Raw genomic sequence first — 144,179 nt, 5'->3', positions numbered from 1 at the left:
GCTGATGCTAGAACTTCCAGCACTATGTTAAACAACAGCGGCGAGAGTGGGCATCCCTGTCGTGTTCCTGATCTCAGGGAAAAAGCTCTCAGTTTTTCCCGGTTGAGGATGATGTTAGCTGTGGGCTTTTCATAAATGGCTTTTATGATCTTTAAGTATGTTCCTTCTATCCCGACTTTCTCAAGGGTTTTTATTAAGAAAGGGTGCTGGATTTTGTCAAAGGCCTTTTCTGCATCGATTGACAGGATCATATGGTTCTTCTCTTTTTTTTTGTTAATGTGATGTATCACGTTGATTGATTTGCGAATGTTGAACCAGCCCTGCATCCCAGGAATGAATCCCACTTGATCATGGTGAATCATTCTTTTTATATGCCGTTGAATTCGAATTTCTAGTATCTTATAGAGAATTTTTGCATCCATATTCATCAGGGATATTGGCCTGTAGTTCTCTTTTTTTACTGGGTCTCTGTCTGGTTTAGGAATCAAAGTAATACTGGCTTCATAGAATGAGTCTGGAAGTTTTCCTTCCCTTTCTATTTCTTGGAATAGCTTGAGAAGGATAGGTATTATCTCTGCTTTAAACGTCTGGTAGAACTCCCCTGGGAAGCCATCTGGTCCTGGACTCTTATTTGTTGGGAGATTTTTGATAACCGATTCAATTTCTTCGCTGGTTATGGGTCTGTTCAAGCTTTCTATTTCCTCCTGATTGAGTTTTGGAAGAGTGTGGATGTTCAGGAATTTGTCCATTTCTTCCAGGTTGTCCAATTTGTTGGCATATAATTTTTCATAGTATTCCCTGATAATTGTTTGTATCTCTGAGGGATTGGTTGTAATAATTCCATTTTCATTCATGATTTTGTCTATTTGGGTCATCTCCCTTTTCTTTTTGAGAAGCCTGGCTAGAGGTTTGTCAATTTTGTTTATTTTTTCAAAAAACCAACTCTTGGTTTCATTGATCTGCTCTACAGTGTTTTTAGACTCTATATTGTTTATTTCTGCTCTGATCTTTATTATTTCTCTTCTTCTGCTGGGTTTGGGGTGTCTTTGCTGTTCTGCTTCTATTTCCTTTAGGTGTGCTGTTAGATTTTGTATTTGGGATTTTTCTTGTTTCTTGAGATAGGCCTGGTTTGCAATGTATTTTCCCTTCAGGACTGCCTTTGCTGCGTCCCAAAGCATTTGGATTGTTGTATTTCCATTTTCGTTTGTTTCCATATATTTTTTAATTTCTTCTCTAATTGCCTGGTTGACCCACTCATTCGTTAGTAGGGTGTTCTTTAACCTCCATGCTTTTGGAGGTTTTCCAGACTTTTTTCTGTGGTTGATTTCAAGCTTCATAGCATTGTGGTATGAAAGTATGCATGGTATAATTTCAATTCTGGTAAACTTATGAAGGGCTGTTCTGTGACCCAGTATATGATCTATCTTGGAGAATGTTCCATGTGCACTCGAGAAGAAAGTATATTCTGTTGCTTTGGGATGCAGAGTTCTAAATATATCTGTCAAGTCCATCTGATCCAATGTCTCATTCAGGGCCCTTGTTTCTTTACTGACCGTGTGTCTAGATGATCTATCCATTTCTGTAAGTGGGGTGTTAAAGTCCCCTGCAATTACCACATTCTTATCAATAAGGTTGCTTATGTTTATGAGTAGTTGTTTTATATATTTGGGGGCTCCGGTATTCGGCGCATAGACATTTATAATTGTTAGCTCTTCCTGATGAATAGAGCCTGTAACTATTATATAATGTCCTTCTTCATCTCTTGTTACAGCCTTTAATTTAAAGTCTAGTTTGTCTGATATAAGTATGGCTACTCCAGCTTTCTTTTGGCTTCCAGTAGCATGATAAATAGTTCTCCATCCCCTCACTCTCAATCTAAAGGTGTCCTCAGGTCTAAAATGACTCTCTTGTAGACAGCAAATAGATGGGTCTTGTTTTTTTATCCATTCTGATACCCTATGCCTTTTGGTTGGCGCATTTAATCCATTTACATTCAGTGTTATTATAGAAAGATACGGGTTTAGAGTCATTGTGATGTCTGTATGTTTTATGCTTGTAGTGTTGTCTCTGGTACTTTGTCTCACAGGGTCCCCCTTAGGATCTCTTGTAGGGCTGGTTTAGTGGTGACAAATTCCTTCAGTTTTTGTTTGTTTGGGAAGACCTTTATCTCTCCTTCTATTCTAAATGACAGACTTGCTGGATAAAGGATTCTCGGCTGCATATTTTTTCTGTCTAGCACACTGAAAATCTCGTGCCAATTCTTTCTGGCCTGCCAAGTTTCAAAAGAGAGATCAGTCACGAGTCTTATAGGTCTCCCTTTATATGTGAGGGCACGTTTACCCCTTGCTGCTTTCAGAATTTTCTCTTTATCCTTGTATTTTGCCAGTTTCACTATGATATGTCGTGCAGAAGATCGATTCAAGTTACGTCTGACGGGAGTTCTCTGTGCCTCTTGGATTTCAATGCCTTTTTCCTTCCCCAGTTCAGGGAAGTTCTCAGCTATTATTTCTTCAAGTACCCCTTCAGCACCTTTCCCTCTCTCTTCCTCCTCTGGGATACCAATTATGCGTATATTATTTCTTTTTAGCGTATCACTTAGTTCTCTAATTTTCCCCTCATACTCCTGGATTTTTTTATCTCTCTTTCTCTCAGCTTCCTCTTTTTCCATAACTTTATCTTCTAGTTCACCTATTCTCTCCTCTGCCTCTTCAATCCGAGCCGTGGTGGTTTCCATTTTGTTTTGCATTTCATTTAAAGCGTTTTTCAGCTCCTCTTGACTGTTCCTTAGTCCCTTGATCTCTGTAGCAAGAGATTCTCTGCTGTCCTCTATACTGTTTTCAAGCCCAGCGATTAATTTTATGACTATTATTCTAAATTCACTTTCTGTTATATTATTTAAATCCTTTTTGATCAGCTCATTAGCTGTTGTTATTTCCTGGAGATTCTTCTGAGGGGAATTCTTCCGCTTGGTCATTTTGGATATTCCCTGGTGTGGTGAGGACCTGCAGGGCACTTCCCCTGTGCTGTGGTGTATAACTGGAGTTGGTGGGCGGAGTCGCAGTCCGACCTGATGTCTGCCCCCGGCCCACCGCTGGGGCCACAGTCAGACTGGTGTGTGCCTTCTCTTCCCCTCTCCTAGAGGCGGGATTCACTGTGGGGTGGCGTGGCCCGTCTGGGCTACTTGCACACTGCCAGGCTTGTGATGCTGGGGATCTGGCGTATTAGCTGGGGTGGGTAGGCAAGGTGCACAGGGGCAGGAGGGGCAGGCTTAGCTCGCTTCTCCTTAGGTGATCCACTTCAGGAGGGGCCCTGTGGCAGCGGGAGGGAATCAGATCCGCTGCCGGCGGTTTGGCTCCGCAGAAGCACAGAGTTGGGTGTTTGCACGGAGGGAGGAAGTTCCCTGGCAGGAACTGGTTCTCTTTGGGATTTTGGCTGGGGGATGGGCGGGGGAGATGGCGCTGGCGAGTGCCTTTGTTCCCCACCAAACTGAGCTCTGTCGTCCGGGGGCTCAGCAGCTCTCCCTCCCTTTTTCCTCCAGCCTTCCCGCTTTCCGAGCAGAGCTGTTAACTTATGACCTCCCAGACGCTAAGTCGCGCTTGCTGTTGGAACACAGTCCGTCAGGCCCCTCCGCTTTTGCCCGCCAGACTCGGGGGTTCTGCTTGGCCGGCGAGCCGCCCCTCCGCCCAGGCTCCCTCCCACCAGTCCGTGGAGTGCGCACCGCCTTGCCGCCCTTCCTACCCTCTTCCGTGGGCCTCTCGTCTGCGCTTGGCTCCGGCGACTCCGTTCTGCTAATCCTCTGGCGGTTTTCTGGGTTATTTAGGCAGGTGTAGGTGGAATCTAAGTGATCAGCAGGACGCGGGGTGAGCCCAGCGTTCTCCTACGCCGCCATCTTCCCTCCTTCTAAATGAAAATTATTTAGCACATGGAATCAACCATGCATCATGTACATTTTATCCACCTGTGTTTTAGTGTTATTTTGTATTAGAAAATGAAAAAAAATACTGATATGAAATATGTGCCTGGGAATTATGTTTCCCGAATTTTTAAGTGATGTTTAGTTTTAAAGTTTTCAAATTGAAAAATATTAATGTACTAAAATGAATATTTTAAATTTTATTGTGAGAACATTTAATATGAAATCTACTTTCCCAATAAACGTTTAAGTGTAAAATACAATATTTTTATTTATAGGCACAGTGTAATTCAGCAGATCTCTAGAATTTATTCATCTTGTATAACTGGAATTTCATATCCTATTTTTTAGCAATCCTCCATAACCCTCTTCCCATAGCCCTGGCAACCATGATTTTAATCTCTGCTTCTTTGAGTTTGATTATTTTAGATACTTCTACAAATTGAATTATATAGTGTTTTTCCTTCTGTGACTGGTTTAGTTTGTTTAACATAATGTCATCAAGGCTTATCCATGTTGTTGCAGATTGCAGGATTTCATTTTTTAAGGCTACATAATATTCCATTATATATACATACATGCACATATGTATACACATACATATATATGCATATATATGTATGTATACATACATACATATATATGCATATATATGTATGTGTGTGTATATATTACATATATATACACACACATACATATATGTATACACACACACACACACACACACACACACATACATACGACATTGTAAAAATCCATTCATCTGTCAATGGATATTTACTTTGTTTCCATGTCATGGATATTTCAAATACTGCCAAAATACACAAATCTACATGTCAGTTCTATGGATTTTTATATTTGCAAACATTTGGGCACACAACAGAAAGAGCACCCAAAAGCATGCTCTTGCCTCCTCCTGGTCAATTCCCTTCCCAATAAACAACTGCCATTACTCGGATTAGTCTGCTAATGATCTTCCTATAAATGGAATCATGAATATGTATTCTCATATTTATTGTTTCTTTTCTTTAAAGTCACTCAATTCATCCATACTTTTAATGTTATAGGCTTATGATTTTTTTATTAAATAAAACTATGATAAATATTTTTTTTCACATATTTTTGCTATAAATCTGATTTTGAATAGTTTCATTGGAGGATAATGTATAGGTCAAAGGATATAAAATTTTTTAATGATAAAAAAGTTTTCAGAATGACTATTTCAATTTACACTCCACTAATAATGTATTTTGTGACAGTATATATTTTTATTAGAGTCCTTAAGATATTTCCAGTCCAAGATATTTGAGGTTGTACAGTATGTACAGTACTCATAAACAGAAACTCCCCAAAGTTTGTAATTATATCTTACTTTCTTTTATACTTTCCTATTTCATGTTCTAAAATATTCAGTAGTGCTTAGTATTGAATTAGCACATTGAATATGTTTTTGAATGTCTAAAGAAATAAATAATGGAATACAGTACGATTTTTTTTTTTTAAATGACTTTAAGGTTTTTACATTTTCAACGTTTATTTATTTTTGGGACAGAGAGAGACAGAGAGTGAACAGCGGAGGGGCAGAGAGAGAGGGAGACACAGAATCAGAAACAGGCTCCAGGCTCTGAGCCATCAGCCCAGAGCCGGACGCGGGGCTCGAACTCACGGACCGCGAGATCGTGACCTGGCTGAAGTCGGACGTCTAACCGACTGCGCCACCCAGGTGCCCCTACAGTACGATTTTTAAGGTTGAGTGCACCTTTAAAAATGAGAGCTGAAATAAGAAGAGTGGATATAACTAAGCTCCACTAAAAAGGATGACTGAAGCACATTGTTTAATGGCTTCATATGTTTTTATCATTTGTGACTCCAGGTTTCTCTCTACAGGCAATATTATCTTGTGTGTTTAAATTGTTTCATTATTATGGAGAAATGATTAAAAATTCTGCTGAGCTGTGAAGCAGTTATCTGGGGATAGAAAAAGCAAGAGATTAGAAAATATTACTGAGGGATTATAAATATCTAATAATACTAAACTGGTCTATAATTACCTCTATGGGAGATAATTTTACAGAATAAAATGATAGTATTAGAATAAACAAAAAACTGCACTACATCAACATGTTCTTTTTAAATATAATTATTTCCTAAGGACAAATCCAAGTCATCTTTTTTTCATTATGACATTTCTGTTTGCAATACATTTGACTATGATATGCCTTCTTGATGGTTGGTTTTTGTTGAATCTGATGGGAGTCCTCTGTGCTTCCTGGATTTGGATGTCTCTGTCTTTCCCCAGGTTAGGAAAGTTTTCCGCAATGATTTGTTCACAAAACCCTTCTACCCCCTTTTCTCTCTCTTCATCTTCTGGGACCCCTATGATTCTGATGTTATTTTTTAATGAGTCACCAATTTCTCTAATTCTTAAATCGTGCTCTTTTGCCTTAGTCCCCCTCTTTTATCTGCTTCATTATTCTCTGTAAGTTTGTCCTCTATATCGCCAATTTGCTGCTCTGCCTTATCCATCATTGCTGCTGTGGGAATCATTCAAGACTGCAGCTCAGTTTTAGCATTTTTTATTTCATCCTGACTAGCTTTTACTTCTTTTATCTCCACAGAAAGGGATGCTAATCTATTTTCAACCCAGGCTAGTATTCTTATTATCATGATTCTAAATTCTGGTTCAGACCTCTTGCTTTTATCTTTGTTGATTAAGTCTCTGGCTATTGTTTCTTCCTGCTCTTTCTTTTGGGATGAATTCATTGATTTTGTCGTTTTGAATAAAGAAAAGGAATTAATAAGGTTAAAAAAATTAAAATTAAAAAATTAAAAACAATACACACACACACACCAAAATCAAATGAAGGATGCTAGATCCTGGGTGTGTTTTGGTCTGGTTGTTTAAAGGAGGTTGATAGATTAGAGATAAAAGGGGGAACAAAAAAAAATAAAAAGAAGAAAAAAAGGAAAGCATTTGAAAATTTGAAAAATTAATACAATGAAATAGAATAAAATGAAATGATGAAAGTAAAATCAAATTTGAAAAATTTACAAAAAAGTAATAAATATTGTAGAAAAAATTAAAAATATTTTTAATAAAAATTGAAAATAAAAGTAATTTTTTTCTTTCTGTTTTCAAGAAAAAGAAAAGACACAAAACAGAAAAAAAAATTGAATAGGTGGATGACCAGCAAAAAGACTGAAATACAATTGAAATTACATCGTTTTCCCCTAGCAGTTAAACTATGAAGCACTTTATAGTCGATAAACTAAGCAGACACAGAGATTTGTGGTGTTCCTGAAGAGCGAGGTTGGCCCATTTGGTCAGGGATTAGTGTAATGGATCCATTCTCCACTAGATGGCTCTGCATAGCTTACTGGGCTGGATTGTTGTGGTGCTTGTAGGTGTGTATGTGCATGTGCAGGAGGGGTGAAAATGGCATCACCCAGCTATCCAGTCTCTAGTATGGGAACTCTGTTCTGCCCGATCAGCAATCGTGTGCCCGTCTTTTGTCTCCGGCTTCCTTCTACTCCCTACCTTTACACTGTCTGTGACCAAGCCATCAGGTTGCCAGGCAGCACCTCCCTCCTGAGTTTTAAATCAGATGCAGCTGTGTTTCCCTACCCCTCACTTCTGGGGGGCTGCAGGTTTGACCTGTTTTGACCCTCTGTGGGATGGTCTTACCGAGCAATGGCCAGGTGCTGGCTGCACCTAGGGACATTCGTGGGACTGGCACCAGGCTTCATTCTGGCAACATTCTGGCACCAGTCTTCACCCTAATGACCTTGTTCCAGCACCAGCAAGTATGGTTGTTCTCTGGGGTTTGCCTGTGGGGGGCTGTACAGCCTCTGCTAAATGTCCTCCCAGCAGGGGAACTGCCTCTCCCCATGTGGCCTGAAGACCCCCAGACATCACTCTGCTCCTGGGGGTTTGCTCTTCCCACTGGAACACCACCAGGTATTGAGCTGTGGAGTTTTAGACTCTGTGCTCCCCCTGTTTATAGAGTCTTAATGGAATTTAAACCCTCCCCTTTCTCCTTTCTCCCTTTTTAGTTCAGTCCTTGTGGTGGTTTCCACTTTTTCACTTTGTTTCCAGCTGCTTTTGGGGGGGTGCTTTTATACTACTCTCCCCCATATGTCCTTGCCCCACAAACAAAAACAGCTCCCTGCCCTCCATGGCTTCTCTTTCTCCCAGTTCACCTCTCCACACTGTGTACCTACTGAGTTCTGTGGTTCAGGTTGTGCAGATTGTTGTGTTAATCCTCAGATCAGTTTTCTAGGTGTGCAGGATGGTTTAGCGTTGATCTGGCTGTATTTCATGGGTGCGAGATGCAAAAAAAACTTCCATGCTGTTCCACCATCTTGGCTTCTCCTCCTCACTTGTTGAATGATTCATCTATGGTTGAATTCATCTATGGTTCAATTAACTAGCATCGTCTTGGAACCTAATGAATTATAGGACCATTCTATATATTGATAAATTTGATTTAACCTTTTTATGTTGATGTTCTTCAGGTTCATTTGTCCCATATTTACAATTAGTTTAGTAAGCCGATTTAATGTTGTACAATTTTGATAATTTAATTTTCAAGTGGTCAAAAAATAAATGATCAAGTATATTATTATAAGATTGCTCATTCATAATAAATTCTCTGAAGTGAATAAATTATACAAGATGAGGATTAAGAATAGATGAGAATTGGGGTGCCTGGGTGGCTCAGTTGGTTAAGCATCTGCCCCTCCTTTGCTCTTGCTCTCTCTCACAAATAAGCTTAAAAAAAAAGAATTCACGAGAATTTAGAATGAATAATAAAGCAGTTAAATTTATGTCAATATGAATATTTAAGGTATATGTTGATCATGGTTAACGTTCTACCTTATATTTTGTATAGACTAGTTAAATTATGTATTTTATAGATAGAAATATATCTTGTATGAGATTAAAATTGGTAATAATTAATTTGGTTTTGTATTATTACCATTAATTTCCTTATGCCCTTTTATTTTGTATCAGCTGAATTAAATTGAGATGTCAGTTTGAGAGTGCTTAATCTAGTATTGTGTCTCCCATTTACTTACTATAGTTCTTTTTACATGGTAATTTTACCTCAGATTAATATTTCTTTTAACTATTTATTGATAGTCTTTAGCACAGACAGTTAAAATATAGCAGTTAAGTGTTTTGAGTATTTGAAAAGCAAATTGTAGATATAGGCTGTCATAGACTCAGGATCTAAAGTTCTCTACTGTCTAGCAAAAGAGCGGGATGCAGAATTGAAAGTGAGAGATGCCTAATGTCCGGAAAAAGACAAGAGCCCCAAATAAGGGTCCTTGCCCTGTTTTTATTAGGATCAGAAGGCTTACAAACTGGCGGTGGACATGCACAAAGGGACAATGAATCTGTGATCATTAACTTGTGACATGAGGGAAAGGGGGTCTTGAGGATATTTGTGGTTAGGGGTTTGGGTTAATACCAAACAAAATCCGGGAGTTGGGCAGTCACCTCCCTATCCTCGAGGTGCCTTTGGATCCCCCTATTCTTGGGGTGCCAATCTGGTTTACCCAAACTTGGGTGTGAGTGTTTTATGACTTTGTATTTCTTTATGCCTTGTTAACCCATTGGTGTAAACTCAGGGGATTCCTAAGCTTATGCCCCATAATAGGCTAACTGTAGAATGCTCCCAATGTAAAAAATGGACTCAAAAATGTATATTCCAAATTATTCCAAATTGAAAATTTAGCCTTAGGATAGTCCTGAATATTCAAACATGGTGGATTCGTTAAAAAAAATGAAATGCCCTACCTTTATACCTAGAGCCAAACATTTGATAAGGTCGAAAGCATATAGCTCTACTTAATTTCTTATGTTTTATAAGCATTTTGCTTTGGGGCTTCTATTCAGGAGTGGGTAAAAAAAAGTCTAGATAGATCAGAATGCATTCTTAATGCATTTTTCCATTTGACTACAAGCAGAAGTACATTTTAAAAATTAAATTAAAATAGTACCCAGAAGCATATTCCATCAAGGTTCTCCTCTCAACTTATAAGGTTATGTGGGTTTGTGTTGTATAGAAATTACTGTTTTGCTTTTTACTACACTGTGAAAGAGAAAATCTGATAATTAATTTGGCAGAAAATTAAATTTAAAAAGATAAATATATGAAAAGATACTTTATCTATGACCAATATGCCATTTCTTTCAAATCTGGTGAAACAAATCCTGAACTTTACTTAAATATATTTTAGGTATTATACAACATAAATGAATGTTATGTAGTTTGATACATTGCCCTCCATTGCCTGATAGTGATGATGAGCAATCATTTTTCATTGTAAAATGATTCAAAATAATTTGGACAGGCAAAGCCATTAGATTTTTCTAGGTGGTAAGATTGACGCAAATGATTAGGTGGAGCTAAAAGTATTGCTTTTCCATAATCTTGCTTTCAGATATACAATAGCAATTTTCTGACCAAATTTTGTAACACAAGGAAATCTTTTTTGTGTCTGTGTGGGCAGGTTTGGTCATATGACCTACTGTTACTGGTAAGATTTCATCAAGTCCCAGCTCTCTGTTGCTTTGGGTTTTCTGATTAAAATTTGCATGAATGTCTAATTATTAGAATTAAAACAGAAAACAAAAAATCAAAATAAACAAGTTACTTGGTCCACTGGATCCTCATACTCTCTCATGCAAAGATAAAGGAAATTTTTACTTTACGTAATTCATAGTTTTGAATGTCATTAAGTCCACTCATAAAGAATTCTTGATGCTGAATAACAAGCTACTCATTTCACCAGTGATATTTTTGTTGTCATATTTAACAAACAAAAGTATGGACATCCTATATCATACACCTGAAACTATTATTACATTGTATGTTAACTAACTGGAACTTGGATAAATTATTAAAAAAATAAATAATAATCAGATAGTACAAATAATACAAAACTATAAAAAAAACAAAAATGAAAATATAAATGTGCCCTATGCAATAATTGGGGCATATTTACCCTAAAAATTCATTCTCTGTTTCAGCAGAAATTTGAAGTTAATTGATGCCCTCTATTTTATCTGGTAACTCTATACCCATTTCTAACACTTATTATGACATTAGCAAAGCCTATGTTGTGGATCATTTATTCTTGCAATAAAAATAAAGCATGTACTATGGGTAAAGCTTTGTTATAGGCTTTGGATATATAGTTATGAATATAAGAGAAAAAATTCTTTGCTCAAAAAAAGTATGTTCTATTGGGGAAGACTAACATCAAACACTAAATGCCTATATTAAATAGCAGATTAAAGAGCTATGAAGAACAAAACACAATAAATGGGAATTGGAAAGTACAGTGAAATTATTAAAATGAGGAAGATTGTTATGGGAGAATCTTTGCATTTATTCCTCTTGGGCATATATCAAGTAATAAACTTGTTAGGTTGAAGTGAATGTTTAAGTTTAAAAATTTTAGAGCATATCACACCATTCTCTAAATGTACTATATTATAAGCTGAAAATTAATGTGTAAACATTTATTTGTAATGCATCCTTGTCAACATTTGATTTTATAATTCTTTTTAATTTTGCAATTCTAATATACAAGAAGTTTATAATTTGTAATGATTTTGATAAAATATTTCTTCTATGAAACGCTTGTTGAGGTCTTAGGCACACTTTTTACTTATTTTTTGTTTTATTTTACGGCATTTAAAAATATATATTTTACTGATATGGTTGGCCTTAGGTCTACTATTATGTAATTGGTTTTCTCTGATATTTTCTTCCTTGCTTGTTTTTTGTTAGTTTGTTTCTCTTTCATTCTCCTCTTAAATGAATCAATTAAGTTCTCTTTTGGTAGTTTAGAATTGCTTTTGCTTCTAAATTATGAACTCTACAATATATTGCTATCTCGTGTTTTCAGTAGGCAGTATTTTCTACAATGTATTTTCAAATACTCTTTAATTTGGTCCACACCTTTACTCTCTTTAGTTCCCCTTTTCTCTTTATAGAATTGTAAATTCATACTTCAACCTGATATTATTTTCTTTTAACCTGAAAAACTTTTATCATTCCTTGTGGTACAAGTCTGCAGGTTCTAAACAAGAACAAAGAAAATGCCTGTGTTATCATTTAGTTTTACTTTTAAGAGTTATTATAATATAAGTTATTATATTTTTATCTAGGTGATTATATTTTTCTTGGGCCTTTTTTCTTTTCCAAACTTTAAAGGTGATCTTCCATTATTTGTGGTTTTCACTGTTTCTAATAAAATGTAGGATGATGATGATGATGATGGTATCTCTGTAATTTGTTATTTTTGTTTCTAGCTTTTTAAAAGACATTTTGATTATCTTTGATTTTCAGCAGCTTTTAGTATGTTTTTCCTTTTTTTCCTCTTGATCTTGAATCTGTGGGTAAATATCATTAATTAATTTTGGAAAATCCTGAGACATTATAGCTTTTAAAACTTTTTCTCCCATTCTTTCTTTCTTTTTCTATAAACCCAGTGCCATGTAGATTGGAATCTTGACATCTTTTCATGTTTGTTTGCATCTCCATTTTTCTTTCTTTGTTTTTTCTTTAATTTGTTTATTAAATTAGCTGGATTCTATCAATCTGCATACAAGTCACTTATATTTTCTTTGCCTTACCTACTAATATGCCCAAATGATTTTTAATATGAAATATTATAGGTTTTCTAAAAGTTTCATTTGGTTATTTAAAACTTCTCTTTCTATGCTGAAATTCCCTATGTATTTTTTTTTTAATTTTTTTTTTCAACGTTTATTTATTTTTGGGACAGAGAGAGACAGAGCATGAACGGGGGAGGGGCAGAGAGAGAGGGAGACACAGAATCGGAAACAGGCTCCAGGCTCTGAGCCATCAGCCCAGAGCCTGACGCGGGGCTCGAACTCATGGACCGCGAGATCGTGACCTGGCTGAAGTCGGACGCTTAACCGACTGCGCCACCCAGGCGCCCCTCCCTATGTATTTTTTGATTCACTATGTTATTTATTCATTTTTTTAATTTCCACCATTTCCTGGGTAATCCTGCATGTCATCTTTTACTGTCAGGTTTTATTTTTCTTTGAATATCATTCACATTTACCTTCTAGTTCACACCCACCAGACATTTGGCATGATATAATAGCAGAGAAGAAAATATTTTCTTTTGATAGGGTTTTACACTTTTCTTCAAGATTTCTGGAGGCAGAATTTCTTCCACTTAATAAAATAAAAATTGAACTGAGTCACAGCTGCACTGTAAATTTAGTGTCTGTTCTGTACTGAGTTTCTACATCATGGGTGGAATGAGGACTTCTTCTAGCTGGACTTGGGATCACAGCACCTTAAAACTAAAAGATTTCTCTGAATTGTCCTTTTCTGTACCAATTCACACATAATAGCAAAATCTCATAGGGGAAGCTTGAAATTTGAGACATTAGCCTTTTCTCAAGGACACTGGCTCTAATGGAAGTTCATCTCTTCCTTGCCTTTACAAAGTATCTTCTTATCATTCTTGTACCTTCTTTCCTATGGTAAGTTTGTTTTTCTGTCCACTAGTGTCTTCAGCAATAAAAGGAGGCTCTGCTCTACTCACCTAGAAGGAGCTCAATCCCTTATGTCTGTAAGCTCTGTTTGTATTCAGTTCTTTAATTTTTAAAATTCTGATTACGTAAATTACATGGTATTTTCCTACTGTAATGGTAGAATTGTTGGTTTACATAAATATTTGCCTTCTAGCTGGAAACAATTGAGCTTTTTTTTTTCCTTCTGGAATGTACGTATACATGTATGCATGTATATAAGGGCAGTATGACATAAGGATGGAAAAAAAGAGCTGGAAACCACATAGTGGGGACTTTAAAAATTTGGTAAGGTTTCCAGTTCCCTAGATTTTATTTAATAGACAACAGAAATAATCCAAATATTTTTAGGCAACTCTAATAGAAATATACATTGAGATAAAATGATAAGACCAGATAGAGAAATAATTAAATGAAAGGATAATGAAGATGAGAAAGTTTTTCAAGACAATGATTAAAATATGAATATATATATATTTATTTATTTATTTATTAAATAAGACCAGATAGAGAAATAATTAAATGAAAGGATAATGAAGATGAGAAAGCTTTTCAAGACAATGATTAAAATGTGAATATATATATATGTATATATATATATTTAGTTATTTATTTATTAAATAATATTAATATATATTATTTATTTCTTGTAGGTAAATTCTAGACTTGATTTAATCTATGTTCAACATGAACACATTCATACTCACTACCTTAGTTGCCCTATAGATATTTTACAAATAGTTTAACATATATCTTGTTTTACATATAACTATATAATAGTAAAGATGAGGCCTAGAGGCTAGGAAAGAGCAAAAATTACTTTTGATATATATATTTTTTATTTTGTTCTGCATAAAAGGAATATTTTCTGAACTAGTTCCCAAGTGTTAATAATTGAAGATAAATTATTTTATGGTAATTCACAATTCTTGCTACTTTTTCTGGTTCAATATTTTTAGTAATTTATTTATCAATATATGGGGAAAAGTTTGGAAGTAACTGGAAACCAAAAATCAGTAACTTTTTTATAACTTCCCCAAGCTCACATATTACCTTTTCTTCCATTTCAGAAACCTTACTGTCTTGTTTTCTATGTTTGGTTAACTTACACAATGAAAAAAGTGTAGTCCTCAGAAAAAGGTTAATATCAGCCATTGACACCAATTTGAATATTTAAGTTCATGTATGGTTTTTGGAATGTTTACATTTTGTGCTTATCTGAAGCAAGAGTTCAAAGTTATTGCTTTCTTTTAAAACAAAATCACCAGACAATATAATGGTTCAGTTCTCCAAACTATCCATGGGATGCATGGACTAGTGTGTAAATCAGGCCATTGTCCTCACACATTTTCTATGCAGTTTATATGAGGTTAAAATGAATCCCAATGAAAATCTATATAAATAATAGTGAAAGTGCTGTGTTTTCACTCATGGCAAAAAATTAGGAATCATATTATTTTTCTTAAATATGTGTGTGGAACTATATATTTTGCAGCAGTTAACACTGATGTTCAAGAAATATATAATTTTGTTTTCAAAAGGTTAGTGGGAAATGTACATTCAGCTCTTGGTATTTTCTTCATTTTGCCTATCACCTGAGGTGAAAGGAAGGTTGCATGCAGAGTTCTGAACAAAAAATAAAAATAAAAATAAAAAAAAAGCAAACTTTTGGGACTAGGGCTATGGTATACAAACAACACTGATACATTAGTCCTCATTTTCTAAGTTTGTCTCTTTAAGACACCCTTAAAGAGAGTGTCTTTGTTCCTTTCAAATCAAACTTGAGTGCAGATTTTTTTGAAATGTATTAACCCCAGTGTTCAGGTTTCCTTTGTCTGGATGTTCCAGCCACCCATCTTGCTCTAAAGCTCTTTCTCTATGTAATAGAACCTTAAGGCTTGCTTTTTAATTTTTTTAATTGAGTATTTTTATTAATAAAGTTTTAAATGTATGCTGGAATACAGTTTTTATTTACTCCTACTTCTGTGTTTCGTATTTTTGTGCTCTGCCTAAAATATCTTGACCTACTAACAAGTTGCAAAAATAGTGTTCTTTATTTTCTTCTGAAAGCTTCAACTTACAGATTTTACATTTGGGTTTGTTATCATCCACAGATTAAGTTTTTATATATTGAATGAAGTCACTGGTCATTTATTCCATATGGAAACTCAGATTTCCTGTTTGCCCTTAAATTTAATTCAGTCTTTCTAAAAAATTATATTGACTCTATGTGTAGTTCCTTTTCTGTATCCTATTCTTTTCCATTTATCTATTTGCTTGTTTTGTAGTCATATTATGCTGCCTTAATAATTTTTATTTTAAAAATAAGTTTTGAAACCAGGTAGTGTAAGTCCTCTAATTTTGTGCTTAAAAAAGTTTTTTTTACAATTTGATTTTATATTATTTTATTTTTCCAATATTTTTATTTTTATTTATTTATTTTTAATTTACATCCAAATTAGTTAGCATATAGTGCAGCAATTATTGCAGGAGTAGATTCCTTAATGCCCCTTACCCATTTAGCCCATCCTCCCTCCCACAACCCTTCCAGGAACCCTCTGATTGTTCTCCATAATTATCAGTCTGTTATGCTTTGTCCCCCTCCCTGTTTTTATATTATTTTTGTTTCCCTTCCCTTGTTCATCTGTTTTGTCTCTTAAAGTCCTTGTATGAGTCAAGTCATATGATATTTGTCTTTCTATGACTGACTAATTTCACTTACCATAGTACCCTCCAGTTCCACCCACGTAGTTGCAAATGGCAAGATTTCATTCTTTTTGATTGCTGAGTAATACTCCATTGTGTAAACATACACCACATCTTTATCCATTCTTCCATCGATGGACATTTGGGCTCTTTCCATACTTTGGCTATAGTTGATAATGCTGCTATTAACATTGGCATGCATGTGTCCCTTCAAAACAGGACACCAACATCCCGTGGATAAATACCTAGTAGTGCTGGAAGCCGAGCTATCCAACCAGCCTGATGGCAGGGCCCGGGTGGTGGACGGATAGGGACTGCAGGGCGGCCCACCAACAGTGAAGCTTCTTGTACTCCTGCTTTCAAGTAATTTGGCCTTAATAAAAGTACCTGGGGAATTGTCTGTTGGGGAAATTGCCCTCGACAGGCCCCCTGGGAAAAGAACCATTGGGGAAAGAAAATAAGGTTCTCCAAGGAAATTGTGCAACCCTACATCTAGCCCTTGCCACCCCCTATAAAGACTCTTCTACCTAAAGGAAAGATAGCCCCATATATTTCCCAAGCAAGGAGCAGACAAATGGGCTTGAAAGCCCCACCCCAGCAACTAAGGAGTGGATCTATCAGCACAAGTTACTCCAACCCCTAGGCCCACTTGGCCCCCAGGAGGCATTCCAGATGATGATTGAATCTAGTCGGTTAAAGTACAGAATGGTTCATTAGTTCCTAGGTGCGTTGTCTCTCTGAGAATGCACAAGGCATGGGTTCCTAAGGCCCTCTTGGCCCCCTCTTGGCCCCTTGGACCCAGGCGAACACTTTTGTTCCTCAAACCACAAATGGTTTGGGAAAACAACTAAGAGGTCCTGTCCCTGTAACTGGTCCACTTGAGGTGTTGAGAGATAGATGACCTTTCATGAAAACAAGACAGCAAATGCTCTATAGATTATAGATAAAAGTAGATACGTGAAGAAAATAATGTAAGAAATTAATCAATAAGCAAAGGGCAGGAAGGAACATTATGAGAAAATAACCATGTTATTCCTTAAAGGGTGATAACACATAGGAATATTTTTAGAATTAACTAATGCCAGAAAACATAGGTGACACACGCTACAAGGAAATTTATAACAAATATAGTGCCACATTTGCCACAATAAAGTGGACAGTCCAACACAGTGCTGTTGTCTGTGTCCATTTTTATTTCTGTTTTATTTTAATTTCACTTTTTCGTTGACGCTGTTCATTCTTCAGGAACCCCTGGACCTGGTGGAGCTACACTCCGGCTTAGTAGTGCAATTGCTGGATCCTAGGGTAGTTCTATTTTTAGTTTTCTGAGGAACCTCCATACTGTTTTTCCAGAGTGGCTGCACCAGCTTGCATTCCCACCAACAATGCGAAAGATCCTCTCTCTCCACATCCTCGCCAACATCTGTTGTACTATGAGTTGTTAATGTTAGCCATTCTGACAGGTGTAAGGTGGTATCTCATTGTGGTTTTGATTTGCATTTCCCTGATGATGGGTGATATGGAGCATTTTTTCATGTGTCGGTTGGCCATCTGGATGTCTTCTTTGGGGAAGTGTCTATTCGTGTCTTTTCCCCATTTCTTCAATGGATTATTTGTTTTTTGGGTGTAGAATTTGATAAGTTCTTTCTAGATTTTGGATACTAACCCTTCATCTGATATGTCATTTGCAAATACCTTCTCCAATTATGTTGGTTGCCTTTTAGTTTTGCTGATTGTTTCCTTTGCTGTGCAGAAGCTTTTTATTTTGATGAGGTCCCAGTAGTTCATTTTTGCTTTTGTTTCCCTTGTGTCTGGAGACGTGTTGGGTAAGAAGTTGCTGCGGGCAAGATCAAAGAGGTTTTTGCTTGCTTTCTCCTCGAGGATTTTGATGGCTTCCTGTCTTATATTGAGGTCTTTCATCCATTTTGAGTTTATTTTTGTGTTTGGTATAAGAAAGTGGTCCAGATTCATTCTTCTGCATATCGCTGTACAGTTGTCCCAGTACCATATGCTGAAGAGACTGTCTTTATTCTACTGGATATTGTTTCCTGCTTTGTCAAAGATTAGTTGGCCATACATTTGTGGGTCCATTTCTGGGTTCTCTACTCTGTTCTATTGATCTGACTGTCTGTTCTTGTGCCAGTACCATACTGTCTTGATGATTACAGCTTTGTAGTATAGCTTGAATCCTGTTTTGGTTTTCTGTTTCAAGCCTGCTTTGGCTATTAGGGGTCTTTTCTTGTTCCACACAAATTTTAGGATTATTTGTTTTAGCTCTGTGAAGAATGCTGGTGTTATTTTGATTTTGATAGGGATTGCATTGAATATGTAGATTGCTTTGGGTAGTATCAACATTTTAACAATATTTGTTCTTCCTATCCAGGAGCATGGAATCTTTTTCCGTTTTTGTTTTTTTTTTTGGGGGTGTGTGTGTGTGTGTGTGTCTTCTTCAATTTCTTTCATAAGCTCTCTATAGGTTTCAGTATATATATCATTCACCTCTTTGGTTAGATTTATTCCTAGGTATTTTATGGTTTTGTTGTAAATGGGATCGATTCCTTGATTTCTCTTTCTGTTGCTTCATTGTTGGTGTATAGGAATAGAACTGATTTCTGCGTGTTGATTTTATATCCTGCAGCTTTGCTGAATTCATGAATCATTTCTAGCCGTTTTTTGGTGGAATCTTTAGGGTTTTCCATATAGAGTATCATGTCATCTGTGAAGAGTGAAAGATTGACCTCCACCTGGCCAATTTGGATGACTTGTATTTCTTTGTATTGTCTGATTGCAGAGGCTAAGTCTTCCAATACTATGTTGAGTAACAGTGATGAGAGTGGACATCCCTGTCTTGTTCCTGACCTTAGGGGAAAGGCTCTTAGTTTTTTCACATTGAGGATGATATTAGCGTTGTGCTGTTCATATATGGCTTTTATGATCTCGAGACATGATCCTTCTATCCCTACATTCTTGAGGGTTTTTATCAAGAAAGGATGCTGCATTTTGTTAAAAGCTTTCTTTGCATCTATTGAGAGGATCATATGGTTCTTGTCCTTTACTTTATTGATGTGATGAATCACGTTAATTGTTTTGCGGATATTGAACCAGCCCTGCATCCCAGGTATAAATCCCACTTAGTCATGGTTCTTCCAATCTTTGAGCATGATATATTTTCACATTTATGTGTATCATCTTTAATTTCCTTCATCATTGTCTTATAATTTTTAGACTACAGATTTTTCACTTCCTTGATTAAATTTATACCTAAGTATTTTGATTCAATTATAAATAGGATTGTCTATTAGTTTCTCTTTTTAATAGCTGATTGTTATGTATAGAAACCCCAAATAACTAAAGCAATCTTGAGAAAGAAGAACAAAGCTTAAGGTATCATGCTCCCTGAGTTCAAAGTGTACTACAAAGCTCTAGTAATGAAAACATTAGGGTACTGGCAAGGAAACAGGCACAAAGATCAATGGAATAGCTTAGAGATATAAACCCACACATATATAGTGGTTTAATCTATGACAAAGGAGGCAAGAATACACAATGGGGAAAGAGTCTCTTCAACAAATAGTATTTGCAAAACTGGATAGTTACATGTAAAAGAATGAAACTGGATCACTATACAAAAATAATTCAAAATGGATAAAGATTTGAATGTAAGACCTGATACCATAAAGCTCCGAGAAAAAAGCATAGGCAGTAGGGTTTATTTATAATTGTGAAAGTTGGAAACAATCAAAATGTCCTTCAGTAGATGAATAGATAAACTCTGGTATATCCAGACAATGGAATACTATTCTGAAATAAAAAGAAATGAGCTGTAAAACCATACAAAGACATGGAGGAAATTTAAATATGATATTACTAGGTTAAAGAAGACCATCTGAAGGGGCTACATGCTCTATTAACTATATGATATTTTGGAAAAGGCAAAACTGTGGAGACTGTAGAATGATCAGTGGTTGTCAGAAGTTGGGGGAAAGGGACAAATATCTGAAGCACAGACGATTTGTAGAGCAGTGGAAATACTCCGTATGATACTACAATAATATATATATATATATAATTTTATATATATAATTAATATATATAATTTTATATATAGTATATATATCATTTATATATATATAATTTTGTTAGTCTGTAATTTTTCTTTTTGTATCTTAAGCCAATTTTTTTCTTTGCATTTTTTGTAATGATTTGTAGGATTTCCTGTTATTTTTTGGACAGTATTCTTTCTTGTATATGTGTACTTCAAATATCATCCTATGTTTATGTTTGTATTTCCTCGTTTTTTAAGTTAAATTTACTGATGATGATAATTCTTTTAATGCAGCTGAATTAGTCAATCTTTCCCTTATTTCCTGTTTAAGAACTCCTTCCCTATCTTGAAGTTTAATATACTTTTTAAGCAGTAAAGAGAGCACAATAAAGCACACATTCACACCTTTTCCTTATCCCTTGATAGACAATAATTAATGCATGTTGGGCTAGGATGTAATCACTAGGCTCAACACACTGCTTTCATTGATTTTCCAATAAGGCTTAAATCTATGAAGAAGAAACTTCTTTCTTTTTCTTCCAGTGGTTAATTTAATTTTCTCCCCTACTGAACCAAATTATTTATTTGCTAGCACAGTCTTTATTTATCATCTCTTCATGTTTCCCATCTATTGCCAATGCAATCACAGCTCATAATAATTAACAGCTGTTTCTTAGTATTTCTAGTTATTACTGTTTCTGCCTAGTAGCAATTTTTTTAATTTCAAAAATAATGTGTTCTTCTTTTTTAGTAAAGTCTTTCCTTATAGTATATATCATTATCATATATATCATTATGTATATATATTATAGTATATATCATATATCATTCCTAAAAAGACCTGAAAATTGAGACAAATTCATTTTAAATTATAATACATGTATACACTTTAATCAATATTAAATATTTCAGAATATTTTATAACTTAAAATGTAAATATGTATTTTTATTTGTTGCTGTGTCTTTAGTATTGACCCAGATTTCTGAAATTCCACTGCAAAAATAGGTTTTTTTTTGTTTGTTATGTTATTCTTAGCTATTGGCTACCTTCATTAACATTTACTCTTATGTTTCCTTGTCTGCATTAAGTTCTTTGTTGATTAATAATCTTCCTTAGCCTGACTTTCTGAGATGATGTTCAGGTCTTGACCTAGGAAAAAAATATCTACCTTAATGCTCTCACAGAAAATATAAACAAATAAAATTTCCCTTACACATTAAGTGAAAACTACTTAGCCTGTAAGAGAAGGGAATCTTGAAAATGTACACAGAAGTGCAATTCCGTACCTTCTTAATTTCTTTTATATTTAACTTCTTGAGGTCATATAGCTTATCACTGATCAAAACAGGAATTTATTTCCTAAAATAAAGGCAGCTTAATAAAACTCCTAATGGAATATCAGTGTAATTTTAGAATATGTTAAGTTTCATTCTTCCAATGTAACTGATTAATATCTATCAGACATAATTCTGTTCAGTTAAGGCCCATCTCTTTATGATTAGTGCTATATATGACTGCATGTATAGAATTCGATTACTATAGTGAGTAAAGCTATTATGTTTTGTGAAGGTACTACGTAAGATTTAAAATATCTTCCAAATGGTTTTTAATATTCATCATAGCCTAAAAATACTTGGATTATGTGGCAAAAATGTGTACAGTGTGGGTGTATACCCTACTGTAGATTCAGAGTTATGTAGAACAAAGAAAAAAAGTACCATGTGTGATTATTTTGTAGCTTTAAAAGACACTGAAGATAAATATGGACATCATTTTTAAGAAAAGAGAACAAAGAAATATGATTGTTTTTCTGGCCTCTGCTCCCTTATTTGCCATCCACTCAACATTTATTGAACAGCATAGGTTAAAGGCCAAAATAAATATGCATATATTCATGACAGATATTAGTATCCATTTGGAGTGAGTCATATTGGATCAACCAAATAAATGTCATTGCTGACAGAATGTTAATTGGTCATTCAAAGGGTGGAACATAATGTATTAACCCAGTTTAGTTTGCATCATCACCTATGCCATTGTTGACTGTAAGGATTATGAAAATGGAGGAATTTATTATTCTTGGATTATTGGCTAAATCAGTCAATGGTGGATGATAAGCCATTAATGAGACAGAGAATGCTATAAATGTAAAAAAATTGGGTCATTGAATCCAGTTCTTAAAAATGTGTGTGTGTGTATAAATAAGACATTAAAGACTTACCAAGTCTTCAAAAGAGAACACTCTGAGGTGTATATATACACTAAGAGGGCCATTTACATATTAATAATAAAGCCACATTAAATTAGTTAGCAGAGAATAGTAGTAAAGAGAGGTGACTTGGGAGTACTCCAGCATTTTAACCTAAGAGGATGAGGACCCAGACAAAGAGACAGAGCAAGAGCTTAGTTCAATCGTAGAAACCAGCACGGAAGCATATTTCCAAAAGGAGAAATTATTCTGAGGTTAAACTGGGAATGGAGAAGTGAAAATGGATTTTTCAAATAGTAAATTTTGGGAGACATCGACAGGTGCATTTTCAATGGAATAGTGCAGATTTATGCCAGACTTCTGTAGGCTGAAGACTTAATAAGGGTGACAATAACAAATGAAGACAAATTTTATCAAAAAAGGGGAGTAGAGAAATAGAAATGAGAATTTTTTTAAGATGAAGAAAAGGGATTGGTAAAAACCAATGAAAAGCCTAGTTATATATAAATTATTTAAGTATAAATAATTAAGCATACAGAAAGGTACGCATAACATGACCATGCAGATAGATCAGTGGATTTTACCAACAGAATACAACTATGTAACCAACATTTAGATCAATAGTGAGAACATTCAAGCATGCCAGAGCCATCTTCATTTTTTCACTAAATCCATTAATTACTTTTACCTGAATTAACTGGTATTCTGATGTACAGTGGTGCAGTTTACTTATTTTTTATTATGCTCTATAGTATTGCATCTTGTGAATATAATATGATTTATACCTATTCACCTGTTGGTATGACTTTGTTAGCATCCTTTTTGCAGTTATTTTCAATAGTATAGTCATGTAGCTAAAATATATAATTTCTAAAATTAAAAAATAAATCATTTACAATAGCAACAGATATAAAGCTGAGCCAAATATAGCAAAACATATGCAAATCTTCCAGAAAACTGTAAAACATTGTTTAGAAAATTTACAGGATGAAAGTCTTAATAACCTGAACCAAAATTAAGAGTTGGCACTGAATTGACTGAGTCACCCAGGTACCCCTAAAATTTTATTTTTAAAGGCAAAGAATCAAGAATACTCAAAATAGCTTTGAATGAGATGTTTTCTGAATTCAGAAATCTCAAGAGCAATCAAGTCAATAGTTGCATACGTATTTCCCCATGTCTTCCACTACTTAACTCTTCTATTAAAGACACACCTGGGGCGCCTGGGTGGCGCAGTCGGTTAAGCGTCTGACTTTAGCCAGGTCATGATCTCGAGGTCCGTGAGTTCGAGCCCCGCATCAGGCTCTGGGCTGATGGCTCAGAGCCTGGAGCCTGTTTCCGATTCTGTGTCTCCCTCTCTCTCTGCCCCTCCCCCGTTCATGCTCTGTCTCTCTCTGTCCCAAAAATAAAAATATACGTTGAAAAAAAAATAAAGACACACCTATATCTATGTTTGTTCCAATTCTGTGTCTCCCTCTCTCTCTGCCCCTCCCCCGTTCATGCTCTGTCTCTCTCTGTCCCAAAAATAAAAATAAACGTTGAAAAAAAAAAAAAGACACACCTATATCTATGTTTGTGAGAATTCACTATGAATTTTGTTTGTGGTTACTTGCTTTTAGGATATGAGAAAATAGAGCACCATTGATTAGTTTGTGAGTTACAAATACTATAATAAACGAGAAGAAATGCTTTTATGTTTTTCAGAAAGACTTGGGTACAGGGGTATTTCATTTCCTCATTTTAGTTAAGATTTTATTTTCTTTCAGTTTGGGAATTTCTATGTTTTAAATGGTAGTCTGACTCCCAAGTAAGTCAGATGTTAAATGTCAGTGATCATTATATTCTACTTCGGATGCACTAATCTTGGAGAAAACACAACAATGCATAAGGCTTGATTCTAAAGCAATAAGAAGACATAGTCCCTATTGTGTGTTGTGACTATTGTAATTAGTGAAATCCCTCCCTCCTGTAAAACACACTGACATTGAAAATTATCTCTGACTTTCTCCTCATACAACAAACACAGAGGTGATTTGTATATATAACTAATGATTGTACTAATAAAGCTTTTGTTATCAGTCAGATATATACCAACAGAGAATGCCTTGTTCATGTGAATTACCCATATCCTGCCAAGAATGGGATGAGTGAGTAATGTTATGCTTAGTACTACTTTACTGCTTCTTTTCTTGTCCAATTATTTTACTTAATTTTTCAGTTGCTTATGTTGTACTGAGTTCAGTTGAACTATATAAGAAATTTAGAGAAAACTGGGACATGTCACTCTTTTTGTACCAGTAATTAGTCTGATTTAACAAAGGCCATATAAAACATTCAGTAATTAATGAAGTTTGGTTAATATACATTACAAAGAAAATCGTGGAGATCTAAATGTTACATAGGGAACTGAGGCTAACAGAACATAAAGATAAGTTTAAATTTAGATGAAATGAGTAAGTCTAAACTAAGCATTCTATTTTTGGCCTCATTTTACAGGCTGATTTGATCTTAGAAATATTTGCAATTACCAAATTTGTGATACATAATGGATCAGCAAGAACACATTTGGTATTCCTTTATGCCTATATATAAGAGGTTTATATTTCATTAAAATTATGCTTTATTATAGATCATTAATATTTATAAATTATTATTTCAATGATAATATTGACATAGTTCCTGTTAAAAATGCTTAGTAAAGTTTTAAAATTAAACACTTTGAAGTTATGAAAAATACTTCTCTATAAATAAACACAGGAGAAAATAAATTTCCCTTTTGGAATATTAACAAAGATATTGGAGGTAACAGGGGTATTTTATCATTGTCATCAGTAAGAAAAGGATTAATTGCTGTCATGTTCTCTCTATGCTACCTTGTGGGGTACAAATTACATTTTTCTAACCTCAGAACCTTAATCAAAAACAACAAGATTTGAGCTGGTATTAATCTGCAGCTGCCAGTGGCAGCCTTTCCATAGCAAAAGAGTGCAAGGTCAGCAATGTGAATTTCTGCAAAGAAGGGAACATACTTATCAGGAGACTACACCTGGTAAAGCAAAAATGCAAGGACAGTGTGCAAATCAAGACTGTACTCAAAGAAAAGGCACAGTGAAAGTCATTGCCTCTTGCCTCAGTGTTTAAGACTGAATCATAACAGCCATATATTAAACACATACACAGAGCCCTCTGGGTCTATGTTTATCCAGAAAAGTTCCTGGAAACTTACTTGAAGTTCTATTAAACCTAAACATATAATAAAAAGCACTATGAGCACTGGAATTTTTAATTAATTTTAAGTTACTGAGAAGTAAATGGTAATATAATGATTTATTAGATGAAACTGTTTAGTGTTTAGCTGGTGTGCATTACCTCTCTTTTAATCCCCACGAACCCCTTTTTCTCAGAAGCTTTCTATATTCAACTCCATTCTTTCTCTTGATTGTTCAGTTTTAACAAACTGTCACCATTTTTCTGATTCTGGAGTCTGTAAAGCTCCATCCTGCACTCATTAGCTCAGACCCACGTATATATTGTTTCCCTGCCTATTAAATGTCTAGCCCCTAACGTCGTGCTGTGACTACTGGCCAGAATACTAAGTCTCAGGATCACAGTAATCACATGGAGCCATGCCCACTGGTGTAGTGACCTATTTTAGGTTCATTTTATAAGTACAATTTAGTTTCTTCCTTTTTGTCTCAAACATATAGAAGTCTTAAACCTGATTATCTTTTTTTTTAAATTTCTACACATATAAGAATCATATTTTTTGTTGATACTCCATATTAATTTTCCTTCCTCTCATTAACTCACGTGGTTTTCAATATGCTTTGTAATAACAAATTTTACTCTATTTCTCAATAAAATAACATCAGCTACTCACTCTTTAGTAATTATTTTCCGTGGACAAATAGCCGATCATGGCTCACTTATACTAGTGGTGAGTTTCCAAATGTATTTAAGAAGTAATCCCAGAAGATATTTTCTCTAACACTTACTTCCTACAGAGTACTACTGAATTTTAACTCTTTTTTGTGCATTACCATTGATGTTCATAGCAATAGAGATCTAAATATCTGTATAAAGCCATTTTAATAAAGTATAAATCAAAGTTAACCATATTATATTGATGTCAGTTGTAATTTTTAAAGACACTGAAAACTTGATTTATTAGATTGAAAAGCTCAAACAGGTAAATGTAATATTTTGCTAAATCAGCTAATTATGAAATGTACGAAGTGCGTGCTTCACTTATACTATAAGTGTACTGGTATGCATTTTCCAAATATCCTTTTTTAATCCTTGCTTCAATTCCCTGAATAATTAATAACATTTTCCTGCAAGACTTCCCCAGCAGTATGTGGTAACTACTAGCATATATTTTGTCAGATTTTATTATACATAGTTATATGCCACTTCCAAAACTTTGAATTGCTATAGGCTAAAACATAATAATTGTTCCTCTTTAACATAATTGACTTCTTGTAGATGCTTTAAAAAATAACTTAAGGGCCAACATGGCAGAGAAGTAGGGAGATCTGTACTTCCCACATCTCCTAAACAAAGAAGGGCTGAAGCCAAAGGACTTTGAATCCCAAGAGTCTAGGAGGAAAAGAGACTGAGTCTATCAGAGAGAAGCTAAGACGTGAGAGACCATAGGGCTACTTCAAGGAACAAAGCAAAGAACACCTGGTGGAGGGTCCAAAACATCACTACGAGAAGGGAAATAAAATAACCAAAGTCACAACACAGGGAGCAAGTCACACTCCAAAAAACACCTCCTGAAGGGCCAGGACCTGGACAGTGTATAACACCCCTTTAATATCGCAGTGCTCGCAGGTGCAGAGCACATAGCAAGCTTTTAAAACTCATAACGGACAGAAAACTAGCCAAAATGATGAAACGGAAGAATTCTCCTCAAAAGAAATTCCAGGAAGATGTGACAGCTAAAGAATTGATCAAAACAGATATAAGCAACATAATTGAACAAGAACTTAGAATAATAGTCCTAAAATTGATCATTGGGCATGAAAAAAGCATAGAAGACAGCAGAGAATCTATTGCTACAGAGATCAAAGGACTAAAAAATGGTCATGATGAATTAAAAAAATGCTATAAACGAAGTACAAAATAAAATGGAGGTGACCACAGCGCAGATTGAAGATGCAGAAGGGGAGAATAGGTGAATTAGAAGATAAAATGAAGGAAAAAGAGGAAGCGGAGAAAAAAGAGAGATAAAAAAAATCCAGGATCACGAGGGGAGAATAAGAGACCCAAGTGATTCAATCAAACAGAACAATATCTGTATCATAGGAATTTCAGAAGAAGAAGAAGAGAGAGAGAAAGGGGCTGAAGGTGTGCTTGAACAAATCATAGCTGAGAATGTCCCTGTTATGGGGAAGGAAACAGGTATTGAAATCCAAGAGGCACAGAGAACTTCCTTCAGACCTAACTTGAATTGATCATCTGCCTGACATATCATAGTGAAACTGGCAAAATACAAGAATAAAGAGAGAATTCTGAAAGCACCTAGAGATAAACGGGCCTTAACATACAAGGGTAGACACATAAGGGTAGCAGCAGACCTATCTACTGAAACTTGGCAGGCCAGAAAGAAATGGCAGGAAATCTTCAATGTGATGAACAGGAAAAATATGCAGGCAAGAATCCTCTTTCCAGCAAGCCTGTCATTCAGAATAGAAGGAGAGATAAAGGTTTTCCCAAACAAACAAAAACTGAAGTAATTCATCACCACTAAACCAGCCCTACAAAAGATTCTAAAGGGGACTCTGTGTGTGAAATGTTGCAAGGACCACAAGTACCAGAGACATCACTACAAGCATGAAACCTACAGATAACGCAATGACTCCAAACCCATAATTTTCAATAATAACACTGAATGTAAATGGACTAAATGCTCCAACCAAAAGGCATAGGATATCAGAATGGATAAAACAAAAACAAAAACAAAACAAAACAAAACAAAAACAAGACCCTTCTATTTGCTGCCTACAAGAGACTCATTTTAGACATGAGGACACCTTCAGATTGAAATTGAGGGGATGGATTAGTATCTATTATGCTACTGGAAGTCAAAAGAAAGTTAGAATAGCCATACTTATGTCAGACAAAATAGACTTTAAATTAAAGTCTGCAACAAGGGATGAAGAAGGGCATTATATGATAATTACAGAGTTTATTCATCAGGAGGAGCTAACAATTATAAATGTCTATGCACTGAATTCGGAAGCACCCAAATACATAAAACAGTCACAAACATAAGCAATCTTACTGATAAGAATGTGGCAGTTGCAGGGACTTTAATGCTCCACTTACAGAAATGGACAGATCATCTAGACAGAGAATCAATAAAGAAACAAGGGCTCTGAGTGATACATTGGACCAGCTGGACTTGATAGATATATTTAGAAATCTACATTGCAAAGCAGCAGAATATCCTTTCTTCTTGACTGCACATGGAACATGCTCCAAGATAGATCAAATACTGGGTCACAAAACAGCCCTTAATAAGTATAAAAGAATTGAGATCATACCATGCACACTTTCAGATCACAGTGCTATGAAACTTGAAATCAACCACAGGAAAAAGCCTGGAAAACATCCAAAAGCATGGAGGTTAAAGAACACCCTACTAAAGAATGAATGGGTCAACCAGGCAATTAGAGAAGAAATTAAAAAAAAAAAAAAAATATATATATATATATATATATATATATATATATATAAACAAATGAAAATGAAAATAGAATAATGCAAACCTTTTGGGATGCAGCAAAGGCAGTCCTAAGAGGAAAATACTTTGCAATCCAGGCCTACCTCAAGAAACAAGAAAAGTCCCAAATACAAAATCTAACAGCACACCTAAAGGAGCTAGAAGTAGAAGAGCAAAGACACCAAAAACCCAGCAGAAGAAGAGAAATATTAAAGAGCAGATCAGAAATAAACAATATAGAATCCAAAGAAACAGTAGAGCAGATCAATGAAACCAAGAGTTGGTTTTTTGAAAAAATAAGCAAAATTGATAAACCTTAGCGCAGCTTCTCAAAAAAAAAAAAGAGAGAGAGAGAGGACCCAAATAGATAAAATCACGAATGAAAATGGAATTATTACAACCAATGCCTCAGAAATACAAGCAATTACCAGGGAATACTATGACAAATTATATGCCAAGAAACTGGACAACCTGGAAGAAATGGACAAATTCCTAAACACACACACACACTACCAAAACTCAAACAGGAGGAAATAGAAAATTTGAACAGTCCTATAACTAGTGAAGAAATTGAAACAGTTATTAAAAATCTCACAGCAAATAAGAGTCCTGCACCAGATGGCTTCCTTGGGCAATTCTACCAGATATTTAAAGCAGAGATAATACCTATCCTTCTCAAGCTGTTCCAAAATTTAGAAATGGAAGGAAAACGTCTGGACTCATTCTATGAAGCCACCATTATTTTGATTCCCAAACCAGACAGAAACCCAGCAAAAAAAGAGAACTAGGTAAATATCCCTGATGAATATGGATGCAAAAATTCTCAACAAGATAGTATCAAATCGAATTCAGCAGCATATAAAAAGAATTATTCACCATAAGCAAGTGGGATTCCTTCCTGGGCTGCAGGGCTGGTTCAATATTTGCAAATCAATCAATGTGATACATCACATTAATAAAAGAAAAGATAAGAACCATATGATCCTGTCAATCAATGCAGAAAAAGTATTTGACAAAATACAGCATCCTTTCTTAATAAAAACCCTCAAGAAAGTCGGGATAGAAGGAACATACTGAAATATCATAAAAGCCATGTATGAAAAGCCCACAGCTAATATCATCCTCAATGGGGAAAAACTGAGAGCTTTCCCCCCTGAGATCGGGAACAGGACAGGGATGTCCACTTTCACTGCCATTGTTTAACATAGTGTTAGAAGTCCTAGCATCAGCAATAAGACAACAAAATGAAATCAAAAGCATCAAAATTGGGAAAGATGAAGTCAAACTTTCACTATTCTCAGATGACATGATACTCTACATGGAAAACCTGACAGACTCCACCAAAAGTTTGCTACAACTGATACACGAATTCAGCAAAGTAGCAGGGTATGAAATCAATGTGCAAAAATCTGTTGCATTTTTATCCACCAATAATGAAGCAACAGAAAGAAACTGATCACATTCACAATTGCACCAAGAACCATAAAATATCTAGGATTAAACCTAACCAAAGATGTAAAAGATCTGCATGTTGAAAACTATAGAAAGCTTATGAGGAAATTGAAGAAGACACAAAGAAATGGAAAAACATCCCATGCTCATGGATTGGAAGAATAAATATTGTTAAAATGTCAAAAATACCCAAAACAATCTACACATTCAATGCAATCCAATCAAAATTGCACCAGCATTCTTTTCAAAGCTAGAACAAACAATCCCAAGATTTGTATGGAACCACAAAAGACCCAAATACCCAAAGTAATGTTGAAGACGAAAACCAAAGCATCACGACCAAAGGAGGCACAACCAAAGGAGGTATCACGATCCCAGACTTAGCCTCTACTACAAAGCTGTAATCATCAAGTCAGTATGGTATTGGCACAAAAACAGACACATAGACCAATGGAATAGAATAGAGAACCCAGAATTGGACCCACAAATGTATGGCCAACTAATCTTTGACAAAGCAGGAAAGAATATCCAATGGAAAAAAGACAGTCTCTTTAACAAATGGTGCTGGGAGAACTGGACAGCAACATGCAGAAGGTTGAAACTAGACCACTTTCTTACACCATACAAAAAAGAAACCCAAAATGGATGAAGGACCTGAATGTGAGACAGGAAACCATCAAAACCTTAGAGGAGGAAACAGGCAACAACCTCTTTGACCTCAGCTGCAGCAATTTCTTACTCAACACATCTTCAAAGGACAGGGAATTAAAAGCAAAAATGAACTATTGGGACCTCATGAGGATAAAAAGCTTCTGCACTGTAAAGGAAACAATCAATAAAACTAAAAGGCAACCGACAGAACGGGAAAATATATTTGCAAATGACATATCAGATAAAGGGCTAGTATCCACAACCTATGAAGAACTCACCAACCGCCACACCTGAAAAACAAATAATCCAGTGAAGAAATGGGCAGAAGACATGAATAGACACTTTTTCAAAAAAGACATCCAGATGGCCAACAGACACATGAAAAGATGTTCAACATCACTCCTCATCATGGAAATACAAATCAAAACCTCACTGAGATACCACCTCATGTCAGTCAGAGTGGCTAAAATGAACAAATCAGGAGACTATAGATGCTGGAGAGGATGTGGAGAAACGGGAACCCTCTTGCACTGTTGGTGGGAATACAAACTGGTGTAGCTGCTTTGGAAGACAGTGTGGAGGTTCCTCAAAAAATTAAAAATAGAACTACCTTATGACCCAGCAATAGCACTGCTAGGAATTTGCCCACTAGATACAGGAGTGGTGATGCATAGGGGCACACGTACCCTAACGTTTATAGCACCACTTTCAACAATAGCCAAATTGTGGAAAGAGCCTAAATGTCCATCAACTGACGAATGGATAAAGAAGATGTGGTTTAGATATACAATGGAATACTACTTGGTAATGAGAAAAAATGAAATCTGGACATTTGCAGCAACATGGATAGAACTGGAGGGTATTATTGGAAGTGAAATAAGTCAGGCAGAGAAATACAGATACCATATATTTTCACTCATATGTGGATCTTAAGAAACTTAACAGAAGACCATAGGGGAGAGGAAGGGGGAAAAAAAGTTACAGAGAGGGAGAGAGGCAAACCATAAGAGACTCTTGGATACTGAGAAAAAACTGAGCATTGAAGGGTGTTGGGAGAGGGAAAGTGGGTGATGGGCATTGAGGAACGCATTTTTTGGGATGAGCACTGGGTGTTGTATGGAAAATAATTTGACAATACATTTATATTATTAAAAACAAAAAATAAAATGATTTTGCTTCTTATCATTTATCTTTGTATAAATATATCAAGTCAGATCCATAATATTAGGTTGATTATTTTAATATGTCCATAGGTAATGACTTTGGAAATCAATCTGTAATCTGATAGAATAAAGAAACTCTTGGGGCACCTGGGTGGCGCAGTCGGTTAAGCGTCCGACCTCAGCCAGGTCACGATCTCGCGGTCCGGGAGTTCGAGCCCCGCGTCGGGCTCTGGGCTGATGGCTCGGAGCCTGGAGCCTGTTTCCGATTCTGTGTCTCCCTCTCTCTCTGCCCCTCCCCCGTTCATGCTCTGTCTCTCTCTGTCCCAAAAATAAATAAAACGTTGAAAAAAATATATTAAAAAAAAAAAAAAAGAAACTCTTTGTAGGACTTCTCAAATATGTGCAAAACGTATTCAATGGAATTTTTAAAATTCTTTTTATCTTTTTAATCATCCATCTACCCATCCAATCATCCTCATTTTTTTAGAAGCAGGTATTATAATTTCACTGAAGAAAAATATGAGTAGTAAAAGATAAATAGATAACTTCAAACATAATTACCCGAATAGAATCTAATTTGTCTGCTGCTTTAAGCAGGGAATATATGATCATGTCCCTTTTATAGTTAGCAAAATCTTATATAATATAATGCCCATGTAAATTATGCCAAATGTTATACTAAATCATGTATTTATATATTAATAATATACATATGTATATGATAAAATAATAAAGATATGAAGAATAAAATATACAACATTAATCTCTAAAGTACAAATCATAGTTTGCAATTAAATATATCAGTTCAAAAATTATTTATTAAAATAGTAATCACCTTTTTAAGATCTAGAACAAATAATTTAGAAATAGGCAAAAGACTTAAAGAGACATTTGTCCAAAGAAGATAAACATGTTTCCATCAAACACATAAAAAGATGCTCATCATTAATCATTTAGTGAATACAAACAAAACCATAAGATAACCCTTAACTTACACAAGAAAGGCAGTAATGGAAAAAAAATGGGAAATGAGTGTTAACAAGCATGAGAAAAATTAAAAACCTTGGACGTTGCCGATGGGAATGTACAAAGTTTCAGCTACTATGGAGAGAAGAGTTTAGTAAGTCCCTCAGAAATGAAATATAGAATTATATTACCTAGCACTTCTAATTTCAGGTATATATCCAAAGTTATTAAAAACAGAAATGTAAACAGATACTTGTACACCAATGGTCATAGTACATTATTCATGATAGCCAAAAGGTAGAAATAACCCAAATGTCTTTAACAGATGAATGGATAAACAAATTGTGGTATATATAGCTATAAAAAGACTGAAGAACTAAAAATGCATTTTACCATACAGATGAACATTTAAAACATAATGCTAACAGAAATAAGCCAGACATAAAAGGTTATACGTTGTGTGCGTTCATTTATATGAAATTTCCCAAAAAGGAAAATCTGTAGAGACAGAACAAATACATGGTTGTCTGGGACTGGGGGTCAGGGGAACGTATAGAAACTACTTAATGGATATAAAGTTTTCTTTTGCAATGATGAAAATATTTTGGAATTAGGTAGGATCATGGTCATAAAACATAATGAATGTGTCACATGCCACATATTGTTCCATTTAAAATTGTTAATTTTATTTGTGTAAATTCTATATCAATGAAAATATAATAATTTAGTGATATTATATATATATATATATATATATATATATATATACATATATATATATATCACATAAAACAAAAATTTAGTAAGGTAGTTATATGACAGAATAAAGTCAAGCTAAGGTCCCATCCGTATCTGTGTTTGATTTCTTTAATTGATATATACATATTTTGATTTAAAAACTATTTTCTTTTCATAGCTATTTTCATGTCATAGATATAAAACCAAAAATTTAATGCTGTCATAAATTCAAAGATAAAGATGAGTGTACAAAGATAGCTCTAAAGTAAAGACAGTTGGCTACAGGGGCGCCTGGGTGGTGCCTGACTTTGGAGAAGGTCATGACCTCTCAGTTTGTGAGTTCGAACCTGCGTCGGGCTCTGTGCTGACAGCTCAGAGCCTGGAGCCTGCTTCAGATTCTGTGTCTCCCCCTCTCTCTGCCCCTCCCCTGCTCATGCTCTGTCTCTCTCTGTCTCTCAATAATAAATAAATGTAAAAAAAATTAAAAAAAGAAAGTTGGCTACAATATACAATACAAACTCTTCCTGTGCCCCTTAAGACATAAATGTGAATAGTCTCTCCAACCAATAAGCCTCAGATTAGTTCTTGGTAGAAATTCCCTTTAACAAATGCTCCTGGAGCCAGAAGATAACAGCATTCCAGTGTAGTAATATCAGACTTTCTGCTAATGTTTTCCTGAACTTAGCAGAGCACAATGCCCTAAGCAAGCCTTCCTCAAGTCACCCTTTCACAGGCAGCTGGTGCATACCGTTGAAGTTAAACTTGCACCGCAAAGCAGAAACAGCTTTTACCTTTTTACCTTCCTTAAAGACAACAATAGACCATTATAGCACTCTATGTTGAGGCAAGATTATTCAGTTTCAATAGGCTGGCTCCAAGGCTGCAAATTCAGCTCCAATCCTAACCTCAGACTTGACACTAACAACTTTATTTTTGCATGGAAACTAAAATGTTACAGACATAGCTGAAGTCATCTGTACTTTGTACCATAATATCATGAGAAAGTCAAGGGGATTTGTGATTCCAGTAATACCAGCTGAAAGATTATTATAGAGATTCAGTCATCTAATGGTTCATTTGTGGGATGCCAGTCAGGATTCTTTGATCCTTACTAAGAAATATTACCTATAAAAACATAAACTGAAGGGCACCTGAGTGGCTCAGTTGGTTGAGCATCAGGATCTTGACTTCAGCTCAGGTCATGATCTCAGGGTTTGTGAGATCAAGCCCCACATCGGGGTCGTGCTGTCAGTCCAGAGTCTGCTTGGGATTCTCTCTTTTCCTCTCTCTCTGCTCCTTCCCGGCACATGTGAATGCATGTTTTCCACCTCTCTCCCTAAGTAAATAAATAAATAAATAAATAAATAAATAAATAGATAGATAGAAAAAAAGATAAACTGAATTTTCAGTTTTAGAATAACACCTTTTTCAGTTAATAATTGCCCTCTCTTTGACTTATCAGTTGTATATGAGTAAGGCTCCAAAAATAAAATAAAATTCTAATATTGCTCTTTGGGAGAAACTGTTGCGCTTAAACTCATTAAAATAAATAAGTTTAATAAATCAATGTCCTTTAAGACATGTGAAGACTGGCAGTGCAGGAATATACTAAATACCTGGAAGAGGGGAAGAAACAAATGAGAAAATATAAGCAGAAAACAAAGCAAAACAAAAGGTTTGGGGATGGAAATTTATCAAAGATGAAACTCACTTTTTTCTCCCTTTACATTAAAACAGTTATAAAATGTTATTGGTGGTTTATTTTAATATTTTTTAAATGTTATTAGTATTTTAAAGGTGATATATGCTATGCTGTTCTGCCACAGAACTAGAAATAAATCATTTTCCACAAGTTCAGAGTTCTTCAAATACCCCATTCTTTTCCACTTATATAAAAAGTTTCAATCTGAATCTCTAATTTTTCTTAATACTGTATAGTATCGTCATTATTCCCATCATTGTCTTAATTTTCTTTGTAGCCTTTAAGGTACTTCTAGACAGATGCCATGGTGTTTCCTTTCCTTATTGCTGTATTTGGTCTTCCCTTCTAGAAACATTTTCTAGGTTTCTATTTAAGGTTATCTTTTATAAACCCTAAAAATCTTAACTTTTTGTTAATGTAAGCATTACACTTTTCATGGTAAATGCATTTCTAAGGATCTTATAGTTTCTCATTGTTATTACAAATGGATGTCTTATTTTACAACATCTAATTGGAAATACACACACACACACACACACACACACACAGACACACAGAGGTGGAGAGAGAGACAAAGAGAAAAGGCATGCTTTCTAATTCTTTGTTAATATTATTGAAGTATAATTAACATACAGTGTTATATTAGTTTCAGGTATGCGTTTTTTAAAACTGAAATAAGCTTTCTAATTCTTGTATCCAGTTAGTTTTCTAAATGATTTTTCCTAGTTCTCTTAATTAAAAAAAAAAAATTGACACCTCAACTTCCCATTGTTTGGTGAACAATTTAATCAGTTGTTTTTTATCCTCTACCTTTTTTTTTATTGCCTTATAGAAATATTTTCTTTAAAGTTTATGATTCTCTTAAGGCTCTCTTCCATAACCCTAATTTTCCATTACTTACTATTTTTCATAAAAAGATGTATGTGACCAAGCATTTGAGATGAAAGTTGGAATCTGGATTGCTCTCAGTTTTAAATACTTTTTTTTTTTTAAGTTTTTTTTTTTTTTTTTCAACGTTTATTTACTTTTGGGACAGAGAGAGACAGAGCATGAATGGGGGAGGGGCAGAGAGAGAGGGAGACACAGAATCGGAAACAGGCTCCAGGCTCTGAGCCATCAGCCCAGAGCCCGACGCGGGGCTCGAACTCACGGACCGCGAGATCGTGACCTGGCTGAAGTCGGACGCTTAACCGACTGCGCCACCCAGGCGCCCCGAGGATTGCTCTCAGTTTTAAACACTAAAATTCAATGAATGTATTTCCTCTTTAAAAAAAATATCAATATATGCACACACACACAGACACACACACACACATACAGATGCTATGAGAGTTAAAAGAAATATAGAGAAGAGAGTTTTATAAGTTACCAATGAATATGAAGTATTGTTTAACCAAAACTGTGAACATCAACACATTTAGCTTTAAGATTTACCTAGTATCAAAGGCCTAATAATGAAATCTATGAAGTATTACCTCAGTATAATTTATATGCTATACTGGGATTGAAATTGATGATAGCAATCAATGTGGAAAAAATTATTATACCCATTTTTTATTCCAAAGTTATAATTTACCCTTTGCAACTGTTGCAGTGAAGGGTTTTATCTTTTGCTTCTTTTAAATTATGGGAGGGCTGTACACAAATTAACTCTATGAAGACCAGTCACTTGAAAATTTCCTGGTTGAAAGATTTATTTTCATTCTTAATAACAATATCTGAATCTCAAGTGTGTGTGTGTGTGTGTGTGTGTGTATGTTATTCCTCAGGGTAATGATGGAAAAAGTGCTGGGGATATTTCCTACTGAAGGGTGATGAGAGATCAGCCGTTGGCTGGCAGTTTTAAACAGCAGAAACCACTCTTACCTGGTCTGCTCAGGGGTGTCAGATACAACATACTCTGCAGTCATTCTCCCTGTCACCACAGGAATTCTGCATTTTATAAGGAGTTTATATTTGAAGCTCAAAAGAAAGTACAAAATATTTATAGAAAAATGTAGAATCATGTGCAAACAAAAGAAATGATAGTGATAGGAGGTTTTAAACAGTCTTGCCATGACATATATTTTCTATATAGCTTGATGTGTTGGATAAATGTTAAAAAATGATAAAAAGGAAAGTGACTGAATCTGCACTGAGAAATTATGGCTAGAGGGTAGACAAGGTAAAAATAAAATTCGAATAAATTGTGGAGCATATTGTTTGATGTTATAAAGATGAGATAAAGAATCAAACCACTGCTTCATATTCCTGGTCAGGGAGCTTCGTATCTAATTTTACTCTTTGCCTTTTTGGCTCACTCTAAACCTGTGTTTCTGGAAGGTTACTGGACAAAGGTAATGGTGTGATAATGTAGAGGAACTAAAACATTTGAAGAAGGAAAAAAAAAAGAGTGCTCTACTCAGGTTTTCTTACTAGCAGAGTAAAATTCTAGAAACCAGTTCCATCTTGCTGCCATATTACTAAGCTGGAACTTTCATATGTAAAATATCCACAAAATAGTCTTTGTTAAATGAATACATTTAATAATTACTATTAAATACAAACACATGTAAATATACACACCTTATAGAATAAGATAACTTGTCTCTTTGAATTATCAAGGAAGACTATAAGCCTCTATATTTCTTTTCTGTAAGTTTATTTATTTTGAGAGAGAGAGAAAGATAGAGTATGAGCAGGGAGGAGCAGAGAGAGAGAGGGACAGAGAGAATCCCAAGAAGGCTCCACATTGTCTATGCAGAGCCTGACATGGGGTTCAATCTCATGAACTGTGAGATCATGACCTGAGCCGAAATTAAGGGTCTGATGCTTAATCGACTGAGACACCCAGATGCCTCTAAGCCTCTATATTTCTAATAATAATTTGTATACTTTGCTTTAGTGTTTTTATTTCAGATTTTTTAATGTTTTCAAATACTATTTGACCTATATAGTTTGTTAAATATATTCAATTAATTTTGTTTACTCTTAATAATATTTTTAAAGGAAATAGTCTATATAATAGAGAGTAATCAAACTTCTAATAAGGCAAACCATTAAGTCATGTTGTATATTCTCAATAATAGAAAAGTTGTAAGATTTGAAGGGAAAAAGAGAAATTACCCATATAATAGTTCAGATTAACATTATGGATAATCATTTACACTTTTCATAATGAATTCAATGATTTTCTATTACACAGCACATCCTGTTATAGAAACAGGAAATAATATTTCATGTTAAAACCATGCAAATTAAATTTTCAAACTTAGAAATCAATAATCCTTGCAGTCAGAAATGCAAATAAAAGTTTTGCATGTTTTTTTTTAAATTTCAATCATTGCTAACTGGCAATGCTACTATCTTCGCAAAAATATGATTTAGAATGTACTCTTAAGGAAAGCATAGTTATGGGGGCCAGATCTAGGTTTACTGTGTAAAGCAACCATTGATCTTACACTAGGTTTTAGGGAAGAGTTTGTAGTGGTTGTATTGATGATAGAGGCTGAAACAGGTTGATGAAAGCCTTGGAAGCATGTTCCATGTTGTTACAGAGGCAAGAGTGGGTTGACAGCAGCCTTAAAACTGTTCATTGAAGTGAGTTTAACACTAAATAGCTGTCTTTCAGAATATAAGACTGTCACTGATTGGCTGTCCTTAGAAGTATGCACACTTAGTTGTTGATTGATTAGAGAGATTTAAAACCATTTCTCATGTTTAAATATTACTCTGATTATAGAAATGAAATAAGCTGATTAGACAGGTTTAAGGTCAGTTTTGAAAGTTATTTGGCAAGATGGCTATAAAACAATCAGTCTTTGTCTAAGTGTGTGGGGACTTGTAAAATATTTTCAGTCCCTATTTTGGTCCCCCTTTAACCTAATTCCAGGAGAGAACAGTAAGTTTAATCCAGGTTTTCACCACTTTTGCCTTCTTCTTGAAGATGAAGTATTATGTCAACAAGTGTTCACTTCGTGTGTTGGCCAACATGACTTTATCCTACTTTCTCTTTGGTTCTTTTGTTGAATCATCTGTAAGGACAGTGTCCACTCCTAAATTTGAACATCAAAACTTGAATGGGAAATAAGTCCTGACTACTCCCAAAGTCTACCTATGATAACCAGATTGTTTTTATTTTGAGCTTAGATTATTCCCCCTCACATCTAATGTTAACCCAGCTCCAGCACAAACTACAGTGCCAACATTCATCTGTCCAGAACAAAACCCAAGCCTATTTAATTATCAAAAATAAATAAATAAATAAGGAATTTAAGCTAGTTCTTTATAACTGCAGCACGAGGTCTCCTGTGTATTATGTCAACCAAAATGAAGGATATACTTTTTGAGGACACTGTAAAGTTATCCATTCGCTACAGATGGGACCATTGTCATCAGGTTTCTCTTTCTGCTTTAACTTACACTCCAAAGAAGACTTGTATCCTTTTGTACTTCCTATTAGAGAAGAGCCCATTGAAAATTTTGGAGGAGTCATATATCCACAGTGGTCAAATTAATATGTCTGCATAACAATTATTGTTAGCTATGATTTGAAAATGAGCAAGCTGATTCCTATACATGACAAACAAACAAAGCACAAAAACCCAAGGGGTGTGTACAATGTAATTAATTTTAGTGGATTTGTAGGATATTTTCTCTAGATACTGCCACAATAAAATATCAGTGATGTTATATCCTCCAAAATATCTGTGTTCTCCCTTTGTGGAACAAAGATTTTTTACAATGTTTTTATCGTTTACGAGAAGTATCATTTGCAACAGTGAAGGGACACTAGTTATACTATTTTTTAATGTCTGTAGTGGCAATAACTGTGAGAGTTGAATTATAGAGCAAGCATTTTAATGGTCCCTCATAAAACCTAGATTTAGGCAAGTTATTAGTAGTAATAAGGAGAACCTGATAGGATAAGTCGTAAATGTGTAACTTTAAACAACAGGAGAACATATAACTAAAAACATAAAGAACAAAATGTTTAATGAAGAATGCGATAATAAGTGATTCCAAGCATTTAGAATAATTACGTCTGACAATTTGAGGAAGAAACAGTCTTATTCATGTTCATGCAGTCATATGCCTGTTCTGAAAATGTTATAGTCCAGGAAAATAAGTATCTAAGAGAATTCTGACTCCTGTAGCACATTTCTTTCCCTTTTCCTGAGGTTAAAATAACTCTTAATCTTAGGCCTAATGTCATTCTACATTTGGGTTTAAATTTAAGATATATAGTTCCAGAGGCTCCTGGGTGGCTCAGTTGGTTAAGCATCAGACTCTTGGTTTAGGCTTAGGTCACGATATCATGGTTTGTAAGTTCGAGCCCCACATCAGGCTCTGCGCTGACAGTACAGAGCATGCTTTGGATTCTCTCTCTCCTTTTAAAATAAGTAAATAAACTTAAAAAAAAAAGATATATAGTTCCACATTCTGGTAAAACACTAAAAATAATAAATGTGTTTAAAAATTAGTAAAATATATTAAAAATTCACAAATTAAATAAGTAGAGATGAAGTAAGTAAAAAAGAAATAATGGAGGCATAATTGCCAGAATGTTTTACTCTGAACACTTAGTCAACAATGAAGTTCAAGTGAATTTATGAAAACTATGACTTATTTGTGAATTTTTGAATTCAACTGAATCACAAAGTTAAATTTTTAAAAATTGTAATTTATACATGGCATATCTTTTTTTCTTAAGTAATTTGGATTAGACTTTTTTTTTTTAACGTTTTTATTTATTTTTGAGACAGAGAGAGACAGAGCATGAACGGGGGAGGGTCAGAGAGAGAGGGAGACACAGAATTGGAAGCAGGCTCCAGGCTCTGGGCCATCAGCCCAGAGCCCGACACGGGGCTCGAACTCACGGACCGCGAGATCGTGACCTGGCTGAAGTCGGACGCTTAACCGACTGCGCCACCCAGGCGCCCCTGGATTAGACTTTCTTAACACAAATGGGGTCCTGAAAGTGTTTCCTATGAGGAAAAGAAATGCTGTTTCCTTAGCAACAAAAATTATGTTCAGAAAACAGTTTAACATAAAATAGGTTTCTTTCATTTGCTGTCATGCTTATCGGAACTATAAGCTTGAAATGTTAAATTAAGGACCTTAATTAGAAGTCACTTAAAATAAACTGAATTTTGTTATCCATACAAAATAACTATAGAAAAAAAGTAGCACACTTCTCTGGTGGAATTGCTGACCAGCTCTTTGATAGAGGGTGCATTATTCCTTTTGAAAAATATGATGAACACTTATACTAGTTTATGTCTAACTCATATAATATAAAGTTAACTTTTAAGATAGTATCTTAAAATTGAAAAAGACTAGAAGACCTTTCTTCTAGGAGTCTAAAATTTTCTCCTTATCCCTGGTTAATTGTGTCAGGAAATTTTCAACTATATGGTCTTTGTCCAGATTTGTATACTGATATTTGGATCAAATATACTAAATATTCAATTGGAAAGAATGTCAAATAGTATCTGTATTTATTATGAAGATAAAACTTAGCTAATTATTCTTTAATATATCTTGAAAGTTTCTTTTTATACTGGAAGTATTTACAAATGATACAAATGTAAAATTATATCAATGCTTATAAATAATGCTTCTTATTTTTCAGGCTATATTTAATACATAAGTCATTAGCACATTTATTTATTGCTTACTATTGGAAGGAATTGTCCTAGGAGTTATAGAACATTGGATTATGACATATTTTTTAAGAAAGGGTAATAAATAACATTAATTTTTATCTTCCACAATTTGGAATTTAGTGAGAAATAAAATGTAAGCCAGACAAGTGGAGGTCATATATCACCTATTACTGTTAAAGCTAAAGAAAAGGTATGTCTTTATGTGAGTGGCCAAGTGGGATAATCATTGTGGTTGTAATTGGACAAATTTATCCACCAATCACTTGCACAGATGGACAAATATAAGGTTCTCTCCAAGAGATGGAGTCCACCCCTCTCAGCTTATGCCTAAGTTTTAGTAAGCAGACACATCTGAAAATGATAATGTAAGGGAATTTAATATGATATGGTTAGTTTCTTCTCCTAAATTCATCTATCAGATATATCACTGCTGAGAAAAAGTGAAATTGTTCTTACAAAATAAAAGTCTTTCTTCTGGTGAATGGAATTGAAATTCTTTCCCTCTATGCAATCCTAGTGTGAGATCTCTCTCTCCAAACATTTAAAATAAATAATTTAAATGTCACCCTATGGAACTATAAATCTATGTGAATAGAATTTCCATTGACCAAATGAACAAATATCAATATACAAACATTGGTTTTCAAATGCATCCATATGTCATTGTGATTAATGAATACAAAACATCTTTAAATATATTACTAAATTAAAGTTGTAGTAACTTTCAACCTTGTAACTTTATTAATCAACAGATACTAAACTATACATCTACCTCCTTAAAGGTTCATGCTACTTTGGGGCATTAAAAAGGGTTTGTCATACTAAAAAAAATATTAGAACATAAAATAACTTGCTTCAGCCTGTAACTGTTTTAAAAGTATTGAACTGAATTGTGCCATTCTAGTTCATCTATGCTTGATTATTCACTTGCAATCTGAAAATCATTTCATAGAAATTTAAAAATCGAACAGAATATAATGGTTCCATAAAATATGTATTCATAATTGATGTTTCACATTTTATAAACATTATGGCCACCTAGGTATTTTTCTGCTATTGAAACTGTCTTTTATTTGAATTGAGTAAGTGTATCCTATGTTTGTTGACTCTTGAAGATGGAAGGAAATCTAAAAGTAACAGTTCAAATTTCTTATAAGTATAGAGGTAACATAGAGTTATTATTAGGAGCACGGGACTTGGCGTGCCTGGGTGGCTCAGTCGGTTTAGTGTCGGACTTTGGCTTAGGTCATGATCTCATAGCTCGTGAGTTCGAGACCCACATCAGGCTCTGTGGGGACAGCTCAGAGCCTGGAGCCTGCTTGGGACTCTGTCTCTGTCTCTTTCTTCCCCTCCCCTGCCCAAGATCCATCTCTCTCTCTCTCTTTCTCAAAAATAAATAAACACTAAAAAAAAAAAAAATTAAGAGCACAGGATTTGGTAAAGCTAGACAGTCAAGATTTCAATTCCAACTCATCCATTATTGAATTTTCTGTTCTCTCCCCACCTTCAAAGGAGATAATGTTAAAAGGATTGATACATGTAAAAGGTTAATGACAGTGTGTAGCATTTAATAAATACTACTACTATCAGTAAAACTGAGTTCCAAGGAAGTTAAATAGCACCTCCAAATTTCACAAAAACAGTTTCAAATCCAAGTTTTATAATGATAGTATGTTGTGTTTGTAACCACATATTTAAATAATATACTTAAAATTTTCTTTCTACTTTAGAAGTCTAACATCACTACTGAAAATTATCTAGCTCAGAGAGTTAAAAATCATTAACTTTTTAAATGAGATGGCTCTTCTCTTGAAAAAGGATTCTAAGCAAACTAACAAAAATATTTCACAATATATCCTAACTTTTGACAATGTAATTGTATTTGCTGAAATTCATTAAAAATGTTAAGTGACATTAATTTTCTATCATTGAAACATTTTTCCTATTTCATTTCTGTTGTACTTATAGTATCTCTGATTTTTTTTTTTCCAACTGAGACTTTAGTTCCAGATATTTGAGAAGTTAGACAGGCTTAGCAAGTAAAATTTTTGGAATGTTACTATATTATTCACTTAGGCTATAGACTCCCAGAGTGAATACCTAGTAAATTCCCCAGCAGACTTTACAGTGCTATCTCATAGCAGGGGTTAAGAAATAGTGTTGATAAATGAATACATTTAAAAAATGACTGCAATAGCAGTAGTGGAATTTGATTTTCTGCATCACAATTAGAAAATTCTCCCCCTCCCCCAAAATTGGTTTCTAACAAAGGAAGAGAGGATTTCACAGAAACAAATATGTTTCGCAGGGCAAAACTATTTAAAAGAGGTTTTAATTTACACCTGGGAGAGGCAAAAAAGAAAACTGCGCACTTAAATTCATGGGGTAGCATTAAGTGTTAGTTCCATCATGGCAGAGGAGGTGTCACCATATCTAATGGAATGAATAATAGAGGTATGTTGGAAAATGCTATGTGCTTAAAATAAACACACAAAAATATTTTAGTAAATTGTGATAGGATCTAATGATAAAATCATGAAAATACAAATCCATATGAAAATTCATAAGATGGACGTAGAATTATGTTCGTATGCACAAAGGAAAAGTGAATTGATGTAAGTATATAGATGAACTAATGGGCTACTCAAGTCAAGAACAAGTATCATGATTTTCATACATAAATTCTCACAGAAAAGACAGTGATGTGGAGAATGTTAAACTAGGTCATCTCTTGCAAGCCTATTCTCTTAAAGAGAGACTATCTGATAAAAACTTAACTGATTTTGTTAATAGTTTTATCTCTCTGAAGATAGTGAAAGCAATTATCACTTCTCTTAATAGAATTTTGGCTCTATTTGTTCCCTTACTCAATTACTGAGCTCCCTTTCCAGCTTCAGGACTGAATCATGACAGATCCAAGGCAACCTTAGTTGTTTCCTTCCCCTTGTCAGTGACTTTACTAAATATGGACACATGGCCCATTTCTGGGTAATGGGATATTAGGTGAAGTAAGTAATTAAGCCTCTCTAAAAGTCTTTGCTTGACCTTAAAGAAGACAATACATGATAAATGGAACTTAGTCCTAGCTACAACAAATTCTCCTGATCCTTGGTCAAATGGAAATAAACACACCAGAATTAAAATATAAGAATGTGATATCTACAGCTCCTACAACTATCTTTTGAAAATAAGGCTAGCTTAAATGATGATAACTCCGATGACCTGAAAGTGACAGAACACAAATATGTAGAGGATTTAGGTCTTTGGTGATGTAAATTTTTGAATAGTCAATCAATAATCATCTTCCCTTTGCTTGCTTGTTATATAAAGTAAAAAATACACACAACTCCTCTTTTCAAGCTAATTCAATCAATGACAAAGACTTCTTTTATTCGGGAAACACAGCACTTGAAAAAATTAACCATTGAAAAGCATCTTTGAAGATGCAAAGAATATAGAAGTATACTTGGACAAAAATATATTTCAACAAAAATTTTATGATACAAATATCATAAAATTGCAAGAGCTATGCTGAATGCCAGGCATATAAATATAATATATATATTTCACATATAAATATGTTATATTTACACATGCATATATCATATGTGCAAAAATGTGTGTATATGCACATGTGTCTAGATAGATAAGCACTGTTAAACAAGTACTGACAATCAAGTGGAAACGTGTATGCAGAATGTAAATCAAATATAAGATATCTATGCCTTCTTATTAAAAATGAAAATCAAAGCAATCTATAACTTAGACGAGGAATTTGAACATAATAATAGCAAAAAATACATTATTTTGTTTTTGTTAATTTCAACTGTAAGACAAATTTATTTGGCCTTTTACAAAGTTACCCACCAGAGTATACACTCTGCAACAAAGTAATAAAATAAATAGTCCCTTTTATTTTTTATAGCATTTTGTCAGAGCAGAAAATTTCTCAGAAAGGTGTCTGATATAAGGACCAAATAAGACCTCAAATTGTACTGTAAGAAATACATCCCAGGAGTATCCATTTTGAATTCCTGGGGATATATATTATGAATGGAATATATACTGTTAGGTTTTCATTTGTTCAATAACATAACTGTATAAAGTGAGTAAAAGAAAAAAAACAGAATATACCCACACAATGACATTGTATTTAAACCATAAATCTATTTTAATATGTTAATATAATATTTTATTTAATTAATAGAGAAGATAGTAAAAACTGGAGTTGGCAAAATCAATTTTAATAAAATGCTTACCAATAGGATTTTAAAGTGATGATGGTATGTGTGTGTGTGTGTGCATACATATTTTCATTTTGGAAGTGAAAAAACTGAAAATAGATTTTAAATTTATGTATAACATTCTGATCTTGACTAATGATTCATGTACTAGATCATAATTACAGAAATAGGTTTCATATATTATAATATGATTTTATTTTGGAAACTTAATTATATTGAGTTGATTTTTTAGGAGGAGTATGGGTAAAAAAAAAGTAGAAGTCAGATATTTAAAAGCCTAGGGAAAAACTTTGCACTGATCATTTTCATAGCAATATAAACTAAATTAAAAAAGAACAGCATATTTAAAATAAGTGATAAGGTCAAACATTCTCTTGGATTTAATAACTGTCTTGGAGAAATTTTTAAAATAAGATTCTAAGGTTCTCTTAACTCAGAAATACTTATGATAGATACAATTTGAACTAAATTTTTCTTGTAAGCTTGCAAAAATATTCCAAAGTTTGTGAATCGTGTGTTTATTGAATGATAGCATCTGCTATTGTGTATAAAAATGTTCACTCTAAACTTTACATGAACTGTTCCTTCTCAATCATGATTTATAGAAAAAAAAGCAATAGTTATTATTGATGTGCAGGTCAATCTTGATATTTGTCATCATGTATATGTATGTATGTGTATGCACACAAATTTTTCTTTCTCTCTCTCTATAAAAACATATCATACATATGAAATCTTATATGTGTAAATGCACACAGTTATACAGTGAAAACAATATTATATAGACACTCAAAAACCTAGAGATGGGTACAATATTTCACAGAATAATAATATTTGTGCATTGTTTTTTCCCACCACCACTCAATAAAAAGGTACTCAACAATTAATTATGGATTTTGAGCAAATGAAAATGGTCATGTACACCAAACTATTTCTAATTCATACATAATATCCTTAATTCATGTTTACTTAGTTTGTGCACTTAACAACCCCTTGCATATTGTTTTGTTTTACATTGCATTGTCTAGTAGTAGGCATTAGCCATATATGGCTATTAAACACTTGATATGTGACTAGTGCAAACTAGTGCTAAAAGTAAAAATGCACACTAGGCTTCAAATATGTAGTGTGAATAAAAAATATAAAAAAGCTCAGTATTTACATACAATATATGTTTATACATATTTTTTACATGTTTTGAAATGTTATTTTAACATTGTATTATATAAACTATTAATATCAATCATTTATTTTTATCTTTTTAATGTGGTTTCATATATAAATATGATTTTTACTTATTACAAATATGTAAAATTGCATATGTGACTCAGATTGGTGCATCACATTATATTTCTATTGAACAGCATTGTTTTAGATAATCTACCATCTAGATTGATGTTAGCAGAGATATGATAGGCAGAATAATGGCTTTCCCAAAAGTGTCTACATCCTAAATCCCAAAACCTGTGAATATGATAAAGAACTTTACAGATGTGATTGAGGTTAAGGACCTTTATAATTCTTGATTATCTGTGAGATCCTAATCTAATAACATGAGTCTATAGAAGGAGGAGGACAGATATAGAGTGTGTGACAGAGATTTGATACGAGAAGGATTTGACTTGGCAGCTAGCATTGTGAATAGAGGAAGAAGGCCATGACCCAGAAAATATGGTCGACTCTCATAGTTGGGATTGGCCCTCAAGCTATAGCTGGCAAAGAAACAGGAACCTCAGTCTTACTCACACAAGACATGAATCTGCCAACAGCCAAGCAAGCAGTGAACAATTTTCCTACTATATGCTCTAGAAAGGAACACAGATTACCAACACTTGATTTAAGCCTTCTGAAAACTGTACCAGGCCTTTGACCTGTAGAACTATAAGACAAAACATATGTGATGTTGTTAAGCTGCTAGGTATGTGGTAATTCGTTACAGCAGCGATAGAAATCTAATATAAGAGAAAAGGTGGGCCAAGATTGTTTTAATGACATTTAATAATATTACTACTCAATGCCAGCCTCTTATATCCTGGGTACGAGACTTTTAGCTACTCTTTTACCAACTTCTTTGAAATAAAAATATCATATGTATAGTACTGGCTATTTAAGAAAAAAAGGAAGAGGAATAGGAGACAAAAGGTAAAGGGGTGAGAGGAAAGAAAACGGCAGGAAAAGGAGAACAAGAAAGAAAAGAAGGAAAAATGAAATGAGGAAAGAAAAAAGATCAGAAAAAAAAGAAGGAAAGAAAGAGGGAAGAGGGAGGGGAACTTTTTAAAGCTTTCTTACATTGGGATAAGAATAAAATGCCATCTGAACATAAAGCTCAGTATTATATGAGGCTTAAAAAATGCTGTTTTCTTTTTTAAGACTCAAACTGCAGTCAAGGAAATTACTTTTTTCTGTACAATTGCATTATCTCTACAGTGTATAGCACCTCCCTATCCGAGCTTTCAGAATGTTTTATATATACCTGGCTAGAGACTGTAAAACTTTTTGTGCCTAATCTGTGCTTTTTATTCATTTTTAAAGTGGTTGCCTTATCTCTCCTATTATATTGTCTACATCTTATAGGAAAGACCTATATTCATTTGCTCCTTGGTTCCTTCACAATACTCATGCAGCTCATTGGAAAAAATAAAGAAAATTCTTTATCAACTCTAAATGCAAATATGGTTATATTTCATTAGCCTGTGAAACACATGTTATTACTAGTATAATATATTTCAACTACCTCCTTAAAAGACCAAATACTTCATTCATCAATCAATAGTAAATTCTTCAAGTATATGAATCCATAGTAGCTAAACATCAATTAACAAAGAATCACTTAGAATAATTATGTTTATACTTTTATCTCTGATAATACAACCATAAAATCACAGATCTAGAAAATATACGCACAGTGTTTAAGACTGGTAAACCTTAAATTAAAACAAAATTGAGTATAATGGAAGAAGATCTGATTCAGGTCAATAATAACATTACCCAGGACTCCTATTGCCACATTAAAAAAAAAAAAAAAAGAGGATATATGGTGGGGTAGAAAGAAGGAAGCAAGCAGAATAGGAGTTGGGGTGGGCAGATTATTACTAAGAAAGTGTGTTTTTTTTTTAAATAGAAGATTAATATAGAATACAAAAGGAATTAACATTTTATTTTGAAAATTTAATTCATCTTGAAGTTTCACAGAGATACCTGTGACTAACTTGTATTGGTTGCCCAGGATTTTCCTGGTTGTAGCACTAAAATTTACCACGAATCCCCACAGAGTCAGACAAACTGGAATGATTCTTCCCACATACACACACACACACACACACACACACACACACACACACACAAATACAAACACATGTACATGCACACACACACACAAATACACTCTCCTATACAGATCATTCATTGTTACCACAACAATTCACATTGTCATCCTGATGTTGGTTGATGGTTTTAATGGGAATCTTTCACAAATTTGTGTACTAGGAACTAATAGGTGATTTCTCCCCATCTCCTGCCTCAGACCTTTTTGTATACACACCTCTTTGGTTACCCCATAACTTCTTGATATACTGATATACTGTGTGACTCGTATTTGGCAAGACTGAGACTTGTTGGATCCCAAGATGAGTGTTCTTTATACAAAGCATAGATCCTGGGGATACTTGGATTTAGCTGATATAGATAATCTTATGCTTGACTGCTTCAAAGCAGTATATATAGTATACATCTATTATTTTTACCTGCCTATCCTTCTTTTGATACTTATCCAAAGGGTTAGGCCTGTGACTCATTCAAGGACAATGTTATTTGTTCTTCCTGAAATTTAGTTATTGTTTTCGAGAGTAGAAGAAAACAGTTGATTTATTCTAGAGCAGGTACTTGGGGGACTTTTCTATTCATTAATATTACCTGGACACCCAGAGGTGTCCCAGGTTTTGTTCTTATCAATACTTGGTAATCAAACATTTAGTTCAATTAGATGAGTTTTCTCTTTCAATTATTGCTTTTTAAGGAAAGAAATTACCCTTGATTAGCATCACTTGATGAATGACCACTAAATGATAGATTCAGGAGTTGGATTATAACCTTCATTTATAACCACCTTTAGTTCCATTCAGGTAAATCACAATTTTCTATATAGTTTGGAAAGTGGTTAATAGGTCACCTATTCTTCAGTTAAATTGTCTTTAGATAAACACAAAAAAAGTAAAATTCATAAGCCATCTTTGTAAATCTTTAGTTTCTTCTGATTGCTTACTTAATGCTATTGGTTGGATCATAGTTTCATTTTCTACAAGTGATCCTCAGTCATCAATATCTGATATTGTCTTTTACCAATAACATTAAGAACACTGAATTTTATTAGCCCAGATCTTTTAGTTGACTTTTATATCAGTGACCATTACATTTGACTCACTGTGACTTCATCAGTGTTCCAATCATTCTATTCCTATCTATTATCATTTTCAACTTGATTTTATATATTGGATTAGATTTATGTCTCTACTTTGAGCCTCTTCCTTGAACACCAGACCTTTATATCCAACTGCCTGATTCCATTTCTCTGCTTTAATTTCTAACAGATATCCCCAAATTAAAGTGTCCCAAACAGACCTCTTTTTTTTTTCATTTTTTTTAATGTTTATATATGTTTGAGAGAAAGAGTGCAAGCTGGGGAGGGCAGAGAGAGATGGAGACAGAAGCAGGCTCCAGGCTCTGAACTGTCAGCACAAATCCCAACTCAGGGCTTGAATTCATGAACCATGAGATCATGACTTGAGCCAAAGTCAGGCGCTTAACTGAGCCACCCAGGTACCCCAAGGAACTCTTTTTTTTTTAGTTTTTATTTAAATTCCGGTTAGTTAACATACAGTGTAATATTAGTTTCAGGTGTACAATATAGTGATTCAACAGTTCCATACATCACCCAGTGCTCACCACAACAAATGCACTCCTTAATCCCCATCTTGTATTTTATCCATGCCTGACCCACCTTCCCTCTGGTAACCATCAGTTTGTTTTCTAGAGTTACGAGTCTGTTTCTTAGTTTGCCATCTTTGAATTTTTAAAGCATAAATCATTAGGCCTCCTGTATTGAAACCCTTCAAGTCTGTCCATTTTACTCAGAATAAAAGTTAAATTCTTTGCAACTTCCGTGTCCTTAAATGACCTGCCATATCACATATCTCATTCATCTCATGCCACTGCCTCCTGTCCTGTTCTGCAGAGTCACTGGGGCTTCCTTGTTAGCCATCTAACATCCCAATCCCACCTCTGCTGGAAACTTTCACACTGTTCATTTTTCCGTGATTGCTCCTCCACAGGGTACCCATGATTTGCTTCCTTACCTTCTACAAGATTATGCTCCACTGTTTTCTTCTCTACATGTTGTTTTCTCTACAGCCTTAATACTCCCTATCTCCCTTACCTTACTTTTTTTTCCATTTCTCTGGTCAGCGTTATTTCAATGTCTCATGAAACCAAAACATAGTAAATTACAAATTCAATATGATTTTGGTCATTACTAAAAATGAAAAATATCCATCCATTATAACTATAAAGCCACTAATAATAATAAATTCTAAAATTGAAAATACTGTTTCCTTGTATTGCCTATCCTTTCCACAAGCATTCATGCTTCATGAAGGGAAGACCTTTGTTTTGTTTTATTTTGCTGTAGTATTTCTAGTGCTACAAACTATGCTTATCATGTAGTAAGCACCCAGTGAGGGTTTCAAATGAAATAAAATCTCTGCTAAGATTATTTTCTCCCTCCTCTACATACCTATTGAGTAAAGGACTCTTTTCAGGAAATAAAACAGCATGCTTTACAGCCAACATGAATTCATCAGCAGGTGAAATTATTTCCTAATAGTTTTTGGAAGTCCCTGGCTTAAACACTCAGGGAAAAACAAGATATTTGCATTAGCTTTGAGTTTATTAAAGCAATAAAACTGAGCAGGCCAGTGTTTGAACTCACAAGTATTGTGAGCCTTCTCAGATGTTCTTGGCTTTATTTTACTTTTACTCTCTTGGTGACGTCATACCTTGACTGGGTTGCCCCTATACTTTGGAGTTTGGATAGTACCATACTTTATCCTCCCTCAGTGCCTGTTTTCTATAGGGTTTAGAGTAAAGAAGATGTTTTAACAATTTGTTGTAGAAGTTATCAAAAAGTTTGAAAAAAATAAAGACATTGAATGTGCAGAATAAAGGTGCTGATCACTTCAACCATGATTAACGCACAGAGATATTGACTTATGGAATTGGGAAGAGACATACTCTAGAATATTCAGTGTGAATAGTAAATGTGAATGTTTCATGCAATGAAGATAGAAAATTACAATTGCAAAAGCTATTGTAGTATGTCTATAAAAAACAAAGGATGTATTATTGATTCTCATTCCACAGGATAACAGATGTAGGTACTTATATACGTAATTAAAACTATTTTAATAAAGAAATAATGCTTTGCTGTTTTTCATTTAGTTGCTACAACACCAGCACCATGAAAAAGTGGAGGCTGTAGTAAACAGAATAATAATTCCCCAAAGATGCCATGTCCTAATTCCCAGAACCTGTAAATATGTTTTGTTACATGGCAAGGGAAAATTAAGGTTGGAGATGGATTCCTTAGTATAAGGAGATTATAGTGGATTTTCTGGGTGGGCACAATATAATTTAAATGGTCCTTTAAAGTGAAATAGAAAGGTAGGAGAGGAGATCTGAATCAGAAAGAGATTTGGAGATGTTGCCATTGAAGATAGAGGAAGGAGCCATAAGTCAAGAAATACAGGTGGTCATTAGAAGCTGGAAAAGGCAAGAGGATGAATTTTCCCATAGTGTCCCCAGAAGGAACTCACCCTTGCTGATGCTTTGATTTTAGTCCAATGAGACACATTTTGGATTTTGGACCTTCAGACGTGTGAGATAATACTTTTGTGTTAAGACATTAATTTTGTGGCAGTTTGTAAGAACACCCATAGGAAACTGCTATTTTCTCTCAGAATATAAATACAGAGGTCATATGATGATCATGTTGATTCTTTGATTTCGGAGAGTAAGGTCAGGTATTAACCCTCATGACATGAGCCTATACCAGGGACCTAGATTATCTAGCTGGTATATATTTCTACAAATGATCCCACCAGTGCTGGAACTACTCACAAACCCACTGTATAACTGTTAAATACACTAGAAGTAGGGGCTGATACTGATGCAACCACAAGGGACAGATGCTTACTGTTTAAAGTTACAAGAACAACTGGACGATTTGATAAAATTCAGCAAGAATATTTTGATCACTATGTGTCGATAACATTATAAAGGGATATAATCATGGAGAAACAATAAAGAAGAACTTTGAATAAAAAATGCATAACTCAAGATGTTTATTGATACAAGGTCAAACTATGTGCCATAATTAATATCACAAGTATTTAGATATGGAAATATTACTGTCAGCTGGGGACATTAAGGCAAAATACATAGTGTGGAAGAAAATGGTTCCAAGACGAATCTTGGAATATAATTGGATTTATATTGATATTAGTTAAGAGTGGGCATGAATCCTGCCTTAAGTTTCATTCCTTAAGAAACAGACAATGAGAGAGAGGACTGGGGTTAGAGGAAGATGGCGGCGTAGGAGGATGCTGGGCTCACCGCGCGTCCTGCTGATCACTTAGATTCCACCTACACCTGCCCAACTAACCCAGAAAACCACCAGAAGACTAGCAGAATGGAGTCTATGGAGCCAAACGCAGAGGGCCCATGGAAGAGGGTAGGAAGGGCAGCAAGGCGGTGAGCACTCCACAGACTGGCTGGAGGGAGCCGGGGCGGAGGGGCAGCCTGCCGGCCAAGCAGAGCCCCCGAGTCTGGCTTGCAAAAGCAGAGGGGCCAGACGGAGTGTGTTCCAACAGCAAGCGCGACTTAGCATCTGGGAGGTCATAAGTTAACAGCTTTGCTCAGAAAGCGGGAAGGCTGGAGGACAAAGGGATGGAGAGTTGCTGAGCCCCCAGACAACAGAGCTCAGTTTGTTGGGGAACAAAGGCGCTCTCCAGAGCCATCTCCCTCGCCCATCCCCCAGCCAAAATCCCAAAGGGAACCAGTTCCTTCCAGGGAACTTGCTTGCTCTGCGCAAACACCCAACGCTGTGCTTCTGCAGAGCCAACCCTCCGGCAGCGGGTCTGACTCCTTCCCGCTGCCACAGGGCCCCTCCTGAAGTGGATCACCTAAGGAGAAGCGAGCTAAGCCTGCCCCTCCTGCCCCTGTGCACCTTGCCTACCCACCCCAGCTAATAGCCAGAGCCCCAGCACCACAAGCCTGGCAGTGTGCAAGTAGCCCAGACGGGCCATACCACCCCACAGTGAATCCCGCCACTAGGGGAGGGAAAGAGAAGGCACATACCAGTCTGACTGTGGCCCCATCGGTGGGCTGGGGGCAGATGTCAGGTCTGACTGCAACTCCACCCACCAAATCCAGTTATACACCACAGCACAGGGGAAGTGCCCTGAAGGTCAGCACCACTCCAGGGACTATCCAAAATGACCAAACAGAAGAATTCCCCTCAAAAGAATCACAAGGAAATAACAACAGCTAATGAACTGATCAAAAAGGATTTAAATAATATAACAGAAAGTGAATTTAGAAAAATGGTCATAAAAATAATTGCTGGGCTTGAAAACAGTATAGAGGACAGCAGAGAATCTCTTGCTACAGAGATCAAAGGACTAAGGAACAGTCAGGAGGAGCTGAAAAACGCTTTAAATGAGCTGCAAAATAAAATGGAAACGACCACGGCTCCGATTGAAGAGGCAGAGGAGAGAATAGGTGAACTAGAAGATAAAATTATGGAAAAAGAGGAAGCTGAGAAAAAGAGAGATAAAAAAATCCAGGAGTATGAGGGGAAAATTAGAGAACTAAGTGATGCACTAAAAAGAAATAATATACTCATAATTGGTATCCCAGAGGAGGAAGAGAGAGGGAAAGGTGTTGAAGGTGGACTTGAAGAAATAATAGCTGAGAACTTCCCTGAACTGGGGAAGGAAAAAGGCATTGAAATCCAAGAGGCACAGAGAACTCCCTTCAGACATAACTTGAATCGATCTTCTGCAAGACATATCATAGTCAAACTTGAAAAATACAAGGATAAAGAGAAAATTCTGAAAGCAGCAAGGGATAAACGTGCCCTAACATATAAAGGGAGACCTATAAGACTCGTGACTGATCTCTCTTTTGAAACTTGGCAGGCCGGAAAGGATTGGCACGAGTCTTCAATGTATTGAACAGAAAAAATATGCAGCCGAGAATCCTTTATCCAGCAAGTCTGTCATTTAGAATAGAAGGAGAGATAAAGGTCTTCCCAAACAAACAAAAGCTGAAGGAATTTGTCACCACTAAACCAGCCCTACAAGAGATTCTAAGGGGGATCCTGTGAGACAAAGTACCAGAAACATCTCTACAAGCATAAAACATATAGACATCACAATGATTCTAAACCCGTATCTTTCTTTTCTTTTTTTTTTTTTTTTTAATTTTTTTTTTCAACGTTTATTTATTTTTGGGACAGAGAGAGACAGAGCATGAACGGGCAAGGGGCAGAGAGAGAGGGAGACACAGAATCGGAAACAGGCTCCAGGCTCCGAGCCATCAGCCCAGAGCCTGATGCGGGGCTCGAACTCCCGGACCGCGAGATCGTGACCTGGCTGAAGTCGGACGCTTAACCGACTGCGCCACCCAGGCGCCCCTAAACCCGTATCTTTCTATAATAACACTGAATGTAAATGGATTAAATGTGCCAACCAAAAGACATAGGGTATCAGAATGGATAAAAAAACAAGACCCATCTATTTGCTGTCTACAAGAGACTCATTTTAGACCTGAGGACACCTTTAGATTGAGAGTGAAGGGATGGAGAACTATTTATCATGCTACTGGAAGCCAAAAGAAAGCTGGAATAGCCATACTTATATCAGACAAACTAGACTTTAAATTAAAGGATGTAACAAGAGATGAAGAAGGGCATTACATAATAATTACAGGGTCTACCCATCAGGAAGAGCTAACAGTTATAAATGTCTATGCGCCGAATACGGGAGCCCCCAAATATATAAAACAACTATTCATAAACATAAGCAACCTTATTGATAAGAATGTGGTAATTGCAGGGGACTTTAACACCCCACTTACAGAAATGGATAGATCATCTAGACACACGGTCATTAAAGAAACAAGGGCCCTGAATGAGACATTGGATCAGATGGACTTGACAGATATATTTAGAACTCTGCATCCCAAAGCAACAGAATATACTTTCTTCTCGAGTGCACATGGAACATTCTCCAAGATAGATCATATACTGGGTCACAGAACAACCCTTCATAAGTTTACAAGAATTGAGATCATACCATGCATACTTTCAGACCAAAATGCTATGAAGCTTGAAATCAACCACAGAAAAAAGTCTGGAAAACCTCCAAAAGCATGGGGGTTAAAGAACACCCTACTAAAGAATGAGTGGGTCAACCAGGCAATTAGAGAAGAAATTAAAAAATATATGGAAACAAACGAAAATGGAAATACAACAATCCAAACGCTTTGGGACGCAGCGAAGGCAGTCCTGAGAGGAAAATACATTGCAATCCAGGCCTATCTCAAGAAACAAGAAAAATCCCAAATACAAAATCTAACAGCACACCTAAAGGAAATAGAGGCAGAACAGCAAAGGCAGCCTAAACCCAGCAGAAGAAGAGAAATAATAAAGATCAGAGCAGAAATAAACAATATAGAGTCTAAAAAAACTGTAGAGCAGATCAACGAAACCAAGAGTTGGTTTTTTGAAAAAATAAACAAAATTGACAAACCTCTAGCCAGGCTTCTCAAAAAGAAAAGGGAGATGACCCAAATAGATAAAATCATTAATGAAAATGGAATTATTACAACCAATCCCTCAGAGATACAAACAATTATCAGGGAATACTATGAAAAATTATATGCCAACAAATTGGACAACCTGGAAGAAATGGACCAATTCCTGAACACCCACACTCTTCCAAAACTCAATCAGGAGGAAATAGAAAGCTTGAACAGACCCATAACCAGCGAAGAAATTGAATCGGTTATCAAAAATCTCCCAACAAATAAGAGTCCAGGACCAGATGGCTTCCCAGGGGAGTTCTACCAGACGTTTAAAGCAGAGATAATACCTATCCTTCTCAAGCTATTCCAAGAAATAGAAAGGGAAGGAAAACTTCCAGACTCATTCTATGAAGCCAGTATTACTTTGATTCCTAAACCAGACAGAGACCCAGTAAAAAAAGAGAACTACAGGCCAATATCCCTGATGAATATGGATGCAAAAATTCTCAATAAGATACTAGCAAATCGAATTCAACGGCATATAAAAAGAATTATTCACCAGGATCAAGTGGGATTCATTCCTGGGATGCAGGGCTGGTTCAACATTCGCAAATCAATCAACGTGATACATCACATTAACAAAAAAAAAGAGAAGAACCATATGATCCTGTCAATCGATGCAGAAAAGGCCTTTGACACAATCCAGCACCCTTTCTTAATAAAAACCCTTGAGAAAGTCGGGATAGAAGGAACATACTTAAAGATCATAAAAGCCATTTATGAAAAGCCCACAGCTAACATCATCCTCAACCGGGAAAAACTGAGAGCTTTTTCCCTGAGATCAGGAACACGACAGGGATGCCCACTCTCACCGCTCTTGTTTAACATAGTGCTGGAAGTTCTAGCATCAGCAATCAGACAACAAAAGGAAATCAAAGGCATCAAAATTGGCAAAGATGAAGTCAAGCTTTCGCTTTTTGCAGATGACATGATATTATACATGGAAAATCCGATAGACTCCACCAAAAGTCTGCTAGAACTGATACATGAATTCAGCAAAGTTTCAGGACACAAAATCAATGTACAGAAATCAGTTGCATTATTATACACTAACAATGAAGCAACAGAAAGACAAATAAAGAACCTGATCCCATTCACAATTGCACCAAGAAGCATAAAATACCTAGGAATAAATCTAACCAAAGATGTAAAAGAATCTGTATGCTGAAAACTATAGAAAGCTTATGAAGGTAATTGAAGAAGATTTAAAGAAATGGAAAGACATTCCCTGCTCATGGATTGGAAGAATAAATATTGTCAAAATGTTAATACTACCCAAAGCTATCTACACATTCAATGCAATCCCAATCAAAATTCCACCAGCATTCTTCTCGAAACTAGAACAAGCAATCCTAAAATTCATATGGAACCACAAATGGCCCCGAATAGCTAAAGGAATTTTGAAGAAGACCAAAGCAGGAGGCATCACAATCCCAGACTTTAGCCTCTACTACAAAGCTGTCATCATCAAGACAGCATGGTATTGGCACAAAAACAGACACATAGACCAATGGAATAGAATAGAAACCCCAGAACTAGACCCACAAACATATGGCCAACTCATCTTTGACAAAGCAGGAAAGAACATCCAATGGAAAAAAGACAGTCTTTTTAACAAATGGTGCTGGGAGAACTGGACAGCAACATGCAGAAGGTTGAAACTAGACCACTTTCTCACACCATTCACAAAAATAAACTCAAAATGGTAAAGGACCTGAATGTGAGACAGGAAACCATCAAAACCCTAGAGGAGAAAGCAGGAAAAAACCTCTCTGACCTCAGCCGTAGCAATCTCTTACTCGACACATCCCCAAAGGCAAGGGAATTAAAAGCAAAAATGAATTACTGGGGCCTTATGAAGATAAAAAGCTTCTGCACAGCAAAGGAAACAACCAACAAAACTAAAAGGCAACCAACGGAATGGGAAAAGATATTTGCAAATGACATATCGGACAAAGGGCTTGTATCTAAAATCTATAAAGAGCTCACTAAACTCCACACCCGAAAAACAAATAACCCAGTGAAGAAATGGGCAGAAAACATGAATAGACACTTCTCTAAAGAAGACATCCGGATGGCCAACAGGCACATGAAAAGATGCTCAACGTCGCTCCTCATCAGGGAAATACAAAACAAAACCACACTCAGATATCACCTCACGCCAGTCAGAGTGGCCAAAATGAACAAATCAGGAGACTATAGATGCTGGAGAGGATGTGGAGAAACGGGAACCCTCTTGCACTGTTGGTGGGAATGCAAATTGGTGCAGCCACTATGGAAAGCAGTGTGGAGGTTCCTCAGAAAATTAAGAATAGACCTACCCTATGACCCAGCAATAGTACTGCTAGGAATTTGCCCATGGGATACAGGAGTACTGATGCATAGGGGCACTTGTACCCCAATGTTTACAGCAGCACTTTCAACAATAGCCAAATTATGGAAAGAGCCTAAATGTCCATCAACTGATGAATGGATAAAGAAATTGTGGTTTATATACACAATGGAGTACTACATGGCAATGAGAAAGAATGAAATCTGGCCCTTGGTAGCAACGTGGATGGAACTGGAGAGTCTGATGCTAAGTGAAATAAGCCATACAGAAAAAGACAGATACCATATGTTTTCACTTTTATGTGGATCCTGAGAAACTTAACGGAGACCCATGGGGGAGGGGAAGGGAAAAAAAAGAGGTTAGAGTGGGAGAGAGCCAAAGCATAAGAGCCTCTTAAAAACTGAGAACAAACTGAGGGTTGATTGGTGATGGGAGGGAGGAGAGGGTGGGTGATGGGTATTGAAGAGAGCACCTTTTGGGATGAGCACTGGGTGTTGTATGGAAACCAATTTGACAATAAATTTCATATATTGAAATATATATATATATAAACCTTAAAAAAATTTAAAAAACAGACAATGAGATAGAATTTAAGTTTAAGAGGTTTATTTGGGAGTTTATAGAAGAAGGAAGAGGGGGAACTGAGATAGGAAAGAGAACTCCAATAAAAGATGTTTTATTGAGCAAATTAGTGTTGTGGTTGACTGTATGTCAATCCTGCTAGGGTACACTGGAAATTAATTTGCATATGCCTCAGAGAATCCCCAGTCAAGGATTAAGAGAGCTGTGGTATTTCTCAAAGTCCTCATGTCATAACTTCTTCAGAACTGTTTTTGAATGACTGACCTCCCCAGAAAGTCAGACTTGAGCCTTGCTTGCAAGCAGAGCAAATTCCCATATCCATAAAAAAGATGTGTAAGAGTTTCTTATACTAAGAAGCCTTCAGTCAGAATATATATGTGAGTGCCAGGTAGATACAGGCAGAGAAAGTACCAGTAGCATTTACTGTTGCATAGTTCAGCATCCATTCATTTCCATCCTTCACTGTCATTGAAAAAGTGATACTGTGTTATAGTTACTCAAAAGAAAAAAACCCAGAAAGATTAGTGGGATAAGATATAGTCTCTATTGTTTCAGTACTCAAGGGCCTAACATTTATCTTTCTCCTCTAGTATCCATTCTAGACTTCCTTTTCTGGGTTATTAGTTCTGCTGGTGTAGGTACTTGGCCAGTAGAACAACCAACTTCATTCCTAAGAAATTTAAGCTCTTGGTTTCTGTGAAAACTTACTTTCTTCAAGAGCTTTGGTAAAGGTCTTGTTTCTTATTAGGCTGTGGTAGCTGCAACTGCACATGTATAATTAATACAAGAGAGGGAGCAAATCCTTTGTGGTATGGACTCATTGTTCTCATTATATCACAACAATCAGATATACTAAGGGCAATCAGGATCAATTACCTTTGCAATAATAGTAACTAATATCTTTGCCTTTATGGAAATCCTAAATTATTCAGGTGACACTTATAGGTGTAGTAAACTGTAGCTGTGTTCTCTCAAAGCAGCTTTCCATCCCTCTGGGAAACATTTTACCTCTAACCCTTCAGTCTGAAGATGTATATATGGAAGGTGCAGACTCCCAAGAGCGTCTTCATGAGTCATGGAGAGAGAGACCACTCCTACTTTAATCCTTTGATCCCTGGGCATGTGTATTCTGCCTGTTAGGAACACAGTATTTTTTGGTAGCTGTTAATGCCAAGTATATACCATATATAGAACCATAGACTGACAGGGGTTTATCCCTAGCTGGAACATTAGCTGCGTCAAAGAAGTAATTCTAACATTGAATCAGGTTAGCAGTTTTCAGGTTACTTGCTATGTGATTTGGCCAGAAGACACTTGAATTATCTATCTATTGTTACATATCCTTTGTCAAAAAAATGAGTCCCTTGGTCTCTGGTAAGGTGAGATAATGGTAAATCAGGCCCTCTGTGAGCACATAGTAACAGTGGTAGCCAAGGACCTGTGGGCACTTTATAATAGTATCTGGATATGTGTTGATCTCCATAAGAACATGATGATTCCCTTCTAGGATAGAAAGGATCCCATTTTTTAATTATTTTTTTTAATGTTTATTTATTTTTGAGACAGAGAGAGACAGAGCATGAATGGGGGAGGGGCAGAGAGAGAGGGAGACACAGAATCGGAAGCAGGCTCCAGGCTCTGAGCCATCAGCCCAGAGCCTGATGCGGGGCTCGAACTCACGAACCATGAGACCGTGACCTGAGCCGAAGTCGGATGCTCAACCGACTGAGCCACCCAGGCGCCCCAGAAAGGATCCCATTTAATCAACTTGCCTAAAGTGGCAAGCTTGGTCTCCTCAAGCTTTAGTAACATACTAAAGGTCTAGTTTCAGTATCTGATGCTGACTATTCAGTCAGCAGTAGCAATAGCTATACCTGTTGTGGTGACTGGCAGTCAAGCCTGTTGGTCCCATGCAGACCCTATATTCTGCCTCCAGATTTCTCTATCCATGGATCCATTGTGCTCTCACTGGCATGATAGAAAAAAATATGGCTGACTTCCACTGAACATGCCATTCTGTCTTCCTGGTTGTTTAGTATCTTTTATGTGAAGGATGCTTTCTGGTGAGCCTTTATGTGAGTGGCAGATTCCCATACTTTGTACCCACTCTCAGGACTCAATTCACATGCTTCTTCACCATATATCTTTATTCCAATTCCAACTGTTACTTCCCCCATGGTTCTATGTATATTCCTGTATAAGGCCATTTCTTCACATAAAATTGATAACTAGGTAGACTGCTTGAAGATCTGCCCAACGAAGCTTTCCTTTAACCACTGTTTCTCAAGACCACTCCTGTGTTTCTAGTAGCCCTTGATTTCTGCTTTGTTAACATATTAATCCAACTCATTTCTGAACAAAACCCTAATATTTTCTTCTTCTGTCAACTGGCCGTGACAATAATAACTACTCCCAACAAAGCTATGGATGTGAACTTAAGGAGAGGTGTCAGGTCAGTGACAAGTGACAAGTCAATGACAAGTGACAAAGGGGTCTAGACCACTTTTGTGTTCTTTATATCTTTTTAGGCCTGGGTTCAAATGTATCAGTCCCACCTTATAACATGGTAATCAGACAATATCCATTTCATGATGTGTATCTATGGTCATGTACACATTTGATGCACCATAGTCAGGTTTTTCAGTAATTACGGGACTTCTTTATGCTTTGCACTGAAATTTTCCTGTCCGGGATTGCCAGAGACTCAACATAAAAGATTTGATTTTGTCTACAATATGTGATGGTCTCACTCACATACACCATCTCTTATCTACACTACTGCTACATATAGGTCACTTTTGTAAATATATGTAACATATATTATATACATATATATGTAACATATATTATATACATATATATGTAACATATAAATCTGTATTTCTTAATATTTTCCCCATAGCCAGTATCACTTGATTCTTCCTTTTCCTGCTTTCTACTTCCCAGATTCTTCAACTTTATATTTGCATTTTGTCAAAGTTATTGACATTTTTGTTATGTATTATTAATATGTAAAATATATTCAGGGCAGTCAATTTGTGCATTTTATATTTTGTTCTCTAAGTTTAGATTGCCACACCCTTTTGTTTCATTCAAGGGATAATCCTTTTAGTGCAAAGGTGGAATGAATTTTCCATTATCCATTGCTTGGATTTTACCATATTGTCTATCATCATAGAGCTGGGTATTAGAGGATAGAATGTGTACAGGTTGGGGAAGAAGTAAGCCAGAATTGTTTCCACAATTCTAAAATGAAAGGTTCAGTTAGGAGGATCTCTAATTGTTTTCAGTTCTAATATTATAGGACTTTGAACAGAATTATTCTGTTAAATCTGATTTTATGTTATTCTAGTTAGCTTCTAGCCAATTGAACACAATAAGTTTTTCACCACCCAGAATTCCAAATGTATCCAGAAAATAAATTATATGTTCTTTCTATCTATCTATCTAGCTAGCTAGCTAGCTAGCTAGCTAGCTAGCTATATCATCTATCTACCATTTATCTATCTGTAGATATATTGAGCTATAAGTTAACTAGAGCATCCTTATCTTCACAGATAATTCCAGAACTATGGAATCTTTTGTTGTACATAGTCTAAATGATAAGATATCGTATACTACAAAGTCACATATTTTGCTCTTTTAAACGTATTTTGCTCTTTTAAACCTTCCAAGACATCTAATAAATAAGCTGAGCTGTATTCCCAACTGAATTATGTGCTTGATTCAAAATATGTGGAGGTCTTCCAAATACTTTTTCAGTGGAGATAGTGTAGGGTGCCTTGATTTACCCTTCACCTTGCATGGGATATTTCTGTATGCCCTTAGACATTGGACATTTAAAACCTTCAGTAATTTGATAGGCCTCAGTCTTTAGGGGGTTGATCTCCCACCTCCAACATGCTTGTATCTTACCAGAGGATCCAGAACAGTTTCTATTTTTTGCTGACCAGTTTTGACTAACATCATAATTAATCAATAGAATTGGCTTGAGAGGAAAAATACTAATCTTGATCTTAAAATTTTATTCCATTAAAAAATGAGGAGTTAATATAAGTGAAAACTTTTTCTACTTTAAAATTTGCTTTTTTTTAATAGAAATATTCTTTTCTTCTCAGAGTAATGATGCTTATTTGGTAATAAGTTATTTTTCCCTTTACCCCTTGGAATGTCTTATGGAAACTAAGTTCATGGATACGACTTTAGTATAACTTTTGCATCTGTAGATATTTTGCTGTGCAAATGAGTTTGCAGATGCATGACCAGAAACTCTTGCTTACATCAAGTACAAATCTAATCTTAGTACAAATGGCAGTTGAGGCCATTATGTGCACAAGCTTTTCATTATTTAGAGCATAGTTTCTTTGCCCTGTAAACACTTGACATAAAATATTTGGTTGGAGGTAATATTCTCATCCATCTTGATATATGCAACTTACTGAAGCAGTAAGCGTAGGGTACTGACTATTCTTATTAATGGTGGTAAAATATACTCACTTTTCTTCTGATGATGAACTTTCCCCCCAATTATGTATTTATTATAGCTGTATTTTTCTGACTATACATAATATCATGCCAATGAAATACAAATTTATATTTTTGCAAAAACTAATTTGTACCATGCCAGTTAGAGATAAAAATGATAGGAAATAAGACAAGGAGGGAAGATTATTTTGTACAGGTATATTTTAAAAATTCTGAACAAATCACTACTGACATGATTTGCTTTAAAAAAAACAATAATGAAATACTAAAGTAAATATTAAAGATCACATAGCTCATAAATACTAAAAACTCATAATTAGAATCCTAACTTTATATTGGCATTAGTGCTTATATGGTACATAAACTTATAGAGGTTACTTAGGTTCTAAGCATCTGGGTTGTATTATCTATGGAATGATGGTATTGAGAATGCTTATCTCAAAGGATGGTATTCAGGAAGAAAAGAGAGACTATAATTTTTCATGTGGTATACCATGCAAAAGAAAAGTTTATAAAACTAAAATGTAACAGAATTTATTTGAGTGCTATCCAACTATATAACTCTTTGCTTGTAATATATTACTTTAAAATATAACGTATTTTAAAGATATCCATTATATGTATATGTATATATATAAATTTTAAAAAGATAGAATTTCTTTATCATTTTTTAAATTTAAAATCAAGTTAGTTAACATACAGTGTAGTATTAGTTTCAAGAGTAGAACCCAATGATTCAACATTTACATATAACATGCAACGCTCATGCCAACAGACGCCCTTCTTATTGCCCATCACCCATTTAGCCCATCCCTCACCCAACACCCTCCAGCAACCCTCAGTTGGTTCTCTGTATTTAAGAGTCTCTTATCGTTTGCCTCCCTCTCTGCTTTTATGTTATTTTTCGTTCCCTTCCCTTATGTTCATCTGTTTTGTTTCCTAAATTCCATCTGTGAGTGAAATCATATGTTCTACATACTGTTCTCCAGAGTGGCTGTACCAGTTTGCATTTTCATCAACAGTGCAAAAGGGTTCCTGTTTCTCCGCATCCTTGCCAACATCTGTTGTTGCCTGGGTTGTTCATTTCAGCCATTGTCGGAGGTGTGAGGAAACATCTCATTGCGGTTTGATTTGTATTTCCCTGATGATGAGTGATGTTGACCATCTTATCATGTCTGTTAGTCATGTGAATGTCTGCTTCAGTAAAGTTTATATTTATGTCTTCTGCCCATTTCTTTATCGGATTATTTGTCTTTTGGGTGTTGAGTTTGATAAGTTCTTTATAGATTTGGGATACTAAGCCTTTATCCACTATGTCATTTGCAAACATCTTCTACCATTTTGTCTGTTACCTTTTAGTTGTTGATTGTTTCCTGTGCTGTGCAGAAGCTTTTTATCTTGATGAGGTCCCAACAGTTCATTTTGTTTTTATTTTCTTGCCTCCCGAGACATGTATAATAAGTTGCTACAGCCTAGGTCAAAGAGATTGCTGCCTGTTTTCTTTTGTAGGATTTTGATGGTTTCCTGTCTTACACTTAGGTCTTTCATCCATCTTGAGTTTATTTTTGTGTATGGTGTAAAAAGTGGTCCAGATTAATTCTTCTGCATGCTGCTGTCCAGTTTTTCCAGCACCATTTGCTGAAGAGAATGTCTTTTTCTCATTGGATACTCCTTCCTGCTTTGTCAATGATTAGTTGGCCATACGTTTGTGGGTCCATTTCTGGGTTCTCTATTCTGTTCCATTGGTCTATGTGTCTGTTTTTTGTGCCAGTACCACACTGTCTTGGTGATTATAGCTTTATAATACAACTTAAGTCCAGAATTGTGATGCCTCGAGCTTTGCTTTGCTTTCTCAACATTAATTTGGTTATACAGGGCCTTTTCTGGTTTCATACAAATTTTAGGATTATTTGTCATAACTATGTGAAGAATGCTGGTGTTATTTTGGTAAGGATTGCATTGAATATGTATATTGCCTTGGATAGTATAGACATTTTCACATTTGTTCTTCCAATCTATGAGCATGAAATGTGTTTCCATTTCCTTGTCTTCTTCAGTTTCTTTCATAAGTTTTCCATAGTTTTCAACATACAGATCTTTTACCATTCTGGTTAGGTTTATTCCTAGGTATCTTATGGTTTTTGGTGCAAATTGTAAATGGGATAAATTCCTTGATTTGTTTTTTTGCAGCTTCATTATTGGTGGATAGAAATGCAACCAGTTTCTGTACATTGATTTTATATCCTGAGACTAAGCTGAATTCACATATCAGTTCTAGCAGATTTTTGGTGGAGTCTTTTGGATTTTCCATGTAGAGTATCTGATTATCTTTATTTTTGCATTGACAGACTTTAATACATTTCGCCATATTTCATTGTTAATGTAATTTATCTAATTTTTGGTGATTACTCAAATATATTGTGTTTTTTTAAAATATTATTCTGAATAACTAACATGAAGTAATTTCTTTGATGTTTCAAACTAACATGTAAAATGGTCAATGATCATCTACAGTGAATTATTTCAAATACCTAGCTTTATATATACATATGTTCCTCTTATAGTAAAGTAATAAAATTCTTGTTGACCATTTTTCAATACAATAATAATTCGATAGATGCAAGAGACTTACAAATAATTAAGCACCACCTAAATTTACCACTTTATTCTATCTGCTCTCAATTTAAGAATAGGATGAAGAACACAAAAGCAAAATGTTTTAAATTATGTATACATTATTATGTACTTGTTTCTATTAAATCTCTGTATAACCTACAAAATCATATATTATGGCTCAGATAGCATTATAATTGTTTTTATAAATTGCATGTGTTTCTGAATTAGTTTTTATTCTGTAAGTGGAAAAAATATTTTTTATTATCTGACAATGAGTTTCATAATTAAATTTGAAAAGTGCATTTCTGTACAATCAATGAGTTTCAGTTACTTTCCCAGTATTAGAGTATTTCCTTTGATACATATGTTGAACTTGAAGTCCTTGATCCCCAGTTCTCTTATGACTTCATGACACTATATAATACTGAAGAATAAAACACTTTGAATTTATAGAATATAACAAAATACAGCTGAGAGGATATATATTTTTTAATGATACACTTGTATAGATTTATCATGCACATCTAACATAAGTATAGGGAAACAAACAATTTTAAATGAAATTTTATATTTGTAACATGCCTGTAAGTTGAAAACATAAGCACTATAATTAAGCAAAACTTGTCAGAGTAATACTCAAACTTTTTTCCTTATCTGTAAAGGAAGTAGAGTTTTAATAAATCAGAAGCTGTTCTATGTGCGCACATGTTCTATCTTCACCAAAATGGTCAACAGGAATTTAATTACTTTTTATCAGATAAATATCTCTTAAGACATAAATATCTACTATCAGGAAATAACCCAAAACAATTCATTTTGGATCGATCACTGAATATAAGTCAAATATCTAGAGTATCTAAGAAAGGAAAAAAAAAATAAGAAAGAAAAAGCAGCTATGCCCTTGACCCCAAAGTGAGAGATTCCACAGTTCACTACCACTATTCTCAAAGTATACCCTCTATTACATTTTATGTAGATAAACTCTTAGTGATTTTCACCTCAAGACTGTTTGTTCATATCATCTATAGTAACTGTCAAGATAAATTAAAAATTCCAGAACATGACATCTAAATAAAATGGGAGCTATATTTAAGCTAGCTATTTCAGCACATCATGTTATAAATTTCTTCACTCAAAAATGGAATGTTTTTACTGGTAAGAGACAGGTAAATGACTGTATTCTATGGAAAACATAATAAGTTTTGGCCTTAATCATTCATTCATCATATCATAACATATTATAAAAGATAAATGTATGTGTCGTCCAAAGAAAATCTGTGATTTTGGCATAGCTTTTAGATAAAAAAAATGTTATTTTAATTAAAGTACTTCTCTATTTAGATATTTGAATTAAACATTTAAAAAATATATGTAAACTCATTTAAAAGTATCAGAATTTCTATGCAGAACATTGTCAGAGTGGTCAAAGGTGACCTTTAAAAGTCTACAATATGCAATACTTTATTCATAAGTATTTAAGTCAATTGGATTTGATGTAGAGTAAATACTTAGAAAGTTAGTTAAAATACTTCTGCTATTAATAATGGTCATAAAATTAAATTATTAACAATTCTATGTGTTATTTAATCCTTAAAGAGAAGAAAAATGATCTGTAAATTAAGTCACTATGTGTATCATAGCATATATTTAATGTTGGGGTTATGTAGTAGGAGAATTTCAGGGTCTTTCTTGGTTTAATCTATATTAAATACTTAGCTTGTACGAGTAGAAAATAATGTGGTCTTTCTAAAATTCTTTTCCAAAACCAATGTAGATCAGGTATTATATATTAGGCTTCTGTACTAATTTTTTACTAGTTTCTCCCTACATAAATTCATCCTCCAGGTCGTTCATTAAGAGATTTAAAAAAGTATTGTTTATTTTTCTCTACATTAAGCTTTGAATTCTTTGATGGCAGAGATGAGATTTTTGCAATACTTAGTACACTAGTCAGCATATCATACATACTCAAAGGATTTTATTTTATGTGTAAGAGGTGTTGTGTGCCATATTAGACAGAACGGCCAAGTATAAGCAATGGTTAATTCTAAGACAATGTATTCCATGCAAATAGTAATAAAAAGATACTTGGTATGATTATATTAATATAATACAAAATAAATTTTTCTTTCTTTTTTAAAAATTTTATTTAATTTATTTTTTAAATTTACATTTAAGTTAGTTAGCATATAGTGCAACAATAATTTCAGAAGTAGATTCCTTAATGCCCCTTACCCATTTAGCCCATCCCCTTGCTACAACCCCTCCAGTAACCTTCTGTTTGTAAGAGTCTCATATTTTTTTTAATTTTTTTTATATATTTTTTAAATTTTTTTATTATTTTTTTATTAAAAAAAATTTTTTTTAACCTTTATTTGAGACAGAGAGAGACAGAGCATGAATGGGGGAGGGGCAGAGAGAGAGGGAGACACAGAATTGGAAGCAGGCTCCAGGCTCCGAGCCATCAGCCCAGACCCCGACACGGGGCTCGAACCCACAGACCGCGAGATCATGACCTGAGCTGAAGTCGGACGCTTAACCGACTGAGCCACCCAGGCGCCCCAAGAGTCTCTTATATTTTTGTCTCTCTCCCTGTTTTTATATTATTTTTGCTTCCCTTCTCTTATGTTCATCTGTTTTGTATCTAAAAGTCATCATATGAGTGAAGTCGTATGATATTTGTCTTTCTCTGACTAATTTCACTTAGCATAATACCCTCTAGTTCCACCCATGTAGTTGCAAATGTCAAGATTTCATTATTTTAGATTGCCAACTAATACTTCTTTGTGTATATATATATATATATATATATATATATATATACACCACATCTTTTTTATCCATTCATTCATCGATGGACATTTGGGCTCTTTCCATCCTTTGGTTATTGTTGATAGTGCTGCTATAAACATTGGGGTGCATGAGCCCCTTCAAAACAGCATACCTGTATCCTTTGGATAAATAGCTAGTACTGCAATTGCTGGTGCATAGGATAGTTCTATTTTTAATTGTTTTGAGGAACCTCCATACTGTTTTCCAGAGTGGATGCACCAGTTTGCATTGCCACCAGCAGTGCAAAAGAGATCCTTTTTCTCCACATCCTTGCTAACATCTCTTACTACCTGTGTTGTTAGCGTTAACCATTCTGACAGGTGTGAACTGGTATCTTATTGTGGCTTTGATTTGTATTTCCCTGATGATGAGTGATGTTGAGCATTTTTTCATGTGTCGGTTGGCTATCTGGATATTTTCCTGGAGAAGTGTCTATTCATGTCTTTTGCCCATTTTTTCACTGGATTATTTGTTTTTTGGGTGTTGAGTTTGATACATTCTTTATAGATTTTGTATACTAACCCTTTATCTGATGTGTCATTTGCAAATATCTTCTCCCCTTCCGTCGGTTGCCTTTTATTTTTGCTGATTGTTTCCTTCGCTCTGGAGAAGTATTTTTTATTTTGATGAGGTACCAATAGTTCATTTTTGTTTTTGTTTCCCTTGCGTCTGGAGACATGTTGAGTAAGAAGTTGTCGCAGCCAAGATCAAGGAGGTTTTTGCCTGCTTTCTCCTTGAGAATTTTGATGGCTTCCTGTCTTAAATTTAGGTCTTTCATCTATTTTGAGTTTATTTTTGTCACACAAAATAGATTTTAGTCAAAAGTGTTACAAGAGACAAAGATGACATTGTAAATTGATTTTTAAAAAAGAGTAAATTCATCAATTATAAACATTTATGCACCAAATAGCAGTGCTCCAAAGTATATGAAGCAAAAATTGATGGAATTAAAGAGAGAAGAAATAGAATGTTATAGAAAAATAGTGGGATAGTTCAATAATGTACTTTCAACAATAGATAGAATATTTGGAATACAAATAAAGAAATTGAGAACTTGGAAAACATTATAAACCATAGGCCTATCAAAAATCTGTATAATATTCCTCCCCAAAATAGTAGAATGTACAGAATATAGAAAAGCATATGAAATAATTTCCAGATAGACATATATTAGATTATGAAACAAGTCTTAATTATTTTTAAGATTCCAATCATGGGGCACCTGAGGGACTCGGTTAAGCGTCCGACTTTGGCTCAGGTCATGAGCTCCCATCTCATGAGTTCGAGTCCCACCTCAGGCTCGGTGCTGACAGCTCAGAGCCTAGAGTCTGCTTAGGATTCTGTGTCTCCTTCTCTTTGCCTCTGCCTGGCTCACACTCTGTCTCTCTCTCCTTCAAAAATAAATAAACATTAAAGGGCCAGAAAGCCCTAAAAAAAAGAGTCCAATCATAAAAAAAGTATCTTTGCTGACAACAAGGAACGGAGCTAGAAATCAATAAAAGAATAAATATGGAAAATCCACAAATATTTACAAATTAAACATCACAGTCCAAAAAACTAGTAGGTCAAAGAAAAAAAAATTGATTTCACAAAGGAAATTTGAAAATACATTGTGATTTGGGGCGCCTGGATGGCTGTCAGTTGAACGACCAACTTCGCCTCAGGTCATGATCTCACAGTTTGTGAATTCGAGTCCCATGTCGGGCTCTGTGCTGGCAGCTCGGAGCCTGAAACCTGCTTCAGATTCTGTGTCTCCCTCTCTCTCTGCCTCTCCCCCAACTCATGCTCTGCCTTCTCTCTGTCTCAAAAATAAATAAACATTAAAAAATTAAAAAAAATAAAATGCATTGTGATGAAAAACAAAAACATAACAAAACTTGTTGAGTATAGCAAAGGCAGTGCTCAGAGGCAACTTCAAATGACTACATTTATAATGAAGAAAATTTTCAAATCAATTACTTAATGTTTTACTTTAAAGAACCAGTATAGGAAGAGGAAAGCTAGCAGGAAACTGAAAGCTAGCAGGAGGAAAGAAAAAAATAAAAAATAAAGGCACAGATAAATAGAAAATAGAAAAATAATAGAGCTAATCAACAAAACCACATGTTGGTTCTTGAAATGATTAATAAAAACTTGACAGAATTTTATATATAGTGAGAAGGAAAAACATAGAGAAGATGCAAATAATTAAACCAAAGGAAAAGTGGGGGCTTTACCACTGACCCTGTAGAAGTGAAAGTCATTATAAGAAAATTCTATGAACAATCTTTTGCGAAAATATTATTAAATTTTTTTGTTTATTTTTCTGAGATAGAGAGAGAGAGAAAGAGAGAGAGAGCGAGAGAGAGAGAGAGATTTAGCGGGGGAGGGGCAGAGATAAAGGGAGACATAGAATCCAAAGTAGGCTCTAGTCTCTGAGCTCTCAGCACAGAACCTGACGTGGGGCTTAAACTCATGAACATCAACATGATGACCTGAGCTGAAATCAGACACTTAACCAACTAAGCCACCCAGGTGCCCCATCCAGTATATTAAATAACCTAGAGGAAATGGACAAATTCCTAGAAATATACAAATACCAAAACTGACTCAGTAAGAAATAGGATATCTGGAAGACTATAACAAGTAGAGATTTAATCAGTAATTAACTTCCAACAAGAAAGGTGGAGGACCATGTGACCTCACTGACGAATTCTATCAACATTTAAACAATCAGCACCAATTCTTCAGAAACTCTAAAAATAGAAGAGGAGAGAACACCTTCTAACTCATTCTGTGAAGTCAGCATTACCCTGTTACAAAAGCCTGAAGAAGACATTATAAGCAAAGAAAACTGTAGACCAATATCCCTTATGAATATAGACGCAAAACCCTAAGACAAAATACTAGCCAACCAAATACAATAGCATACTAAAAGGTTTATATGTCATGACTGAGTGCAATTTATCCCAGGACTACAAGATTGTTTCAGCATAAGACAATCAATGTAATATACCATATCAATAGGTCAAGAAAAAAAAATTACACCATCAACTCAACTGAGGCAGAAAAAAAATGTCAAAATCCAACACACTGTCATGAAATAAAAGTCAGAAAACTATGAATAGAAGGGGACTTCTTCAACATGATAAAAGAAATCTGTGAAAAATCCACAGATAATATCATTCTCAATAATTAAATAATTAAATATTGAACTGTTCTTCTAAGAATAAGAAAAGGAATAAGGGGATAAGACAAGGATGCTCACTCTCACCAGTGCTGTTCAGCAATGTACTAGAATTTCTAGCCAGAATAATTAGATGGACAGATGGAAGAAAGGAAGGGAAAAGAAAAGACATCTATACTGGTAAGAAAGAAGCAAATCTATCTCTTTCATAAATTGCACGATGCATGATCCTATGTAGAGAAAGTCCCCAAATTAGAAAAAAATATATAATTTTTGTTTAAGTAATTTAAGCAAAGTTGTCAGGTACAAAATCAACACAAAAGTCACTTGTATTTTTATACATCAGCAGTAAACAATATGAAAAGGAAATAAAGAAAACAATTCATTTTATAACAGCATACAGAAGAATACCTAGAAATAAATTTAACCAAGGTAGTGAAAAATGTGTATCTGACAGCTACAAAACATTACTGAAATAAATGAAAGAAGGCCCAATTAAATGGCAGTAAATCCCACATTCATGTATTTGAAAACTTAATCTTATTAAGGTGGTGATATTATCCTAGGCAGATTATAAACTGAATATAATCACTGTGAAAACTCTAATGTCTTAAATTCAGAAATGGAGAAGCTGATACCTAAATTAACATAAATTTCAGGGGCCACAGTAGCCAAAATGATATTGAAAATGAATAACAAAATTGGAGAACTCAACTTCCTCATTTAAATTCTTTGCACAAAACCACAGTAATCAAAATAATGTTTATTGACATAAGGTTGGACATACAGACCATTAGAATTGAGATTCCATAAATAAGCCCACATCTCAATGAATAATTGATTTAGAAAGGATATGAAGATCATTCAGTGGGGGAAAGAATAATCTCTGAAGCAAGTGGTGATCAGAAAACTGTATTTTCACATATAAAAAAATGAAGTTGGAGTCTTCTCTCAACTCAAAACGGATCAAAGACTGAAAATTAACTCAAAACGGATCAAAGACTGAAATATATGTCCTAAAATTATAAAAGTCTAAGAAGAATTCATAGGGGAGAAATTCATGACTTTTGATTTCACAATGATTTCTTGGATATTACAATAACAACCTGCAAAAGAAAAAAAAAACTAGATAAATTTCATTAACTAAAGTTTTGTGTATCAAAGGACATTATCAAGAAAGTCTATAAATGATATTCTAAAAAGAGAATTTATAGAATAGGAGACAATATGCAAACCATATGTCTGATAAGGATCTACCATCTAAAATATGAAGAATTCTTACAACTGAAAAACAAAAGGACAATTCAATTTAAAAAGTGTGAAAAGTACATGAGTAGACATGTATGTCAAAGAAGACATACAATCTTCAACAAGCACATGAACAAAATACTTATTATCAGTGGTCATTAGGGAATGAAAATTAAAACCATAATGATCTACTCTTTCATACCCAACTAGGATCAAGATAATAAAATATACACATATGATGGCAAGCCACTCTGTAAAACAGTGTGGAGGTTCCTCAAAAAATTAAAAATAGATCTACCCTATGACCCAGCAATAGCACTGCAAGGAATTTACCCAAGGGATACAGGAGTGCTTATGCATAGGGGCACTTGTACCCCAATGTTTACAGCAGCACTTTCAACAATAGCCAAATTATGGAAAGAGCCTAAATGTCCATCAATTGATGAACGGATAAAGAAGTTGTAGTTTATATATACAATGGAATACTACGTGACAATGAGAAAGAGTGAAATATGGCCTTTTGTGACAATGTGGATGGAGCTGGAGAGTGTTATGCTAAGTGAAATAAGTCATACAGAGAAAGACAGATACCATATGATTTCACTCTTATGTGGATCCTGAGAAACTTAACAGAAGACCATGGGGGAGTGGAAGGAAAAAAAAAGTTAGAGAGGGAGGGAGGCAAACTATGAGAGACTCTTAAAAACTGAGAACAAACCGAGGGTTGATGGGGGGTGGGAGGGAGGGGAGGGTGGGTGATGGGTATCGAGGAGGGCACCTGTTGGGATGAGCACTGGGTGTTGTATGGAAACCAAGTTGACAATAAATTTCATATTAAAAATAAAAAAAATAAAATATATACATATGAAATGAAAACTTGGTGAAGATGTGGAGAAAATGAACCCTTCCTACATTAACAGTAGGGATGTCAAATGGTTCATCAGTGTGTAAAACAATGTGGTAGTGCCTCAAAAAGTTAAACACAGAATTACTATGTGATCTGGCAGTTCTACTCCTAGGTATATCCTCAAAGGAATGGAAAACAAGTAATCAGATACTAATATATGACTGTTCATAACAGCAATATTTACAATGGCCAAAATATGGAAATAACTCAAATATTCATTGAGGGATGAATGTGTAAACAAACTGTAGTATATGCATACAATGGAATATTGTTCAACCATAAAAGGGATGCATACAAACACGTGTTATAGCATACATAATCCTTGAAAGCATGTTAAATGAAGAAATCAGACACAAAGGATTACATATTGAATGATTCCATTTATATGAATTTTTTAGGATAGGTAAATGCATAGATAATAAAGCAAATCAGTGGTTATCAAGGCCTAGAGGTCAAGAATTGAATGTGAATAGTTAATGAGTACAGAAATTTATTTTAGAGTGATAAAAGTTTTTGAGACTAGACAGTGATGGTCATTGCACAACACTGTGAATGCTCTAAATGCCATAGAATAGCACACTTTAAAATGGTTAAAATGAGGGGCACCTGGATGGCTCAGTCAGTTAAGCCTCTGACTTCAGCTCAGGTCATGATCTCATGGTCCGTGAGTTCGAGTCGCACCTCAGGCTGACAGCTGACAGTTCAGAGCCTGGAACCTGCCTCAGATTCTGTGTCTCCCTCTCTGTCTGCCCCTCCCCTGCTTGCACTCTCTCTCTCTCTCTTTCAAAAACAAACATTAAAAAAATTTAAATGGTTAAAATAGTATTACTTTCTGGAGATCTGGTGTACATTATTGTACCTATAATTAAGAATAACATTTTGTACAATTAAAATCTTGTTGAAGGTAGAGCTCATGTTAAATGTGCTTACTACAATTAAAAAATTGTTAATTTTTATTTTATATGAATATCACTTAAGTTTTTAAAAAATCATTTATTTTTGTCTCTCCCTAACTTATATTTTCATAACTAGTTCACACTATAATGAATATAAGCATTTTGATGTTTTCCTGGGTGATCCGTAAATACTACCAATGGTACTTAGGAGACTTCTCCATTCTTTCTGTGTTTGGTGAGACGTATTACAGTGCCTGCTACCATGGATGTTGAAGTGGGGAGAACCTTCCTCACCCAAATCATTTTACAGGCTTGTACTCATGACTCACGTTCAGCCAATTAGGTGGCTTTTCCTTAAAGACTAAACTTGGAACTAGTGAAATGAAGATAAAAAAATGGATTTTAGAAATCAATTATGGTCATTGGAAGCAGGGTCAATTAGTGATGATGTTCTATAATGTGGAGAAAAATGTCTCAGTGGGAATGTTTCTGATCAACTTTAGTGGTTTTGTTATTTCTTTCTTTGCTTTTAAAATTGCACCATTCACGAATTTCATACAAATTTGATCCTTCCTGCATTCATGTCTATGAGTCTCTTAAATTCTTGAGAAAAATAGTACCATTAAATCTGGGGGAGAGCATGGTGTGTGTGTGTGTGTGTGTGTGTGTGTGTGTGTGTGTGAATATGCACTTTGACTCATACTTGAATTAGCCAGAATAGGTGTCTATTGCTTGAAACTAAAAGCTCAGATATGTTCATGGTTGCTTATTCATAGTTCCTTTATCTTTTTCCTTTATGGACACTCATATTTCCTAGATAGTACATGTAGTGAATCATCATTGAGGCAGTTTATCTCTCTGAACTTTAGAAAGAAAAAAGTCTTAATATTTTAAAATCCTTGGCTGAGCCTTGTTATTTGTCATGAAACTCAGAAACATTTTACATGCTTAGCAGTGTTTTGCTTTTAATATTGGTTTTTGGCTTTTTTTAAGTTTATTTATTTATTTTGAAAAAGAGAAAGTGAGTGGGGGAGGGGCAGGGAGGGAGGGAGAGAGAGAATCCCAAGCAGGCTTCATGCCATCAGCAAAGAACCTGATGTTCAAAGAACCTTGAACTCAGGAACCATGAGATCATGATCTGACCCGAAATCAAGTCAGATGCTTAACCATCTGAGCCACCTAGGTGCCTCTGGTTTGGGCTTTCTGTAGAAGATTTTACACAGTTAAGAGTATGATAATAAAACCATACACTTTTCAAATGGATATTCTGGTACTTGATTTTGGATGAATTTTGCAGCATTCCCAGTATTCTTAATGTACTGCAGAAAGAATGAGGTTCTCCTCTGTCACAAGTTTTTTCAATGGATTACAATGGGATTTAAGTTCATTAAACAATATTTGTATTATATTTTAAAGTAAAAATTCTATAAAAATTGATCTCATGTAGGTAACATTGTATTGGCATCCATGTAGTGCCATATTGTAGAGTATGTCTCATGAGGCACAGAAGATATCCATTGACAAGAAGCTGACATCTGGTTCATAACTTTTAGTGTTGGTTAGTGGGTCTCTTGGTAAAGCATAAATACACTAAATCAAGTACTAAAGATGTATTGACTTGAAATTCCAAGGGATAAGCACACAACGTCAAAGCTATTTTCTGTGTCGTTAATTTCTAGTTATGTATTTTTAAAAATTAACTGTTTTTTAATAATTAACCAAAAATTATTGTTTTTATAACAATATCTAAGTTGAATTATTTTGCACTAATGCTTGCAAAACACATCATGCATTTTTTTTACTGTATTCTTCTGACATCCAGTGCCATCTATTACAATATAACAGGTTCTTCTAATCCAAAACAATTAGAAGCAAGCAGATCTTATAAGTGGAAATCTTCTGTTACTGCTCTGAGTCTTACTTAGTCTGTATAACTAAATTATGACATGGTGTTTTATGAAATTCTTAGCAGAAGTGTATTGACATAAAATGAAAATGCAAGGAACTATCATTAAATATAAATGACAAATGGGGTGCCTGGGTTGCTCAGCGATTAAGCAATTAAGCATCTGACTTCCGCTCAAGTCATGATCGATTTTTGAGTTCGAGCCCCGAGTCAGGTTCTATGCTGACAGCTCAGAAGCTGAAGCCTGCTGCAGATTCTTTGTCTCCCTCTCTCTGCCCCTTGACTGCTCACACTCTGTTTCTCTCTCTCAAAAGTAAATAAATATTAAACAATTTTTTTAATGTAAACGACAGCCAAAATATCAGTGACAACTTTGGATGCGTTTCTGTAAGTTATTTTGAAAATTTAAAACACCGCTTTCTGTCCAAATTATGATATCATGATCCCATTGACAGCAATATTGAAAAAAGTGTTTTTACAGATATGGCGTAATTAAACAATTTACGTAGAAAACAAAACCAAAAACCAAAAAATGGAATTTTGTTGTTGTTGTTGTTGTTGTTGCTGCTGCTGCTGCTGCTGCTGGGTTTTTTCATTCCTCATTGCTTACACAAGTAGTTTCTTATTTGTATGACTAAATAATGATTCACCTTTCTAGTGATACCCTGTATGACAGTGATAATTCATTATACTAATAGTATAAATTAGTTTGGAAGAATGGCATTGTTTCCTCTTTTTTTTTTTTTTTTTAGTTTCTTATTTTTATTTAAATTCCAGTTAGTTAACATACAGTGTAATATTATTTTCAGGTATACAGTTTAGTGATTTGACACTTCCATTCAACACCTGGTGCTCATCACAAGAAGTGCACTCCTTAATCCACGTCACCGGTTTCAATCATCCTTACCTCACCACCACCTCCACTCTGTAACTGTCAGTTTGTTCTCTATAGTAAGAGTCTGTTTCTTGGTTTGCCTCTCCCTTTTTCCCCTATACTCATTTATTTTGTTTCTCAAGGAAAGTTTTCTCCTCTTAAGAAACTATGAATTACATTTAAGAAAGAAATTATCGAGTATGCCTGTTAATTTATCAGTTATTCAGATAAGAGCATGTTGGCTCAAATTACAAGTTTGTTCAATTTCTTTTAAGTTATCATAGTTTATCATAAACTTGCAAGATACTTTACATTCTAGACATATTGGAATATTTATGGACCGGAAAAAAAATTTCCTAAAGTATTATTCTTAAATTGTAGCCATACTCTTAGAGCTTAAGAATGGTTCAGCAGAAAGATGATACTAGATAAGAAATACATTTAGAACTTGAAGAAATTTACTTTAGGGAAGGCACTGGAGTAATCTCAATTCATGTCTCAATTTCCCAAGTGGTAGTAACAAATGTGTTCCCCAAGTAACAACTTTAAATTGAGTAGTGTATCTTTACCCATGGTACATGGTCACCTGTATCAGAATCTTTTGCAGTGCTATAAAATGCAGACTCTTGGACTGAATAATTCTAATGTATCATTATCTTTAGAGGGGGTTCTATTAATACATTTAAATTAGCACCCCAGTTGAATTTTATGCACATTAAAATTTGACAAATGTTTACCTAATGATTTAGTACCTTCACTATACTACTGAACAGTAATTTCATTCATACTGATATCAAATTCTATGTCACTGGGACCCAGAACATATACTTCCTCTGGAATCACTGTCATCAATTTATGTAATATCATATATCTAAGGACAGACATTTTATACATATTATGACTTTGTGGAAGACCAAGAATTTAGGAACAGTGGAACTACAAGGAGTGTGGTCTATTGATTGTTCAATTCCCAATATCCAAAGATGTGTGGTAAGGATCAATACGGATCAACACCAATATTCATATATGTCAGAGAGAGTGGCAAAGCTCAGAATTAGATGTTGTGGTTCTCTATCTGGTATGGAACTATAAATGGTCAGAACTATGGAGATATGGAACACCATTAAGTAAAACGGAACCCAGGGCATAGTTTAATTCTCAGGATATTCAAGGTAGAGTGATATATTGGATATTGTTAAGGCATTTTGAAACTGATAATTTATGATATAAACTAAGCCAGCTGTAAAAAAAAATGATGGAAAAATCTGTCCCTTAAAGATAGCATAGATTCTCAGGAGATGCTTTAGGGAAACTAAATAGGGGAATAACATGAAGGATGGACATAGATTCTACCTGTGATCTAAGGTTTTTAGCACACTGTCAGATTTAGTCTAATTTGATTAAAGAGTTGTATAGCATTGACAACCATAAGTGTCTTTAGCTGAGTAAAACCAAGAAGTCAGAGACTGACAGGTGGCTTTGTCCTTAAATAATTAGTTAGAACTTGGGATATATTTACCAGTAGTGACAGAGTCATGAACAGTGGCTATGTATAGTTCAATTCATTTCCTTTTAACAAACCCAGTTGAGTGATTCACTGTGACAGGTACTCTCCAACACAACTGCCCTTATCAAGTTCACAGGGAGTTACAAGTTATTCTAGATCGGTTATAGGAGCTCTCTTAGTGCTGCGTGTAAAATACATTTATGAATTAACATCAACAAAACAGTAGAGCAAAACCCAAACCCAAACAAACAAACAAAACAAAACTTTGACATGCTAACTGGGTTGTATCCTAGGAAATCAACAATGTGTTCTGTGTCTTTAATGATCATCTCACCCTAAAATTAGAAAATGATCTTTTCATAAGGTGATGCCTGCTTGTGGGTAAAAACAATATTAGTTTTTTCTATCTGATTACTGAATATGACATATGTCAAAATAAATGGATAGGGATTTTTAGGGTACTTATACACTTGATAATTGAGGAAATTTTTTGAAATATTTTATAACTATCTGCTATGATTGATATTGTTTTTATTTTTTAATTCAAGGGGTTTCTATTTTCAGAAAAAATAATATACTAGAGAAAGGATAAAGCAAATGCACATTTTTTGTAGAAAATCTTCAGGGCCAAAAAAGTTTTTACTTTTGATAATTTAATTTTACATTTATTATAAGTAAGTCGCCATGTACAACATACTGACACCACCCATCATAAGTTGACTCAAGATAAGCCCCTTGATTTACAGTGTTTTCTGTCATGTGCATGTATTCAAAATAATACTGTTGTGATTATTGGTATAAGGATATGACAATAATTTGTTAGCAATAGTAAAAGCCATTCCTTGTTAGTTTTTCTCCAATTTTATCGCTGATTGTTTCTCACTAATGCCACTAATGTCACTTTAGTTCAAAGCACCTTCAGCTCTCAGCCCATATATCATCCTCTAGCTGCCTGGCTTCTATCCTTATACCTTACGGTGCACTTTTCATGGTGTGGTGAAAGTGCTCTTTTGCAAACCGAAAGCAGCTTGTTTCAAGTACAATTTCATCATCGCCTTCTAATTCTAACTATTTGCTGGGCCCTGTTTGTATAACTTAACTGCAAACTACCGTACTTGCAGTCACTAAACTCTACTTAGCTCACCTTCTTTTTTTTTTTTACTATCAAGACCCTATATTGTCTCATGGCTTTTACATCTACTCTTCTCTATAATGAATCCTCCTCTAGCACCTCTTTGAATGATGGACTGACTCTCTTACCACTAAGATTTTGATCGTACTGTTATCAACTCAGAGAGAACCTAATTACTTAATGGAGACCCCAATCTCCAATCTCTCTTACTAATAACTCTTAAAACTCCATGTTATAATCTTCAGAACATGTATGTACTTTTCACTGTGAACTTCTTTATTTTCTGTCTTTCCCCTTTGAATGTACGTATCACAAGAACTCATGGCTGTCTTTTTTCCACTTCCAGTGCTTAGAAGAGTGCCAGGCACTCAATGGTTTTTGATTAGGACTTATGAAAGAACTCCTCTGGAATTGAGGAAATTATTTTAAGGATCCATAAATGTCCATTTTGTGTTTTTGTGTTAATGGATGTGTATGTCATTATAATTTGGTGAAAAGAAGCTATCTATCCTATTAGAAACTATATTTTCAAAAAAAAAAAACAAAACAAAACAAAACAAAAAAACAAAAAAACAAAAAAAACCCAAAACAAACAAACAAAAAAAACCAAACAAACCCTTTGGATAAATACTTTGAGAAAGAAGTAGACATCTTTGTTATGGAAGAAATGATAAAAGTTTAGAGGAAGAATAAAAAGATTCCTAGAAGAGACAGTCACATTGAACTCAGAAAAACCTCATTGATTAAGCCTTGAAAATATGCTAGATTTGAGTATTATAAACACTCTGCTTATAACTTCTCCCTTGATATATCAATTTTAAACTGAATCTATTGTTGGGGCACCTGGGTGGCTCAGGAGGTTAAGTGTCCGACTTTGCCTCAGCTCATGATCTCATGGTTTGTGAGTTCGAGCCCCACATCAGGGTCTCTGCTGTCAGTGTAGAGCCTGCTTCGGATTCTCTTTCTCTCCTCCTCTGCCACTCATGCTGTCCCTCTCTCTCAAAAATAAATAAACATTGAAAAAAAATAATAAAGCAAATCTTTTGATTACCGACCACAAAAATGAAAAATTTAGTTTATTCACTGTTTTTACTCTATTGCCAACCCCTTGCCACATTTTTTGGGAATATTTTTAACTCTTTCATTTGTTACTTTTATAATTTTAAAATACTCTTAATCCTATTTTTACAGTATATCAACTTTGTAGTATAGGCTGCTGTATTTTTGCTGTGTATGCAGGTAAGGAAGATGGCGTTGTATATTCTACTCTCTAAGTCCTGCAACATGGAAATGCTTATATGACATTGCCAGATTCTTTGTTTTCATATAGAATGTTACATTTAAAACTTGAACATTTACATTATTATCTTTTAACAAAACTGTATCACTTTTATGTAGGCAATTCGTAGTTGTTGAGCTTCTTGGAGTTTTAAAAATAATGTTTTTATTCTTATTTTTTCTGCCTATGTTTTATCTGTTCTTTTTAAAAACTCTTTTTATATGATTTTTTTATCTGTTAGAAATTATTTATAACTGAGGAATTTTGTCTCTTTCCATATCTACATGCTTAAAATTTCTCAGCTTTTTTCCTTATGGTCTGCCGAATTTAGGCAATACTTAATATTCCTTATTTTTAAGATCTTATTTTATGTTTTTAAAGTCTATTTATTTATTTTGAGGGGAAAAAAAAGAGAGAAGTGAGAGGGTGCAAATGGGAGAGGGGAAGACAGAAGGAGAGTTTGAGAATCCCAAGGAGGCTCCTCATTATCAGCACATAGCCTGACTGGGGTGGGGATGGGGTGCTTGAACCCACAAAATCAAAAGTGCAATGCATGCTTAACTGAGTTACCCCAGTGCCCCCCGCCTTTTTTTCAGTTTGGTATTTTTTCTACATTGTTTTATGTTGTAATTAGTGCAACATAGCTTCAAATCTCAGAAAATCTTATTGGAAATTTTTGGCTTTCTTTTCCTATATTATTTTTCCTTCTTTATGAGCCAGTTGGAATGTTAGTTGAACTTATCTTGATCTTTTCTGTTATCTGTTGCTGATTTACCTCAAAAGTCATTACCTCTGGTGATGGCTGGCTATTCCTTCAGGTTTAGGAATGTACTTCACTTATATTAATATGAGTCTGGTTACTAAATCCTCTCAGTAGTAGATCTGTTTATATTATTTTATCCCAGAACAGTGACCTTCTCTGCAAGTTCTTTGCAATGGGTAGGATATATAAAGGGCTCAATTGCCTGTGTAGCAAGCAACAGGCTATCACATTTCACAACTTCTGTTATTTCTTTTATAGTAATTTGAAAGTGTTGTACTAATTGCTCTTTATTCAGTAGACTTTTAAATCTTCAAAATATCTATTGAATGCGTTACCACTAGTATCCCCATTCTACATATGAAGAAATGTAAATTATACAGGTTTAACAACTAGTCCAAAGTCAAACAGGGGGTTGGTGTTAGAGCCATTTTTGTATCCTGACAATTTGATGCCAGTGTTTACTATGGTTTAATATCATCCACTCTACAAAGTTTCCTTAAGTTTTCATCAATATTGTTCACTAGTCTTTGTTTGTACTTATTCTAACAATTAGTACTTATGCTGAGATTTTTTACTTTTATTTCATAAGACTTTATATAATTTTTAGTTTTTCTACTCTACTTTTTTTCCACTGTTGTTTTTTAGGGGAATAATACAGATTATTCTTATTTTATTAATTAAGTAGATTCTCATATTTCTTTAATGAATACAATAGACCATTTTATATGTACTTTTTTTCATTATCCGTTTTCTGCATTAACTCTGTTTTCTCCAGTCTGACAGCCAGTTTGTTCTTTTTGAAGCGTCTATTTGATATTTTTTCAATTGTCTGGTGGGTACTGGATGAACATTCATGTTAATGAATAAACATTGGATGGATCATAGAGGCAGAATATATTATGATGATATTGTCTTTGCTGTTTTGAGATGTTTTTCTTTAAAATCCCTGTATTGATTTCCTATTGCTGCTTTAATGAATTATTGTCATCTTGATTGTTTAAAACAACAAAAATGTATTCTCTTACAGTTCTGGAAGCCGGAAGTTTGAAATCATTTAACACAGTTCGTATTTTTGTTTCTTTTGCATTCTGTTTATCTAAAGAGAGCAAATTATAGGTTTGTGTTTTTACCTGAATTAGAAAGATTATGAGGGAAAAATGTATGAGAAGAATTGTGTTGAATTTTTTTAGGTTTATTATGTCTAACAGCCATTGCTTAGAGATTTGTATTGGATAGTAATCATGTCATTTGTGGTTAAAAATGTGATTAAATGAGGTATGCTTTGGACAAAAGTAGAGAGATAAGAAACCAGGTCTCGGATGCCTGAATGGCTCAGTAGGTTAAACATCTTACTCTTGGTTTCTGCTCAGGTCATGCATGATCTCATGGTTCGTGGGTTCCAGCCCTGCATCCAGCTCCACACTGACAGTGAGAAGCCTGTTTGGGATTCTTTCTCTCTCCCTCTCTCTCTGCCCCTCCCCTGCTCACTCTCTCTCCCTCTCTCTCTCTCTCTCTCTCTCTCTCTCTCAAAATCAACAAATAAAATTAAAAAAAAAAGAAACTAGGTCTTAGGATGAAATTATGACACCATTCAGTATTCAGAATAAGAGAAAAACAATTACAAAATAGACTGAAAGGAGTGATTACTGAGTAGGAGTAAAATTAGGCCAGCAGTGGGACAGAAACCAAATGAGAACAGGGCTTGAGAGAAGAGAAAGGGGTCAACTGACAACTGTGTCAATCCTTCATGAGAGAAAAGCAAGGTAAGAATGGGAAAATATTGATTGGACTTGGTAAGATAGAAGTTATTAGTGTATTTCTTGACAGGAACACATGTAATGGAATAGTTGGGCAAATAAATTACTACATGAAGTAAGTTTATATCCAGATTTCTAAAAGTATGGTTTAGTCTAAATTTATACCAAATTTGTAAACGTATATTTTTTACAACATATAGATATAGTTAACATATATTTTCAGTTTTTCCATGTTAAAATATATATTGGTGCCATTTTAAATAATTGGATATAAAATTTCAGTCAAGCAAGTTGAGAATTGGTCTTATTCTCCACAAGCTACATCAGTGCTTATATAGCATTAGTGGCTTATTTAAAATAAAATAGTTTATTTGTTTTCAAATAAGCTAATTTGTTTATGCTTTCATTGTGGCCTAGCAGGTTTGGGAAAGGTTATTGAATAAAGTAGAGTTCTAATATATTAAATGGCGGGTAATGGTTAGACAAGGTGGATAAATGGGAAAGATATCCTATGTAGGAAGAATAAAGTGAATCAAATTTTAGATACTGGATTACAAAAGGCCTGACTAGGAAAAGAAGACTTGTCTATGAGAATTTTTTTTTTGAAAAGGGAAAATTTTGTTAAAAAAAATGCTGCTATTAAGGGACAGCATGGGATTCTAGGTTAACTAATTTAGATTTGTATCTTAGAGCATTTACGTGTCACTAATATATATTTTCACCTAGGGTTCTCTGGTAAAAATTTAGGAGAAGATTTATCTTGAATTGTCTATGGCAGATTGCAGTGGATGATAAACATTGGTTTTAATGAGGGCTCTCCTATCAAAGACAAACTTTCCATTCAAATGGTCAAAAAAGGTGACTCTGATGTGTGCTGTACTGCAAAGTAAATGTCTTTGTAAATGTGAATTCAATAATGTGCAGAAATCCCCTATTAAGTGGTTAAAAATACCCATATCTCTTCTCTCATCTATTTGATATCATTTTAATCAGTAAAATAATTTATATTTAGTTTTGCAATCATCTCTCTTAGTTTCCTATATATGAGAATGCAGCTCCATTCAAGATTCTTATTTTAATTTCTTTTCAATGATCATTTAGAGTGTCAGATGCCCAGAAGAGCATGCCAAGATTTATACTCTTCTGCCATTGCCATGTTGCTTTATCCAATAAATAAGGAAAATTGGACTTGATTTAGCAATTCAGCTAACCAAAACGGCTGCCCATATTTTACTCAAGTATCAGCAAAATATTGGGCAGACTATTCATTATTATAATGTTAATTTTTTTCCTTGTACTGTAATGCCCTTGGCCTTGGCATATTTCTTCAGAGCGGTCACAGGAAAATTATCTGTATTTGGCAGAAGTCAAGAATTTATGATATGCCTCTTAGCAGTACTACGGCAAATAGCAAAAACTGTTATCCTTAGTCTACTTCTGTAAGGCTATCTTTTAAAACTTACATCTGACCTGAGATTCTGCTTTACAGTGCAATAATGTTTTTGTACTACTTTTCAACTGAAAAAGTATTGCCTAATGCAGATCCAGAAAGATCCAGGATTTCTTCTATGTGAGGGAATTTAAAAGAAGTCATAAATACCAAACTGAATTACCATAACCTTACTAAGGCAAACTGAGTTATGAGATATGAACATCAGCTTCCATTATTATACTGACCTTGGGTAAAATCAGTTCCCATGGTTTAGCAGCAAAAATGTTAATGGGTTATGGTTAAAAATACACAATTTGAAACAGTGAACACTGAGTACTTCTTTATTTCTCAAGATGAAAACTTACTATACTCATGATTCCTCACAGGAACAGGAAAAAAATGCTGTAAATATAATGACACACTCAATTTTGATTAATAATATTTCTTTGGGACTTGACTGAAGCCATGACTTTTGCCACATTACTTCTGAAAGTTTATTAGATGTGTAGAATTTCAGAACTAGAAAGATCATCAAAGGTAATAAAATCCTGCCTATATTTTAGAGATTAGGAAAAGTCCATGAGGGGTTAAAATCTATACCAAAGTTTAGAGAGCTAATTTATGGCAGAGCAAGGCTGAGAAATATTCAGTTAATCAAACTTAAATAGCTTTTTTATTGAAAAACTTTTCAGAACCTTATATAGATGAATGAGCATTGTGAATTATCTAGAAGAGAATATAGTGTATGCAGTTTATCACACTGTTAAAGTGAGAACTATTAATTTGGAAAATACCTGTATATATTTTCATTAAGCCACAAATATTCCATAGTACACAATTTAGACAAATTCTAGAAAACATTGATAGGTAAGGTTGCATATTAATAATTTATTATAATAAAAATGAGCTTATACTTGGCTTAGAAGTTGACACAATTCAGATATAAAAACATGTTTATTAAATTTACATATATTTATATAAAAATATACTTTTACATAAATGTTGAATATGATAATCACATCTTTATTTTCCTCTCATCTGTTGTCATACCCCTCCTCTAATCAAGCAACCAGTTTTAAATTAATTATATGTCCTAACAGATATATTCTGAAGTTAATTTAATTATATATGGCAATGTGTGCACATAACCACTCATGTGCATTCACAGGAATTGTGTTTGCTTTAGAAAATGACAGAATATTATACACAATATTCTTAATCTTCTCTTCACTCAAAATACATGGTAATCTCTCCAAATCCCCTGGTTAAATTCATTTTTTTTTTTCAAATGTTTAAATTCCTTCTCCCAATGTGTATATACATAACCAGAGCCTTTTTGATAGACAATCAGTACTACATCCAGTTTTTTACTTTATGGAAAATGCAGAAAATGTCTTCACATAGATAGCAGCATCTAGATGTTCTTATTTCTATGGGAAGGACTCTCTCCTGATTGATTTAGCAATTCAGCTAACCAAAATGGCTGCCCATATTTTACTCAAGTATCAGCAAAATATTGGGCTGAAATCCCAAAATATTCAGGACTCTCTCCTGAAAGTAGGTTACTAGGTCAAGGAATATGTCAACTTTAAAAAAAAAAAAATTATATTAGCAATTGAAAATCTTTTGAAAGGCCAAATAAATTTAATATCTAACCACAATTACTATATCTTTTTTTTTTAATTTTTTTTAACATTTATTTATTATACAGAGACAGAGTAAGAGCATAGGAGGGACAGAGAGAGGGGGAGACACAGAATCTGAAGCAGGCTCCAGGCTCCTGTCAGCACAGAGCCTGACACGGGGCTCGAACTCACAAATCGTGTGACAAATCACGAGATCATGACCTGAGCCAAAGTCAGACGCCCAACCGACTGAGCCACCCAGGTGCCCCTATATCTTTTTTATTCATATCCCAGTTATCAATAATAAATTTTCTATTTCTGCCAGCTATATAGGTGTATGGTGTTAATAATGGTCTTCAAACAATCCCCAAAGAATTTAGTACATCAATATTTTAATCACTATCCACCTATCTAGTGGGATAGTCACTTTCTGCTCAATAACTGATTTTGCCATTCTAAGATTAGGCAAATGTTGTAAAGAAAACAGATGTCATGACTGTGGAGCTCACCTGATGTGCTTCCTTTTTATCAGTCCTTGAAGCATCTCTAGTCCTGCTCATATTGGTTGCTCTTCAGTGTCTTCCTGTGGTTCTAGTATATATTTGTTTGCCTTTTTCTGCAGTTGTAAGGAGGAGGGTGTGCACAAACCATACTGTCACGACTGCATCCAGAAGTCTGTTGTTACTGTTTTTTTAATAGGGTTTCTCATTTGCTTCTTTTATTTTGTGATCCATATTTTATTTCTTTAAGCATTTCATATGTAATTATTTTATATTCTGTGTCTGTTGCTTCCTCTACTTTAACACCTAAGTCTTCTGTTAACATTTCTTCATTGCACGTTGGTTCCTTTCATGATTTTATGATCTAGTATTATGAGTTACTATTTCATGTTAATTGAGGGAATTATAGGAGTCTGTATTGAGGAATGATCCCCTGTGAAGAGAACTTTGTTTGATTCTGCTGGGGTTCTCAGGGCAACATGGGAGAACTTTAGTCTTCCAGGGATCATGGCTTAAATGAAAATGTGTCACCTAATCTGTTGTGCCACACATCTCATGATTATTCTCTTTATGACTATGCTTGTAGTTGCAGTTTTGCTCAAGGATTTCCATCTTGTCTCATTAATTTTCTGCTTACTACCTATTTCAATTTGTGTTTTTAGTATGTTTCTACTTGTGTTTACCAATTAAAAAAGTATTCATTTATTTTAATTCAAGTGTAATTAACATACAGGGTTAATTAATTTCCAGTGTACAATACAGTGATTCCATAATTCTATACATTACTCAGTGCTTATAATAATAATAAGTTTACTTTTAATCCCCTTCACCTATTTCGCCCATTGTAATTTAGGGATTTTGAAGATTTATCAGGCTTCCTAGGGATGATAAATGCACTCATGTATCCAATTTCAAGATTTCTTTGTGAAGTTTTTAAAAGAAATTGAATACATTTTATATATTTGAACCTTACGTGAATCAACACTATTTTAATGTTTATTTATTTTGAGAAAGAGATCACGCAAGTGGAAGAAGGGCAGAGGGGGAGAGAGAGAGAGAGAGAGGGAGAGAGAGAGAGGGAATCCCAAGAAGGCTAGCATTATCACTGCAAAGCCCCATGTGGGGCTTGAACTCACAAACTATGAGATCATGACCTGAGCTGAAATCCAGAATAAGACGTTTAACCAACTGAGCCACCCAGGTGTCCCAACATATATATTTCTTTAGGTTTACTTATTTATTTTGAAAGAGAGAGAGAGAGCTAGTGGGGCAGGGGCAGAGAGAGCAAAAGAGAAATAGAGAATCCCAAGCAGACTATACGCTTTCAGCACAGAACCAGATATGGGGCTCCATACCACAAACAGATTGTGACCTGAGCTGAGATCAAGAGTTGGATGCTTAACTGACTGAGCCAACCATGTGCCCCTGTTTTGAATTTTCCTATCCAGGTGCTTGAATTTTCTCTTTCTACTTGTTATGATTTATGATTATATTTCATGCCTTTCAGAAAAACATACATATATTTTTTCCTAGTTGCTACTAGGTCTTCCTTCACAAATATTTTATATAGTTTTATATTTACTGTTATATGATGGTTTTAAAATTTTCCCTAGGGTATTTGTATACCCTAGACTAAATAGACTAATAGACTAAAGAAGCCATTTATTTAAACTTTATACCTTTTGTTTCTTATTTTTTATTAATTACTATAGAATACTTTTTATATTTATTTGTATTTTCTTCATTTTCTAGGAATATGTTTATATATCAATCAAAACTAAATGTTTTAGAACTTACTTTTCCACTATTCATACAAGTAATTTAATTTTCTAGTTTTATAACTTGTATTATATTTCAAGACAAGATTAAATACAAAGGTAAGAATTTGCTTATCCAATTCCTGATTTAAACTACCTTTAATAAGTATTTCCTCATTTAGAATATCAATTGGCATTTATTTTGAAATCTAATCTTTTATTTAGTTGTTACTCCAAATTTAAGTTTTTTGATCAAATCAGAAAATAAATATTTATTGATAAAATATTTAGAGTTTTCTTCTAACTTTGCTACAGTAATGAATTATTTTAAGGGTTTCTCTGGTAACAATATCACCTTCTGTTTCCTGAAGTTAATTATCTTTGGTATAGTATAACTTTTTTTGCACAATGCTTGTTTTTAATTAATATTCATTTACAACTTTTAAGTTAATAACATCTATGAAATTAGCATACAAGTGTTCTTAATAGTCCTTGTGAAATGTTGTTATACTTTTTGTACTTGGTTTATGAAATGAATTGGGGTATTTCTATCTCTAACATGACATGAAGTAATTTAAATAATTATGTAACTTTCTTCTTCTATTAAGCTTCTTCCTCCTCTTCCTCTCCTCCACCTTTGCCATCTTCTTCTTCTCTACCTTTTTATTCTTTTTGTTGTTCTTCTTCTCCTCCTTCTCCTTTTGGTTTATTATCATTTTGGTTTATTCAGTTTTTTTGCTTCTGCTGTCATCTTTGGTAATTTATATTTTGTTATCTAACATTTATGAGCATTTCATAGTTGTTTTGTCTTATTTTCATTCTTAATTTCCATCCTTTCTTCCTTTTTTCTGAATTCACATTTGTAACGTTTTGATCTTATTAATTACAACTAAAATTTCATTTTAAGTTAATTTTTAAGACTGTCCTTATTTTTTTTACTTAATTTCAAATGTTATATTTATTTTAATATTTTACTTTCTTTTTATTTTTCTAGTTTCTGAAGATGCTAATGGCTTTAAGAAATTCTTTTGGCTATATTTTAACTAAATACCTGAGTAACTGTTAGTGAAAGAAAAAAAGTTTATTGTTTTTTAAAATACACAAACTATGTCTGAAGGTTGTAGGCTGCAAGTATGGTTCAGTTTACATTGATGCCAAGTGTCTTTTTTTTTTTTTTTTTTTGGCCAACTGTCTTTTTTAATTCTTTTGCTGTTAGCTCTTATTTGTAACATCCACAGTTATCAATATAATCAAGACCATAAAGAAAAAAAGAGAGAGAAAGAGAGAGAGAGAGAAGAATATGTATACCTTCACAGAGCTTGGGGTGGGGAGGAAATCATACCCATCTTTGTTTGTTAATTGGCTTTCCCAAAAGAGAAGTAAATTGTCTCCCATCTTTACAGCAGAAGGTGGTTTTACAAGTTGGAGCAACATGCCCCAAAGAAGTTAGGCTCTTGCCCTCCCTTAGAGATGGAAGGTAGGAGCACTATCTTCTTTTATGGTTACATTTCAAAAGCATGATTTCCTGGTCCTTGAGAAAGATATTTCTGGATTGTTAAAGTGGCCAAAGGCTTTAAAAAATATTTGTATCTCAAGGGGGCAGAGAAAGAGTTTACCATTCTAAGTTTTCTAAAGTAAATGTCCTAAGAAAAGTGATCAGAAGCCTCCAGTAAGGAAGAAGACCGTGGAAAGTTTAGTTAAACTGAGGGTTGTGCTAAGTCTGTTTGTCAAAACCAACTTCCATTCAGTTTCTGCGGGAGTCTAAAGTTCAAGACATCTTGGTTAGTTGTTTAGTAGCACTTCTCTTATTATGGTCTTCGTATAGCTCCTCATGTTCTAGTGATCCATGCCCAAAGGACATTGTATCTTTGTTTGACACATTAACAATGCAATATTTGAACAGGAAGAGGATAACTGAAAAAAAAATCCCCTTAAATAAAGGAAAGAGTAGGGAAATACATAGTGATCAATGATGCCTAGCTCCTGGGACTTCATGATGGAGAGCAAAAATGAGAAATCACTGTCCAGATAAATGTATCTGATAGGTGCCTTTCTTCACCTTCCCCCCCCCCCTGAAAATACAAACTTGTTTTTGCCATCTAGGAACCTCTCTATTATTCATTGTTGTTGGCTGCTGCTTATAATATTGAGATGATCGTTCTTACCTTTTTTTCTCCCTTGGCCATAATGAGATGAACTTTGAGGAGAATGCCTTAAACGTCAGCTTTTGTAATAGGTGATGAAGAGCTGTAGACTGTTGCACTCCAGAAATGCTGTTATTTTTGCAAAATAGTTCCTTTGAAAAGGTATTATGTTTTAAGGATATTTTCTTCCAGTCATTTCCTGTAAAAGTAATGCTAGCTAAGAATTCTGCTTAAACATAGTCTTTAAAATTTCTTGTCTTTTAGCTTACTGGCCTCTTTGTTCTATCTAGGCCTCTTCCCCTTCCCATCATAGCTGTTGCCCTGAGGCAGTTTGAAATGATAGCCTTAGGTGAAGAGACAGCATCCAGAATCCTCCCTTTGCTACTGGCTGCCTAATTTTATCAATCTTATCTCCTGCTGTGTTAGCTATTTCTCTGCTTTGACTAGTCTCAATTTGGGGTACACACTTTGTGTTTTGAAACACAGCAGGCCCACAAATTATGGGACTCTAAATCACTTAGACTGCAGGCCACATGTGGAGAATTTATCTCTTCGCAAAGCTTTGTTTTCTTCTTTTTCTGCTTTCAACTGCTTTCAGAACTTTGAGTTCATACCTCTTTTTGGAGACTTGACTAAAAGCAGCTAGAAGTAACCATTATATGCTACCATATGAATGTTCCTACTGTTTGTGCTAACACCACAGCTTTAGCTGTCATATATCCTATGTGCAACTCAAGGTATAGTAGGTTGTGTTTTTACTTACTGTTTTTTTCTGTCACAGGTTCATGATTAACGTTCTTAAGTTCACACAATAGCTGGATCTATGATCTTGGCATCAGGCTTCATTCAAGCTGGAGTATGTTGGGAAAGGGGGAGTTGCAGGGGTATCTCCTCATTTTTATCAGAACAGAAAAAAGATATTTTTCAGAATCTATCCAAGAGACATCTGCTCCTGTATCATTGGTCAGAACTTTTGGACATGGCCCCCTTAGCAGCAAAGAAGGTGAAAAGAGCATTTCTTGTTTCTTTAGTCAATGTGGTCAAGCAAAAACGGGATCAGGAATGAATACTGGGGAAGTCAAATAAGAAATTACATCACAGATGAGTCCTAAGTTCTCTTAATTTTTAATTTCTTAATAATGAAGGTATAATGCCGTTACTTTGCTCTAAATATAGCATTTACTGTTACTTAATATGAAGACTGTCATTTTTTTTTTTAATTTTGCTAAATACTTTTTAGTTCTCTTGAGTTCAATTACCTTTGGGGTTAATAAGTATTCTGCCTCTTACTTTCCAAGACACTCACAAAATCACTTAACCACTATTTTGCACACAGCACTGTGATTTTCTTAATGTTTATTTTGTTTTTGAGAGAGAGAGAGTGAGCATGAGTGGGGGAGGGGTAGAAAGAGTTGGGGATAGAGGATCCAAACGGGGCTCAGTGCTGACAGCAGAAAGCCCAACACGACACTCGAGCTTTAACTCATGAACAATGAGATCATGACCAGAGCTGATGAACACCTCCGTGGACTGAGTCACCCAGGCGCCACTGCACATAGCACTGTGTTAAAAAAACAAAAAAACAAAAAAACAAAAAAAACAAAACAGAGTATGGCCTGTAAAATTTTCTTATTGTTGTTATGATTATGCTGCTCCTGGTGGTTGGTGATGGCAGTAGTGATTACAATTTTTCCTTATGTCTAAGAATGAGTGATATTTTGGGGCTCCTGGGTGACTCAGTCACTTGAGCACCCAACTTCAGCTCAGGTCATGCTCTCACTGTTCGTGGGTTCGAGTCCCATATGAGGCTTTGCAGACAGCACAGAGCCTGCTTCAGATTCTCTGTTTTCTTCTCTGGCCCTCCCTTGCTTGCATTCTCTCACTCTCAAAATAAAAGCATTAAAAAATTGAAAAAAAAACAACAACAACAATGAGTGATGATGGGGTTTTGGACTGAAGGGGGTTTGGAGCTGACCTCCAGGAAAGAATTCTTGAAGACATCTTTGGTGCAAAAAAGTGATTTTATTAGGTGAAGACATCTTTGGTGCAAAACATGTCCCTGCCCAGGACCCATGGTCAGAAAGAGCTGCACTGGGGTTGTCAAAAGTTACTGCTTATATACTGTGGAGACGAAGGAAATAAAGTCAAGAGGAAGTTTCTTAAAGGGATTTCCATATACTAATGAAGACTCACAGACTACTGGAAGCCTAGCTGTTGTCAAGCTAAGGTTGTTTTTCCCTCTAACAAAGCATTATCATTAAGACAGTAGGGAGTTCCTGGATATTAGGCTATTGATGACATATTTGTAAATGATGGAGACTCTATCAGTTTAATCATTTTTTTTTTCTGTCCTTTTCTTTGTTCTGGGGCAGCCAGAAGTGCCATATCCCACCTGGAGGTGTCAGTTTGCATTATTCTCCCTCATCAAGTGATATTTTTGCAAAAATAAACATATGAAAATTATATGTGCCATAATGAGCAAGTTTCCCTTGTATTTATTAAATCAAATTTAATCATTTTATCTCTCAGCTCCTCTGTGCTCTTACTTATTTTTTTGACTAGATCTCCCCTAGTTTCCAATATATTTTTATTTATTTATTTATTGGCTATATATTTCGGTGCATATGCGTATGTAAACCTTATATTTTTGACATTTGTAACTTTTATCATTATGTGATCTCCCTCTTTATCCCACTTGATTTTATTCTTAAATTTCAACCAGCTTGATGTGAATATAGAAAATTCTGCTTTTTATTTGCATTTACCTGTTGCCCCTTTGTCTACTCCTTTAAATTTGTATTTACTTTTGTTTTAAGAGGTTCATTTGTCTGTTCCTTCCTTCCTTCCTTCCTTCCTTCCTTCCTTCCTTCCTTCCTTCCTTCCTTCCTTTCTTCCCTTCTTTTTGCTTTTCAATAAAATATAGCTGGGTTAGGGTTTTTTACTCTGAAAAAATCATTTTTTAATGAGTGAAAGAATACAAAATAGTTATTCAACTTTAGTTGTATCAAATGTGCTATTTTACTTCTTAAATCTTACTATATTTCATATAATTTTTTTCTTCTTTCTTTTATTATTTTTTTCCTGGATTACTATAGTTGCTATTTATTCAGTTTGGTAATAGAATATGCTATATGCTTGAATTGTGAAGGGGTTCAGAAGTCTCCCCAAAATATGTAACTTTGATATATGGATTATTTTGCACAAATATAATCAAGATACAGCAGATCCAAGAAAAAACTTTCCTTTTCCCTGAACTGTCTGAAATAATTTAGACAGAGGGTCCAGTCCAAGAAGAGAACTATCACTTCAGTGAACTACAAAGAATATGGGCTAGGCATGACAAGCTTTGGGATAGTTCAGCAGGGCTTGGAGATCAAATTCATCTCTGGGTCCCATTGTCTCTGCAACGTATGGCAAACATTTATTTAGCAAACATCTGCTTTACCCATCTTCCCATGAATTTTCTTCTTTTTAACGCATCCTCCCTTCTTCTTAGCTCAGAATGGATATAAAGCTCAAATGACTTCCCTGACTACCTGTGGATCGCACATTCTTATGGGACCTTCATATGTATGTAATTAATTTTTTTTTCCTATCTGCCCTTTGCTAATTTGGTTATTTAGACCAGCTGAAAAAGCAAGAATAGTAGAGAATAATTTTTTTTCATTTCCAATAACCATTAGTTCTTATTCAAAAAGATTTGAATATTTTCTGTGTGTCAGGCAGTCTTCTAGAAAGATGAGATAAACAAAATAGAGGAAAAATTAATCTCCTCTATGGGGTTTTTCTATTATTTTTTTTCCAATTTTTTATTTAAATTCCAGTTAGTTATCATACAGTGTAACATAATTTCATGCTGAATTAAGTGATTCAACACTTCCATTACAACACCCTGTGCTCATGACAAGTGTACTCCTTAATCCCCATCACATATTTCACCCATCCCCCTGCTTACCTCCCCTCCAGTCACCCTCAGTTTATTCTCTATAGTAAAAAGTCTGTTTCTTGGTTTTCCTCTTTTTGCCCCCTCTATGTTCATTTGTTTTGTTTCCTAAATTCCACAAGTGAGTGTTTAACTTTTTGAGGAACTTCCCTATTGTTTTCCAGAGTGACTACCAGTTTGCATTCTATGGAACTTTATTATAATCAGATACATTTTGTAGTCTGCTATGGTCTGAATATTTGTGTTATACCAAAATTCTTATATTGAAAACCTAATGCCTGCTATGAATGTGTTGGGAGGTGTGGGTCCTTTCTTACAACTAAAGTGGAATAACTATTGTGTATTTTTCCATTTATTTTTTTTTAAATGTGTTTCATGTCCTTTAATGAGATTAATGTTCTTTTAAAAGAGACCTAAGAGCCCCTTTGTCCTCTTTCATCATGTGAGGACACAGAGAAAAGTTAGCTATCTGAAACCCAGAAGACAGCCTTCACTGGAATTTGATCATGCCAACACCCTGATCTTGAACTTCCAGGCTCCAGAACTGTGAGCAATAAATTTATGCTATTTATAAACCACCAAGTCAGTAGTATTTTGTTACAACACCTGGGACAAACTAAGACATTATCATTATATAAAGTCAAGAAACTATCTCTTACTAAAATGCTCTATTTTTCAATGTCTTCAAACCCCACAAGACGAGCCATTTTGAGATTTCCTCTCTTGTCTCTACTCCATCCTAAATAAAATCTTTGGAATACTTTCTTCCCTTTTATTAACAGTCACCTTCAAATTTTATATTTCATTCTGTTATTAAAGTTTTCCTTTCAGTATGCCCATTCTGTTTCAAGAATTCTCCTATGTCAATTTTTGGTACAATACAGACACTCCATTTTTCTCCTAATATAGTCATTACTCATAACTATTTCTATTTCATGTTTCTTTTTGTTTGTTCCTTGTTTTGTTCATTTGTTATTTGATCCGAGTCCTTTTATGATTAGTGTTTTTGTGGATGAAGTATGCTGTTCCCAGAGTTGCTTAAATCTTCCATTTTTACAAATGCTTTTCTTTACCTTTGTTGGCATATGTTGTCTTGGGTTACAGTTATGGGGTTGCAGCCTTTTTCTCTTTGTAAACATTGGTCTCCTTGCTTTCATTGTTGCTTGAATATTCTGAAGTCAGTACTATTATAATTTCCAACTTACATGTGAGGAAATGAGGCCTAAAAAAGACACTATTTTACTCAAGTCATAAACTATGACAGAACCGAATTCCCCACAGACCTTATAACACATGCTTTTAATTGCTGTATTCTATTTCAAGTTTGTGGAGTGGAGAAGAAGTAAAGGGCCCTGTAAATTGAGAGGCACGTGGGAAAAGCAAATTTCTTTCTGGCTTAGAGCCTTGTCTACCTGTTATTTCTGCTTAGAGTGTCCTTAGATTTATCCTTGACCGGTTGCATTGGTATTGTTCAGATCTCAGTTGAAACATTTTTTTCTCAAAGATGCCTTCCTGAACCTGAGGATATAAATAAAGTAGCTATCAAATAATATACATTCATCTGTTTGTTCATATCTATCTATCTATGTATCTATCTATCTATCTATCTATCATCTATCATCACATTAGAATGTAAACCTGGTCTTCCTAGTTCTCTGTTCTATTCCTATTGGTAAGAATATGTGTAGTATTTATCTCTGGTTCTTGGAGTGGAGTTTCTAAAATCTTGAAATTTCCAGATTGAAATCAGTGTTTTGTTATTTATGAGCCCTTTGTATCACCTGTGAGTTCATGCTAATAAATTAACTCCAGGAAGATAATACAGCTTGATTCAACTAGAATAGGAGAGGGCAAGAAAGCTCTACATTCTGGGCCTTTAAGACTTTGCCCTGTCTGTGTCTTCATTTGGCTTGACTGGTTTGTGTCCTTTACAGTAAAACTATTAATAGTAAATATAGGGCTTCCCCGAGATCTGTGAGTTAGACTAGCAGTTGTCAATCCTGAGGGGAATTATGGAAAATTCCCAGATTTATAGTCATTTGGTGAGAAGTGGTGGGCTGGGAACCCCATCTGTGGCTGGCATCTTTTGGGGTCTGCCCTAACTCTGGATGGTTAGTGTCAGAATTGAATTGTAGCACACCAATTAATATAAAACAAATCCCCAACACTTTGAGCAAGACCACACACATATAATTTACTCACTTAAAATGTGTTCAATAATTGACTAAAGGAAGAAGGTTGGAGTAAACTAGACAAGTCTCTTAGCCCATGGATTTATTTTCAACTTATATTCCTGAGTATCATGTCCCCACTACAGCCTGCAATAGACTCTAGATACTCTTTCCTGTGCATAAATTGCATCTTGACTGTAAATCAGAAAAGCAATGTTCTGATTGCTGATACCTTTTGTCTGTTGAGATGTTAGTCCATTGCCTCTTTCCTACCTGCTTTCTGCTGTCATCATTAACAATGTTAAACCATACTACATTTTGGATTCTTTTGATCTCCCCTTTATAATTGTACTAAGTAGTAGGTCCCCTTCCCTATAATTACCAAATTAGATATACTCACAATGCCCAGTAATCCATATTTTCTTGCATCCCAAATACTTCAAAAATGTGTTAACACACCTTAAAATTGTAATGTGAGGACTTTTTGAGATACTGTCTTTAAAAATGTCTCTTTCTCTAATTCTCTTTCTTTCTCTCAGAGGCCTGAGAATTAGAGAAAGAGACAAAGAGACTCTGTCAAAAGACAATTTGTTTCAGAAATATAATTATCATCCCTATTTTACTGTCAAAGTAATATCATCTTTTGTTTTCAGAAAAAATATAACCATTGACAAAGAATTTCAGGCAACAAAGTAGAAATTTCTGAGCTTACCTTTTCTGGTAAATATAATTACTTAAAAATAAGAAATGTGATAGAGAACACTAATTCTTCCAGACATTAGTGTGTATTGTCACTGCAGTGAGGAAACCCAAAGGCTTGTTATACTGTGAAAAATTATATTGTTAGGCCAAATTATATACATCAAAGCACCAAATATGGTATAAAGATGAATGTACTTAGAAAAATAATAACAAGTACTGTTTTATCAAATTATATATAAATAGGCCTTTGAGTATGTCTAGCAGAAGTATGAATTTTAGAAAACATACATCTTTTCTTTTTTTAATTTTTTTAAGGTTTATTTATATTTGAGAGAGAGAGAGAGAGGGAGTGGAGGAGGGGCAGAAAGACAGGGAGACACAGAATCCTAAGCAGGCTCTAGGCTCCAAGCTGCCCCCATGTGGGGCTCGAACTCATGAGCAGTGAGATCACGAACTAAGCCAAAGTCAGATGCTTAACTGACTGAGCCACCCAGCTGCCACTAAAACATACATATTTTCTTAATGTAAACAACCTTTTTCATGGTAGGAATTAAGTGCTAAACTTGAATATAATTCTTCCTTGATTGGTGTCATATACAACTTTCAGGTTTCGACAGAAAGATATTGTTAATCTTTAAGATAATAACTACTGTTATTTTGCTGCTCAAAGATATTCTTAAATTTAAAACCACTGATTATGTATGACCCTGACCTAGAAAATCTCCCACTGGGACTCAAATAACTCTATTTACATAATAACCATATAATAGCACATTATCTTTTACTTCATTTAAGCAACAACAACAGTGCCATATGTTTTACCATCTGAAATGTCTGACAAAAAAAGTTAGGCTAATTCCAAAATTAATGATAAAGATTGAATAATAAAAAAGCCAGTATGTGTATCAGAGTGATCAAATCTATTCTTAACATAATAAGGGTAAATAATGATAAATATGAAAAATTGGGACTCTGAAGAGATCCTAGTCTCCCAATATGTATTCCTCCTTTATGTGTCGAAATACTTGAAATTCTACTATTAAATCAGATTCCCTCAAGTTCTCTCTTGTTTGTCCTTTGAATAAATGCTATTAGTAAATATTTTGAAAATAACTTCATTTTTAATAACATAAATTATAACACTTATATTTAATCTTAAGTATTTTAGAGGGTCTGGGTGGCTCAGTCAGTTAAATGTTCAACTTCAGCCCAGGTCATGATCTTACCACTTAGGAGTTCAAGCCCCGCATGGGGCTCTGTACTGACAGTGCAGAGCCTGGATCCTGCTTCAGATTCTGTGTCTCCCTCTCTCCCTGCTCCTCCCTCATTTGCACTCTGTCTCTCTCAAAAATAAATAAACATTAAAAAAAATCGTAAATAATTAAGCAATTTTATTAGAGAATGAAAAAAAGACTATTTGTCAGTGCCTACCTGATTAGCATGTCTTATAATCTCCAAATATGAATTGAATCACAGAATTAATTTAGACTACGGAAGGATTGGAAACACTTTTGGGAACTGACTTCTAAAGGGCTAAAGTATTGTCAGTTTATTCTGTATTTATGGGAGGTGGACAGAGGGGAGAGAGAGGAGACAACAACAACAACAACAACAAAAATGGAGAAAAACATTCAGAAAGAACACCAAGAACCAAAATCATATGTTATTGTCTATGTTATTATGAAGTCGTTCTTTCTCTTCATTAGTATGACTTTGCTATTTCTCTTTTCATTAGCATGACTTTATTTTTCCAGGTATTCTGTCCAGGCAAATGCTTTGATTGTTCATTATAGTAACTTCCAGAAAGTTATGTGAACCTGTCAACAGGCAATTCATTTTGCCCTGATTCTTTCAATCTCTCACCTTAAAATCTTCATCTGGTTGTTTCTACCAATCCTGGGCTACTCTATCATGATGCTTTCCCAATCTTAACAAAGCTCCCTCTCATCTTAAAAATAAAATTGTCTTAAAACAAACTTGTATTCCTGAAAAAAATTTTGACCTCACCTTCCCTCTCCCAGACACTGAAAATTTTGAGATATTTTATCCCTTACCACAGTAAGCAAGTTTTGTCCTATCAGCAGTTGTGTTTATAATGTTTGGGAAGGCAGCTTTTGACAATAATATTGAATTGATCTAGGCTAGTCAATTTGAAAAATAGCCTATCACACACATTAAAAAAAAAAGTTGAAGAAGAAAAATAGGAAAAAAACCCTGTGAGAATAAGCTCAAAATTAAAGAAAAAAAACAAGGAAAAGAAAATAATCTTGGAACTGGTGAAAGGGATTAACAAATGTAAATGTGAACCTGACTCAGAAAAATTATCAAGATTATGAAACAAGAAGGCAGATGATTAAAAATGTTTCTTGTATAAAAGGAAAATCAATCCATTTAGAAGCATGTGGCTAGAAGGATGGGAGCTTCCCATCCATAAGGACTGACTTGTTTGAAAAGAAAATTGAACCATGTTATTTTGTTGTTGTTGTTAAATTCTCCTGTCAGTTTTAATTGTACTTAAGATGAAAGAAACAGAAATCTTTAATATAACCTGTGTGATCTTGTCCTGTGTATCTTGTTTTGACCTTATTTTTTTATCCTTTTTTTATGACCTTATTTTTAACTACTATCTACTCAATCATTTGTTATTGATAACAAACTTTTTTTTTTCAGTTTCTGAAATTCTCCAGGTACCAATCACAGCATGTAATTTTGTACTGATCCACTTTGATGTCAGTTTAATATGTTTCCCTTAGTAGAAAACAAATTTTACAAGAGCAAATTCTATGATTCATTCATCATTGCATAATTAGTGCCAATATTTGACAGATATTTGATTCTCAAGTCAAGTAAAATAAGTCATACCCAAAGATTATTATATTGGGATTCGTTTTATAGGACTTTCAAGATCTGGGAAAACTGATCAATGGTGAAAATCAGAAAAATATTGCCTTTTTCTGGATTTTGAATCAATTGGAATGGGGCACAAAGAAATATTCTGCATTAATGGAATTATGAAGTTATTGATTACTTGGAAATATTCTTTGTCAAACACCAATTTTATATTTAAGATCTGTGAATTTCACTGTGAGAAAATGTACTTCCAAGTAAGAGGAAGATATGACCCATATCTTTCAAATGGCATATCCTGGAACCATAATATTACTTAGAGCCATTTCAATCCTTCATATATTCATTCATGCATTCAGAAGATACTCATTGATTATGTACTTCAGTTGATTATCTGTGAAGATAAAGATAGCCTGTGCCTTTGTAGAGAACAGAGCTAAAGGGGTTTGAAGTTCATTTTACTGGCAATATGGGATGGGATATTTCATGAGGATTAGCAAAGGAAAGCCCAAAAAGGCAAAGAACCTATACTTCAATTACAATTCAGCATGAGCCCAGAGCACTCTGCTTTTATTTTTCTTCTTCTCATATATGGCTGTTCTAGGAAAGCTTTATGCTTTTGATTATTTGTTTATTTTTTAGAATAATTAAATGCACAAAATATGTTTTGGTTTCTCAAAAGTTATTTAAACACTAGATAAGCTGTGGTATTTTTTTTTTAACAGCACACATATTTTCAATCTTAGTTCATTAAGTGAAGTACATTTTTTTTCATCCAACATATTTATTTTTATATACTTCTAATATGTATTCTGTGCTCTGGCCCTAGTGAACTATTGAGATTTGCAATTTCTGTCTCACCTTTTAAAATTTATCATTTGCTGTAAAGAAGGTAAAGAATATGGAAAGAAAGAAAGAGAGATGCAGGGAAGAAATTGCAGTTTGTAGAATTTCCCTGCTTTTGCTTAGAGCTCAAGCTTGTACCTTATTTATGAATATCAAATTTAGATTGACTATTCTTTCCATGAGCTTTAATCATGTACATGGATAATAATACATAATAATAAACATTATTATATATTGTACATATACATAATAAACATTATATACACAATATATGTATTATAAATTGTATAATACATAATAAACATTGTTATATATTTGCCTAAATGTTGCTATCTACAGTAAGTTTTACACATTGATGCATCTCCAAGACTTTGCATATGGCAACACTTGATTATTTATTCATTGAAAGAATTAACAGAAACCCATGGGGGAGGGGAAGGAAAAAAAAAAAGAGGTTAGAGTGGGAGAGAGCCAAAGCATAAGAGACTCTTAAAACTGAGAACAAACTAAGGGTCGATGGGGGGTGGGAGGGAGGGGGGGTGGGTGATGGGTATTGATGAGGGCACCTTTTGGGATGAGCACTGGGTGGTGTATGGAAACCAATTTGACAATAAATTTCATATATTAAAAAAAAAAGAAAGAAAGAATTAATATGTGTCACTAAATGTTAAAGATTTCAAAACATGGCCTTATCAATTTATCATTATCTCCATGATATAATTGAAATTGTGAACTGTATTCTTAAGGGCTGTGAATTCATTATTGTTCTAAATGTCCAATAACATTATGTATGGTTTTGCTAGATTCTACAATGTGAAATGGTTTATAAGCTTACTGCAGAAAGTACATGTGCTACAATATATTCCAACAAGGAGTCACATTAATAGTAAACTATTTGAAGGCTAAAAACCATGAGTAATGATAAGATTCAAAATTAAGTATTCAAGAATAAGAAATAAAAATCAAAAAATGTCTCTAGAAAAATACACACACCCACATACATATACACAATTTCAATTATCGGACAATTATCAGTTGAGTGTTAAATTAATTTTATAATATTACATGTATATTAAATATTTAAAAAAATCACTATCTTGCTAAGAACCTAATACTACCCTGAAATCTCTCATAAAGTTAACAACCTAAGACTGGTCCCAAATTATTAGACTATACTTACAGTCTTATATTTTTGAAGGCAAATATCTTAGACATACTTATAAACATACACTAAAAATGATGAATTGATAATGACCAAAAAAATTAATGTATGCTACAGTTGACTTTACTCATTTGATAAAATAATTAATGCATAAAAAATGCATTTTTTGTTATGTTAGGACTTACCATTTTTATTTCTTTCTTAAACATTACACATTTTATAAGAAATTATTGAGCTCTTTCCTTGGTATAAATATAATTAAAATATATTTCACTTGTTTTAGTGTGGGTCTATGGTATTCTAGTTTTTATTTTTACAGATCTTCATGAACTCCTTTCAAGCAAGTAAACTGTCCTTTGTATCTCATTTGGTTTAACATGTGTTGCCACTGGCCATGTAGTCCTGTTTTCTTGTGAACCCCCATGGTCCAGAAGAAACACTGCTTCAGCACCTGTTTCTGCATTGTGTTTTATTTACCACAACATCAAGTGTAGGAAGTTCCGATTCCTTTGACTTTCAGCAACAAAAGCCAGAAGGATCATTAGACTTTGCACTGTTGTTTGAAGCAGAATGCAGTACAAGTCTTGTGGCGACTAGCACTGATTGCCTTCTAGACTTGGCATCACGTGTTGGATCAAAGGTGTAACTGAAACTGAGCTAAAGAGAATTCTGACTGAAACTCAAAGAGTGTTAATGAAGGGGATTTGGTCTCAGAATAACCTGATAGAGAAAAGAGAAAAAAAAAGTATCCAGGGGCTCCTGGGTGACTCAGTTGGCTAAGTGTCCGACTTCAGCTCAGGTCATGATCTCGCAGTTCGTGGTTCGAGCCCCGCGTCCGGCTCTGTGCTAACAGCTCAGAGCCTGGAGGCTGCTTCAGATTCTGTGTCTCCCTCTCTCTCTGCCTCTCCCGTGCTCATGCTCTTTCTCCCTCTGTCTCTCAATAATAAATAAACGTTAAAAATTTTTTTAAGAAAAAAAAAAGAAAAAAATTAACCAAAAATAAGAAGTGAGCTTGTCCTTTGAGGAAGTAGGTTAAACCTGCTGTGATTTTTGGTGCAATATATGTCTTCTGAAAACAAAGCTGTGTAGAATTTCTTCATGTGTTTGATCTGTATGTGTGAGTATATGTATACATATGTATGTATGTATACATACATATACTCACATATACATACATACCTATATTTTACATATTTGTAGGGATTGTAGAAAAGTGCATATATAAAATTTTTAAAAAAGTAATTATAGAGGAGGAAGAGTAATTGGTTAAACTAATTATGAATTATATGCAATCTAGCTGTAGAATTATGAGTGCTCTTATGAATTATGTACTACATAACTATAGATGAAAATATAATTTTAGTTCAGAGCAAAGGAATGAAAGTACATTATTAAGGCCTTTTAATGTATATGCTTAGGAACACCTGTGTGGTTCAGTCAGTTAAGCATCCAACTCTATTTCAGCTCAGGTCATGATCTCAAGGTTCATGGTATCTGGCCTTGCATTGGGCTCTGTGCTGATAGAAGGGAGCCTGCTTGGGATTCTCTCTCTCCCTCTCCTTCTGCCCTTTCCTTGCTCATTCTCTCTCTCTTTCTCAAAATAAATAAATAAACATTAAAAAATAAAGTATATGCTTAAAATTGTTATAATAAACTTGTTAATCTATCTGTGATTATTAATATGTCATTTTATATTAACTCATTTCATTTCCTTCCACAAATATGTGAATATTCAACAAGGGAGCAGGTACAATAGGGGGGAAAGAGGGATGAATAAAACATTGAAGTTGATGTTAGGTGGCATATTGTTTAACACTGTTATTGGTCCTTAAAAGAAGAAATATATAAAACCACTCCCATGAAAGCAAAGGAATGAATGCTAAGTGGAAGAATTTTCAAAATTAAGTGACATGGACAAAATTCCAAAATATCCATTAGATTAAAAAAAACTAATATTTTTTAGCCTACAGAATGAGTATAGGCTCATGTTAGTAAACATCAGCAGATTTAAGTTGGGACTACGTATCCTTTCCCTAGGATATTTCCTACCCTAGATAGGATAAAATGGGTAGGGAAAAAAAGAGAAAATTGAGAAAAAAGACATAAGGGCATTTATAATATTTTTCACTTGTCTATTGTATCACAATAAACAAGTCATTTTTACATGTTATTTGTATTGGGTTTTCAGTAATGGTTAATGTAGCAGAGATGGCGTTATAAATTAACTGACATATCCAAAATCACTGAGCCCGTAAATTGGAGAACTGCTAATCCAAACCATATCTCAACTCCAAGTGTATTGTTCTTTCAATACCAGTTACTGATGGGGCAACCAAAAGAAATAAACATTTCTTTTATAGTAGAGTAGAATATATATTTACAAGTGTACTCAAAAAGTGTAGTTTCTATGTTTTGTCTAAATTAATCTTGTCTTAATTGGAAACCACTTATCCCTTTCATAGGGGTAACTTAAAACTGTGGTAATAAGACAATTCTTTAAAGCGTTCAGCTTTTCAAGTAAAAAGCCTCAAGTCATTAAATTTCCCATTATTTCCAGGATACTTAGTAAATGGTAAGGAATGGGTAAAGGAAATAATAGTCTGTTGTGGCACTGGAAATAATAAGCTGTTAGGTCTCATGGAATCCTCTTGATGGATATCATGTTTTCATAGCAACATCCGTTGTATGCTTTGTCATTGCACAACCAGCCAGCATTTGTGCTAACGATAGTGGTTTGTGTAAGTTGGGCTTTCTTATTCTGTGCTTACCAGTATCTAGCAGACTTGCTTGCCTGCTTTGTCTTTTCCCCAGCTCCTCTTGGAATTCAGAGCATTCTTCACACATGCAGCCGAGGTCCAATTCTGACTCTCATTTGTTCTTCAGCTAGACAAATGGGTCCCCTCTTAGCTTCTAAAGGGTTCTCTATGGCAAGTGCCTCCTGAAAATTCCCTTGACTAATATCTCAGATGCTTCTTAGACCCACTCATACTAGAACAGAATCAAGGACCACTCTGGAAAGATAAATACTGTCTACTCTCTGTTAATTATAAATACCACTAGAGTTATTTCACTGTGGTTGCAACTCACAGATTAGAGTGTGGCACAAGTATCCACACTGGTGAGGTCTCCCTAATTATCATTTTTCTCTAAAGCCATACTCCTTTCTAGGCTCAACCTAGAACGGAGAAAGGGGAATGGAGAAAGAAAATGAGAATCTTGTCATTGTTTCTTCTATCCCTTTTCTCAATTTCTCATCTACTCATTTTAACAAAATAAACTCTCAATCCTTCCTCTTATCTGGTTGTCCTTCAAGTAGTACTCTGTGATCTAATTCACAATACCTCCTTCTCAGTAAGATGAATGATATCCTAAAGGAATCTATAATAATAATAATGATATTATTACTACTACCACTATTACTACTACTACTGTCTCTATTCCTATGCCTGGCTTGAAAACCTATCAAAATTCTCTTCTGAAATTTCAGAAACTGAACATAATTTTGTATTTAAATTTTCACTAGTGTTGTAACTATCACTTTTGGTTTTCTGCGTTCCCTTCTCGTCTACTGAAAAACGTATACAGAACTATTGAGTTGAAGATCATAAAACAGAAATGTAAAAAAAAAAAGAGAGACTAACATGGCTAATTTTATAGACCTGGATGATTAGCCTCTACAGTTATATAGGTTAACTCTATAGATGACTATGAACTTTCAATATATGGAATAATATACTAGGACATATAGGGTGTAACATGCTATAGTGTGACTGCAATATCTGTATGAAAATCTCTAGGAAATAAAGTATACTTCCTTGATTATCATTACCTATTAGTTCTTATAATGGTAATATCTATTGTTTTCTATATTTGTTGCTGAATTAGAAAACATACTGACTTCTCCAAAACTCAAATTTCCTTCTTGCTAGTACCATAGTTTTATTACTATAAAGAATCTTCCACCTAAGTTCTCTTTACTTTACTACTAATAAATTAATTTATTGTTAAAGTTAAGGATAGGGATTAAAAAATACGAATAGGGGCACCCAGATGGCTCAATCAGTTGAGCATCCAACTCTTGATTTCAGCTCAGGTCATGATCTCATAGTTCATGGAATCCAGCCCTGTTTTGGGCTCCACGCTGAGCATGGAAGCTGCTTAAGATTGTCTCTCTCTCTCCCTCTGCCCCTCTCCCCCACTCACTGTCTGTCTAAAATAAATCAATAATAATAATAAAAGGAGGAGAAAGTAGAAGAGTTAAAGTTCAGCTGATTATTTCTATACTAAAATCTAATACTTATAAGTCATTCCCTATAGAAAATGGATGTATGATTTCATATGAATTTATATGCTGACTGTAGTAAATGTTTTTTAAATATCAAAAAATTTACTATAGCTGAATTGAGAGTATCATTATAATGAAAGAGCTGTTGTTTAATTATAGAGGATATACATTTGGAAACTATTACATGGAAAATATGCTTGTGCAAATAATATTCATAAATTATCACTATTTAAAAATACATATTTTGGGGCACCTGGGTGGCTCAGTCGATTAAGCATGCAACTTTGGCTCAGGTCATAATCTCATGATTTGTGGGCTCAAGCCTCGAGTCGGGCTCTGTACTGACAGCTCAGAGCTTGGAACCTGCTTCGGATTCTGTGTCTCCCTCTCTGTCTGTCCCTCCCCGCTCACTCTGTCTCTGTCTCTCAAAAATAAACATTGAAAAAAATTTTCTTTTTATAATACAGATTTTATTATTGTATTTTTAACCTACTTTTTAAAAGTTTATTTATTTTTAATGTTTATTTATTTATTTTGAGAGCGCGTGCGCGCGAAAGAAAGAAAGCGTGAGCAGGGAAGGGCAGAGAGAGAGGGAAAGAGAGAGAATCCGAGCATCCTCCATGTTGTCTCGCAACAGGCTCTGCAGAACAAGGGGTTTGAACTCACAAACCATGAGATCATGATGTGAGGTGAAACCAAGAGTCTGACTGTGTCTTTAATCGACTGAGCCACCCAGGTAGCCCATGACCCGCTTTTAAAAAGCATCACTTGTCCAGAGTTTATAGGTGATGTAACATTTTATATCATTATGATATAAATATGTATTAATTTATTTTATATATAATATATAAAACATATGTATGTTTTATATCTTATATTTATTTTAAATACATTTTATATTATATGTGTGTGTGTGTATGTATATGTGTGTATACACACACTCACATATATCAGATGCTTACTTCTCCAGGATGAAGGTAATATAATATTTTATTTCACTAAGATATATAAATATATAATCTATTAACTATAATATACATCAACTCAGATACTTGAAATTCTGCCAGGTATCTGTCAAAGGGTGTGTTAATTCAGAAAACCATAAGTGAATAACTAATTTATGAATTCAGAATATATATAAAGTTTCATCAAACTTAGTGCCCACCCTTCAAAACTTAAATATATTGAGAAAGAGGAACATAGATAATTACCATGTATAGGAGAATAGGAATGCTGTCATAAAAGTAGAAACAAAATGATGCAGTACAGAGAAGGAAAAAAATTAATTTATATTATGATGCTTGTTTACTATGGATATATCATATAGTAGAACCTATGCAGATATGTTCATTTTCATGTAAGATGTCAGCGCATGATATACTTACTGATTTATCATGTCAGGCTTTCTAATACCTTACAACTGATTAAAAGCATAGCACCAACTCTTGATATTTATTCCAAAAATGAAACTGAGGGGGGAACACTAACATGTGTTTTTCAGATCCAAATGATTTCCATACAAAGGTCACCAAAGAACTATAAGATCAATGTGTTTTTTTTAAACTGTTCAGGATTTTCAGACTAGCACATCAAAGAACACAAATTTATAGGGGTGTTATTGGACAGTAAAGGATTTAAGTTGATCTTAATACATGGAAAATTAATATGTCCTCTCTTCTTTTTTAACCTCAATTCCAACTGCAGAACTTTAATATTAGGACATGAAGTTAACAGGACTTATTTTGCACATTATATATGCATTCAGCTGGGAGAGTTATTTCTCAAAATCTCCTTTCCTTTCTGAAATACTTTAAATGAAATTTATAAAACTTCCCTGAGAAGATGGTAGTTAATGCTGGGATGAATCTGTGGATAGGTTTTTTAAAAAAGATGTATATACACTTATCAGTACAGATTCCAAACAGCAATCACATTTATTTTAATATGAATTGTAGTATCATATCATACTACTTTTTGAACTAATATAACCATGTATCTCTTTTACAGAATCAGTACAATTTACAAACATGCCTAATTTAATTCTGAAGTTTCATTACGGAAATCATACACTAAAACACAGAACTTCCTTTCTCCCAGAAAACAAACAGAATTTAAATGTCTCAGTGGTGATAGTTTGCCTTGAATATAAATTTTGAGATAAACTGTATTTTGAATAAGGCTTTTCAAAGAGATAGCAATTCATTTCACTTTTATATACCTATAAATTTTATTATAACAAGTTTGGGAAGGATATCAACACAGTAATTCTTCTGAATTCAAAAAGATTAGAATGAACGTTCTGACTAAATGCAGAACTATCTGCTTTTTGGTTAATTATTAAAAGCAATCGACAACATGTTGCAAAAATAGTCGTAAGCTAAATAGTAATATTGAGTCACCTTAATGAAAGGGTTGGAGCTTTGATCTGCATATAAATTAATATGCTAGAAAATCTTCCATGATAAGAGAAAGCAATCTTCCTCAAGTCACAGGAGGCTGATAATCTTGAAAGACTAGGTGATATCCCAGACTCAACAAGGTCCTGGTTCATTGCTCACTATTCTGCCTTCAAAGAAAGCAGTGCTTTTCATTTTGTTAGCAATGATCAATGTACATGCACAATAGAAAATAATAGAAATAATGAAAAAGAAATACATTTGAACATAGAATTGTTAAAATTAAGTTTAATTTTTGAAGAGGAACAAATCACATTTTAAGAATAGTTAAATGGTTTATCTGTTTTAAAATCTTATTCTATGATTTGCTAATCATTGAATTTCTCTTAATGCTCATTATTGGGGAGATTCAAAGTAGAGCCAACATATATACAGGGGTAGCTAAATTAAATTCAGGGTGGTTTGAGCCAGATTTATGTTCATGTATCTACAAGATGAATTAACTTTATTAAAACATAAATTCTAAAGTCACTAACAATGAATGGAGTGCTGCTAAAATGTTGTTATAGGTTATTATATTGTTTATCACCCATTTGGAAAAGCATACCCAGAAATAAAGACTTGTGCTTCTTTTATTATGTCTCTTTACTACCCCCTAAAATCATAACAACAAGAAAAACCAAAAAACAAGATACCCCTTTCTTGCCTGGATTCTCTATATTTTCTTTCCATATCAGAGTCACTTTTTTTGTGCCTTGTGCTATTTTCATTGCCTCTTTGTCCTCAGTCTATACTTAAAATAGTGGTGTCATGGTCAATTTTTCTCTAAATTTGTACTGTGTTTGGAGATCACAGTCCCTTCCATTCTTTCACTGTATTCAGTAAGCCTATAAGTTCCAAATATGTATTTCTAGCCTCTTTTCTTTCCTGAGCATTAGACCCATATTTTCACCTATTACCTGTCCATTTCTTTCAAGCATTTCAACACTGGCATGTTCACAAGCAAGAACATTTTCTCATTTCCTGTTCAATATCACTGCTTCCAAATTCTGCTCATCACTGTATGTTTTTGGCCTATAACAGATAACATTATATGTACTGGAATATAGTTATATAAATTGATGGCTTTAAAGATCTATTGTATAACTTTTCTTTTGCTAACCTTCAAAGTAAACTTTTCCTTTTATTCTGACATTTCAAAATGTCTTTATAGCTTGTCTTTCCTGTGTAATATGATGTGCATTATTCAACTTTGTCTCTAAACTAATCCTAGAATAGCCCCAGACTGACATCTCACCTATAATTTTCTTTATTTCTCTATATAGCTTCAAGTCCAAGTTATCTGAGGCTCTACACAATGTAAGCATCTGTCAAATCACACAGATAATTTTATCAATGTGAATCTCTTCCTATTTAAGAACATATATTTTAAATACATGGGTGCATTAAAGAAGTTCTGGTAGATTACAGATAAATGCTGAGCGTATAGTAGATACACAACGTCAGGCCCGATTTAAGGGTTAGAGGAGACTTCACTTCTGGATGGTATAAAAGGAAAGCCATGTGGCAAGCATGTGTATGTATATATACATATACATATGCCATACATATATATATATATATATATATACACATGGATATGAGGAATTTGGGGTAATCTACTGCATTATAAGTACCCCACAATTAGGTATCATTGTGAAATGATCTACTTGGCACTAAAACCTTTGGTTGCTGCACCCAGGTACACTGTGTGTAACACAAAAAGGAACATATATTCACAGCTGGTTTATGGTATGTATCAAATTCAATAACACAACCAAAGAAGTGCAGGATATTGATTCCCAACTGACACTTCAATTAATCCCTTAACAGAGGATTTTATAATATTATTAAGCCACCACAGTTAATTCTATAGGTATTAATGTACTCCTATGTGCAGCCTGTGGTTAGAGTTGTTGTTTTGTGGGAAGCCAGGAAATGCAAACAGTAATTTCTTAGTCACTGAATGAGAGTCTAGCAAAAGATTTTTGAACAGAGAAGGTAATCTGTATGTGGTATATGCATCTATTTTCATTGGATAAATCACAGCCTTCTCCATGATGAAAGGGCTCTAATAAACCTTTCACCAGAGGCTGGCTGGATATTGGCCTTTACCATTGCCAATTAACATCCAGCAGTGGCAGCAGGTGGCCAGATTAGCCTTAATTAAGGGAAATGCGTATTATGGAGCCAATGCACAGTCTCCATTCCTGCTACCACAGAGATCATGTAAATAAGCCCATTGAGCAAACAGCAGGATGGCTGGAGAAGGAGAATGATTAAGATCCATAGGAAAAGTAATCTTTTTCACCTGTTTATTAAGAGCCTATTTCTTTTGAATTGCCCTTTGGTGGGCCTTTCCATTGCACATGAGTATCTTATATTTTTTGACCGTTTTGAAAGATCCATATAAATAGTTCTCCTACAGTTTACTTATCAACAGTTTTCCAATTTTGTTCTTTCAAAGCCCTGATCATCAAAAAACTCCCTTAGCCCCTGTTTCACGAATTAGTGTAGATTCATTCCTCAGACTACCTCTTCTTCCTCTTGAAGTAGGAAACTAGACATAAGGACCCCAAGTCTGTGCTTTATGACTACTGTCTTTCACAGCCATTCCTGTAATATAGTAGCCATCAAGTTTGGGTGGGTGCCAGCATATCATGCACAACCAACTATAAACTACACTTTCCTATACTACCTGGTCAAAGGGAATTCTCCACGAAGTCATTAGTGTTGGTTGAATTGTGGGCAACAAAGCAATAAGAGCAAACACTTAGCCAATTGTATTTTATATTTACTTTTGCCTCTGGACCTGCTTAGACACCATATCAGATATAAAATTTCCATTTAGAGTGGAACATTGTTGCTCAGGTCTGATTTTATTCACTGGATCAATTTATGATGAGTGGTCTTGTTATATGGTATTCCAAAGTCAGGCATTTAACAGTTACCAGGGTCTAGTAGCTTTCCAAAGACTGTTTTTCAAATAGAGGATGGTTGGTAGCAAAGGAAATCATGGTCTTACTACAAAACAGTAGGGGTTTGCACTGTGATTCTCCACTTGAGATTTGCCAGCTATCTTCATACATCATTCCTAACTGCTGAAAGTACTTCCAATACTTTCCGATCTCAAAGTCATAAAACTTGTAGTGGTTTTGTATTGTGTCAACATAGCTGAGCTGAAACTACATTTTCAAAAAGCATTTTCCTTGTAGAATTTTTCGTTAGATTTTGGCCCCAAGGGACATTTTTAGGAGATTTGGAAGCAAGCAGTTAAACAGCAGCCCCCATGCTGTGTATGTTGGTGTAGTATGCCAGGGGTCATTGCAACGTGTGTGCATTGTCACTAATCTGCTAATGCACATTGTTGGTGTAGGACAGCAGCTGAGCCCACAGCTTTTCCAGCCTCTGCCAGATATTTTGTTTTTTCCCTTCAATTTCACTGAATCCTTAGCTAGGTGTATATACAGTTTCAGGGCAAAGGATACCATCTTTTTTTATATGTCATTTGCATTGTCAAGAATGGTATCAATGAGAAGTGGACATGAGTTACTGGTCTTCATAGTTACCAGTTTGTTCTAATAGATTCCTATTTGTCATCACTTCCCTGCTTCAAGATCAGGTTTTTCCTCTATGCATCTACCCGGCAGACCTAAAGTTATCCCTCTCCTCTATAAAACTATCCAAATATGGTAGAGGTTGACTCTTAAATGATTCTCAAATGTGTTCATTTATATTTCATGCTAAGTCGCCAGTGTCAACTGTGCTGAATTGCAATGTGGTCAGGTCCATCTTTGTCTTTTATACATTATTCCTTTGAGTTCTATGTATTCAATAGAGTGTGTACTCCCAGATAACGTGGTGCTTTAATATCATTAATAGCATTTTTGATAGATTAAAAATGCCTACATTTCCTCTGACTTTTTTTCCCTTAGGTAATTGCCAGCTGTATTTCCATTTTGATAATGTTGTGTTTATTTAAATAGTGTCAAAATAATTATAATTTTACAATTGAATATTAATATATTAGCTACAATGAAAACTAAAAGAGAAGCCACTGAGTTAACTATTATTTTAAAATTTTTAAAGTTTTGAGGCATCTGAATGGCTCAGTTACTGCTACAGCATGTGACTCTTGACCTTGGAGTTATGATTTTCAGCCCCGTCTTCAATGTATAGATTACTCGAAAATAGAATCTTAAAAAATAAAATTTTGAATGTAGTGTGCTTATTTGAGAATTAGTTTCAAGAAAAAGAATGATATTTGTAGATATTATCTTCGTTATACTGTAATATTTTTCCCTATTTACATTTCTTATATTTATAATTAACTGGGAAAAATGAGTAGCTAGACACTTGAGGATTTTTATATCTCTTTGTGGCTGCATAGCAATCAAGATAGTTTTCAACAGCTTGTGGAAGAGTATTAAATCACAGGTAGATGATAAAATTAATATAGAACTGTGCATTTTGTCTGGTCAGTTGAATATTATAAAGAAATCAGAATACTTTTTATTTTAAGAAATATTAAAGCTTAAATAAATATACTTTCATTAATATTTGAAGAAGCAAGATATAGGTAGTTTGGAGAGCACTCTCTGAATTTTTAAAAATTAAGGAAACCTGTAATAAAGATGATTCTAGAAAGCTACTTTCGTTGTATCTTCTGCAGTGTTTTCATTTAAGGGAGAGATACCCATTCTGTAATTCATATAGTGAAGTGTTTAAGAAGGCTTGTAATAAATATGTTTCTTAGAAGAAAATACAGGCAGTAAGCTGTTTGACATTGGTCTTAGCAGTAATTTTTTTTTTTTTTTTGCTCCAGTCTCCTTAGGCAAGGGCCATAAAATCTAAAATAAACAAATGACATTACACCAAACTCAAAAACTTTTGCTCAGTGAAGGACACCATCAACAAAATGAAAAGGGAACTTTCTGAATGGTAGAAGGTATTTGCAGATCATGCATCTGAAAAGCGGTTAATATCCAAAATATATAAAGAAGTTATGAAAATTAACAACAAAAAAATTCCTGACTGAAACTGGGCAGAGAACTTGAATAGAAATTTCTCCAGAGAAGGCACACACATTGCCATCAGACACATGAAAAGATATTCAACATCATTAATTAATTCCTAGGGAAATGCAAATCAGAACCTCAGTAACTATCACTTCACACCTGTCAGAACGGCTATTATCAAAAAGACAAAAACTAACAAGTGTTGGCAACAATGATGGGAATGTAAACTTGTGCAACCACTACGGACCCTATAGAGGTTCCTCAAAAAACTAAAAAGAGAACTACCATATTATCGAGCAATTCTACTTCTAGCTACTTACCAAAGGGAACAAAGACATCAGTTCCAAGATATACATAGAACCCTATGTTCACTGCAGCATTATTTACAAAGGCCAAGATATGGAAGCAGCCTAAGTGTCCGTGGATGAATAAATAAAGAAGATGTGGTGTGTACATATACATATCTTCTGCGAAATGCCCACAAAACATACTCACACATTCAGTTTGAAATTTAGGCATAAATGTATTTAATTGTTTCTTTTTTTTATAACCTATTTCATGGGATATGTTATATTGGCTCTTTTTCCCTTGTGTCTAGCCCTAGCCTCATGCCATGTCGCGGCTGATCTCTTCCCATACCCTTCTCTTACTCCACAAACTCTTGCTTATTTCTCGTGGAGAAAATTTTAGCTAGTTCTTTTATAGACTTCCTACCTAATGATTCCCTCAAGGGTTTCACCTTTCCCCACAAGACAGTTATAAATGTATTTACTAAACAAAATCCATTTCTCTGCTACAGGGAGTTATGATGACATTTTCTCACTCCTATGAATGTGTATGTCTATATTTGCACCACTGCACAAATCCTGACAAACATCAGAAAACACTTATTTGGGTATCTCTGTCAGCAACCACCACCCCCATTTGCCTTTTCCTTCTAGCTGAACAAAATTCTTTAGAGTTATAAGACATTTTGATTAAACTTTGCTCTTCTTGTCAAATCAACAGAGTTTACATCTGTGCTTTGTTGTTATTTCATTTACCATTTGCTCCTGCTTAGAATGTAGTTTAAGAGACCAACACTTTTGTATTTAACAATCTGTACATTTTTTCTAATATAAATTTTAAAGAGAACAAATCTGTTTTCCTTTCTAAATATTTAAAATATAATCCTGAACAAACATAAAAAAAACTGGAAAAATTTTCAGCTCAGATTTAAATGACGCTATCTCAAAAAGAAAAACAAATAAATCACTCATAGGAGTATCAGATGGTATAGATTGATAGAATATCTCCTGTTTCTTAGAAACAATCTGTGTTAGTTAGTTGTTATGTCTGAGCTACAAATATGCCTTACTCTACTCTACTTTTTGATATTGGACCTAGAACTATGAACAGAACAGCTATCTGCTGTTTCAGCTGGCTCCATTAGGCTCTGAAAGTAGATGGCACTAGAAGGATACTTTAAGTTAGGAGGCGGAAGGAGGGACTTGATCATTCCTGGGACATTCATGTGGTCTTCTTATCTGTTTCTCTTCTTGTGAACATTACTCTAGTGACACTTCTTCACCCTGGCAGTTCCTTTGGTAGTAACACCTGGATGCAGTGTGCAGTTTTTCTAACAGTAGAAGCACAAGTTTTATTGTGTCCTTTAAGAAGTACTGGCATCAGCCAGCTGGTGCCCCAAGGTTGAGTTTTAATTATTATGGTTATTCGTTTTATCCTGAATGTGCAGATGAAGTGTTCTGGACTGGGCAATAATTTCTTGTTAATTATAGTAAATAACAAGTATGTTGGCTATGCCTTGCCACAAACCTTACCTAAGGTGAAATGCAACAAAAGCCAGATGGAAAACAAAATAAAAAAACACCTTACAAGAGAAGCCAGTCACTTCATAGGGAAGGGAAGGAGGATAATGGATTTTCTCCATTTGTATAAGGAGAAAGCTCATTCCTTTCTGGAAAACAAACAAGTAAATAAATAAATAAAGTATATAAGTATAGACAAATTATATGTACATATACACATTTGTATATACATACACACACATACATATACATGTACATGTACACACACAGATACACATGTACATACACATATACATACACATATACATATACATACTGCGAGAGACAAAGACAATTTTTGCTCCTTGGATATATGGTGAAAAGGATCCTTGTTTCTTACAATCATCTTGAAATAGATATTTTTCTAAGGATCAGATAAACTCGGTGGATCTCTAACTTTTATGACTTAAAGAAGATTTCAAGTTCTGGATTTCCTATTTCTTACAATGTAAATATCCAGATATATCACCCTTTAGTCTTACAACTTGAGGCTCAACCTAGCAACCTATGCTGTAACCATTTGATCCTCTCAGATAAGGGCATTTGGCTAGAAAAATGACAACATATCTAATTCTTATGTGATATGAAGAATGAAATGCTTCTAAGGTATGTACAAGCAAATATCTAGCTATATTTGTATACATGTCTGTATTTCAGGAGACCAAGATGTTTTAAGGGAACACTGAGAAACCTATGCATACGTACATATGCACATATTGTTGTTGTAATGCATTTTTTTTCTTCCTCTCCTCTGGCTGCATTATGATATTCTCTGCATCACTGGTTTTCAGTTGTTTGACTATAGGAGCTTATGTAAGGTTTTCATTGTGCTTATCTTGTCTAGAGTTATAGATCTTCTTGAATCTGTGGATAAGGATTTCATTATTTTTCAAGAATTCTTTGACATTACCTTTTAAAATATTTCTTCTCTATTCATTCTCTTGTTTCCTTCTGAGATTCCAACAATTCCTATTGCCAGCTGCTCGATATTATCCAACATGCATCTTATTTTGTATGTTTTTCCTTACTTTACCCCTTTGTGCATTAGTGTGAAAAATTTCTCTCTGTTTTTCTTTGAGGTCACTGATAGCACTAGGCTACACATAAAAGACAAAGTTAACTACATGCATTGAAATCCTTATTTCAGGGGCGCCTGGGTGGCGCAGTCGGTTAGGCGTCCGACTTCACCCAGGTCACGATCTCGCGGTCCGTGAGTTCGAGCCCCGCATCAGGCTCTGGGCTGATGGCTCAGAGCCTGGAGCCTGTTTCCGATTCTGTGTCTCCCTCTCTCTCTGCCCCTCCCCCGTTCATGCTCTGTCTCTCTCTGTCCCAAAAATGAATAAACGTTAAAAAAAAAAATTAAAAAAAGAAAAAAAAGAAATCCTTATTTCAGATACTTTGTTGTTGGTGGTAGAGATAGTTTTTCTGTCTAAATTCTCCACCGTTAATCCAATTTTCATCTTTTCCTCTGGATACTTTAACATAATAATCATTTTAAAGCTCTGGTCTGATATTCCAACTGCTGAATAAGTCTCCTTCTAATTATTAATGCTCTTTATTAAAGAATCACATTTTCCTGTTCCTTCTTAAGTCCTCTCATTAAAAAAAAAATATTTCCCATGAGATTTGTATTTTAAAGTACTGCCTAAAGTGGAGTAATATTATTTACTCCAGAGATTGCACATACTTTAGTCTGTTAAGCAGCTATGCCAGGAAATTTATTTGATTCATGAGGACTTGGGCTGACCAAGACAATGTTGTTTGCAAATTTAGTTACTTTAAGTTAACTGCTGGTTTCAAAAGTCTTAAGAATAGAGTTCTAGTTTTGCAAAATGAAAATGTGCTAGAGATCAGTTGCACAACAATGTGAATGTACTTAACACAGCTGAACTGTACAATTACAAATAGATGGTGAATTTAATGTTATGAATTTTTATTAGAATTTAAAAAGTCTAAGAGCCCATGGATAGATGAATGGATAAATGGATAAAGAAAATATGAGATACACACATACACAAAGGACTATTATTAAGCTTTAAAAGGGAAGGAAATCCTGTTACTTCAGACAACATGGATGGAACTGGAAGGCATTATGCTAAGGGAAATAAACCACACAGAGAAAGAAAAATACAGCCTGGTATCACTTATATGTGGAACCTACAGAAAAAAAAAAAATTCAACTCCCTAGAAACATGGTAAAAAAGTTGCCAAGGGCTGATGGGTAGGGTAAACAGGAAGAGGTTAATAAAATAATAAACTTTTAGTTATAATATGAATAAGGTCTAAGGATCTAATGTATAAAATGATGATTATAGTTAATAATATACAATATTATTGTATTATCATTACAGTAAAATACAATTTTATTGTATTTGTGTAGTTGAAATTTTCTAAGAGAGTAGAACTTAAATGTTCCCATCACAAGAAAAAAAAAGAGGTGAATACGTGACACGATGGATGTGTTAATTTGATGGGGGAATCCTTTCACAATGTATACTAAATGTATATTAAATCATTATGTTGTATATTTAAAATATCTTCCAATTTTTTTTTGTCAATTATACTTCAGTAAAGCTAGAAAAAAAGCCTTGAGACTATGAGCAATTTTGACTTTATTATGGTGTTCTCATTCTGAAAGCAATTGTCTCTAAGTGCTGCAAAACATTCTAGGTCTATCTCTTGCTTCTTGTATGTTGCTCTCTTGCTTCAAATGTTTTATGAAGAAAATTTTGGGGCATGGAAAAATAGCTTTGTATTTATGTTTTTAACAGAATCTAATCTGTACATTAGCCCATTTTCCCACTATAAATCTCCGCTGTTCTTTTTCAATTCCAGCAGAATACTGCTGCCTGTGGCAGTCTCAATGTCCTCTCACCTGGGCAGTGTTAGCACGTTCCTCTAGAAGAGAAAGAACCTTTCAATATTTACTCACTTAGCAAGTTTTTTTTTCTTCTCTAGAATTTAATTTCTAAAAATCTCTGAATTTATAGTTCTCTGATTTAAAATTAATTTGTTCATTTATTTTTTTCTAGCTACCATCTTGAAAATGTTAATCAGTTACAACCCCTGCATGCAAATTAGAACAATATCCAATATTAAAATTTAAAAAAATTTAATCAATAGACTGAAGAAATAGACTGAATAATCAATAGACTGAAGAAAATGTTTTGAAATGTTTGGTCTATTTCTCTTAACATAAACTTTCTTTGATCTTTAGGTATAAGTGAAAATATATTACTACAATGCATATATTATACTAGCATATTATGCTTGTGAAAATTTAAATTTTTTGTATTAAGTTTGACTTTGGGTTTAGGCAACTTAGTGAGTATTACATTAATAAATACTTATAGGTATATAGTTATGTGATTGTATTTATAGTACATTATCCTAGGTAGATTCAACAATGATAATAAAGCAGCTATATATACCATATCAAAAAAATGTCTATTTATTTATGAGAGAGAGAGGTGGGGGAGGGGCAGAGAGAGAGGGAGACAGAGAATCCGAAGCAAGCTCCAGGTTCTGAGCTGTCAGCATAGAACCCAACACGGGGTTCGAACTCACAAACTGTGAGATAATGACCTGAGCTGAAGTCATATACTTAAGTGACTGAGCCACCCAGGAGCCCCTATAACATATGTTTTAGCATTTAGAAATTGTATTTAGTACATATATACAAAGTACAATTCATCACAAGTAATATACTTTGTTATGCTTCCCTTCTAAAATATTTTTTAAGTACATCTTACGGTCTTAATTTAGAAAATGCTTTAAAATACACAGTAATCATTCTTAATTAGAAATGCAATGCAAATTCTATATTTGCAAAGAAATGTTGCCTTTATGCTACATTAGTGTTACATCTATTTTCTTCTACATGAACATAAAACATATATGCATACTAAGCAGCTTTGAGATTCATCAGGGTAAATAATATAATTATTATAAATTAGCAATTTTTTAACTAGGAATTTTTAATTTTCACCAGTGAAACTTGTTGATGGATCATGCCTTTAACTACATAAAATATTTTGGAAAAATTTGGGGTGTATTCATATATTCATTAGAAATTAATGTATGTTTTTAGGGCAACTGGGTGGCTCATTTGGTTAAGCGTCTTACTTCAGCTCAGGTCATGATCTCATGGTCGTGAGTTCAAGCCCCGCATGATTTGGATTCTCTCTCTCTCTCTCTGTCCGCCTCTCCCAAATTTGCACATATTCTCTCTCTCGAAATAAAAACTTAAGAAAAAGATTAGCTTAAAAAATTATAATTCTAATCAATTATAATTCTAATCAATTGTTTTTTATTTGTGGATAATTGTGTTATAGTGTAGAAGTATATCCTAGTGTGAGATTTTCAAACGACCTCTTATTGTCTCAAAGAAAATTAGACATAGATTCTAAAGTAAAAGAAAAGACCCTGTCTAGAATCAGCATACCTCAGGGATACAAAAATAACAAAAATAAGTAATGGTTATATTGACTGAGTACAAATCTCCCATTCAGCATGAGGCAGGGAGAGGGGGAAGAAGAGGGAATACTTGAAAAATACTATATGCTAACTAGAATTAACATGTATCTGTAGAAAACTCCACCCAACAAAAGTGGAATACACATGATTCTTTAACACACATGGAACAAATTCCAGGACAGATAACATGCTAGTCCATTAAAGTTTTTTTTTGTTTTGTTTTGTTTTTTTAAATTTTTTTTTCAACTTTTTTAAATTTATTTTTGGGACAGAGAGAGACAGAGCATGAACGGGGGAGGGGCAGAGAGAGAGGGAGACACAGAATCTGAAACAGGCTCCAGGCTCTGAGCAGTCAGCACAGAGCCCGATGCGGGGCTCGAACTCACATACCGCAAGATCGTGACCTGGCTGAAGTAGGACGCTTAACCGACTGTGCCACCCAGGCGCCCCAAAGTTTTTTTTTTTTAGTGTTTATTTATTTTTGAGACAGAGAGAAACAGCGTGAGAGTAGGGGAGAGGCAGAGAGAGAGGGAGACACAGAATCTGAAGCAGGCTCCAAGCTCTGAGCTGTCAGCACAGAGCCCAATACGGGGCTCAAACTAAGTAACTATGAAATCATGATCTGGGACAAAGTTAGACATTTAAATGACTGAGGCACCCAGGCACCCCAAAAAGGTTTCTTAATAGCTGAAAAGAGTTCAATTTTGCAATGTTTGTTCTCGAACCACAAATGAGATAAATTAGAAATAATAGGAGGAAATTTTGAAAATTCAGAAATATTCTGAATGTTCATATTAATGTTCATATTAAACATAATTCCAAACAATCAATGGGCTAAAGGAGAAGCAACAAGACAGAAAATGCTCCTAGATAAAAGAAAATAAAAACATTATGTGCTCAAACTTATATAGCTAAATTGATCTGCCAATTTGGTGCAATGACTATTAGAAACTTAGCTGGCTTTTTACAAAATTTGACAAGCTTATTCTATGGAATATTCTATTCATATGGAAATATAAAGAACCCAGAATAGAGGCGGGGGAAATAACCCTGAAAAAGATCTAATTTCTAGGATTTATATTTCTTAATTTTTTAAACTTGTTACAAAGCTACAGTAATCAAAATAGTGTGGTATAGCCATAAATATGTAGATCGATGGAATAAAATAGAACAGAAATAAATCCTCACAGTTATGGTAAATTGATTTCCAACAGTGGTTCCAAGACAATTCAATGGAGGGAAAATAGCCCTTTCACAAAAGGTGCTGGGAAATTGGATATCTACATGGAACTGAGGAAGTTCAACCTCTTTCTCACACCATAGTAGAATAACTCCAAATAGATAATAGACCTAAATGTAAAAACTAAAAATGTAAAACTCTTATAAGAAACTTAGGAGTTTACCTTTGAGCCTTTGGATTAGACAAAAATCCCTTAGATGTGACACCAAAAACATAAGTGATAAGAGAGAGAGAGAGAGAGAGAAAGTACATTAAATGGGCTTCATCAAAGTGAGAAACTATTCTCCAAAGCAGATGATAGAGTGAAATAATATATAAATATGAGATAATATTTGCATGTTGTATATTTAACAAGGGACTTATATCTGAAATACATAACTCTTTAAATGTACTAATCAAAGATAAATAATCCAATTAAGGATGTACATTTCTCCAAAGAATATATATGAATTGCCAGTAAACAGATGAAAAATGCTCAGCATCATTAATCTTTAGGGAAACTAACGTTAAAACCATGATAAGATACCACTTCACATCTGCTAGGATAGCTAAAACAACAGGAAAAAAAAAGAAAAATATTGGTGAGAATGTGGAAAAATAGAAACGTTCATACATTGCTGGTGGGAATGCAAACTTGTGTGGCCACTTTGGGAAACATTTTGGCAGTTTTGTAAAATGTTAAATATAGACCATAAAACCCAGTACTTCACTTTTACTCTTAGATATATATCTAAAAAATTAGAAAACACATATGCACACAAAAACTCTTACGCAAATGCTTATAGCAGCATTATTCACAATATCCAAAGAGTAGAAACAAACCAAATGTCCATCAACTAATGAACGGATAAATATAGTATATACATAAAATGGAAAAAATTTTGGCAGTAAAAAGGAATAGAATTCTTATATATGCTACGATATAGATGAACCTTGAAAACACTATACTAAATAAAGAAGATAGTCACAAAGGACCTTGTCATACTATACTGTGTAAGAATAGATGCATCTTTAGAAACAGAAATTAGGTAGTGATAACCTAGGGCTGATTGGACTGGGAAAAATGGAGAATGACTGATAATGGGTATGGAGTTTCTTTTTAGGTGATATAAATTCTCTAAAATTGTGGTGATTATCTACAATTCTCTAATTGTACCAACAAACATAGTATATGGGTGAATGGTATTATATGTGAATTATTTTTAAAAATTAAAATATATGTCACAAGCATTTATCTGTCAGTCCAAATTCCAGTCATGGCATTGTTTTATTCTCTGGTTGGTCTCAATTGGCTGACATCAGGGTGTTGACTGGGGATGTAATTTTAGTTAGAGCTTGGGGTCTCTTTTATAACTCATAATTGGCAGAATTCAGCTTCTTCAAGTTGTGAGCTGAGTTCCTGTTTTCCATTTACCTGTTGGTCAGGGACTTCTCTCAGCTCCTCGAGGCTGCCAATAGTTGTTTGCAGCTGGACAGATGAAGGCAATTCACAGCACACATGATTGCTTTTCTCCAGGCTTGTAAGAATACACCTCTATAGTTTTTCTTCTCCAACTAGCTGGAGAAAACTTTGTTTTAAAGGGCTCATGTGATTTGGCCACACCCACCTGATAATCTCTTCTTAAGGTCACCCGACTTGAAACCTTAATTATATATGCAAAGTACCTTCATTGCCATACCTAATTAATGTTTAACTGAATAACTATGAGAAGGTGTGTATACACCAAAGGCCTAGGATTTTGGGTTTTCTTAGTTGCCTATCATAATGAGTTTTCTCACACTGAAGAGTCTCTTGTTTATTGATTACTTTTTATTACTGGCTACCCAGAATGACTTTTTCATGTATTTTTTACTCTTAGATATTCAAAATCTCTCTTTCTTCCAATTTTTTATCTACATATTAGTCATTTTATTTTATTTTTTTCAAGTTTTTATTTAAATTCCAGTTAGTCAATATACAGCATAATATTAGTTTTAAGTATAGGATTTAGTGATTTAGCACTTTACATACAATACTCCTTAATCACCATCACTCATTTAACCCATCCCTCTAACCCCTACCCTGGCAATCATCAGTCTTTTCTCTATAATTAACACCCCCCCCCCTCTCTTTTTTAAGGTTTTTAGTATATGCTTTCTTTTCTTTCAGGTGAAGAATTTGGTGATTCATCACTTACATAGGACACCCAATGCTCATCACAAGTGTCCTCCTTAATACCTGCCAACCATTTAACCCGCTCACCTCCCACCGACCCCACCGACCTCCTCTCCGGTAATCCTCAGTTTGTTCTCTATTGTTAAGAGTCTGTTTTCTGGTTTGCCCCTCTATTTATTTTATCCCCCTGAGTTCATCTGTTTTATTTATTTTTTTAAATGTTTATTTATTTATTTTGAGAGAGAGAGCATGAGCAGGGGAGGGATAGAGAGAGAAAGGGAGAGAGAATCCCAAGCCCTCTGAGCACTGCCAGCCCAGAGCCCGAAATAGGGCTTCAACCCATGGACCGTGAGATCATGACCTAAGTTGATAACAAGAGTCATGTGCTCAACTGATTGAGCCACCCAGGTGCCCCACATATGTTTTATTTCTTAAATTCCACCTATGAGTGAAGTCATACGGTGTTTGTCTTTGACTGACTTATTCTGCTTAGCATAACGCTCTCTTGCTCCATCCATGTCATTGCAAAATATGTTCCACATTTATGAAATCTTGATATTAGACAAGTTCATAGAGACAGGAAATAGATTTGATTTACCAGGGACTTGGGCAATTACTGTTTAATGGACATATTGTTTCTGTTTGGGATCATAAAAAACTTTTGGATGTAGTGGTCATGTTTATAGAACATTATGAACTAATGACACTGAATTGTACACTTACAAAATGGTTAAAATGCAAATTTCATGTTATGTATATTTTACTACAATAAAGAGCCAATTAGAATAAACCCTTTCACAATAAACAAATAAATAAGAAAGTAAACATGAACAATCAGAAAATAATTTTTCCTTTCTTGACTTAGAGATGAATGGAGAGTAAAAACCTGCTGAGGGAATGGGTGAACTCAAACAAGGCCTCTCATGAGTTTACGACTTATACTCAATGGTTTCTATGTGATCCCATTTTCAAAAAATAATAATAATGTGGAAAATTAAAGTAATATTGATCTTGGGATGTTCTTTTTTTTAAATTTTTTTAACGTGTATTTATTTCTGAGAAACAGAGCATGAGCAGGAAGGAGCAGAGAGAGAGGGAGGCACAGAATGTGAAGCAGGCTCCAGGCTCTGAGCTGTCAGCACAGAGCCCTATGTGGGGCTCAAACTCAGGAACTGTGAGACCATGACCTGAGCTGAAGTCAGATGTTCAACCAGCTGAGTCATCCAGGTGCCCCATAGGGATCTTCCCAAGTTTATCTCAGGTCATCAGTGTACTCACCAATAAAATTTTAAAGCTTTGTTTAAAAATTACAAGCTAACAAGAAATTAAAGCACCAGAAGGGAGACTTAACAGAAATAGAAGAAAAAAGTATTTGACCTATCAAGATTTTAGATTTTGAAAGTATCAGGAAATGTATAAGTGGAGCTATTAAAATAATTTTAAGTACATATGTTTGATATGTTTCAAGGAATAAGATTTAAAACTATGAAAAAATGTTAAAAGAAAAAAATGAAAATAAAAGAGATTGAAAAGTAAATATAGATTTGGTTTCTTAACTGTTAATTTATGCTCAGCTAAAACAAGAATTAGTGAAATTTAAGAAAACTCCAAAAGAATTTATGAGCACTAAGATCAAGGATGGGTAGACTAGTAGTTTAAAAAGAACAGTTAAGAAACATGGAAAAAGGGTTTGAAAATATCTCCTACATATCTAACAAGAGGCTCACAACAAGGTAATAGATATTATGATGGAAAAGTGATATTTGAAGAGATAATGCCTAAGATCTTTTCCAGAATTATTGCAAGACAACTAAATTTAGTTCCAGAATCTCAGTAATTACAAACAAAATAAAAAGAAACCAATGCCTGTCTATACACTGGTAAAACTTTAGAAACTGATATTATAAAATAGTAGGGACATTGTGGTGTCATCTATAAAAACAAAAAATAAAACAAAAAACTTCTCACAAGAAATAAAGCTGAAGAGAGTGAAATAAAACACTTAATATGTGAAAGAAGATAAACTTTATAAATGCTAAAATAAGAATAAAATACTCACACACTGAGTTAAGGAATACAAATACAAAAGGAAGTGAATGCTTAAAAGAAAATTTTGGGGGTGCCTGGATGTCTCAGTCGATTAAGCATCCAGCTTCGGCTCAAGTCCTTATCTCACAGTTCGTGGGTTTCAGCCCCTTGTCAGGCTCCGAATCTGTGTGAATCTGGAGCCTGCTTCAGATTCTTTGTCTCCCTCTCTCTCTGCCCCTCCCCTGCTTGCACTGTGTGTGTCTGTCTCTCTCTCAAAAATATACTTTATTTTTTTTAATCTTTTTTTTTAATGTTTATTTATTTTTGAGAGAGAGAGAGACAGAGCATGAATGGGGGAGGGTCAGAGAGAGAGGGAGACACAGAATCTGAAGCAGGCTCCAGGCTCTGAGCTGTCAGCACAGAGCCTGACTCAGGGCTCAAACCCACGGACCGTGAGATCATGACCTGAGCCAAAGTTGGACGCTTAACCGACTGAGCCACCCAGGCGCCCCTCAAAAATATACTTTAAAAAAAAAAAAGAAAAGAAAAATTAGGCTTGGTGTATCTGGAGTCAGGAAAAGAAAGATAAATGTTATACTGAAGGGTACTCTGATTTTTTTTTTTGGTAGCAATAATTTTGTTTCTTAAGTTGTATATTATATACACATTTTTAACGTCTCCTTTCTTTAACATACTCTGTCCCTTTAATATTGTGTATTTATAATAAAATATTTACTTGAAGAATATTTTTGCAACCAAAAAATTTATCAGAAATGAAATGGCAGAAATCATACAATCCTTTCTACAGTTTTCAAAAAACAAAATTCTAAACTTATTAGATAGTATTTTCTAATAAATTAAAATTGTACAGAATGCAAGAAAAAATCAAAAGGGTATTATCAGGTACTGAAGACTTCAAAAATTAAATTATTTGTACCTTATTCTTGAACTAACAATTTAAATATGTATTTTAGTAAATAAGAAATTAGTCAAAATTAAGTGTTTTAGAGTACCTGGGGTGGCTCAGTTGGTTAAACATCTGACTTCAGCTCAGGTCATAATCTCACAGCCCATGCTGGGCTCTGTGCTGACAGCTCAGAAACTGGAGCCTGCTTCAGATTCCGTGTCACCGTCTCTCTCTGTCCATCCTTCCACTCATGCTCTGTCTCTTTTTCTTTCAAAAAATAAATATTAAAAAAAATTATTATTAAAACTTAAGTGCTTAAATTGGAGAAAGACAAAAATGCCTACAAACATTTATAAGAAGTAAACATGATATTAAATAATTATTTTTGGTATATATGCCTGTACATTTTTGAAGGTTATGTGCATGATATAATAATAAGTTATTGTTAATCTGTATGATCTTATCAATTGGTCTTATCAATTTGGGTATCTGAAAATGTCCCCTCATTGCCTATTAAAAAAAAATCAATTCTCAAAGTACGGTTCTTAATTTTGGCTACCTACCAAAACAATAAGTGTTTAGATTTACATCTTAGCAGTTAAATAAACTTTATGTAAAATTGATTTTACTTCTTTTAACTATATACATTTACATTTGTTTATATTTACATTTTCATTTACAGGTAGATATGACAGTTAAGATGATTTTTAAAATAGAAGTTCACATTCTTTTGCCATTCAGATAACCAGCTAATAGGCAATTAAGGTTTTTGGTTATAAATAACAGATAAATCAGAACGCTACATATGCTATATTATATAATCTTACATTTTGGAGTTAAAAATAATTTTACCAGTCACCTAATCTAACCTTTTATTTTACTAAGAGTGAAATAAGCTCCAATGGGGTTGTAACTTGCCAAGATTACATATGTGAAAAATATTAAATGAGCGATAATATAAACCTGAATTTCTCTTGTTTCTTTTACTAACTAATTCACGAGAGATTTGAGAATTAAAATACCATTATCAGAATTATATTATGTAGTCTTGTTATGTGCAATTACCAAGTTAATTTATTTCTGCACTTTGAGTTCTATGTGTGTTTTTATATGCCGTTGCTGGTTTGCACAGAGGAATAATTTATAATCCATTCATGTTTACTGTTAGTGGCATTGATAAGAAAGCTGTTATTCTGCAGGGGCTGAATTCCTGGGTGGCTCAGTCAGTTAAGCATCCAACTTCAGCTCAGGTCTTGATCTCATGGTTCATGAGTTCGAGCCCCATATCGGGCTCTGTGTTGGCAGCTCAGAGCCTGGAGCCTACTTCAGATTCTGTGTCTCTTTCTCTCTGCCCCTCCCCCACTCACACTCTGTGTGCCTCTCTCTCAAAGATAAATAAATATTTTAAAAAATTAAAACAAAGAAAGCTGTTATTTTTCAATATGCATGCTTCCTTAAAAGATATTTACAACAAAAAAGAAAACAAGCAAAACTATCACAATTCTCCATTCAATGTTCAAACACTAAGTCCTGTTTAGAGTATTTACTGAATTATTATTTGGTACAATATAGTCCCCAGTATTCATTATTGCAGTAAGATACATAAAAACTTGATGAAGTTGTAAACTTATAGACAAAGACCAACACAAACTGTACTTTCTATATATTACCCCAATCATATATCATTGAAAATATATGCATATTTATGAGTTTGAAGAAAAACAGCGGTTTACAGTATTGTAAATTATTTGTTTAGAATTGGTTTGTAATTCATCTGAGTTCTAATCCTGATTTCTGGCTTACCACTTACTAGAATTTACTTCATACTGTTGGTCTAGAATACATAGAATGAATAAATATTAATAGTATTTGGAAGAGTATCTGAGATATATGAAAAATATTCAACTAATGCTGTTACCATGAATAGTATTATTTTTATTATCACTGCAGTTGTTAAAGTGACATAGTGTCATATGGATATTACTAAGATGTTGTATTAATGCCAATGAGCAAAACAACTCAAACAAAGGTGCTGGTGCTGATAAGTTTTGGAAGAAGTACTGAAGGTGAAGGAGGGCATGCATGGTGTCTTGTGAAACTCAGTTAGTTTTACACTGGTGTCCCAGGTGCTGAAGTGTGCCTGTGCCTCAGATCCTCCCTCAGGAGTGATTGAGAGGTAGGTGTGAGGGGGGAGGCTTGAGTGACTCACTACTCCTGCACTTGTGTTTCAGCTCTAACCTCTGTCATGTCATGAGACATTTTAAAATACTGTCAGTTTAAGAATCAATTCAAATTGAAAATAATTGTGTAATAACTGATTTTTTTTTTTAGATTTCCTATGTGGATGGAAATCACATTGTCTTTTGTGCACAGATGCATGGTAATACATAAGTCTTGTTATGATATTCCTCCTATTTTCTTGCTCCCTGTATTAATCTATTAGGGCTTCCATTACAAAGCACCACAAACTAGGTGCCTTAAAAAATGAAATTATAGTATCTCACAGTTCTGGAAGCTAGAATTTCTAGAACAAGGTGCTGGCAGGGTTGATTCCTTATGAAACTGCGAGGCAGAATCTATTCAATACCTATCCTCTTGCTTCTGTTGGCTTGCTCATAGTCTTTTGCATTCCTTGGTTTGTAGAATCATCACCTTGATCTCTGTCTTCATCATCACATGGCATTCTTCCTGAATATGTGTGTGTTTATGTCAAAATTTTACTTTTTATAAGAATATCGGTAATATTGTATTAGGGGTCTGCCCTTCTCCACTGTGACCTCATTTTAACTTGATTAATTGCATCTGTAACTCTTTTACTTCCAAGTAACTTCTTATTCTGAGGGACTGGGTTTAAGATTTTAATATGTGATTTGGAGAGGGACACTGTTTAAGCAATAACACTCCCCAATAATTAAAGGATTGTCTTCTTTAACTCTCATTTCATCCATCAGCATCTACATTTCCCAAAATGAATGTGCTTGAGAAGAAACAAGTTCATGATCAGTGGGCCTAAATTCAGTCACTGTTTTATTAGGTGTTAAAATTGCACATGGAGGTTATTAGTACAAACACTGTATTTCAGAGATACAAAATATAAGAGCAAAAGAAGTTGTGACCCTCCAGATCTCAAAGGGTTAATGTACAGTAAGTCAGTGTTTCAAAATAAATGCTCTGATTCCAAATCCCTTGTTTAAAGTCTGTTTAAAACCAATGTGTCCTAAATTTGTCTGACCATGACCTTTCTAGACCATTCATATTAATCCCCTTTCCTTTCCCCTTATGGCTGTTCTAATAAAGAGAAAAGAAAAAAAAAAGTCTTTCTTGCATTCCAAACTTCTTCTGTGTTATAGTGGTCCTGAGCTATGTTCCATAAAAGAAAACAGTTCTCAGTTAAAATGTGTTAGAGAAATATACAAATATTTCTTTCTTTTGTAGGTTGACAAAATACCATAACATATCAAAGAATTCAGAATACCTGACAGTGGAGAAACTATTTTAACCTTGCTTAAACCAATTTTCCTAAATTTACATGAAGATAAGTTTCCTTTTCTTGGGTTACTCACATCAACATCCTGAGGGACGTGCTTCAGAAACCTCTCTTAGTACATTTTCCTAATTGTTATCAGCTACTTATAGAATAATTATAAAAACCAGTCGTCAATGAACTAAAACCACTCTTATCTATAACACAAAGTAGAAAAACAGATCCAGATAAAAATGTCATTAGTTTTTCATTTTGTTCAATTTAAGCTATCATTGCAAACAATTACTTGAAGACGTGGCCCATGAATATATGCATAAATATACTAATTTACTCTGCCTGTCTTAAAATTACTCTTCATTTTCGAAGCGAGTAAATTTATACAAAAGTTAAAAATCAGTTTAATAACTGGTTAATTGTCATGGATGCACTAACAGAAAAACTAATAATTGGTTAATTGTTAGCCTGCAATTCTCTGAGCCATGATTTTTTAAAATTTAATTTATTTTTTAATATACATCCAAATTAGTTAGCATATAGTGAAACAATGATTTCAGGAGTAGATTCCTTAATGCCCCTTACCCATTTAGCCCATCCCCCCTCCCACAACCCCTCCAGCCACCCTCAGTTTGTTCTCCATATTTATGAGTCTCTTATGCTTTGTCCCCCTCCCGGTTTTTATATTATTTTTGTTTCCCTTCCCTTATGTTCATCTGTTTTGCCTCTTAAAGTCCTCATATGAGGGAAGTCATATGATATTTGTCTTTCTCTGACTGACTAACTTCACTTAGCATAATCCCCTCCATTTCCATCCATGTAGTTGTAAATGGCAAGATTTCATTCTTTTTGACTGCTAAGTAATACTCCATTGTGTGTGTGTGTGTGTGTGTGTGTGTGTGTGTGTGTGTATATATATATATATATATATATATATATATATATATATATATGACATCTTCTTTATCCATTCATCCATCGATGGACATTTGGGCTCTTTCCATACTTTGGCTATTGTTGATAGTGCTGCTGTAAACATGGGGGTGCCTGTGTCCCTTTGAAACAGCACACCTGTATCCCATGGATAAATGCCTAGTAGTGCAATTGCTGGGTCATAGGGTAGTTCTATTTTTAATTTTTAAACAGTCCTCCATATTGTTTTCCAGAGTGGCTGCACCAGCTTGCATTGCCACCAACAATGCAAAAGAGATCCTCTTTCTCTGCATCCTCGCCAACATCTGTTGTTGCCTGAGTGGTTAATGTTAGCCATTCTGACAGATGTAAGGTGGTATCTCATTGTGGTTTTCATTTGTATTTCCCTGATGATGAGTGGTGTTGAGCATTTTTTCATGTGTCGGTTGGCCATCTGGATGTCTTCCTTGGAGAGGTGTCTATTCATGTCTTTTCCCCATTTCTTCACTGGATTATTTTTGTTTTTTGTGTGTTGAGTTTAATAAGTTCTTTATTGTTTTTGGATACTAACCCTTTATCTGATACGTCGTTTGCAAATATCTTCTCCCATTCTGTTGGTTGCCTTTTAGTTTTGCTGATTGTTTCCTTCTCTGTACAGAAGCTTTTTATTTTGATGAGGTCCCAGTGGTTCATTTTTGCTTTTGTTTCCCCTGCCTCTGGAGATGTGTTGAGTAAGAAGTTGCTGCGGGCAAAATCAAAGAGGTTTTTGCCTGCTTTCTCCTCCAGGATTTTGATGGCTTCTTGTCTTACATTGAGGTCTTTCATCCATTTGAGTTTATTCTTGTGTATAGTGTAATAAAGTGGTCCAGGTTCATTCTTCTGTATGTCACTGTCCAGTTTTCCTAGCTCCACTTGCTGAAGAGACTGTCTTTATTCCATCGGATATTCTTTCCTGCTTTATCAAAGATTAGTTGGCCATACGTTTGTGGGTCCATTTCTGGGTTCTCTATTCTGTTCCATTGATCTTAGTGTCTGTTTTTTGCCAGTACCATACTGTCCTGATGATTAAAGCTTTGTAGTATAGCTTGAAGTCTGGGATTGTGATGACTCTTGCTTTGGTTTTCTTTTTCAAGAATGCTTTGTCTATTCGGGATCTTTTCTGCTTCCAGAAATGTTTAGGATTATTTGTACTAGCTCTGTGAGGAATATTGGTGTTATTTTGATAGGGATTGCATTGAATATGTCGATTGCTTTGGGTAATATCAACATTTTAACAATATTTGTTCTTCCTATCCAGTAGCATGGAATTTTTTTTTCCTTTTTTTTGTGTCTTCTTCAATTTCTTTCGTAAGTTTTCTATAGTTTTCAGTGCATAGATTTTTAACCTCTTTGGTTAGATTTATACCTAGGTATTTTATGGTTTTTTGTGCAACTGTAAATGGGATCGATTCCTTGATTTCTCTTTCTGTCACTTCATTGTTGGTATATAGGAATGCAACCAATTTCTGTGCATTGAGTCAGGTTTTTAAAAACTGAATCTCACATTGTTGCACAAGACAGACCATGTAAGACTGAACATGGACATTCTACAGTGGTCAGGAACAATTTTGTCCTTCAAAGGAAAGGGTAACATACTGATTCAATAGTCACAGATATTTTATCAAATATTACCTGTTGAATGCCTTGAAAGTTTTATAAGCAAATGCTGTGGACTACTGTATGTCTCCTGTCAGAACGCATATATTGAAGCCCTAACCCCAGTATGATAACATTTAGACTTAGTGTCTTTTTGGACATAGTTAGGCTTAGATGAGGTCATGAGGGCAAAATCCCCAGTCTGATGGAATTAGTTTCTTTTTTTAAATTTTTTTTTAAGGTTTATTTATTTTTGAGACACAGAGAGACAGAGCATGAACGAGGGAGGGTCAGAGAGAGGGAGACACAGAATCTGAAACAGCTCCAGGCTCTGAGCTGTCAGCACAGAGCCCGACGCGGGGCTCGAACTCACAGACCGTGAGATCATGACCTGAGCCGAAGTCGGCCACTTAACCGACTGAGCCACACAGGCGCCCCGGAATTAGTTTCTTATAAGAAGAGGCATCAAAGAGACATCTTCTCCCCACTACCCACATGCAGAAAAAACAAGAGGTCATGTGAGAACACAGCAAGATGTTGGCTGCCTATAAGCCAGATGAAGAGGTCTTAGAATAAAACCCACTTTGCCAGCACCTTGACTTACACTTCCTAGCCTCCAGAATTGTGGAAAATAAATTTCTGTTGTTTAAAGTACTCATCTATAGTATTTTATTGTGGCAGCTTGAGAAGATGAAGATAGCAGTTTATACCGAATTGAACTTTTTTCTTTTTTTTTTTTTTTGTTAATAGTACAAATAGCAAAAACTAATATCATGTACATAAAAGCCACTTTCTCATTTTACCCTACCACTTTAAGAATATTTATTGTATGGGTTTAAAAGGAAGTATTTAATATGAAATGTGTTGTATAAGACCCACTTTCTTGCTATTTTCTGCATTAATTTTCTTACTAAGAATCACTGAAGTAAATACATGGAAAGTTAGATTGACATTGATAGCTGCCTTTAATAAAAGTTAGTGGTGAAAAATTATCCCGTCTTTGCTATTCTGTGCCACATTCTTTACTGAAGAAGAGATAGAATAAAAATGAGAACAGAAAGGGGTGCCTGGTGGCTCAGTCGGTTAAGCGTCCAATTTCGGCTCAGGTCATGATCTCGTCGTTTGTGAGTTCCAGCCCCGTGTGGGGCTCTGTGCTGACAGCTCAGAGCCCAGAGCCTGCTTCGGATTCTGTGTCTCCCTCTCCCTCTGCCCCTCCCATGCTCACACTCTGACTCTCTCCGTCTTTCAATAATAAATAAACGCTAAAAAAATTTTTTTAATGAGAACAAAAAGACTTTTGATTATGAGACAATAAATTTGTTATATATACATGCCAATGAAATGGGAAAAAAAGTAAAACTTGAATTCCAAGAGAATATTGGTTAGATATATTATTTTGGTAAGCAAGCTACTGTAGAGAGCGAAGTACAGAATTTTAGAAAATGAGTTCAGAGTTGGTATGGGGAGCTTAGTTTATAGAGTCCTATTTCTTTGGTCTTGACCCTCCTCTGCCTATGTGTTATTACCTCCTCTCTTCTGCCTTGAGAAAGTAAGAGAGAGAAGATCCAGCAAATAGCCTCGTAACTCAAAGTAGTAAATCTCTTAGGACTTTTCTTCCTGACTAAGATCACCACAGTGAGACCTGAATTATAGTGAATATAACACAGAACTTAGTGTTTCTACCTAAATATTTATGTTGTGCATATTTAACATTATTTTAATACATAATTTATTTAAAACTATGTATTAAGTATCTGCTACGTATCTCCAATTTCAATACAACATTTGTTTCTCCTTTTATCAGGGAGTCATCATTCTAAATGTCTCATTTCTTTGACTGTCTAACCCTGTGATCCTCTTCCTCCCTATTTCCTTTTCTACAAAGCGTTGATCCTATCCTCATTATGCTGACTTTTATTCTCCTTTTTTGTCTTCATTTCTCTCCTTAGAATTCATTAGTATTATATTCACAGCTTTTCATACATTCCAAGCAAAACCCCAACTCTGGAAAGTTCAATTTTGGACTTTATCCTTGAGCCACCTACCTTAATGTTGCTAGAGGGAGGGAAAAATAATTTGTCATCTAGTATTCTTTTCTTTTCCTTGTCAACCTGTATTCTTGAGGACTAACTTCAGATACCCAGCAATCTCACGATACTTTACTGGTTCATTCACAGCCACCTTTCCCACTCTCATAAATGACTATTTTGTGACTTAATCTGTTTCTCCATGCATCCTATTTCACTGAAAGATATTCCTAAGTTTCCATATGTCCCTACTACTATGCCCACCCACCTATCTATATCTACACTTCTAAAGGTCAGTATTTTCCCTTCCTGATAAGTAAAGCAAACCTCCCCATTATGCACCACCAGGTCTCATGCACCATTATCTGCTCAAGCGTATAATTTCAATAGCTGTTCTTTTTTTTTTTAATTTTTTTTTCAACGTTTATTTATTTTTGGGACAGAGAGAGACAGAGCATGAACGGGGGAGGGGCAGAGAGAGAGGGAGACACAGAATCGGAAACAGGCTCCAGGCTCCGAGCCATCAGCCCAGAGCCTGACGCGGGGCTCTAACTCACGGACCGCGAGATCGTGACCTGGCTGAAGTCGGACGCTTAACCGACTGCGCCACCCAGGCGCCCCTCGATAGCTGTTCTTATGGCTAACATCATTAGTTCTTTTTCTGCTAATTTTTGCCAGCACACAAAGATAGTTTAATAAGTCCCATTTCAAATAAAAAAGTTATCTCTTACCTATGAATTCTCTTGTAGATAAATCCTAATGAATCTGCTCTCTTTACACTAAATTTCCTATATTTTTATTCATCAATTCTTCTCTATCCATTTTTTTTTTCTTGAACTCATTTCAGTCAGTAACTTCATGATTTTACCAAAACAGCCCTTGGCCAGGTCAATAATTAACTCCATATTGATAAATCATATGGTTCATACTTAGCCAAATCAACATTTGGTCCTTCTTTGAAACGTTTCTTTTCTTTTTCTTTAATTTTTGTACACATATTACCTTGGTTCTCTTTTTGTAACATAAATAGTTTCTTTGATGGTTGTTTTCAACTTCCAAAGCTTTAAATACTAATTTGATCATATTCTATTATATATTCTGTTCATATTACTGTGGCTCTGGGATAACAAAATAATTCAAAGTAAAGTCCATGTTTTTTTCGTCTTTTCATCACCAGGCCCTTGCACTGAGGGATTAGTGCATGATCTCTCTCAGTGCTTCTCAGAAAGTGAGTTATTTCCCCTTCTAATTCTTACCTTGAAATCACAAATTGCCTGGTATCAGTAACAAGTAACTTTTTCTGACTTTCATATAAAATAATCATAATGCAACTGATTATGATGTCATAGCAAGACCAATAATTTTAGGTTTTAATTTTCTGTTATATAATGCCATAAAATGCGAGTAATTTTTAACTAAATATGTACAATGCAGCTCATCTATCCAAGTTCACTTATCTCTTACATGGAGGGTAACTGTTTTGGGAATCTAGTCTTTGCACAGAGGACAGATATACTTTACCACCTATAAAAAATGTAACCCCTGGAAGTTAATCATGCTTGCTTATTGGTGATATAATGTTGGCACTTTGTTAAATGCATTTCACTAAATAATAGATGGTACTTTGTTCAAGGCAGGTATGCCTCTTGTTCCCATGCATTCTCCACACTCCATAAAATCATTTTTTTTATGACTGCAGTGTTCACTAAGCAAAAATATCATAAATATTATCCTTGTTTGACCTTCAACTATCAGAATCAAATTACAATATTCCAAATATTCTGCACTCAAGTAAACTACTATATAATATATGAAGAAAATAAATGAGACCGTACGAGTGACTCCATGTCTAAAGCAACGAAAAACAAGAATTCTGTGTATGCACAGAGATAATTCTTGAAAAAATGGAGAAATGGATAGAGAACCCTTGGAAAAGTTTAAAGTAGAACTCAAATTTACCGTCCGTATGTTTACATTAGTAATGTACAGTTATTTTCTCTTTTTTGACAATCTAACACAAAGTGCTTGAATGTTGTACTTAACACATCCATACAGAAACATATCTGTAAATAAATGGTTTAGTGTGGTACATGTATTATGTCTATAAAACATATGCCCATCTTGATTTAAATAATAATTTTAGACTATCTTCAAATGGATAGATACTGCTTCTAAATAATTCTGGATAATCAGTCTATTATTGAGACATTTTTAATGGTCTTAGTACTTTTTAAAAGTTTATTTATTTTTATTTTTTTTAAGTTTATTTATTTCTGAGAGAGAGAGAGATAGACTGTGAGTGGGAGAAGGGCAGAGAGAGAGGGAGACACCAACTCTAAAGCAGGCTCCAGGCTCAGAGCTGTCAGCACAGAGCCCAAAGCAGGACTCAAACTCACAACCACGAGATTATGACCTGAGTGGAAGTCGGACATTTAACCGAATAAGCCACCCATGCAACCCTTAAGTTTATTTATTTATTTTGAGAGAGAGAAGGAATGAGCAAGTGCAGGGAAGGGGCAGAAAGAGAGATTCCCAAGCAGGCTCCATGCTGTCAGTACAGAGACAGACACAGGGCTAGATCTTGCAAACCTCAAGACCATAACCTGAGCAGAAATCAAGAGTCCAATGCTTAATCAACTGAGCCACCCAGGTGCCCCTGGCCCTGGTACTCTTTAAAAGCACTGGAAAGGCATTTTGTAATTCCTTCAATTTGGATTTACCTACTAGTTTCTCACAGTTATATTGGAATTAGGGATTTTGGAGGGAAAGTACCACAGATGCAAAATAATGTTTTCACTGTTCTTGGGAAGAATACATGCTGTCAACACAACTTGTTATTGACGATGTTAAACCTGGTCATTTGTTAAGGTAGTGACTGTCAAATTATCCACTGTAAAGACACCACAGGCAGAGAGAACCAAATAATTCAGAGGGCCCAAAATAGGAACATGACATATATGTAAAAGAAAATGCAAGGAAACTGGTGTGGATGGAAAGGAGTGAAGGAAAAAGAAAAAAAAATTGCAAGGAAATTTTTTTAAGCACAGGGGATAAAACTATAGTTCCAAGTAGGGGCCTTATGAGAGATATTATGGTCTTTAGCTTTTACTTTAGCTTTAATGTGGAAACATTGCTATGTTTTCCAAAGATTACTTTGGCTGCCCTTGAGATAAACATAGTTTGCATTAGAGTGACTAGGTGGTGGTGCTGATAATCATATTCTTGATATATTTTGGAGATAGAATCAACAGTATAATGGATTGGATATGCAGTGTGAGAAGAAATTGAAAGGCATCAATCTTTTTGGTCTGGGCAATAGGAAGAATGGAGACCTAGAAGATGATGGGGTGAAAAGGTGTAATAGGATAGGTCAGTCCCTTGGTTTTGGGTATGTTTAGACTCAGTTGCCAATTAGACACACAACTGGAGAATTTGTGTATATGGTTGAATATAAGAGTTACATAAGTCAAGTCCAAATATATAAATTCATAAATTATTATTATTTATCTGTGTATGATAAGGATTACTAATGGTTGCCAATAAAACTAGTTTTCTAGTTTTCCTCCTCTCCCAAAACATAAGGGACAAATACACCCTTGTTGACTTCAAGTTAGGTGTCTCTATATGACTTCTGTTAGCCAACAAAATGGGAACAGAAAAGATGTGTGTCACCTTTGATTAGAAACATTCAAGGGTCAGGAAATAATTCTCCAAGTTATCTTCCTGTGTGCAAGCATAGCTCACAACTTCATCTAAAGTGTTGGCTTCTCATCACAGTGAGCCAGTCTCTGAGTATCTCCTATAAGCAGAGTCAATCTATCAACCTACATTGTGCATGCTAAATGAGAAATAAAGTAAAATTTGTTGTATTATGTCATTTGAATTGGGACTTAATATACCCGATTAGCTAATATAGATGATATTTAAAGAAAATGACTTAAATTTAATGCGATCACCTAGGAATGAAGTAAAGATAAAAAGAAAAGAGTTTCAAGTACAGAATTCTGAGATGCTCCAATGTTGGGAAGATAAAAATGTAAAAATAAATTGAGGTGGAACAACTTAGCAATCAGTTAAGCAAGTGTACCCACAAAATCAATATGTAGTGATATATTGTAGTTCTTTGGGGCTATACAATTTTTCTTTGAATATTGTAGTTTTACAAAATTCAGTGATTCTTTATATAATGTTAATAACTATTACTGAGATTTTATTCTTTCCAACTTCTTCTGACAAAAATACTAAAAAGGAGTCCTTGAGTTTAACAAAAGCTCATTACCAAAGTAGGCAATCTGTTGGTTCCCATATGCAAACATAGATTCATAATGTGAATTTTGGCAAGTCTAACATAGCAGTAGTATTATTCCTAGAAATTTGATGTTGAAGACACAGTTGAAAAAAGATAAGACAGGATAATAATACAGAACTAGGCAGCATAACTTATAGTTTAAAAGTTATGAATGCCAGAGCCAACATACATGGATTCATATTCCAGCTCTCCCTTTATTATCAGTGTGGCTTGGCACGTTTCTTAACATGTCCATGTCTCATTTTCTTCATGCAAAATGGAGAGAAACAATGGTATCAACCTTATATGGTTGTTTTGAGGATTAAAAAAATATGTAAGTGAAGTGCTTGGGAAAAAGCCATTACTCTCATATTTTTAGGCAATGATACACATTATAGATATCTAAAATTCTAACTGAATCCATATCACTTCCGCCTACATGCCTATACTCATATAGATCAATGTGGCTCAAGAAAGTCACAGATATATACTGAATGGTCACATCTTAAGTCTATTATTACTAACCCTCAGTGAGATCTTAATGTTGCTTATTATTTACTTCTCTACAGTCCTTGATGAGGTTTTCACCACTTCTTTTCTTTCCTCAAAATTTTAATGACTCTTATACTACCTCGCTCCCAGCCGATCATCACACTCTATTTATCTGAGAAAATATGAACCATCAAATGATACCCCACCCATTTTCACCACAGGAACTACAAAACTACTTTCATCTGGTACCGTATGCTGAACTTTTCTTTTGTTCCTATGAATAAACTGATAATGCATCTAGCTAAGGCCAACAGTTCATTTATTTTTTTTATTTTTTTTATTTTTTTTTTAATTTTTTTTTCAACGTTTATTTATTTTTGGGACAGAGAGAGACAGAGCATGAACGGGGGAGGGGCAGAGAGAGAGGGAGACACAGAATCGGAAACAGGCTCCAGGCTCTGAGCCATCAGCCCAGAGCCCGACGCGGGGCTCGAACTCACGGACCGCGAGATCGTGACCTGGCTGAAGTCGGACGCTTAACCGACTGCGCCACCCAGGCGCCCCAACAGTTCATTTATATAGTAAAGTCTGTCACATACTCAAGGATATTGTTCCAATAATTATCCTTTCCAATTTTACCAAACTTATTGTATTTGTCTGTCATTTCATCTTGTTTTTATATCTCACTTTACATCTATATCTATATATTATCTATATATTTATATACCTATATATCTATATAGAGATAGGGATAGAGAGATGAGAGTCACTTTGGTAGATTGTTGGAGGAAGAGCATAAATGGAGTGAGTCTAAGAGCTAATTAGAAAAGAAGAATTATAAATGGAAGAATTAGGGGGGAAAAAAGCAACTCCTCTAAGGAATTGTTCTGCAATATGAAGAAAGTTAGCTTGATAGCTAGAGAGTGACGTGTGATTGAAAAAACTATTTGTTTTAAAGATGGTAATATATAGTCTTAAAGTTTGTCATACACATTATGCATTCACTGCCCATAATAGTAGATATATTGTAAAATAACAAAACTTTTTTGTTTAAGAAATATTTTCCTGCTTAGTCACTTTTGGTTTTAATGGTGCCTCTAAATCCAACAGTCAGAATGAACAATGAAAACATATGATTTTAATCTTGGACTTTTGTTTTAAGTTTATTTATTTATTTTGAGAGAGGGTGAATACAAGTGGGGGAGGGGCAGAGAGTGGTAGGAGAGAGAATCCTAAGCATGCTCCACACTGTCAGTGCGAGCCTGATGTGGGACTCGAAATCACTAACCATGAGATCAAGACCGGAGTTGAAATCAAGAGTTAAAGGTTTAACCAACTGAATCACCCAGATGCCCCTAATTTGGACTTTTGATTTTTGTTCTCCCTTATGAAAATACCATGAGTAATTAAAATTCAGTGATATGAAGTGATTTTTCTAAAATCAAAGAATTCATTAAAAACATCAATTGATGTGTATATTCTCCTTTTAAGTAAAGTGTAGTTTTAGACACTTGAAGGTAGAATAAAAGAATCAACACATCTCTGATGAGACTGGAGTTAAAGTAGATTGTAGATATTAGGAGGTTGAATTTAAATTTATACACCTTTAAATGTGGTGATATGAAGATCAATGAAGGCAGCATAGGAAAACTTAAAGGACTCAAGGGACTAAAGGAAGTTAGATTTTGATAAAATAGAAACATGAAGTACAACTAAAAAGAAAATAATCTGGCTATATAGAGGAAAAGAAAACTTTTGCTGGTGAAATACAATATTTTTTTAATAAGATTATTTATATTTGCAGAATGTGCTAAGCAAATTCTTGTCTCTGACTTTCTATTTCTATAGCGCTCTTCTACAGAAGGCTTT

The sequence above is a fragment of the Leopardus geoffroyi genome, chromosome A1 (genome assembly GCF_018350155.1).
Source record: "Leopardus geoffroyi isolate Oge1 chromosome A1, O.geoffroyi_Oge1_pat1.0, whole genome shotgun sequence".
Classification (NCBI taxonomy): domain Eukaryota; kingdom Metazoa; phylum Chordata; class Mammalia; order Carnivora; family Felidae; genus Leopardus; species Leopardus geoffroyi.
The sequence above is the reverse complement of the archived record's forward strand: the minus strand, read 5'-3'. Positions refer to the sequence as shown.